Source organism: Melopsittacus undulatus, chromosome 2 (assembly GCF_012275295.1).
Source record: "Melopsittacus undulatus isolate bMelUnd1 chromosome 2, bMelUnd1.mat.Z, whole genome shotgun sequence".
In the NCBI taxonomy this organism is placed as follows: Eukaryota; Metazoa; Chordata; class Aves; order Psittaciformes; family Psittaculidae; genus Melopsittacus; species Melopsittacus undulatus.
In genome coordinates, this window is record NC_047528.1 from 89,124,078 (window position 1) to 89,249,066 (window position 124,989).

The 124,989-nt window shown below is 42.2% G+C and overlaps 3 protein-coding genes across 8 annotated transcripts; 1 reads left to right on the forward strand and 2 right to left on the reverse strand.

The window, feature by feature from the left end:
* Window positions 1-333: 333 nt before the first annotated feature.
* On the reverse strand, window positions 334-58,237 carry PDE9A (phosphodiesterase 9A). Of its 6 annotated transcripts, none has more exons than XM_031051375.2 (18): window positions 58,196-58,237; window positions 37,093-37,163; window positions 35,232-35,309; window positions 34,265-34,308; window positions 27,025-27,079; window positions 26,121-26,191; window positions 21,457-21,541; window positions 17,204-17,285; window positions 15,267-15,341; window positions 12,097-12,183; window positions 8,899-9,003; window positions 7,678-7,760; window positions 6,632-6,788; window positions 5,320-5,433; window positions 4,547-4,651; window positions 3,056-3,184; window positions 2,777-2,872; window positions 334-1,225 (listed from the first exon to the last, which is right to left on the reverse strand). In XM_031051375.2, the coding sequence occupies exons 2-18, from the start codon at window positions 37,125-37,127 to the stop codon at window positions 1,175-1,177; spliced, it is 1,452 nt and encodes a 483-aa protein (XP_030907235.1). In that variant the 5' UTR covers window positions 37,128-37,163; window positions 58,196-58,237; the 3' UTR covers window positions 334-1,174. The 6 variants fall into 6 exon arrangements, with proteins under 6 accessions (XP_030907235.1, XP_005151756.1, XP_030907238.1 ...); XM_005151699.3 differs by lacking the exon at window positions 58,196-58,237 and adding an exon at window positions 49,292-49,728; XM_031051378.2 differs by lacking the exons at window positions 34,265-34,308; window positions 58,196-58,237 and having other exon boundaries at window positions 37,093-37,109.
* Window positions 58,238-64,631: 6,394 nt separating this feature from the next.
* Window positions 64,632-102,729, reverse strand: SLC37A1 (solute carrier family 37 member 1). Its single transcript, XM_034060072.1, has 20 exons — window positions 102,679-102,729; window positions 98,282-98,449; window positions 96,468-96,549; window positions 95,506-95,632; window positions 93,391-93,469; window positions 92,441-92,576; window positions 90,588-90,664; window positions 88,654-88,820; window positions 87,898-87,935; window positions 82,201-82,284; window positions 78,458-78,601; window positions 76,939-77,029; window positions 75,983-76,045; window positions 74,222-74,307; window positions 73,542-73,590; window positions 72,647-72,720; window positions 71,059-71,137; window positions 70,413-70,510; window positions 68,024-68,076; window positions 64,632-67,379 (listed from the first exon to the last, which is right to left on the reverse strand). Exons 2-20 carry the CDS (start codon window positions 98,335-98,337, stop codon window positions 67,364-67,366), a joined length of 1,599 nt encoding a protein of 532 aa, XP_033915963.1. The 5' UTR covers window positions 98,338-98,449; window positions 102,679-102,729; the 3' UTR covers window positions 64,632-67,363.
* A 9,881-nt stretch (window positions 102,730-112,610) lies between these two features.
* On the forward strand, window positions 112,611-119,375 carry RSPH1 (radial spoke head component 1). The gene is given in 9 exon segments (XM_034074652.1): window positions 112,611-112,667; window positions 113,091-113,204; window positions 113,323-113,428; window positions 114,608-114,698; window positions 114,936-115,071; window positions 115,377-115,445; window positions 116,785-117,022; window positions 117,454-117,597; window positions 119,326-119,375. Coding segments are annotated over 9 exon segments (1,005 nt in total).
* The last annotated feature ends 5,614 nt before the right edge of the window (window positions 119,376-124,989 follow it).

Sequence of the window (124,989 nt, forward strand, 5' to 3'; positions counted from 1 at the left end):
AGGGGGTTTCTTCTGGCCTTCCCTTTGGCAAGTTGGTGCACAGTAGTTGATCACAGTACTGCTGGCTGTCTGCACAAGTGCAGCTCTGGGCAGAGGCTGCCTCCCTGGAGCCAGCGATGGCTCATTGATGACAAAGTCATCAATAGAAGTGAAGACCTCTTGGTGTTGCAGTTATGATGCAAGGATACCACAAAGAATGTTTCTAGAGATTCTCCACCAAGATTCACCTCTCCTTTACAGCCCATTGTATTCATTATGAAAGCGTTTGTCTTTAGGAACAGATGCAGTTTTCACCTGAACACACACAAAAGAAAACAAGCACAACAGCCGTTTCTGTAGAAGAATATATTATTTAGCAGATCAGTTTAAAAGTAAAAAAAAGAAATCTGTACATCTTTGAAGGTTTTTCTCATTGATGCTTTTTGCATCCACGAGGATAAAAATTTGCTTGCACAGTGGTTTCAGCTTCGTACTCCCTTTGCTCCTGCTGAAGGATTCCATGATGTCTAGTCATACCAGGCCACAGAAAGAACCTGCAAACTCACTGAGGTTTCTTCTGACTTCTTCTAGTGTAGAAAAAAAATATGCATCCACTATGCTGGGCTTCTGAATGTAATGTGAACACTATAAAATTCAGAGAGTAATACAGAGAAATGTGTCATTAGGGCCTAATAGGCAAACAAAAGTATATGCCAGGACCCTTGTCAGAATATAAGCATCTGTAAAGCTATGCTGTAATTAGCATACTGCTGTACACATTTATGTTATATCTTGACTAAACCAACTGTTTTGTTTGCTTTTGGGTGCCAGTGGGTTGTTTTCCAGAAAAGGCTCCTTAGCTAAGCTGCTTTGTCTCTATGCACTGCAGTCAATGTGGTCATCAGAAAGGCAAACCTGCTGAAGATTTGAGCTGTGCTGAAACCCGTGCAATGTGCACAGCAGAGGACATGCCAGAGCATGGGGAATCCTTGGTGCTGACGCTGGCAGTGCCAGTGTGAGCAGGCTGCAGGCTGTAGACAAGGCACCCAGTCAGGCAGACAGGTCTGTGAGGCATCTGTGCCTGCCACCACTCTGTGTCCATGGTCCCAGTAGCCACCGCATCTGTTTGGCAAACACAGCACTTCTCAAAACCAGAATAACCTCAGGGCTTGTGTCTTGTTCAGACTTTTTCATCTCACTTTTCAGTACTCCCAGTGGTCAAACTGTCACTTTTCTTTTTCTGCAACTGAAAGGAAGAGCAAAGGAGCATTAATACCCTGACTCACACAGTGCTGCTTTGCACTGCTGCTGTCAGTCAAAAGCTCATCTCTTCACAAGGTATGTGCAACACTACTTGGGAATTAATAGGCAGCATCTTGGTGTATCACAGGCACCGTTTCATCTGAACTCCTCTGGATCTATGTTCTGAGTAAACAGAACTCAGTCTTTCTCATCATCTGCCATGCTAGATTATTAACTAACTCCTCTTGCTTCAGGATATTTCTGAATTCAGGCAGCTCCTGTTTTTCTAAGACCCTTGTATCAATGCACCATAATTAAATCTCCATCAGTTTGTATAGAATTTCTGTTTGACAGCTTCTGTAAATCAGAAGTAAAATCTCAGCTCAACTTGAAACATGAGCAGGACTCAGGAAGTTTGGCAGTCATATTTGAGTTCTTCTTCCCTCCTTAGAGAAATGCTCCTCTCTAAACTACAGAATGCCTAAAAGACTTTCTTCTCCATTATAACTTAGTGTCCTCAAAGCATGCTCTCTTTGGTTAATTTGTGCTGCTGAAGGGCTTTTTCTCCTAAGCACTTGGGAAGAGATGGCAGCTACATCAAGGATGATCAAGTGAACAAATCTTCATTTCCCACATATCAAACAATGTCAGCACAACTACTATGCCAGGGCACTTCCCGATATATTTTAATGACAGAGTGACTGATAGTATCCTGTCTACATGATCAGTTTTTTCATGTCAGAAAACATCTACGCTGTGAAGCCATTTGGGCAGGTTTTGTCATCTGCCTCAGTGTGCAAGGGAGTTGGGCAGGCTCAGTGTCACAGGCTGCAGGATGCTGTGGGAACCAGGTCAGCATGCCAGCTTCTGCACTGTGGGCAGCCCCCAGGGCCTGGCTTTGGTGTCTGCCCTGCCAGGCTCCTGAGGCAATGCGGACGTGGTCAGAGGCAGCAAACATGGTTAAATATATATCCTACCTCCCCATAGCCTTAAATGTCAAAATGAGAGACACTGTAAATGGAGGTTGCCACTCAGCATGGGCCATAAAATAGATTTATTGGTTGTGTGTTTAATCCTACTGGTTGCTGTGTATGAAAGAGTAATTCCTCATAAAGTTTCAACTTGAGACGTGAGTGGATGTTTCTTCCTAGAAAACAAACTTATGGATTGGTGGTGTGGTGCCTTGAGCTGCCCAACCCCAGGACATTTTGCAGCAATGTAGCCCAGGGGAAGGCAGCTCCCTGCAGGAAGAGGTGTTTGATAACATGCTCTGCTCAGGCAGTAACTTCTGGGTTTTGGTCTGAGGTCACTTTCTCGCGACCAGCTCCCTTCCCATGCCTGTACTTGTGTGGTGCCTGGTAAACTTGGCAAGGGCATGTTTACGTGCACACTTGCTGCTTGTGGTACATACCCAGCCAGGAATAACTGTTGTTTGTCTCATGATAATGGTTATGCCATAAGTATTCCTAATGTTTCAGAATTAAGCTGCTATTAAATTATGTTTGACTTACTCAATCCTAATGTTTGCTTTATCAAAGAGATATTTAGAACTTACCTCTTTCATAGCATCATCTATCTGTTTTAATTCCTCATAGTGGTCCCTGGATTCCCAAAGGGGCTGGAGCATTACATCCTCCACTTCTGGGAATAGCTAGGTGAAAATAAGGAAAGAACACCAACATTTCATTTTGCATTTATTAACTTGTATGTGCTGGAAATGGGGTGAAAGGGTGTGAATTGTACATCCTCATTTCCCTGGCTAACTAAACACCTGATGCAAGAAATACTGAAGCTCTGCGTGCCCCACTTCTGCTTCTGGCCTTGGGTTGCTTACCTTTGTTACTGTTTCAAACATGGGGATGAGAACAAACTTCAGAAAGCCAATCTGTGCTGTTGGCTTGGTCACTTTATCACGGTCCATGAATGGTGCCACTGGAAGCCCTTCAGATTTTTCTCTATCACTCTAGAACAAATCCAGAGAGAATAAATATTAATTATGGCTAGAAGCGTTAAAGGATAGTAGTGTAACAAGCATTAGGTTGCTAGTAGCTAAAGAGCAGTAGACTTCAGATACGGATCTCAGTGGTGTCTAAAGATAGCAGAGAATAGCAATAGGTTTCTCTTGGGCCAATGCATCCTTTGTTGTTTATTGCAAGTTTCTGAATAGAGAACTCTGTTCAGTTACTTCTGTACAGCACTGGCATGAAAACGTTGACCTTCAGGCTTCCAGGTCAACAAGTCCACCTGATTCCCTTTCCAAATCTATGAGATTTACGAGGTGAAACATTTCAGGGCACTCAGAAGGGTGGTAATGGCTCTTACCACTCTGGAAGAGAAAGAATAGGTCTTTGATTTCCTTGTCATTTTCCAGAGAGTGATTATTTTTAGGTATTCAATGATAAATTACACCTCCTTCTTTACTAATTATTAAAACTAGTTCTGGATAGCCAGGTCAATTGACTGCAAAAAGTTTACCAAGCTTACTTGACCACATAACTTATTGTTTCTGTGTGTGTGGGTTCATGTGCAAGGAGGTCACAGACTGTGTATGCAAAAAGTACACCCCTTAGCAGATTTTCTCTCTCAATTACTGGGTCTTTCAGCACACAGTGTCTTTGCTGGATAGCCAAAATTGTAAGGCACATGGTTACTGTAACTTTGAGTAAAAAGCTGGAAATGCTGTGGGCTTTCTGACACATCATCCAAGAGATCTTCTTGGCATGAACCCTATCAAAATACAGACAAAATACAATAGACAGCTCTGGCATCTCCTACTCAGAGCACTGAAGCCATGTGTTGACTGAGATCCCACTGCTGCAGCATGTACATGAAGCTTGGGAGCCCGTGTGCCAGGGATAGCTGAGGGCTTCTGTTCCAGTGATCCTTTTTTGAGCAATCAGAAACTGTCTTCAGCTGGGAATCCAGTGAGGAGCAATGGTTTGTGGAGCTTAAAGTCTGACTTTGCAGACTGCGATGTTCACATGCAGCGAAAAGTATCTAAACTAGTTCGTATGTGGTATTTGATAATTCACTTGATAAGTTTCTCTTGCCATTGCTCTTGCCCTTTTGTCTCAAAAATCATTTATATGTCAAACAAACTTGCTTTACAGAGAATAAACTTAAGTCATTAGCATTGGTATTTCCAGGTTGCTGCTGTATTTCATCTGCAAATTAATTTGCTTTCTGAACAGCTTCTCTTGCTGACATCATTCTCCAACTTTCTGCAAAAGAAGTCTTCCCATCCTAGAGCTAGACTGCTCTGTCAGAGATGGAGCACCTGTAGCTGAGGTGGCAGTCAGGAAGAGCAGCCCTCCCTCATTCTTACCTGCATAAAATATTCCTCTAGTAAGCAATCTACCCAGGGCTCTGCTACTTCCATCGGGCGGACTTCATTGGAGATATCACAGCATTTTATCAGTACCATCTTCAGCTGAAAGAAGATAATAATTTAATACTGAAGTCTTAATGCCAGCCCTTTTTTTCCCTACTCAGAGCCTTTCTCTTTACAGAGCACTGGGAGGCAATGTTTTCAAACAGAAAGGACAGTTTTAAGATGAAATCAGGGCCTTAAATGATCTGATTTCTTTTCCACTCTCTCAGTTACTCTGTAAATCACTTATTCCCTCTCTGCCTTGGTTTCCCTGTCTGTGGTACTGCTATGTGTCACAGTGAGACGTGTGCTTATTTGCTGTATGAAGAGATTAATCCACAAATGACCATGAGATTGCTCATGGAGCACTCAGAGATAGCTGGGGAAGACTTCCCTGGACATCAAAGATAACTGGATTAGGAAGTAGGGGAGACAGAGTTTGTACTTTTGTGGATAATTTTTGCCCCACCAAAATGGACAATATGAATTTGTGACCTGACAGAGTAAATATGATTTTTTCCTGATGGCACTCCAGGATTTCTAAAGCTGGAACAATCTACTTTATATAGAGCATTTTCAAATTGCAATTCTTTTTGATGGGGCAGAGAATGTAAGAAGGATTTACACTTTTTAATAATGTATCTTGACTCTTGGGTTTTAAACAAGCAAATATCAATCTGCAAGCTTTCACACTGCACAGAAAAATCATAATCCAGAAAACCTCTTACACAGGTCATGTGTTCTTCATTTGAGTAATCAAAATTGTCCATTTTTTCCTTGAAAGAGTCCAGTATTTCTGCATGTCTCGCCATGTCTGTAGCCAGGATTAATGTAATTATTCCCTAGCAAAGAAAACATGTTCACATATTAACTTGACATTCTTTACAAAATCTGCTATTACAGAGCAAAGTAGAGTCTTTCTTACACACAAAAAGCCTCAGAGGCAGTACATAGTTAATACCTAAAGGGGAAGTTTCTGACCTGAAACTGCCAAGGAAATTGGAAGAGGGTTATAAAGAGTTCATGGTATATAAAGATACTGATTGGATTGGCCTGTAACGTTTGTGTGATATTCCAGAGACATTGAGGGTTTTCTTTTCTGATTGACTAATTGTGGAAAAACAAACTGTACAACAAGATGTTAAAAACCACACTCTGCTTGCCAAGATCTACTATTGGCTCCTTGGAAAGCACTACAGATTTTGCTGCTGACTCTTAAGGGCCCTAGGAAGAGACAAAGATCAGCAGTTGTAGGTGTCCTCTATGCCCATCTTCCTTGGATTAGGAGATTTGAAATACCCAGATGCAGACAATGTGTTAGGAGCTCGGTATCCTCCTGCTAGGTCGAGTCTGTGATGGGTAAACATGTTTAATTTAAAGTTGAAGGTTTTAATACAGATCTGTCCATTTAGGGCTCATGCCTGCTTCCTGTACACTGGCAGGATCAGTAACTCCAACCAGACAGGTATCTGAACCCTTACATTGGTCTTCTTTTTCATTTGGTGTGTAACGAAAAGCACAAATGCTTTTTCATTTGTGTGAAAACTAAGCCTGAATTTTGGCCCTTACAGCCCTAATAGGAATTGTAGCATTGTTCACTCTCTTGAAGATAAGTGTGATGACTCCCAGTCCACCAGAGCCTCTTCCAACAGTACAAGTGCTCTGCTGTTGTAAATCTTTTCCCATTTTGAAGTCTCTTTTAATATTAATACAATGTTCTCTTAAAGCATAAACTTCTGCCATGAGAGCTTAATCCTTTCCCAAGTCAGAGCTAATTGGCTCCTTCAATAATACGAATATCTATCCCTCAAATGTCATAGGCTTTAATAGTCAGGATGTACTCATTATTTCTCAGCAAGACATTCCGGGGAGTGCTGCTGCGGAAATTTTCCAAGAATTCCTCTTGAATCCTTACAGTGTGAGGGGCTTTTTCAGTCCTCTAGGGAGGATGATTCACTTGCATTGTACAACAGGGAAGTCTGTGAGTGCTTTTGTCTTCAGGAACAGTTTGTATGACACAGAGGGGAACAGCATTCATACCTGTCTTATCTGTTTGAATTGGTCCTGGTTAACGTTGGAGAAAATGTTGTATTCTGGCTGGGAAATGATCTGGAAAGCCACAGCACAGTGGTGGTTCTCCAGTGGGGAGATGTCATTGTAGCGTACTGCCAGCTCAGTCCGTGCGTTTATCTGATAGCTGATGTGAAGAGAAACAATGAGAACTCCTGCAGATGCACACCAGCTGCTCTAAACCATGCTTCTTACTTTTATTTACAATTCTTTTCAATACTTATTCAATTAGATGCAGTTTGGTTTTTGATTGTTAATACCAATTTGAGAAGATAGATTTTATTTTAATATCGTCTCAGGCACTATTCCCCTGTAGAAGTTGGTTTGGGTTTTGGTTTGGCTTGTTTTGGGCTTTTAAATTTTTTTAATTTTTTTTTTTAAATTTATTTTACCAGGCATCTGTATCTTAAAATGACATAAGATAAAGAAAGAAAGAACTGTCTGGGCTTCATTCAACCCCCACTAATGTTAATGGAGAGACTCTCACTGATCCCAGTCAGAATTGGGTTCTGCTCTTATTTAATGAATGGCTACAAATAAATTAGATTCTCTTTTGTTCACAAACACATACATGCATACAAAAGTGTCCGTGGGTCAACAATTATCATTTCATCACATGATAATAAATAGAATAACATGCACTTCATTATCTATAATTATGAAATACTGTGGAAGTTAAATTATGGTTTGCATGTTCATGTAATTATTCCATTTCAGTCAATAGAGCTATAATGTTATTCCCTCTCATTGTACAACATTTTACCTTGTTTTCTCAGCAGTGGAGGAAAGTGTTGGAATAGAAACACGAAAAAACATTTTCCTTACAGAGCCAAGGACAACTGGCAGCCCCAACCCAGACCTGACTTTTGTGTGTGAAGCTTTGCCTTGGCCTATGTGTGAGTGAACACCAGGGCCTTGGGAATGTCATTGCCAGCTCAAGCCATGAGAAGGAGAACCTGATCTACCAAAACTGCAGCTGATATTACCTTCCCAATGAATTTAAGGGATAGACTTACGTATTGTTGTAGCCTGGATGGTCCAGGTCATGGCACACTGCTGCAGTCATGAGAATCAAGATGTCAATTTGGGAAAATTTCTCCTGTATAATACAGAATATACGGTAGTACTATGCTTTCTACTTCCCCTAACCCCATAAATGAATATAAGTGAAAAACCCACCCACATTTACTCTGTAGAGAAATGCAAATCTGAGCAAATGAAGTGTTTTTCCACAGATCAGTTTGCTTCAGTCAAGAAAGAATTCTGCCTTCCCTTCCAGTAAAAATGACTCAGATTTGCCTTTGTTGCATTAAATAACAGCAGCTCAGAGGAGGCAATTTGCTTGAAACTTGTTATTACTGCAGGGATCATATAAAAGCACTGAGATATTAGTATAGTTTCTTACAAGTCATTTGAGCATCCTGATTAGCTAGGGGAGAGCTGGAAGATAGCTTAGTTGCCATCATGTTCTGCGTTAACTAAAGTTATATAAAGAGTGAGAAAAATTAAGTGTTACATTCCCACAGTTTCCAAATAGGGCAAACCTCCATTAAAGAAAGTTTTGCTTCACACTCCTACTGGCAAGAAAATACTTAGGCCAGTAACTGAGATGTTTAACTGTGGAGAAGATAGGGGGTTTTTTACTGAACAAAATCTGGTTTGTACAGAAATGAGATGCATATATAGACACAAGTTATCCAGCCAATGAAAGTAAATTATGCCTATAGTTTTGAACAATGTACAGATTGAATGAGAATCTTGCATACTGTACATGCAAGGCATTATTTGAAGTAGCTCACCCAGGTGCAAGCACACAACTGGGAAAACCTCTCGTGGGAATATTTTGTGTCACAGATGAAGACCATATCCACAGACCATAATTCATCAGGCTTTGGGATCTGATTCATTGATGTTTCATGCTATCAGAGTGTCAGAAGAGCTTCAGTGTACAGATTTGGGATATCCAGGAAGTGAAGGTAGCATCCCAGCAGCCTCAGAAAGCTGTGTAGGTGCTTGAGGTCTGGGATGGGATGGCTGAGTGGGCAGACAGAGGTGGAAATGAAACACTTCCTCCTTGCCCCAGGGATTAACCAGTGTAGCTATTGCAAAGCTCATCACTTGCTAGCAAGCTGGTGGCCTGTTTTGCAAGAAAAATGGCACAGGTGTCATAGGGCTGAGTGGATGAACACATGCCCCATGATGGAAATGGAGTGATACTATTGAGGTGGAGGGCGTACCTGGAGGTTGCAGAGGGAGATCATGCTGTACATCATCTGGGTCACACAGAAGCAGTGCCGGAAATTATGGAAGGGGTTGTTTCTGTAATTGTCATGAATACACAGCTGCAGAGAGAGGGAATGAAACAGTCAGAGAGAGAAGAGCTCTTTCTTTATAAACATATGATTACAGATGCTTCCCAACCTCCCTTGAAGCACTTTATATCCCTACAGGTGTCCTATGGAGCCAAATATTATTTTCAGCTAGGACAGACTGACAGCACAAAGGCCTTCTGACACTTTCTGCTTTCCTGGGGGAGGACGAGAATTTACTGCCTTTCAAGAATTTGTCATCAGGTAAAGCTCATAGCAGCTTCTCTCATACCAGCTAGATATGGGTAAACATCCCAGCACAGTCAAGTGAGACAGTCCTATCAGTGCTGAGACACAACTCTGTGCTCTCACCCTGAATTTGTATTTCAAACTGTGCAGTTGTTAAATGGTATCTTTGGGTGTGTAAAGAACTCAAAGTATATCCCCATTCCCTTCTCTTGCTGAATGCAAAATGCAGCTTTGAAATCTTCAAGGCTGAAATGTAGTTGTTAGTTCATTTGCAAATGCTCAGAGGTAGTACTTTGGGATGTGACAAAGTGAAGATATGAATGGACATTGCCCACCTTACCTATGTGGATTTCCTACACTAAAGCAGCATGGGAGAGATTAAGCCATATAGGCACATGGGACAGATTTTAATTTTCTACAGATCCTGGCTACATGCCCTTATTACAAATGCAAGCTCAAGCTTGTCTTTCCATGTGTCCTCACTACTGTCAACTGGGCTATCTGAGTGAAGCTGGCACAGCTGGGTTACCACCTGCCACAGTTATTCTTGCAATGTACTGGAGAACCTTTGGTGTCCTGTCCTGCACAAAACAGCCAAGCATCAGCAGCACTGCTGGACCCCTTCTGCTGAATCATCCATAGCCTGGACCCTTATGCACATGCCAGAGCCCTTGGAGATCCCTTATGCGCATGCTTCGGTTACTGAGCCTGAACTAATGACATGGGCAGAATTAGTGTCCCCTTCTCCAGCTGAATAGTGAATTTACTTTAATTAGTCTTCAAACCCCATCAGGATCACACCTTTCAACCCGGGACCCGACTTCTAGGAAGCCTCAAAGTTATGGATCAGGTCAAGAGAACTGTGGGTTTTCAACACTTATTCACTATTTGGGGGCTTCATTGTGAAGCTGTTCAGATTATTCTGCAGCAAGGACTTTAGTAATACATTATATTAAAATAAAAACTAATGGCACAATGTGGCTGACAGCCAGGCTCACGGGTGGTGAGCAGTATGTCATAGCCTCTGCATAGAGACTGTGATCATGCCCAGGCACTGTACAGCACTGCATGGATGTAATGTACACAACCAGCAGTGGAACCCAGAGCATCCCAGGGGACTCCTGACTCAGAGCACTGAAGGACTGGAGTGACTGTGTTGCATTAGTCATCTGTCCCTCCCCTTTTTGGAAGATTTCTGTAGCCAGTGGATGTGGGAGCAAGAAAGCAAGCATAAGCATGAGGTGGCTTTTTCTCATCCGCTTAAGTTCAAACTGGTGCCCATACTGTGCCGGGGAAGTATCACAGTTTGAAGCAGAGCCCTTGAGGCCTTTTTAATCTTTTTTTTTTTTTTGTGTGCGAAGTCAGCATTTAAGGAAGGAAATCTCACCCTGTCTTACCTTCATAGAAAATACATAATAAAGTCCCCTTGTTCAGAACAAGGCTGTCTTAAATGCTACTGGTAGCCAGTTACTTGGAGATACAAGCTAACAGGAAGCTGCCTGCAGTGGTGCATGTGGGTGGCGTGTTGATGTGTGTTGACTTATCACCCTGTTCCCCATGTTTTCAGGCTGTGAAACAGGAGGAGGAAATTTTCTGTTTTATCTACTCTGTGCTAGCCTTGTTTGCATTGGGTTTCATCCCACCCCTTCTCTTCAGCTGCTTTCTAAGGTCAACAACACTGAGCTTTTCATCTGCCTTCTCTTGGAGAGAGTTCCTAGGTCTTGGTCATTGGTCACATCTCCTTTAATGTGGTCATACTAAGCTTCTTAAAAAGGCCTAGAAATAAATTTCAGGTAGGCTTCTATAGTGACATGGTAACACAGGTCCATTTTATCCCTCCTTCCATTCTATGATCAGCCTTATGGCTTCTTAGCTTTGCTGTGCAGCAGCACACCAAGCAGTGACAGTCACTGTCCTGTGTAAGATTGTGCCCAGGTGCTTTCTGCTTTTGCTGTACTTCTTGATACGAAGAATTTGGAGTTTGCTTTGTGTTTGCTAAATAGCTTCTGAATTTGTGGAATTTGTTCAGGCCCTTCTAGAAGTCTATATCCACCATGTAAAGTGGTTTCCACTACTCTATGCATACTCTTCAGATAATTACAAGAGATCAATGAGATACGAGTCTTTGCTATAGGAATTGTACAAAACATCTGTATAATGAATTTCACATCATGAAGTTTTTAATTACTGTAATAATCAATTTGTCAAGTAAAGATGTAATTTTTACTAGCTATAATTCTTCAGGCTATACCTAGATTCTTTTTAAACAATGAGTAAAATATTTACTGTTCTACAGTTCTCTAGGAATGTGACAGGTTTTTCTAAGAAAGCCAATATATTCTTCAGCTTTTCAGTAAATGCTTTCTCATGCCCCCCTTGGACCTGAAAACTTACTGGTTTTTAGATCATTGTTTCTTCTTCAGACATCTTAGCTTTGTATGACCTTAACATTATCATGTCTTACATCTCTGCAGCATTCTCGACATTAAAGACTAAAGTAAAGAAAGTTATTTGGCTTCCCAGAAATCCTTTTCCTTCCTGACTTGCTCCTTTACTCACCATGTAGTACATCTAATACTTATTGCACATACTGGCTTTTTGGCTATATCTACATTTACAGTAGGTACCAAGAGCATTCACCAGAAATTAACTGCTCTCAATAACAGAAATCTCAGCAAATGCGAAGCAGTTAAAAATATCATCTGGGACCATTAGACTGCAATCATTTGCTGAAGTACTCAAGTTTTAAGAATTTGCATAGATTGACTACTTTCAGTGGGATTCCTCAGGTGAGTCCAGTTAATTCCATGACCAAAGGTCTTCTTAATCAATTTTTTATTTTAAAATTTCCAAATATGAGTAATTTTAAATACTTACCAACCACCTCTTTAACGTAATAGGATTGATATTGAAGTCTTTTACCAATCCAAGATCATGGTACATGTGCTCCAAGCAACTCAGCATCTGTAGCCAGGAACAGATAGGTTATTGGCTTGGTAAATATCACTTTGATTTCTGATACATTGCAAAGTGAATTTTCTCCTTGCAAGCATCAAATAATTGCAAAACCCTCTTGTTAAGATGAAAGAAAGATGTTCAAAGATTGTGTGATTAAAGGCAGTGCAAGGGGGAAGATAGAGAGGTTCTGAAAGCTTTTTGAAGTAGACAGATTGTTGTTGACTTCATAGGTTTGTGGAGGGCTTTGAGTCACACCAGCTTTCCTTAGTAATTGCTATTCATTCATTTCCTAGCAATGCCTTCTCACAAAAAAAGTATTGCCATTTTTCTAGTTCAGCTGGGATATGTTTGTTGAAAATATGGGTGTTTTCCCACTGACTCCAAAGGCCCTGGCTGTACGGAAATGGACCAGACCCTAGCTGTATGGAAAATGACAGCAGAAAATAAGATTCTTGAAAACCCCTTTTATTCTAGATACATGTCAATATCTTCTTTCTTTATGGCTTCTTGTGAGTTTCTAACACCATTATCTTAACTCGTATTTCTTGTTTAACAAAAGGTCTACCAATATAACCCTACAAAATTGCAGCAGGTTTGTGACCATCCTCTCCTGTAAACTGTAACTATGAATCCGAACAGCTGAACTGCAAAGGCAGGCTGCTCTTTTGAGACAACATCTGCTCTACAGTAGGAAGGAGGGTGCAGGTAATATATCACTACCAATCCCAGTTGATCTTCTGGATTTGAAAATAGTGGAAAAGAAAGGTGTTGATCATCTGATGTGTATGGGCACTTAACAGCTGCCACCAGACAGAAATGAACAGGAGTTCATGTATCTGCATTCCCATTCCTGAAGGCAAAATCTGCAGGGGATGAAATGTAGCTATTGAATTATTTGATGCAGTTCTTAGGCTGTAAACTGATGAGTTTTAACATGATGAGTGCAATGCCACAAATACGCCCTTTTAGACATTTCTAGCTAGGTTTATATTATTCAGGCTCTTCAAAACTCTCCAGAAAAATGATTTCATCTAATGAAACTTTATGTTTACCCAGGGAATATACATAGTCCATGGAGTGAAAAAGAGGCTGGTTTTGAGTCATGTGAACAGGAAGAAAGAGACTTTCCTGCAAGATTTCAGGGACAATGTCATGAGCTGAATGGTGCTCACACCGTATGGGTAGCATTTTGCTGTAGACCACCATGTCCTGTTCCTAGTCCCTGAGGTAGAATATGTGTTTGGCAATAGTTTCAGAAAAGACTTTCTGAGACAAAAGACTGGATCCAGCAGGGCTGAATTACTCTCAGAAAACTGTCTCCCCACAGCTGCTGCCAAGAGAGCTTTTGGTGAGTGGCTGGGAGACTGTAGTCCCAAAGCTCCTTCCCCTGAGCACATGAGAATCCCAGTTTTCATTTTTAGCTTTCTTGGTCAACAGCAAAAGCTTGAACACTGGACTCTTCTAAGGCTTAAATAAGTGGGCATTTGATAAAGTGAACACAAGCTTGCTGCATAGTTCTTTTTACTGAGATGCTGCAGAGCACATCATTAATTTGTTTACAGAAGGCTAAGGTTTATAACCTGCCTGCCCTCCACTGAACATGTGAGCAAATGCTCATTGCTAACCAAGCATTGGCAGAATTGAAATATTCTCTGTAAACATAAACCAGAGCTAAAAGGGTAAGATAAACCCATGTGGTGCTCAGCTCACTAGAGATTGTGTGATATCTTATTTCTGAGCAGCTTTCCTCCTTTCAGGGCATGTCTAATCTCTGCATTCTCCTGTTAGCCTTGTTCATGCCACCATATAGTGTTTCCTAAGATTTCACATGAGTTACTGTGCTAAAATAATATGCCTCAGCACACAAGAATCCATGGATAATGGTTTTTGTCTCTCACTATTCTTTCTTAATAGTCAGAGAAACAATGAGCCAACAGCATTACAGTCCACCTGGCAGGTCGTAATTCTCTTTTGCTGTCAAGACCTGACAGGCATTAAAAAAGCTGGGGCCAAGCCATTTTGCCTGAGCAGTTGTATGGCCGTGGTACAGAGAAAAGGGATTGGAGAGGGAGCAGTAACTGCAGAGAACCAGCCTCAGCTTGGCATGGACCGCACAAAGGAAGTTCTGCCAGTCTCTCCACATGGGAGATGGGCCTAAAGCCACCAGAGAGGCCTTCTGTTCAAGCAAGATGAAACATCCTGAAGGGAATATCTTGTTCCTGTGTGCGGTATGGGTATTTTTAATTGTCATGTTGACCTACAGATGCTAAGCCAGAATGATCCTTATATGCACAACATCTGATTGAGAAGGTAATTGAAGTGATTGCTGGCGGGGTGCTGCTAGAGCTACCCAATCCTTCCTTTGGGAAAAACACTACACTAAACCCCTACTTTAGTCCTTCCCTCCCTTATATTTTTCCTAAGTGAGATTTGCTCGTATTTGCTGAATCTAGTTTTATATTAAATTATAAGCTGGCCATTACAGAATCATCCTTCTCATTCATGTTTCCAGAGAGGTTCCAGAACCTTCCACAGTACAAGTGACAAGCAATGAATAATACTAATAGCAAGAAGAAAAAAAAAGACAATTAAGCAACAAGAAAATACAAATAGGCTGTGCATGCAGCTCTGCAACCTCTTCAGAATATACTGCAGGAAAAACCCTCACCTAAAAGGGTGTGAATCAATGCATGAACCTCTGTTTGGCTTCATACAGCAGCATGCAGCTTTATTGATTTGAGCAGAGTTGTTGATGATGTGCTTGAGCATACACTTTGCTAGGGATTCATTTGTTCACATAAAATGGCACGAGACAACTCATGTGGTAGCAATGACAGTGCACCAGTTGTTGTGGGACATTACTAGGAAAAGATTCAATCAAATACAGAGAGGAGTCAGTGTATGATAATCAGCATAGTCTATCTGGCATCTGTTAGGAAAAAGTACTGTATTCTGGTAGTATGAAAATAAAAAAGGATAGAGAGTAAGGGGCAGAAAAGGAGAAACATCCCACAGACCATCTCAAAGGGCTCTTCTGGCTTTGCTGGCTCTCGGAAAGAATGCTAACCCAGCTAACACAGCATCCTTACCTCATTGGGCTCCCACAGCCATACGTCAAAGGTTGGCTTCCGAAGTGCTTCAATGGTCTCCTGGGACAGCATGTACTGCAGACAAAAAGACAGTTGGGATAAGGGTCCCCCATCCTGGCATGGGACCTGCTATTGGCATGGCCTTTCCACTCCCAAGGGAGGAGTTTAGCCATGTTTCCCAAGGAGAGAGCAACTGATCTCTAGGTCTGCATGCCCAACCCTCCTCACCCTCCCCACCAGCTGCTTGTGGTCAGGCCAGGATGCTCATGCCTAGCAGGCAGCAAGCCCCCAAGCAGTTTGTTGGTCAGTGGAGATCCTTGTGGAGCAGAGAGGTGGAGAATCTGGGAGAAATGGGAGAAGAGTGGAAGTGTTATGGATGGGGTTATGGGTAAAACCAGCACAGGGATGCAAAGGGCACATGGCTCAGACCTGTACCTGGCTGCACTGGGCTTGTTTCCTGCAGAGGATCAGCAACATTCAGTGCAGCCAGTTATGTCTGGATAGCGTGAAGTGTCTACACTCACAGTGTTAAATTAGCTGGTGACCCTTTCAGATGACTTATACTCTCATTTTGAGTATTTTTTCAAGAATGCCCACATTTTCAGATTGGTTGTCATCCTGCAAGATTCCAGTGATTTTTTATCATTATGCTTGGAGGCTTAGAACAAACCCAGGATCATCATCCAGCTATGATTTGTGTACAAAATGGAAAAAAGAGATGTGGGGAGTTAAAAGAACAGGACTCTACTTATTCATCTTTCCTAGACTCCATTCATCATAGTCTTTCTGGGCCACAAAAACCTTGTAGCATCACTTGGCCCATTTACCATGGCTGTCTCTAATTAGTCTGGGCTTGCTGTACTGAGCAGGTAAATGAAATTTCCTGAGCCATCAAACTGCTGATACTTAATCCAAGGTAGAATAACACCAAAGATTAATTTCCGTCCTGAGAAGGCAATTGATTTTGCGTTCACACATATAATGTACATTGAATATGATGTTCTGCAAGAAAACTGTGAATTGGCAGTACAGATTTCTTATTTGATAACAAATATGTGTTGTTGAATAAATAGCAGAACTTGAAATTCATTGCCCTATAAGACTCTGAAGGCAAATATGCAAGGATACATGTCCATATCATGCACCTGCATGACACGGGACCATGTGAATGTCAGAGTGGCTGAGTGTGTGCAAGCAATTGACCACTCATAAGCTCTGATTTGCACATATGAGCTGGTGTATTGTCAAGGTGTGAGGTGGGCACTGAGCAGGCATAGCCTGAAAGCTTTGCATAATTCCTGTGGGCAAAGACTGATGGTGCTAGGACCAAAGATGCTGTGTGCTCCATGGTTTTGGCCTCATTCATCACTATGGATTTCTGCTTGTACTTGCCCAGTAGACATTTTTCTTCAAGCATTGCTGTTTTCTGTAGTAAATAACATTATCTCATTTTCACAGGGACAATGAATCATTCTGGAGAGAATCTAATGTCACATTTTCTCTTTGTTTCCCTAGGTGAAGCATCTCCATAAATTACTTTTTAAATTAAAAAATAATCCATTAGGAGAAAACAGGCAGCAGCACTATTTTCAATTAGAGTACAACATTGTAGGCTATTTTTGATTGTTTGCTCTGAGCATGGAGAATAAACAAATACAACTAGACCAAAGAGCTTTAAATGTTGATGAATGCAAAATGTTCATTAACATTTCAAACACTAATGAGCCTTCAAATATTAAAGACTACTGAGGATCCAACTTTAAGTCACCACAGGCAATGACAGCTTTTTTCCATTGGCTCCCAGGGATTTTGGATCAGGCTCTGGATTTACAATAGCTAGGACATAGATGGCTAGTGAGTCATGCATTGTAAACTAGCAGTTGTCAGGATAGCAAGCATGTGGTAGGATTCTGGGAAGAAAAAGCATTGTGTGGTACCTTTGGATAGGATGGTACATCCCGCCGGGGAGTTGGTCTCTTGTTTTCATCCAAAAAGCTGTACTTGCAGGGACAGTTCGTCCTGAAATTAAATATGCAACTCTTAACATTGTGGGAACAGAACCAGAGTGCCTCGAAAAATGCTGGAAGTACTCTGGTCTAGCAATAGGCATCACTTGGAGAATGACCCTGCTCCCCATACTCTCCCTTTCTAATGTGGTGCTGCTCAAATGCTTTAAAAGTGTGATCCTCTTTAGGATTTTCTGCCCTTGTGCAACCTGTTGCAGCTCCTCAGTCTATTTGAATTCAAGTGAGGAGCTTCTCTGTTCAGGCATGTGAATACCCCATAATTACTATTTAAAAAAAAAGTAACTTTCAGCAAGCAGCTTGCTGTCTGTGACAGGCATAGCTGTCTGAGGACTGCAGAGCCCTGCCAGGGGCCACACTGAACACGGACACTGGAACGCCTATGCTTATTTACTGGTGTAGGCACTCATCAAGCCAAAGGCTTATTTCAGCCCAGCTCCAAGCCTGATAAAAGCTTGGGTAAGAGCATCCATTTTGATGGCTTGACCATCTTCCCTGCTGCTCTTCAGGTGGGATAACAGCAATGAGGTGCAGGCTCAGCAGACACAGTCTGCTTGGCTCCCATGTTCTGGAGGAAGGCAGCCGCTGCCAGCTGTTACAGGTAATGAACACTTGCCTGGTTTTTAACACCAGCACCCCCTGACAGTTACTGCTTGTCCTTCCTCTGCACGTGGAAGAGCCAAGCTGATGCTGATCTGGTTGAAGATGTCTCTGCTCATTGCTGGAGATTGGACTAGATGACCTTTGAAGGTCCCTTCTGACCCAAAGTATGATTCTATTCCATATGAGCAGAGGACCACGATGGTGTGAGGTGCACACCAGCCTTACAGCCTTTGCAGAACATCTAGGTTGCTGCACTGCAGTGTGAGAGCAGTTTTTTTCCTTACAGCCATGGGGGACACAATAAAATGTAGAGCTCTGTGCATTCATGATACTTTAACTCAACACTTGTTTCCCATGTAGCTGGTCATGTGGATTTTAAGAACTTTCATGTGAGGTTGATCTGCTTGTATTTTGCATTTATCCCTGGATTATTCTTTCTCATTTTTCAAGCCTCCTGCCAACTGAAGTTAAAAGAACCCCCCCCCCCCAAAAAGCCAACCAAAGCATTCCATTAACTTTATTTGATCCTTTAAGAATTATTTCATATATTGTATATTGAATCTCTTTCTAGTGCTTCTCTTCTCTGTTGGGAGTTGTTCTGGGTCTCTTTTCTGCTCTTAACATTAATGTCTTCTATCACTCCTGATGGTGTTGTCTGAATCCTGTGAAAGTTATGTCATTCTACAGTTTGTGGTGGTCAGCTGACTTCAACCAGCTTTTGAGGAGATTTGGGGAGCCCTGTTTGAGCTGATTCTCTGTGAAAAGCTGTCTTAATAATTTCTAAAGCTGTTTCCTCAAAATTCCACTGTGAGGGGTATTAGTTGGATAAGAATAGTGAGATGTGGGCATTCCTTGCCCTAATTGGAGCTAGCAGCCAAGGTTAGCTGAAGGTCAGCCAATTATCTTTAATTTCCAGCTGTAGTATGACATCCCAGTATATAGCATGACTCCATGCTACCACACTGGGGGACACACCAGAGCCAGGGTGTATGAGACCTTTATAAACATAAAACTTTATCTGCAAATGATCATGATTTTAAATGATACTCTATTGTCATTAGCATCTGCCAGTGGTGAGTGCAAAAAACAGACTAGCAAACAAAAAAGCAATTTGAGGGGATTCAAGTGGGGGTCCTTTGCTTTTCTGAAGGGGACAGATGCACAATTCACTATGCATGATAACTTACAGACCTAGCTGTTCACTCCTACTCTGTCGTTCAGTAATGTAATAGCAAATGTAGGAATATGCAAACATACAAGCCTACAGCTGTGTATGCTGTGATATTATTGAAGGAATATATGCACTCAGATGTACTTTTGTACATTAACGAAGTTTAGATGAGATCTCTAATTGCAACTGTAACACATTATCTAGCAAAAGGCATAGCACAAGGGATGACAGGTCTAAGTAGGAGAAAATACATTGCCACATACACTGGGATGCCTTGTTTTTTCCCCACAGCATGTATCTCGTGCCAATGGGAGAGACATTGCTCAGCCACTCTGGGGTGAAGCATCCCTAGGCTGGGGTCACTGTGGTCATGGTTCCTGCAGATCCATGGTTGCTTGGGAATAGGGAACCATAGCTCATTCCTCAGCAGCTCCCAGTGGGGTCCCTTTTAATGGCCAGCTATCAAGGACCATTCTCTTCACAGCCTTACAGCAAGAAGTGACTCATAAGCACCCCTGGTTGAACCTAGCTTACATACATACTAGCCACATACACAGCCATACTGAAGCTAGCCACATCTAAGTGCTTTGAGATCCAAGCCCTGAAGGTACAAATAATAATAGACAGAATTTTGTGCAAGGAGAAGGAGGTTTTGTGCAGCTGGAGGAGGAAGACCCATCTCAAGGCAACCAAGAAGTGCTGTGACAGGTAGCTGCCATATCAATAGGGCACAAAGGGATGCTGAGCAAAGTAAGTTGGGGTCCTGGTTCAGTGAAAGCAGCTATGCAGTGTGAGCTAAGAGCAAGCAAGCGTGGGTATTGGCACTACCTGTTGCTGAGCACTGCACCCATTTTTACCACAGCTTTCTAGCACCATGATTGATGCTGGTGTCTGGCTGTTGCCAGCTGTCATATCTCACTACAGTTCTTGGTGAAGGTTACACACCTCAGCTGGAGCTGGCTGCATTGGGCAGTTGTGGCACTCCCCGTTCCTATTCTTCTTGTTAGCAGATTGCTGTTTATACTACAAAATATAGATTGTAAGGTGACAAGATCTCGAACAGGAATGAGTCATGGCTGTTGCTGGGACACTTTAATACTTCCTGATGTGTATGGCAGCAGCTGGGCAAACATGAAGTTGCCATAGCTTCTATTTTGGCTTTAATTCCCTATCTGCCTGAGCGTCACTATGCTTGTAAGTGCAGCTCTCCCAGCTCCCTGCAACAGTTGAGGAAAAGTAGAGGCACATGCATGAGCACACATTATTCACATCACTCCCAGCACAAATCAATGTACATGCTTTCCTATTTGCTGGCAAACTGAACTCTGATTTTTCTAATGAGATTTTTCTCACACACCTGAACAGGAAATTATGTAAGTCACAGGGCAAACTGCAATCCATCCCACTGGAATAAATCTGGAGCAGATATGAGGTTAATACTTTTACTCTGCATTTATAGTAGAATGACAGCTGAATTTGGCCTTAGACCTAATAGGAATGTATTAACACTGTGCCTTCTGACATTTCTGGATAGCAGAATTTATGAAAGTGAGTGATTATAAAGCCTAATTCTTTCAGCAAATCTCCTATTGCCCTCAGTAGGAAATAGCTTTGATTAAAGGTCAGAGAATTTGACCCTGAATGAAGAAAATGGAGAGGCTGTCAAGATAGCATAGTCACATTTGCTGAGAAAAACCCCCTTCACCCACACTTTGAGCAACACAGCATACCCCTCTTCAGCAACCTTTCCAGAAGTATTCATCATCTTTCAATGATGATTTGTTTGTCCTAATGGCGTATTTCAGTGACACAGGGGGCAGACTTTCCAACTGAGACTGCATGCTGTACAAAATGCAATCATTTCTGCTGTTGTTTTAATTATAGCAAAACCAAGCTTCATAATCACAGTAAGCCCTTGAACTAGAGAGTAAATTCCCAGTTTCTTGTTGAATTTGAAATGGATGTTTTATAGTAACATGAGATCATAAAATTAGAAGAGCTGCTACTTATTTATTTGATATTTTCCCAGAATATGTTGGAGCTGATTTGAGTGTTAGCTGGTTCCCAACTGAACACCACACTATACAAAAGTTCTTTTCCCATTATCTGTCTCCCAGTAAATCTGGATAAAGAATTCCCACTCTTTCTGTATAGTGAAAAATAACTCTCTGCTGCAAGACCTTTTTGTCTGTTCCCATGGCCTCAGCTGTTTTAACTGATGGATGGCTATAGATCTTCAAATGTTAAATTAAAGCCACTGTCTTGTAATGGTTATTGGGTTCCTTGTCTCTGCACTTCTAAGCCCAGAAGGTAACTCAATCCTGAGGAAACACTGCATAAAGGTTTGAAACCAGATACTTTTTTCTTTGGTTCGGTCCAAAGCAGAACTTACCTGCTGCTTCTGGCTGCCATTTCCTCCCTCATCTTTTTAATGTCGCTCTTGCATTTCTCAATCTCCACCACTTTCAGGCCTTCCACTGTCAACAAAGGAAAACAACAGGGGTGTAACCATGGCAAAAGTCAAAGGATCTCATTTCACAATTGTGCAAAATTTCAGAGGGTTTTATCATGGAGTTATCCAGTGAGCCAGCAAGCCCTTACAGCCTGCCTCGGTTCTCACATATGCAGGTGCTGCCAGAGAGATGTATCTTGAAAACCCATAGGAATTCTCCACTGCCGATTTTAGATAATAGCCACAGTATTTTAATTCACAGAGCAGCTATAACATCTCAGCTTTTCCACCCCTGTTAGCAGCAGTCAGCTGTCCTGGTGCCTTCACTTCTCTGCTGTAGAACACGAATCAAAGGAAATCCTGAGCAAAAAATATCCCCTCCAGTGATGGGATGATAAGCACAGCTAGGTAAACACATCCCGGTAGGATTAGAATTCCCATTAAGATAAAAGGTTTTAATCTGAAAGTTCATGCAGAGTGTTAAGGAGCTCTGAAAGGCACTGCTAGATGCAGAAAAACCAAAGTGAGAATGTGGGAGAAAAAGAGAAATGTTGAAAAGCGTTTCTCTAATGACTGATTTATTTATTTATTTATTTATTTATTTTTAGATATTGAAGATCTGTCACTTCATTTTGCTCATCAGTTTTGTAATCAAAGGTTATTTCTGCATGCAGCATAAAAAATCCTGTGTTTCCTTTCTGTGTGCGATTATGAGAGCCACAAGGCAAAAAGTTTGATTGCCTGTTTATGCAGCAATGCACTTCACATAGCAGCAAGAACCTAATGCAGTACAAGTATGAGAATATTCTCCCTTTTCTTTCCTTCTCATTTAACTATCAGTGTGCTCAAGGACATAATACAACACCATTTATTAAGTATATGTCATTCATATGCAATCATTTCACAGCTCATTTGTTTACTTATTGTTTGCTTGGACAAGCTGTGGTTCAGAGAACTCCAGGGAACATGCAATTGTACAATCAGTATTCAATAACCTTCTTAAAAAGTAATACTCAAAATCACATTTATCTGGAGGGTATCGTGTAGTGATAAAAAAACTGCCTTAGAGGGCACAACTCTGTAGATAAGCAGAGACCTCAGCTTCATTTTCCTTATGCTAGTAACAACAAAGATTGCTATTAGAAATGGGAAAGTGGAAAAACAGAGAGGTGTATGAACAAGTCCAAAATGACAGTTATTAAGGAAAGGAAAGGGAAAGGGGTTTTATTTACACTTGATTACAGGGATATCCTCCACTTAAAAATCCAGTTTCCAGATTAATGTGGGTTTTTTTGTCTAGCATTGTTAACAAGCAATTCCTTTGGATGATTACAGTGTGATGATATGGGCAGGATGCTGTCTTGCTTAGTCAGTATCTTCATTCTGGGTATCCGGCTGCACTTTTTTGGGTGCTCTGTTCAACTGCTGATGGTCAGCTGCAGCTGACCTGCAGGACTGGGCTGCTATGTACCATAGCAGTGCATTAAGTTGGGGAAGTTCATGGATAGCCCATATGCCAGGCTGGTGCTCATTTGAAGCAGTGGGAGCAAAGCAAAGTTATCAGACTGAGGGTAGTGGGGCAGGCAGCTGCAGATGGAAGAGAAGCTGTGGTGCAAAATGGAAGCCCTGAGCATTTTTCTGTGTTGCATCTCTTCAGTTTTCTTCCAAAACCTCTCCAGAGGGAGAAGAGAATTTACATAACTATTTTCTTAAGGTAGATGTGAGACGCTTACAAATTGTCAAGGGCCTTTGCCAGCTTCCTTATTCATGTGTGGGCTGCTGCGCAAACACTGGAGCAGAGTAAAGCGTTCTTAGTGCTTGCCCTGTATGCAAGATTTTTCCAAGGGGAAGTCACAAGCTTTAGATGGGATTTAAAAATCAGTTAAAAGATTCGGCTCCTTGAAAACATGTCTCTGTGATATGGTCTCTAGACAGTAATGGGAAGAAAGCTGAGAACATTTTATGTAAGGTGCAGATGTAGCTTTGTCATGAGCACTTATCCCCACACACACATCCCCTCTGGGGAAGAAATCCTGGAGATCACATGTGAAAGTGGTAGAAAAGGGTTCTCCGAAGGAGGCAGGAGAAAAGGCAAAACAAAAGCAGGATTCTTTTCACATTTGGCTCACAAATGATGAATGGCCTTGTCATGCGCACTGATTAAGGGCCCATTATATTATTCTGCTGCAAGAAATACCTCTGAAAAAACCCTGTGCTGTCTAAAGAAATCCTTGGGCTGAATCCAGCACTGGAACATGTCTCTTACAGCAACCTCTGGGAGCTCAGCTGGAGCAGGGAGGTTGAACGCTCCCTTTCTCTCACAGTTTTGCTTTTTAAGCACGAAAGCCTGGAATTATTTCAAAATGTTGCAGATCTGGCTCTGTCACAGATCCTGGAAGTCCAGTTTCGAGCAGATGGGTGCACTTGTAGACAGGCAACCCAGGGAGCTCCTTCCCACAGGCTGAGGCTGCCGGAGATGGGATTGTGGAGCGCTCAGGCAGAATGGCAGCAGATTGCTCCATCAGCTGCTATTTCCATCAGCGGAGAGACCCACTTACAGAAAGAAGCCTTGTCTGGGGACCAGAGAATTCAGTTCACCTGCATGGCACCGCAGTGTCGGGTAGGCTGCCTTCCCTCAACAGCAGTGAAGTGCTGGAGAGTGCAAGCACACAACTCCTCCCCGCCGGCAGCAACGTGCAAACCTCTGTTATCTCCCTCCACTGCTGCTGGCTGAAGAGCAGCCTGTGTGCAGGGTGCAACCAGGGATCCCAGGGGGGACAGTGGCTGGGATAGTTGCTTGCCTGGAGGATAGGAAGTCCCACAGGAACGCTTGCCTCATTTGCCTTAGTCCATGGCACTTAGCCCTAAGGACAAGAGTTGGTCGGAAGTTTCGCAGAAAATGCAGTGACTGAGCTAATTACTCTCAGTTTTCCTGCATTTATTTTTTTTTTTCTTTTCAACAAAAGAATAGATCAGTGGAGCTTTAGGAAAATCAGCAGCCATAGAGACAGGGAGGAATTACCACCCGATCTTGCAGAGGTCTGTGTTGGGGTAGGCATGATGCAGGTAGGGCTCCCACCACACTGGAGCCTATAGCGAGGGTGGCCTCAGAAAGAGGTTCCCCTGCAGCTGTTCTTTGAAAAAGGCCATATTTCCCTCTCCCTGCTGACAAATGCATCAGTCTCACTGAGCAGCTGCAGGGTCAAGGTAGCTTCTGGTCAGGGGAAGTTTCAAGAAAACAACTTCTTCCACGAACCAGAACCCTTTTTTTCCCCAGCCACCTCTAGTGAGAAAAGTGCTTTCTGCAGCTGCAGTACCAGGGAAAACTGCCTGCTCCTGATTTAAAAGCTGTGTATCAGCAAGGATGTGCCTTTGGTGTCAAGGCAGTGCTGGGTGACAGTGCCATACCTCTTATTCATAACTCTCCCCTGCTTTTCTATGATATGTGCTCTGAAAAACATACTGAAAAACAAGTCAGATGCTGAATGATGGGAGGAGTGGGGGAGGAAGTCCCAAAACCCAGAAAAGGAGCTCTTTGACCAGATGAATAAAACTTAATTGTGCACAGTAACTGAATATTGTTGTGTGACATGTAACACACTGAACAAGGGAGGAAATTGATGCTGCCTAGTAGTCTGCAGGCAATATTGTCAGAGAGGGGTAAACCCCCATGATTGCAGCCCAGAAATCACTGCCTCATGAAACAACGAGATGAACCATGAGACAAGTGTAGGGTTAGATATCAGGAAGAAATTTCTTACTATGAGAGTGCTGAGGCACCGGCACAGGTTGCCCAAAGAAGTTGTTGCTGCCCCATCCCTGACAGTGTTCAAGGCCAGGTTGGACAGGGCTTTGAGCAACCTCATCTAGTGGAACATGTCCCTGCCTTTAGCAGGAGGTTGGAACTGGATGAGCTTCAAGGTCCCTTCAAACCCAAACCATTCTGTGATTCCATGATTCTGCAAGGAAAAAGTCTCTTTGCAAGACATGTTTGACCTTGTCAGATACATGTGCGCAAGTATCTGACAAAGCAGAAGGAAGGCAGCTGTGTTACCCCATGTAATTAATTACAAGGTGCAGCGGTGAGTACTAGGTCCCACATATGTTAAGGAGGCAGGGTTTTGCAGGGATTTCCTATGTAGAGGCATGGGAGGGTCAGTGCTGGGTGCAGGGGAGGTGATGGGGATATGGGACATGGAGGGGACATGTGAGGGGAGGCAAGGGGACTTGGAAGTAGCAGACAGGAAATTAGGTGTTGGCAACCCTCTGCTGTGGGGTAGTGGGAGGATGTATCCCTGGTCCCAAAGCTTGGTGGAGGGCTAAACGGCCCCTCAGAGGGGAGGCCAGGAGGCACTCCGGATGCCTGCAATACCAGACATTCCTCCCTGCCCTCATCCCCTGGTAGATGCCAGCATGGGCTTTCACCTTCCCCACATCTCACCCCAGGCTGGCCTCCAGCCTTTGAGGGCCAAGGCCAAACAAATTATGAGCCATTGGAGAAGGTGGACGGGCTGCGAGGCAGAGAGAGGGTCCAACAAGAGCAGCAAGGCAGGGGGTTTCTGAGGCACCAGTTCCCACTGTGATACGAATAAAGGGACACTCACATTCAACCTTTTTCTCCAGCATTGCCAAGTGATTAGCTACTTCCGTTTTCAGCTCATTGATTTTAAAAACCCTGAAAAGAAAACCCTCATGTATTAATGTTATACATTTAGTGCCGTACCTACCCTAAGTACAAAGGATTTTTGCTAGAAATGCCTATATTTTTCAGAGGATTGATCTTTTTTGGCTACACTTGCTGTAAGGAATGGAAAATTTTCCATGGAAATATTAAAATTTGGTCTGAAAATTCTTTTCCCCCCAGAAAAATTAACAAGAACTGATTTTGTCACAGCCCTGGCCCTGGGAATATACTGTGGCTCTGCAACACTTCATCATCCCCTCTCTCAGCAGTGACTTGTTATTGTACCCCCCAGGGAAGCAAAGTTAAATTGATAATGCTTTGCCTAACAAACAGCAGCATTTTGGTCTCTGCACACTCTGAAGCCCTTCTCCTTCAGAGTTATGCTGGGGATTTGCAGAGCTGTGGTGGGATTGATCCATCTTATGGAAACCAGCTGCAATAAAATAAGCAGCTCTACAGATGTTGAGAAATCCTCTCGGAGGAGAGACACATTTGAGTGAGATAGGGAAAAACGAACAAACCAGATGACTTGACTGTTCAACAAAGAATTTCTTTTGCTTCCTAAAAGGGCAGGAGCACAGTAATAACATTTATATTTATTACTTGTTCTCTTTTTAAGATGAAAGATAATTGCCAAAACTGATTTTGGTTTAAGCTACCTTATTGCTGACAGCAGGGAATAACGTGTGTACCAGGCCTAAATTTGGCAGGTTGAGTGGAATTTGAAAGAGATCTTAAATGCCCCTCTGCCTCCTATGACAGTTTCATTTCAGGCTGATAAAAGAAAAAACTTTTTAAATCATCAATAATGTTCAGCTTCTTACCTTGAGAACTGCTCAGCAATCTGTCCCAATAAATTCTGGAACAATTCTTCTTTCTCTGATAAAAATAGGAGGAAAACATGACAGAAAATGACAAAGGAAAGAAGACATCCTTACCCGCCCTGCAGAGTGGCATCCCCAGACTTCCAGCTCTGACAGTGAGGCATTTAGCCAAAATGTTGCTCTGGTCCTTTGAACAAGTGACAGCAATTGGGAACGATTCCTCACCTCATGCTTTCCTATGCCTGCAGATTGCAGTCAAGGTTTATCAGAAGTGTTTTGGAGGGTGTTGGGTCTCTGAGGGGCGGCTTGTGTTAAGGCAGCACTCTCTAGAAATGAGACCCTCTTTGCATGTCTTGGGTGGGAGACACAAAATCACCATCTGCTTTTGAAAGGTCTGGCTCACAAGGACTGCCTTTACATTAGCAACGCAGTGCCCATGAATAAAGCAACAGCTTGTGAACACACTAAATGCCAGTTTGCCTTTCAGATTTACACTTGGACATTATCCTGGAGACAGTATTTTTGGTGCAAATTCATAGGGATCGTGCTGCTATGCAGAAGCTTCAGACAGACGTGAGATGCCGAAGTGACTGTTCCAGCAGAACAAGGTCCGCCCTTCCTGGTTCGTGGGACAGACACAGCAGGGCACAAGTTTCCCAACCCCTTTTCCCTGAGAACATAACTTGGACAGTGTCGCTGCAGGGATCCTGTCCGGATCCCATCGCTGCCTGAGCAGCTGCGGCAGTGGCTGCACTGGGAGCGCTCATACCAGTAGCTCCCCGCCTCCTGCTCCTTACTCCAGCGCTTGGGAAAGTCAGCCTGGTGAAGCCCCAGCCCCCTCCCAAGACCATCACAGAATCGCAATTGCTCATAGAGGAAAAAGCAAACAAGTCCTTAAAGAAAGACCCCAGATTTCGAGGGACAGTACATTTCAGGAACAAAGAAAAAGTGTAACAGCAAAGTTTCCCATCTCAGCCTGTCCACACTGTATTCACCATGTGGACAAAGGAAAGCATAAATTATCATTGCAGAGCTGTGAGCTGCTGTTTTAAGATTGCTCCCACTTTTCCCCACAAACTAGTTCAAACTGCACTATGCTGCAGCTGTTCTCATACCTGCAATGTGGATGTACTCCTGGTTTCTCACACTTAAGGAGCAGAAACATTGCATGCTGTCATATACACACTGCAGATTACAGAACACCCATTATACTCTATGTACAAATACATTTATACATCCTAGGTATGAAATACCCTGATGGAATTTCTTTTTGCACTTGTGTGAGGGGGTACAATGTCTCATGAGTGCAAACCCAGGCAAAACACACCAGAAACAAATTCAACCCAGCATCTACAACATATTTCTAAATAATAGCTCTTGGTACCTGTTGAAAGGATTTGCAGTTCCTCAGGCATCAGAGATGTCAGAAATACTCGTCAAGAGCATTCACTTTGTTGGTAAAAACAATTTGTCTGCTATCCCTGTATCTCTAAACTGGAGCTCTGAAAAGTCTCTGATCTAATTCCCTCTCTTGTTTTTGTCCTTTCGCTGAGATCCAGCTCCCAGCGGAGTGGTCAGCAAAGCAAATGAAGAGATCGGTTCTTTTCAAAGAGACCCGTTTTCAGTTTTCTCACAAAACCCATGTGCTGTAACTAAGCAAATGCTGTGTCCTATTTAAGACAGGAGGAAAGCTTACCGTATGCAGCACCTGGGGTGGTACCTGAGTCCAACAGTGAAAACAAGCACAGGAACTCGCGTCCTCACACTTCGATGCTGCTCTGCTCTCTGACAGTGGCTGCAGCACGCCAGAGACTGACAAGTTCCCTATAAACACCGTTCCAGTAAAAAAAACCCTCTTACTTTCACTCCCTCCCCCTGTCAAAACTCACTTGGAGCACTAGGACATTCTCATCCAGGGAACAGTCAGCTGCAATTTGATGTTTATAGATGTAATAAAAGACTTTCAGAATGAAGATGTATGTTTTTATAACCCTAGGGTGCAGTAAAGATATATGACTAAGAGTGGCAGTTCATCTCATCTTAAAGAGACAAAGATCCATTTCTCTGCCCTGTTCCTTTTCAAGGGGGAGACCTCTGCTAACCCCTGATTCTGAAGAAAATGAAATATTGCTCCAGCATCATTTGGTCTCGCTTCTCCAGTCCTTTGTTAAACAGGAAGGCTAGGTGTCCTTTTGCTCCCTTCATTGCCCTGTCTTCTGGGTTTTTTATAACTCTGGGGAGGGCTGATACCCCAGGTGCACAGAGCTACCTTTTCCTTCAGTTGCTTCATTCATTTTGTGATTCCCTCTGCAAAAGGAAACCCTGCTGCACAAAGCGGCAATCTGTACACCTTGCTGAGGGTCGCCAGCTCCCTCCTGCAGCAACCCAAAAGCCAACACCAACCTTCTTCTCAGCTCATCTGCCACTGGCAACATAAATGTGCTTGCAGATGCAGGTGTCCAGAGAGTCAGATTTTTGCGCAATACTTGGGGTGGTTCAGAGTAGAAACAAATCTTAGAACCCCTGCTCCAGAAGAAGCTGCAATAGAGCAATGCCGGGCAGAGCACAGGTCAGTCCAGGGCTTCCCACAGCCCATTTCCATACTTGCAGCAGACACAGTGACTTCGGCTCCTTGCCTGCTGGTGCCTGCCAAGCTCAGCAGGGAGCTTGGCTGAGGCATCACAGAGGAAGGAGCCATCTTGCTGTCCCTCCGGCAGTCCCTTTGCCATCAGGTTTGGGCAGAAAGCAGGGAGGGGGGAACACATCAACAGCACTTTTCCTGTGACTCCCACTGTGGCCAGACCCGAGGGCTGGCAGCGAGAACCACCTTCCCTGTTAGATGGGGACCAGGTACATGCTGGGGCAACTCAGGTTATGTGTGCACTGACACAGATGGCTTATAACCCACTGGCATGCACCCTGCTTGGCAGTGACTCTCTCTCCAGTCTTATTTGCTGGGATCACAGCCAGGGAACCACCTCCATCCTTCCACATTTCCCAGCTCTCCCTGCCATCCTGCCAGCCTCAATGGGGTGCAGCAGGGAGTGCGTGGGGTTGTGAAGGTGGGTTGGTTTCCCCCCCATCATTTCTGCTGTGGCCAAGCAAGGTTGGGAGGACATTAGTGTCTGCCTTTCCCTGCCAGCATCAGACTGGTGAATTTCTGACACATGGTCTCTTTCTCAGGTGTGCTTGTTCCTCCGGCCCAAGCCCCTGTCTGTATTTCACTTTCTGTGGTTTGTTTGGATGTGGACAGTTAGCGGAATTAAAAAACATCCAGGTAAACAAAAACCTCAGGAAGGGGTGTGATTGAAGCTCAAGCCAGCATCCATGAATCACATCATATCAAGCACCACATTTGCCTGACAGCTCAAGCTAAATTGGACTCTCTCATGCAAGTCCCTGTTCAGGTGAGTAATCCTGAAGCAATTGGCCCCATTCTGATGCGAGCATCCATGTGGGATGCATGTAAGTAGCAGCAGGTGGGAGGGGTATTTTTCTCTCACAGTCTCTGCCTCTTAATTCTTGCCTAAACTGAAAGGATGTATATGCTTAAAAAAGAGAAGAGAGAGATCCAAGAATAAGAAGATTTAGGCACAGTGACTAGCTTCTGTTACTTTATCAATAGCAATTTGCACAAGATATTGTGTCTTTAATCCTTTGGGAGAAAAAGCAGACCCTGCAGATCTCTGGTTCTGGTGGGTTCAGTGGTAGGAAAGGCAGGGCAAGACAATTCAGACATGGACCTTCTAGCAGGCAGTTACAAGGGTCTTGCTGGAGCTAGGTGCCCCATCATAAGCCAGTATCCCTAGAGAGACCCTGGGCTTTCCTCAGTGCTGGTGCTAGGTAGCTTATTAGCTGAAAAAGCAAATAACTGAATGGCAAGCGAAGTGGGAGGCAAAGATGGTGCCTACAGCTCCAGCATGGCCAAATGTCTTGAGCACATGCTGGTGGGGTTCCCCAGCACGGAGGCTGCTAAGCAGGCAGTGGCAGGTGGTAAGCTTTCTCCACTTACTGGCTTCCATCCCGACCAGGCACTGTTCTCTTTAGGTTTCCTCAGCCATTTCCCATGGGGGTGAGAGGATGCTGGTGTTGAAGGACCCACAGAGCAAGCTGGAGACAGATGCAGACAGAACTGGGGCTAAGCTCAGCACATCGTGTGCTTTTTCATGTCACACCTCTGGTGAGATGTTCAAGGGCTTGTTTATCCACCTGTGTGCTTTGCTGCCCTGACTTTGGAGCAGTAGGAAAGCTCCTGTGAATGTTTCCCCCGTGTTTAGGACTGCAGTGGATCAGGCTATCCTGAGCTTTACAACAGCTCCTTTCTCTGCTCTATTAGAAATGTAACACACTTCATTTTGACCTCTCAGGAGTGTGCTCCAAGTAGGATTTGTTCATTTAGCTGGCATCTCCAGAAACACCACCAGTTCAGAGTGCCTGAACCTTACTAATTCCAGCCCCACACAGCCATCAGTTTGTGAGTTTAGAGCCTGTTCCTCCACAAGGACACAGACCAGAGCCTTTCTAGGAAGGAGAAGATGCCTGTTCAATAAGCTTGGGAGTTTAAATGCTCCAGAGAGAAGGAAAGGTTTGTCATTGGGTGTTTGGTGCTCTGCTCGGATAGCCATGTGCCTTCTGGTCTGAGGCCATGGTAGGAAGGACAGCACATAATGCAATGGCCCCACAGGCCCAAAGCCAGCCAGATCAGCCCCTGCCTTTGCCTTGCAGACAGCTGACCCCATGGTGATATGGCAATGGATACTGCATCCAATGGATGCTCAGTGGGAAAACAAGCCCTCTCCCATGACTATGGCCAGGGAATGAAGAGCAGTTTCCTAGCAGAACTCTGGTGGGTATCTCCTCTGCTGGATAAAAGACAATGCTTATATTTTCCTCCCAAAGGATCATATTTTCCAGTCCCACCTTTTATAGTCTTTGTTCCACTGAAGCATGTGTCATTCTTTTCCAGCTGCCTGGGAGACTGCTGAAAAAAGGTGTGTTACCTCCCACTGCTGTGAAAATTGGGGTGACCCCATTTTTAGCATGTACTTGGACAAGTTGCTTTGGGACGCAGAGTCACGCAGGCAGAGCTGTTTAAGAAGGGAAGACTGGAACAGAGCTGGGGTTTTTTTCTTTTAATGAATAGGAACAATTTCCCGCTCTGTTTATTCTTCCCACTCTCAGCAAAACGTCAGGAATGCTTAAGATTAATGACAACCCATGTGAAAGAGAAACAGATACCAAGGAACATTAGTTCCATCACACTCAGTTCAACCTTCCTCCTCTTTCCATAGCAGCGTCTGTCTTATGCTTTGGCAGCCTACCACCAGAATTTTTCTTGCCCTTTTTAGCTTAGACCTTTGGAAATCCTCATTTTATAAAATGCAGGGAGGAAAGAGAGACCTTGCTGACTCAGTGAGCTGCGCTCTGCACAAAGCAGAGCCATGCGCTGTCAGCTGGAGTGAAAAATGAGGGCCCTGGGAGAGTGCGAAATGTCATACACAAGCTTACAAAAATATACGGTTAGCTTCATGTCAGGGGGAAAAAAAGGTAGGTATACTTGAATGGCCTTCAGTCAACTTCCCAGCTGGTATAACACAGTGGCATTCCCCAGCAGAGCCTCAACAGCCCTGTTCACTGGTCTTTCTCTGTGTTGGGGTAAACACAGAGTTACCCACGCCAGATGTTACACAGGGAGATATGCTCCAGTTAGACTTCATCTTTTCTGATCTTGTAAAGCAAATAACATACTCCTGGACCAGAAGACTGATGCTGTTCCAGCAGACTTTGTTACAACAGGGAAATAGTTTAGGAGACAGCTTCTTTTCCCTTCACAATCATGTGTGTCTCTTGGCTTTGACTACCTCCTTCAGGCAGCAATGGCAATCACTGGCATGGGACCTGTTTATGGCTTGTAACAAATCTTACTGTGATAAAGTTCTTCCTTGTTTCCTAAGCTTCTTTGTTGTTTTTGGTCTCGATTCGCCTTTGCTCTCTGCATGTACAAGCTCCCCATTGTTGCTTCTCTGCCCACCCCTCATCCTCCTACACTGCCTTGCAGTGCCCTTTTCCTACAGACATTCCTGCTGCAGCTGATGTGAGTGCCCCAGAGAGTGGCTTCAGTTCCCTGTGCCTCCCCACCTGAAAAAAACCAGTGCTGTGTGACCCTGTGTTTTCTCTTGAATAATACAAGAGCCTAAGCAAGAAGAGATGATACCTTCAATTAGCTTGAGCCAGAAGAGGAGGTGAGACCAGCAAAAGTGCCTTGCTGCTGTTGCAAGAACGTTACCCATTCCTGCAAACTACTTTTTCCAGCCCCCAGACTTTCTGCCTCCCTCCTGTTTCTTCTGCGCACTCTGTGTTTCCAAGATAATCTTAACCTCTTGCCTTTTGTCTCTCCTGTCTTCCAATTTTACTGCTCCAAAGTGTGTCTCCAGCTGATGTCTCCCTGCCTCCTGCAGCCCCTACCTCAGTGGCCAGCCTCTCCTTATAGTTCTACAATGTATAGGTTAGGACTCTTGCTCAAGCAAGATAGGGTGGTGGGAGATGTTGCAGATTCACAGATGAGAGAGATGGCGAGCCAGATGCTGTACAGGAATTGCCACAACCAAATGCTGTGCTCTAGTATCTGAGAGCTCCTGGCCTGAGTATGAGACTGGCAGGCAAAGAGAAATGGTAAGATTGCCATTCTTGCCTGTGCTGTGAGCTAGGCAACGTGTTCCAGATGTGTTGTTTCATCCAGGCCTTCCTTAATCTTGTCAGATGTATTTAAATATTTATTACACTTAGAGCTACCATGCCTACAGCAGACATTATGCTCTCTCATCAGCAATTTGGAAATACCATGGGGTTCAAATGTTGTGCTCAGCTTCTCAGCATAGCTTTGCTGAAAGATGAACAAGTTTAACAAAACACTGCAAGACAGGCTTTCAAACATTGTCTGTTGCCTGAAAAACCCCACTCTTCCAGGCGAGACTTCCCCCAGGACATCAGTGGTGCTGAGTCAGATTGGAGCTAAGCACTGGGAAAGCTCCCTCATCCAACCTCACCCTCAAATATGTTGAAATCTGGGGACATTTTTTTAGCTCTCCTCCAGTGCACTGTGATCAAACACTTCTTACTCTGCTGCAGCAACAACCATGACACCATCATCTTTCCTCCTTGCATCATAGCCATGTAATTCCTAAGTGCAAGTGTTCACAAATTCAGCTTTAGTATATGCAGTTCAAAAGGGTCATTTTACCTGAGAGCTGCCCAGTGGCAACAGGTATCACTTTGTATGGAGACCTGGAAGAGTCAGAGGCTGATATTAGCAACACCCAGAAAGCAGTTTGTATTTCACATCTGTACTCACAGAGAATCTGGATATATTCTAAGATCTCTTAAAACCTGTCAGTGTAAATATGAAATGGGCACTTTTTATGAACACATGATCCTCCAATTTACTACTGAACTAGAGACTAAGATCTTTCTTGTGCTGTACTGTCACACAGTGAACATGGTGAAAATGCCTTCAGTTTGGCAAGCCTTGTTAGCTTGTCAACTGAGAATGTAAGGAAATTCTTTAGGTCAGAAGGAAGCTCTGATGGTGGGGATCATCTTTTTGCTCTGTATTCACACACTGTCCTGTGCAGTAGTGCCTTCCCAACTGCTTGGGCCCTGCCACATGGTGTCAGCTAGAGTAATGCTAGTGATAAGTAATGATGAAATATGCAATGAAGTAAATAACAGCAGAAGGAGTAACTGTGAACAGTCAGAGTGAAATTAAAAGTACTGGGATGAACAAGCAACAGGAAGCCAAGTAGAAAGAGATCTGGGTGGTAAGGGCCAAAGCCAGCATGGAGGAGACCTAACTTCATCAAAGAGTGAATTCACATTGTAGGTCCTAACAGATCAATAAAGGAGTGGGTGAACAAAGAAGCTGGAAGCTTTGACAACAAACAGGGTGGGATGGGAACAGATGTTCTACATTAAATACTTAAAAAGCAGTATTTTTCCCTCAGACAATTACTCCTACTTTAATAGCAAGTAAAAATCTTCAAAACCAGAAGGCATTAGTGTTATAAGCCAGCATTCAACTCTTATTGTCATTTCTCTCCTCCAGGGAGCTGCTCACGTCCTGCTGCACAGAAAAGTCATCTGCAGGCAGCCACCACCCCTTCCCTTGGGCTTGACCCGAGCTTTGAAGAGCAAGCTGCAGCAAGGCTTACCTCTCCGAGTTTGCAGGCATTGTTGGATCAATGGATACCATGCAGTTGTCTGCTGTCAAAAGGGAGATTGTTGTATTCCTGTAAAGCATGTTTCAAAGAAGTTTATTTGACTTGTTTCAGACTTGGCTGTCTGAAATTCTATGCACACAGCACATAGCCATCTTCTCTCCTGCAGCACCCCTGGCCTGGCACTGTCTCTGACCCATTCTAGCTTGCTGCAGAAAGGGTCAAAGCAAAAGCCAGGGTAGGCTTGATGCTTCACCCACTTCAACTACCAGAGATGTTTCTGGCAAAACATTAAGTGAGATCATCATTGATCTCAGAGCAGATTTTGCTCCCTGCTAACTCATGTGTTCTGTTGACTCATCAACTATTAATTTCTGTTAAATACATATATTCCTATGTGATACATTGACTTGGCAGCTATGTATTACCTCCTACTATACAAATGACTACCGGTTCTATGAATGTCTTGAAATTATTTAGTTACTCTCTTACCAAAATAAATAAAACAAATGTCTTGCTGAATATGGGGTGGGTTTTTTACTGTTTTTTCTTTATACTATGCTAGGTGTGATCTCACAGATGTAAACTTTGGAGGTTTACTTTGGCCCCAGGAGCCTGGTTGAAATGCACAAGTCTTTGGAAGTCTTCTGATGAAAACAAAGTGCCATGTATGCAGTGAACACCCTGCTCATGAAGCACTAAAACTGTTGAACAAAGTTTCTTGGGTGATGGAGTGGAAGTATTTGACATCACAGGCAAATGAGACATTAACTTCTCTAATATCAAATGAGAGGAAATAACCAGGATAAACAGCAAAGGACATTAATTCTGTTGAGCAGCTTATGCAAATTCTGAGTCAATATAGACAATTTTATCTTTCAATTCCCAGAACTGGAATCATGCAATAAACACATGATTAAAGGACTTCTTTTACTCCGTGCCTTTTCTGTATTGTAAACCTGTGTGTACAAAGGTGAAGACAATGGCTTATTGCATGCTGCTGTGCATCTGGCCTGTGTTGCTCAAGGTCTGTATGCAGACAGCAGATGCCTCCTTCTACATGTGGCTAAGGGGCTTCCCTTCCCCTGCACCACCACCCTGGACAGCTGGTACAGAAGTGGCTGGTACTATACCATGCCTCCCACAATGGCATCTCCTACCACAACACACCTACACCTGATTCTGGATCCCTCTCAACACACAGATTTAAGTTAGATGCTGCTTTCTAGGTTGAAGGTAAGAGAAACAAACCCTACAGGAGATGCGTGGAATTTGCAGGACAGCATAAATTAGGAAGTACGTGGCCTGAGCAATGGATTTGGCGATATTTAAGTTCTATAATGATTCTACTGGGGTACTTCATGCTTGGCCATCCCATACCTGGGGTTAGATTGTACTGTATCTAAATAGAAAATTTATCATCTAGTGGCAATGCTTCTCATTGGCTCAAACTTTCCCCCTAAGAAACAGGTTCTAAAGATATGGTTGCATTTCACTCAATATGGGCAAAAATATAGCGCTGAGCTATAACTGGGAGGTTATAACCCAAGTGTACTTGCAGCGGGGATTCTGCACTTGCTTTTACTCTCTTTTAGCTCATATCCCTTCTGTTCTATTCTATTCCACTCTGTTCCCCAGGCACAGATGGCACTGAGGTGGCTCAGTTCTTGTCTGGGCTTCATGCACTTTTCCAGCTGGTGCTCCCTGGATTGCCTCAATTTCTTCCTCCAGTAGACTGGAATGAGAGGAAAGCCTGAATAGCAGGTAAATGAATCATTTGGGACCTGCCTTTAAATTGTGCCTAGATGTAAAAGAACAAGAGTGAAGTGAATGTCACAAATGAAGAGAGACCTACCTTGGTAACCCTGTTGCAATGCAGAAGAGATCCATAATATCTTTGGAATTGCAGTATTTACTAAAGATCACCTTCCAAACCAAACAGCAGCAGAGGAAAAACACATGAAGACAAAGAAGAGAAAGGACAGTTAGTTCCCAGTGAGAAATGAGCTCTATTCAGGCATGAGCTAGGCTAATTTTAAGGCTTATCCTACTATTTCAATTATCTGATTTGACTTGAGAGCTAGAATATTTCTCTATGCCTGTTTAATACCTGTGCCTTTTTTGATAAAGCAAGCAAGCCCTGGAGACCTAATTGCACTGTTCAGAAGTAGAGCAGTAATATATGTGAACTGAGAGCAAAAGGTTTCTCAGAATGCAGTATTGCTGCAGGATTAAAACAACTGCGAATTTAATGATGTAAGAGCCCAGATGTAGGAAGAAAACAGTCCAGATCTGGGGAGGTCCTCGGATGGTACAAAAGGGCACTGCTTTTTGAGCTACACCGGCTTAAGCTAGCTTTAAACTGACAGTCTTGTCCCATTTTTCCCTGGGTTATGCCAAATTTCCTGCTGACTCTTAGGCTGTATCATTCCTCCTGTTAGGTCAGAACTCGGACCTTGAATCTACCATCTACCCATCTACCCCATCTACCCCAGAACATCCCCCTGCCCAACACATGCCAGGCAGCCCCTATGCAGAGAAGACTGTTCAAGTAGCACATCTAAGAGTACAACACCCCCATGATCCCATTGTGATACAGCCCTCAGTGACATGATCCCTTGCCACGATTTCTGCAATATTCCTGCATCCATCAGGACATGCAGGTGATGGTGCTCCCTGGTTGAGAAGCTTTACTGCAGCCAGGGTGGGGGGCTGAAAGCCTCTCTGCTTTTGATTTACTATGGTGGAGGCTTTGATCCTACTGTGGAAATAAAAATCCTCACTGCATTCAAGCCTAGCTCACTTTCTTGAAGCCAGGGACAACAGCAAGTGGTGGGGCTGATTTGTCTGGGGGATGCTGGTATTAATGGGGCATGCCCCAAGAATAAACAGCCACCGAGCCTCCGGGTTCAGAATGCAGCAGCTCAGAGGGAGTTCTGAAGATATAATGGCAAAGCTCTGGAGGAGAAAGAAAGTGGTATTTCGCAGATGAGGTCTGATGCACAGGGAGATCAAGGCCAAAAGTCTCCTCTCCTTGTGAGAGCCTTGCTGGAAACACTATTTTCCACCTCCTCCAAACCACCCATAGCATCCCACATTCTGAGGCACGTTTCTACTGCTGTCCATCATGGGCATGGGCGATATGAATGCTCACAGCCCTGGGGCTGCTGACCCAGAAAATGAGGAATGTGCCACCCAGGATGGCCCTCCAATGGTTTGTTTTCCCTGCCCTGCCTCATGATGCCAGGAATAGAGAGTGGCTGCGGGCACCATGGCTGCAGGCAGTGGGGGGTGCTGTCATCCTCCCTGGATCAAGCAGTTCAGACTGGTTAGAACTATGCTGGAAAAATAACATGTCATTATCCAATTAAGACTCTTCCAAAAGGTGTAGGTGCCAGGAGTTAATTAAGGCTGGAGGCTTACTCCAGCAGCCTTGGCCTCCAAGTGCTTTAATTCCTAAACTGTAACAGCACTGCAGTAACACTGTTCCCATGTGCTAAGGTGCCTTTCAGGCACCGGGGGAAATCCCTCACATGGAGCCGTTGCATGGTGCTAACCCAAACCTCTGCGGCTGGCAATGGGGAAGCAGTGGGAGCCTACAGGATGTTCTGCCAGTGAGGAGCTGGTAATGCCTGCTCACAGCTTGGGACATTACAAACCTGGAAGTTTCAAGAGAGTAGGGACAACACTGCAACATCTGGCCAGCAACTATTGTGTCTGGGGTGTGTTGCACTGATGCTCAAGACGATGCTGAAGCAAGGCTTCAGACCTCAATTTTCACTGGCAGTGAGGAGCACTCCTACTCTTGCATGAAGAATCAGGGGTTTTGTGGTAGAGAAGAGGATAGTACTGATCACCTCAAGAGGCAGCTGTGACTGATACATGCATGCACACCCATCTCTCCTGTTTTCCAACCTGGATGAAATTATACCAGGCAATATCTTTATTTCATACAACATCAAGGCACTTGATTGCTGCTATAGTTAGTAACTGCTACCAGGGAACTGAGTGGGATGAATGCCCAGGTGTGTTTTAAAAGCCTATTTTGCCCAGTGATCGACTGTTTATTATATACAACAGCAATCAAAGCAATAAGACATAGCAAGTCGAATTCAGACACAACTGAAACCCCACTTCTAGCAGATTACAGCATCCCATTGGAGTGATAGCTGCTAAAATTGGCTGACAGGGTATTGGAGGGTACAATGACTAGTACATGCAGTAACCAAGCAGATGATGTTAATTGCGGCTGAACAGAGGTTAAAAGCTTGTGATGTGCCAGGAGTGCTATTTAAGGTATTGAGGTTTCTTATTCTGGAAATCAGTTATTATTGACCAGGACAGATAAGAGAGGAAAAGATTAAAAGATAAAAAAATCAAAAAACATTAAAGGTAAGAAAGCTGGCCTGACTCATAGAAAGTAGCAGGAGCTTTCAGTGCACTGAGGATGGATTTCAATGCTTTTTTTACACCCTGTCGTAGCAAAAGTGTGGGAAGCAATACATGTAGATCCTAGATTGTGAGCTATCCCTGTACATGCTTTTTAGTTTTCCATACTTGGCATTTTTACTTAAGTTTGCTAAAAGTGGATTTGTGAATTACCCACTGCACTTTGATACTACTCATCTCAGGATGGTTGTGCTCAGCTGCTTGAGGTTTTTGAGATTTTTTGGTTGGTTGGTTGGGTTTTTTTAATCAAAGAGTGCTACTAAAATAGTAAAAGAGTGCTACTAAAGTTTGCTTCTGTTTCAGCCTGCTGAGCTTTTCTGACAAATTCCCTCCTGTTCTGAAACAAAGGAGCCAGCCTCACGTATTTCCCAGCAATATGCAATTGTTCCTCTTCCTGTCCGCAGGTTTATGTTCCCAATACAGTTGATGTCAGTTGTGCTGATGGAATATGATTGGAATGTATTTTGGAGAAACGGGAGGGTGGTATTGGATACTATTGATGGGACCAGCACAGTATAGGAATCCTATTTGCCCAAAGTCCATTATCATCGCAGGGACATTAACAGCATGAAGGCAGTAAAGTGACAACTTGGCTTGCAGCCATACTTCCATCATCTGGGACACATGGTTTCTCCCATGACCAGGGAAGATGATTGACCTGCAGCTCTGACTGTGGAGAACCCTATAGGCACTAGCTGCATAACTGACCGTCTTATCCCATCCTGTGATGATGTCCTTCTTGGGCAGAAGCCATTGTTGTTCAGCCTGGGTCTCCATGATGACACTTTTCTGGTGCTGTTTGTGGCTATGATCCAGATCCACAGTCAACACTGAGGGACTTCATCTGCCTTCAGACCTGTCTCAAATCTCACTGATCCACAGTCATCATCTTTCTTAGGTCCCTGCTCCTATGTCTGCATGGCAATCCACTGCTGTGATGTGTCTCATAGCATTTCTCTCCCTGTATTAATGCCTGGTGCTGGAAGATATCACCACTTAGGACAAGACTGAGCCCTTGTTATGGAGCATAACAGAGGCCAAATACAATAGAGGAGATACAGGAGACCACAGCAGTTTCTACAGCTGTGGTAGTGGGCAAAGATCATACACAGACAGATTTATGTCCCCAAAATACATGTCAAAAAAGTACATAGCCATGCAAGTCAATACAGCCCAAAAAAGCCAGGGATGCAGCTTCTAACACCTCCTGCAAGAAAGAGTGGACAAAGGGACTCTAGTATTGCCTGCTGGTACAAGAGTCTCATGCAGGACTGGTCAACAAAAGACACTGAGTTGCCAACATCATTTCTGAAAGCAAAGACAGAGCCATAATGATGTGTAAACAGAGTCACAGTAGTGATACACTGCATGGGAAAGAGAAACAGAGGCCTCTGCTTCAGCTTGCAGATTAATGACTAAATGCCATGAAGAAAACCAGCCACATATAAACCCTGTTAATTGCATTTCTCTTGGGTTTGTGCCAGAAGGAAAAAAATGTATTCCTCAAAATTGAGGCAGCATCTGCAAACAATTCGTTTCCTCTATTTGAGAGTTAATTTTACTTTATGTTTCTGTCCTGTTGCTTTTAGCAAAACTTCTACCATATGTAGAAAAAAAATTGCAGGAAAACTCATCTCTGAATGCTTAGCTCAATTGTCTCGATGAGTCTCCATCAAGACCAAGAAACAGACATTTAAGTGGGGAATGCAGTCTGTCTGCCTTGGACAGTAATGTGAAGCATAGGAGGGGAAAAGCAGAATGAATAATAACTGAGGCTTTTTGGAGTGGAAATAATATTTTGATGAAGCATGCATGCATTGGCTACGAAGGAGGACAGCGTGACTCAATGGGGATGCCTGGTTCCTGGCCCTAAGGTCCCTTCTGTGGGACTGGTTTCTTCCCTGAATACAGTTCTGCAGTTTTTGAAACATCTTCCTCTGAAAGAAGGGTCCATTGTCTCTTAATCCATAGGATACACCTCTGGTCTAAGACAAGGATTTAAAAACCCTTCTCAAAAAGAGTAAGGATTAAGAGCCCTGGTACTCTGAGTTTCCCACTCAGAGGAGCAGTTCAATATTAAGGACTGTGATGGAGATATTACTAAGGGATCATTGGGCATATACTCTGCAACATACCAGTTTACAATTAATCACATTATATTTTGCTTTCAGGGTAAAAACACAGCTTACAAATGCAATTTCTGTTCTGTATTTGATCCTCAGAACAGCTAATCCTCTCTGTAAACTGCAAACCCTGTCCAAAATGTTATCCTGTTCTGATCTGACGTAGTTAATTGGATTTTCTTCCAAGAATTTAACTTGTGTTTGTTTTTTGGTTTTTTCAACTCTAGTAAAATTCCTACATAAATAATGCAGAACTATTTTCAAAGCCAGTATTCCCTCAGTTTCCAGTCCTACCTCCTTTTTCAGGTCTCAGACTTCTGTGTTTGACTTCTAGCACTTGGTGATACCTTTTTTCCAGCACAGTGAGCAATGTCAGAGTCAGGGCTGAAATTGTGGAGTTTAAACAATTTAAAATAATAATCTTTCACTAATGAGGTTAGAGGAGAGTGTGTCAGAAAAGAGTGTGGTAGAACTCAGTTGCGTATCTTGCATGGACTGTGGAAATTGTTGCTGTTTCCTGAAGATCAGCTTTCAGGGAGGATTTCTGATTGCTAAGTCAGAAAGCTGATGAGAAATTTCTCACTGGGGTTTTCCCTATCTCTCCCGTGGTCTTTATTGTCCATATCAAATGAAGCAGGATCCAGAACTTTTAGATACCACTCTGCAGACATCACTGGAAGGAATTAATATTTTTAAACATGTAAGCAAATAGGCCTTCCTCAAAAAACAGCAGTAAAGTACTTACCATAGCTCCCAATATCCAACAGAAGCCTTACCTAAAATCCCATACCTAACCATCTTCCAGGTTTCGAATTCTTTGAATTCAGATACAAGCATAGCATGAGACTAACTATATCCAAACTCTCTGTTTTTTATTTCTTGCCCTAATAAACAGGTGATATTCAGAAAACCACTCCATTTATCTAAGCTGCAAATATTAGGTGGTATTAAAAATACTACACCAGATTTGCCATCTGTTTGATGAAGTAGGAACTTCTTTAAGAGAAGAACAGAAAGTAAACATGCGTGTACATGTGCATGTGTGGGGAAGAAAATATGACATCCCTCAGCTGAAAGCCTGATCAAAAATGAAAGCTCTGCTGAGTTCTTCAAACACCATTTCTGTCATAGGATGAGGAGTGTGTAGATGTTTTACTTCCAGCAGCTGGTACTCTGCAGTCCTGCTGATTCACACTTACCTTTGGGCAGTGACGTGGCTTGATAACATTTGTTTCAACAGGACACCTAAGTCAAATGTACTGCTGTGATTTGTCTGACATAACTTTAACCATCTAGAAATTTGGCGTCTCATGCATGTCGCTTTGCTAGACTCCCTCTTGCCAGCAGAGAAAGAGGACAACTTCCAAAGGGCAAATCAGCCCACATGTCCCTGAAAACCAGTTAAAGATGGAATGAATCATCTTCTGGAGATACCACCCACCTCCCCAGTGTCTACAGGGGAGCCTTCATGACTAGCATGGAACAGTCATCACTAATTTTCAGATGGCTAACAGTTAACGGTTAAGTGAGGTGAATCCTGTTAGTTTCCTAACTGTGTACATTACTGTAAATTAAGAAACAGGAGTCACCAAACAGAGCTGACATATTAGGATCCTGAGGCATAAGTCACAATTCTCATCGTTATAACGTACTTGAACAGAATGCTATGGGAAAACAGATTTTTCTTTTTTTCAGGGAAGAGAAAATGTCTATGATACACTCTTAAATGTGACTCCCACAGTCACTTGCATATCCATTGAGAGGGACAGCATGACAGAGGATGGCTCTTTTACTATGAGCAAGGAAAGATCTCATTACTTTTTAGAGTCATTTGGGCTCATAGAAGAAATGAGGTTACATGAAAGAGAGCCTTGTGCAACCTACTGACTGTACTGAGGGACATAATTGCTAATATTCAGTCTTTCAGTACCAATTGTTAATGGTGGAATACAACCAGGAATCAGTAAGAATTCAGAGAGTCTGAGCTGTAAGTTTCTTATTTCCTGCAGCAGATATAAAAGCATCTCAGCCTTTGACAAATGATACAAATGTCTATTCTGTGGCTTTTCTTAACATAAAAAGGGCACAGGATTGTTGTTAATGGGGTACTAAGAGCAATTGACCCCTAGCACATTAGTGCATTAACCTTGAAATACACTGTAAACTGGATAATAAGGATGCTTTTGCACCAAATGTCCTCACTAAATGTAAGTGAAGCTAGGCTGTTTGTTTCAGAACTACCCACACAATTAATCACAACATGATTGATAATATAGGACTGTTAGAAGCATAACGTTAGTTAACAGAGTAAGAAAAAGCAGGTATGGCGAGAGGCCAGAGAAAGGTGGATTTGCAGCTGTAGAAGTATGTTCACCGGAAAGGTGCTAGAATCAAAACAGTTTTGTCTTGTCTGTACTAAATCAGAAGAGATGCATATGAGTAGCATGAATTGTTACAGCTGGCTTGTCTGAATCCATAGGTAATGCTGCTAAAGAGTGTTAAACTTACACATTGTCCTGGATAACATGAACATGCACTGTAATAACTAATAGACTGTGTGTGACTTCAGAAAGCTAAATGGCAGTAAACAAGCCTTTCTGGGTGATGGGTACTGAATAACTATAGAGCTATGCTGGAATTCTGGTGATGTTCTGGGATTATGGTTTGGCTCCCTAAATGTCCTGAGGATCCCTTGCTGGAGACTAAAGATAAGGGGGAGTAGGGGAAAGAGAGGCCTCAAGTCTGACATTTTCTTTCACTTTTTTAAAATCATGCTTTTAAGCCATTTTTACTTTTAAAGTGTTTATGTGCTGTAATGTGATGGAGTTTCAGGAACCTGCTGTTCATTTCATGCTGCTTTACAGCAAGAACATCTAGCAGCAGCTTTGAATTCACCAGAGCCAGATGAAATTGGAGAGCCAAGGTTAGCCAAAATCACTGGCCAGACTTAGGCTGTGCTACTCTGCACACTCCCTCACTCACAGACATCTGCCAGCACTAAGAAAATGGCCTTGATCCCACAAAAACATACTTACGCTTCATTGTGGATATGCCTCATTGGCTTATCAATGCATACGAAGAACCTGGGGACACCAGCCAGGAAGAGCGACCCCTGGAGGTGTCCGTGTCCCGACTGTGCATCCCTCTGATAGTCGACAGCTGGAAATGTGTTGCTCTAAATCCCCATTTAAGACCAAATAGATAGGGAATGAGGTCTATGGGCATTGCAGAGCATGCTTGCCCTGCTGCCCTGAGACAGTCTCAGGCACCCAAAAATACGTATTTGCCTTGAACTGATCGCCACGCCATTATATTTTTGCTGTGTTGCTGTGTTTTGTTTTTACCCTGAATCCAGTTTGGCTGTTAAAAATAGCATGGTGAACTTCGGAAAAATCTGTTGGGTTTGCTACAGCCTGAGCATTTACACCACAGTTGCTGTTCTAATTAAAAAGAAAAGCTCACATGACAGGAACGATTCCTGTGCGCTGACATTTCAATACAATAACCACAGCACCAAAACCCACTCCTGGCGCTGTTCTCTTCATTGTGGACCTCAGACCAAGAGGAACAATGGCTGTGGAAGACACAGTGTCCTGCTCCACAGATCAGTACAGCAGACACTCAGAAAGGTTGAACTCAATACATTTCTTTGAGAGAAAAAGAAGTAATTTCTCAGTTTGGCATCCCAAATGACTCAGTAAACCAGCAAAATGACTCAAAAATTCTTCACTTGCTTTCTGAGGAGGAAGCAAATACCACCCTGGGTGATTTCATAGAATCCTTTATAAAGGCAGTGGTCCTTTTCTTTTTTCCAGTTAGTTCAGGCTCTGCGGCCCCCTGACTTTCCATCCCTGTTACAAATATGGTGTTGATTAAGGAAGCAGAAATTCTCTCAAATTAAACATTTTTCTCAGAGGAACTCCTTACAACTCTGTCAGCAAAGCCACTACCCTGTGACATTTGAAAATGAGAGCCATGAAGCCACCCATCTGGGAATAAGGCCACTGGCTGGTTCAGCTTTGCTACCATTTAAATCTCAAAGGTCAATAGAAAACGTTTGCCAGTAGTTTCCTCATGGAAAAAAAGCTGGGCATGAGCTGGGGAATATTTTCTTGCTGGTGGATTTTTAATTCGAAACATACTCCACAGGAATTTTTCTTGAAAACACAGCCAAAGGGTTAATAACATCATGAAGGAAAAAAAGACTCCAGATCCGGCTTAAGTTTGCCAGAGGAAACCTCACTTCTTTGCTGTCAGACTGAGGGGTTTGGGTGCTTGACCCCATCTAGTGGCATTCCAGGAACAAGGAGAAATTCTTGTCCGCAGTGGTTCTGCAAGATCACGGTATCCTATGTGAAACACGACTTCCCCCAGGTGTGCATCCTCTTTACATAGGCACTGGATAGGAAGCACATTGTGTTGTAATTTCATTTTTCAGTCAGCTCTGAAACAACTGACTTCTTTGAAGCCAGTTTGCGCAGAGCCCTGGTTTGGCATACACCTGTAGCACCACGAAACCTTTGATCTTCCCTCTCCTGCAGCCTCAGCAAGGCTGTCCCCTCCATCTCCTACTTTGCATTTGCCTCTACCTTCACCAGTTCTGCAGGTGGCCTCCCCACAGGAGATCCCCATTCCCTGCCCTTTGGCTGGGACACAGGTACCAGCAGCCCAAATCCCTCCCTTGGTGGACACAAAAGCTATCCCTTGGGAGATCCTGATCTCAGGTGCCTGTGGGGGTACCATGGTTGGTGTCTGCTGGACTGGGTCATCTCATGTCTATCCCAAAGCCCTTGCTGCCTGTCCATGAGTATGAGGAGATGCTCAGCCACCTGCCCACTGCAGGAGAGCCTCTCCCTGCTGCCAGCTTTGGTGAAGACCATCTTCTGCCTGCCCATACCTCTGAAAAGTCAGTTTATCAAACTGTGACAAATGACTCAGACCCTCTGGGGTTAAAGGCAGGATGGGATGTGGGGAAAGGGTGGGAGCCAAGGAAGTCATGGAGGTGAGGGCAAGGCTTTCTCAGTGTGATAATAGTGATGTCCAACACCACTGGGCAGGGCTCCTTCTCAGTCCCCAGTTTCCGACCACCCTCACACAGGAGGATGTTAGACTTCTGGGTGTTCATGCCTTGAAGGTATGGAGCTCAGCCCTTCCTCTGGGACATGCTGCCCTTTGCATGGTCCTGTGTTCAACCTGTGCTGATTGTGCCTCCTTTATTTCAATGACTCCTGAGAAGGGCTTCCAACCCAGCAAACTCTCCTTCAGTGACCGCCATGTCCCTCTGCCCTCCCTGCTGTGCCCCTCTGGATCTACCAGCACACAAACCTACTTAGCTTAATTCACCACTCCTGTTGCAGAGCACTTTCAAATGCTCGTCTGCAAAGCTCAGGTTCCCAGGGGAGGCAGCATGAGGCTCCCTGAGCCTGGTTTGCCCCTTCATTTACCCCAGTGCCAAGGCAAAACCACTTCTGAAGTCAGTAGCATGCCCTGAGGCTACACCAGCAGAAATTGCAGATGAGGCTATGGAAACACAAAATTTCCTGTGAATAATTGCCATCACAGGTAGCACTGCTGTAGGATGCCCAGTTCTACTGTACAACTCTGAGATATCCAGCAAGACAATTGCAAGCTGGACCTAAGCCCTTTCAAACCCAGCAAGTGCTGTTACAATGAAGCTCATACCTCATTACTGGGTTGACGAGTAGCTTAGCATTGATTTAATGAGTTCCCTCTAAGAAGGCTCCAGTACTGCATTCCTTGGAAGATTAAGGTTGGATTTTTGTTTTTATTTCTTTCTAATGATGTTGTTACAGAGGAGGCATGAGAATCTGCGATATGCCCAGCTCACCTCTGGGTGAACCCCATTTACACAGCATTTTTACTGCAGGAATCCTTCCAAACATTGCACAGATGGAATTTCACATCTGACAAAAGAAACAGATAACATTAATCGAGCAAAAACCCCTTAATACCGCCTGAGTTTGCCTTTGCTTGCTCATGCGATTGTGCCTCTTCTGTGTTTTTAGTGTCAAAAGCACTCTCCCGAGACTGGTTCTGAGAAATGCTTTTCTGGGTTTTTCTAAGCCAGCATAGATGACAGACAATATGCTTTACCAACATCTATGGAAACACTCGCCACCCTTTCAAAATGCTGAAACATTTTCATACTGAACTGTAAAGATGCCAGGGAGCTCCGTACAAGCCTTTCTTTGGGGGACCGTCAGGCAACCAACTCATTAAGCCCCAGCAACAGAGAAGTGGTGCCTTCAGCTCAGTGGAGCCGGCACGCTCCTGCCCACTGGTACAGAGGAGCCTGCGGCAGCAGAGGGATCACTGTCATGTCTAAGCCCCAAGATGGATGAAGAGGAGCAGCCTGCTCTGGGGAACTGGTATATATCTGGATTCTCCAAGGTCTTGTTCCTGAGGACACAACTTTGGCAGTTGCGGTGGGTCTCCAAGGCACCATAGGCAACGGAGGTGTGCACGGTGGGACGGGACTGTGAGTACTAGCTCTCAATTTACCTCATTTCTGCTGTCACTCTCATAGCAAAGGCGAGGGAAGGGAAAGGGTATCTTTGTTGTTTCTTTTTAAAGGAGAAGCAAAAGGCGAGGCTGGGTGAAAAGAAAATTTAGAGCAGGAAGACTAGAGAGAGAGATGTGAATTCTGCAGCTCAAGGAGTTTACTTGCTCTTGAGCCTCACAAGCGGCCTTCTATTACAAAAAAGGCACTTGGTTTGTGGCCAAAGCATTGCTGTCAAAGAGAAGAAAGAAGAGACTTGCAAAAATGGAGCGGCATTGTTTCTGTTTAAAAGCAATGGGCTGTCAGCTCGACAGCATGCGAGCTCTCCCTCTTAGCCAGAATACATTTCTCTCTGCAGTTTTCCCTGTGCTGTGAACCGTGGTTAAGCAAGCAGGGCAGGCTAATGGAAGTGAAAGTTCTAATTAATGAAGCTTTATCATCATTTACAAACCAAGGTGCAAAGGCAGCGGCGACCCCATCGCACAGCAGCCGGGTACCCGCCTGCTGTCCAGCTTGATGGTAGGAAAATGCCAAAACGCCCATAGCTGAAGCCCCCCCAGCAATCTCCACATAACTCGGCGCACACCGTGCTCCACACTCACACTGCTGGGGTGAAAACCTCTCCACAGGCAAAAAACTTTGGAAACGCACCGCAACGCTCCCGCATGGCTGCTAAACCACGGACCTCCAGTGAGAGCTGGCAGCGCCCAGCCCTCCCCTGCTGCCAGCCTCCCCTTCCCCTTTAAATAAACATCTATGTACAAAGCAGCAGCTGCTCAAGATCCCCCCCCACCCCCTGCTTCCCCTTAAAAAGAGATCTGAAGCCCACTGAATGCCGTGTGGACGGCACTGAAGGCAAGCACGGATCTAACTCGCGTTACAGAAATAGGTCGTGCAGCAAACACAGCCCGCAGCCGCTGCTGCGTCCGGAGACGCTACTTTGTGAAAAACAGCAAAAGTACCTTTTGAATTCTTCCATCAATATCCAAATAAATACACTTGGACCGGTAAGTTGAGGAGGCAGATCCCATCTTGCTACAGTTGGGTTCTCACTGGACTTTTTACCAGTGACAAACAGAGGAGAAAATGAGGTTTATCCTACCAAGCCGAGCCACCGCTGCCTGACAGTTTGGTGTCCCCGCTCTTCTGTATCCCACTGTACTCTCATTCTGGGAAGGTCCCTCCTCTAACATGCATGAATTTTGCTGTGCCTCTGTCTCTCTTTGTCACCTCCTTTTAGTTTTGCTTCTCTCCAAATCCAGCTGCCTTGAACAGGGAAAGACACGGGCTCCAGCTGCTGTCTGCAAGTACCCTCTTGATTCCCATAGCAACAACCCCTCTTGGCTTTAGGGCTGAGCTGCTGGGCATCCCCATGGTAGCTCTGACCCTGGGGCTGACCAGCTCCTGTTACACACAAAACCAACTGGCACTTATCTCCTGGGTGGGATGGGGGAGGGAAAAACTCCTTTATCAGGGTGGTGAGAGATGTCCTTTGGTTTTATGCTGAATTAGGGCTGCAATTATTAATTAGCGCTGACCCTTCTGGTGAGCTGCCCAGACCCTGCAAACAGTGTGACAGGCTCCCAGCTGTGCCCTGAGCTGGAAGTGTCCTTTCAGTCACCCACTGCAGCCAGGGCATGGACTACCTCAGCCCAAACTCAGCAGCTTTATTTCCACATCCCTCCTGTCATCATTATAAGGATGGAAAGAAAAAGCAGCAGCTTTTTCCCCCTGTAAGCCCCAGAATCATGAAGAAAGTGTAAAGCCCATGCTCTTGCCCAACACCATTCATACCACCCCCGGAGAGAAGAAATTTGTAATCTAAGGGAACATGAAGTATCCTGGCAAAGGCATCTCTCATGGGAAGGCACAGCCAAAAACCAGGAGGGAGCAAAGCAGCCAATGGTCGATTCTCTGAGCAGATGCTAAATGCCATCTGCTGCGTGTCTGTGCTGTGCTGCAGTGCCTGCGCCTGTGGGGAGCTGAGGCAGTGGTGGTGGCGGGCGGAACTCTGTCATGGAGGGGAGAGAGCTTTGGAGGCAGAGGCTCCTCCACTCTCACAGGGGAGAAGCTGTGTGATGGGCTGCAAGCATGCACAGCTCGTCCTGTGAGCCTTAGCTCTTGGGGTTTTCTGAGGCTTCTGCTGGAGCACTCTGCAGCCTGGGCTGGTGGGAGTGGGGTTGGCTCTGTCTTTGCTTCTCACCCCAGGCCTTTGCTGAAGCTTGAGTGAGACACAACTGACTCATAGAGGAGGCCAACATGGCCCTGTAGGTTACTGCATAATGTGCAGCCTCGGCTGTCTGCTGCAACACACAGGCAAGGCTTGTTCACCATGTGAAGGGGATTCATAATAGCCAGCAGTGCTGAGAGGGTCCTGGAGCTGGTCCAGGAGCCAGAGCCAGGCTGGCCTTTAAGACCAAAGCTGGCAGTACTCCTACTGCCCTCAGAGCCAGTATCAAGGTGACTCCTGGGAAGTGCAAGCCTTTGCTTCACATCTCTCCTCTGCCAGCTTGGAGCAGCCACTTGAAGTCTTCCAGAAGAGAGCCATTGCCACTACAGGGTTATTCAATAGGCTGTCTTGTGAGCTATCCTCTAGGATGCCCCCTAAGATGTGCTACAGTCTATCCTGCATGCTGCTCTGGAGGCTAGTCCCTCAGCTATCCTGAAGGCTAATTCCTTAGGCTATTCCATATACTACCCCTTTGACTATTACGAGGTGGGCAGAGCCTCTTCCACTGCAACAGCCCTCCCACATCAACTCCACTGCTTCTGTACATTGGTGAGGACTTCACTAACCAATCATTTCGTACCCTGCTCTGCTCAGCATTGCCCTGACCCTGTTGTACAATGGTTTATTCCTGAGTGAGTTGATTGACCTTGACAAGCACAGCAAATAGCTGAGGAAGATGCCCATGACAACAAAAATGCATCCATTTAGAAAGAGAGAGCAAGAGCACTCTCACTGGGAGATGCACATGGGGCATTTGGTCCAAGAGGGGTCTGACAAGGTCACTGGTGTATTGCAGGATTTGATGTACATCATTGACAATCAGAATCTCATGGCAGTGAGCACCCACCTTTTGATTTCTAATTTAAGAACTGACTGGCTTCTCCAGCCAGCAAAGCCAGGCTCCAAAATGTCATCCAGATGATGATCCTGATGCTGCCTCTCCATCGTCCTTGTCATACCTATTGCCCCTGTGTTTTGACTGTGTTTCTTAAGCTCCAGAACACATCACATATCCCACCCCCTTAATTACATTGATATTTAGTTTGTTTGAATTTTTTCCGTTGAAGTGAATCTACAAAGATGAGCTCTCAGAAATTATGGCAAAAGCCTAACGCAATCTAAGGCAGAGCTCGGGCCAATGCCTGAATGGTGGTGTGCATCAAGAGGATGTGAAGCTCTGTGTGATCACTGCCTTCCTCTAGCTGGTTAACTTATTTCATTATATGCTGTGCAACATATGGGCAAAAATTACTTGGAAGAATTACCCTATCTTATCAAGCCCCTCAGCAGTTGTGCTTGTTTAGTCTGGAGCAGAGAAGGCTCAGGGGGACCTTACCACTTTCTACAACTACCTGAAAAGGACAATGGAGAGAGGTGGTGGCTGGCCTCTTTTCCCAAGTAAGAAGTGATAGGACCTCCCACTCAAGCTGTATCAGGGGAGGTTTAGGTTGGGCATTAGGAGGAATTTCTTCACTGAGAGGGTGGTCAGGCATTGGAAGAGGCTGCCCAGGGAAGTGGTGGAATCACCAGCCCTGGAAGTGTTCACAAACCATGTAGATGAGAGCCTCAGCACATGGTATAGTGGTGGATTTGACAGTCCCGGGGCAAAGGTTGGACTTGATGATCTTAAAAGTCTTTTCTAAACCAGTTAATTCTAAGCTTCTGTATGACTCTATGATTCCATCAGCTGGGCTAAATCCTGGCAATACAGCACCAGTTGATGTTTCTCCACCATTTTCCTTAAAGGAGCATTTTGTCTTGCTAAGGATAGCACCAGGCTGTTATCCCCCAGACCAGAGGCGGCACATTAAGTGTCGCACAGCTCTGCTTTGCCTTCTCTGCTACGTTGTTTACCAAGGCTAACAAACACCACTTTGTATACACAGCGCTTAAAAGTAGATGTGCCTTTCGGAGAGCTGTGGGGCTCAAGCCTTTGGCCCGATGACCTGGCCGTGCCTCAGCCAGATGTCACTTACTCCAGCAAGTGCTCCCAAGGAGTAAAAAAGGTACCTCTGTCTCCCAGTCCTGGTGTCTGCTCCACATATGTGGTTCAGAGGCAGCTTTATCAGGGTTTCCAGGGTGTAAGTGGAGGATATTCAGATCACACATGGTTTGCACTTGGACTCACAGCCTTGGAGGCGCAAACGTCCAAGCTGTCTTTACACAGGTTAAGATCCCTGCCTGCTGCAAACCTGGCTTAAAGGGTGATTGAGCTTGTGGGGCTGGACTCAACCCCGAATAGCTCCCCCTACCTGAAGGGCAGGGACAGAGAGGTGTTGTGGTCAGGGCTATGCAAAGCACAGAAAAGATTTGGGTGCCATTAGGGGCTAATTGGGCCTAAGGTTGTATACAGGGATGCTCCTGCGGCACCGGGACTGGGAAGGTGCAGCCTGACCTGAGGAGGTGATGGGCAGCTGGAACATAAGTCAAGTACTTTCAGGGCAGTGATGTATTTTGACCAGTTTGCCTAGAAGAAAAAGAATAACAGTCTTTAAAAATCAACTTTTTTCCTTACCTACTCCATATCTAAGACTCTCAGCTGCTTCTTGTCTCTGCCCACTAACCCCTTCTCTTCCAGGTCCACTCCTTTAGCTGTAGGTGCATGTGTGTATCTGCCTCCATGTTCCCACAGGCCTTGTCTTATTGCTTTAGCTCTCCACATTTCCCTCAAACCTGCCAAAACACCTGATTGCCCTCGGAGCTGGAAGGTTTCCCCTTCATTCTTCCTCTCCCTACTTTGCTCAGTCTTCTTTCCTTCCTTTCACCATCTTTGGTATTTCACCACTCTCACTTCTACATTTTTCTACCCCACAAACCCATAAATCAGGGTTGAGTCTCTGAGGAGTCAACTTTTCATGGTGGTTATGCTGTTAACGGCTAAACCAATGGCTATGCCAGCATAAGCTCCTCGATTATGCCCATTGCAGAGTATGACTGACCTTTTCAGTCTAGCTCCTTTCCATAAGCCTATGGAAAGCATACAGCTTGCAGTATACGGAAATTTTAGCTCACTCATTTGCACGTTTCTTTCATATACTGCCAGGTTTCCAGAGGACCAGTCCTGGAAATTATCATATTTAATGCTAATTACAGAATAACTGATTATTAATACTGGCACCTTTATATGATTTGTGTATACAGACTCTGAAAGCCTGTGTTTGGCCCTTCACCATGCAGCAACACAGCTCTCCACCTTGCTCTTGGTTCCAACCCCCTTTCTGGGTCTGTTGCTCATCCAATCGTCAATCTATGCAGTGCAGTCGTAATTGCCCACATCCTGGTTTCCATAGCAAACCCCCAGGAACGTGGGCTGGAAGGGAGCTGCAGCATCTCCTGACGTGCCTGGTCCAGGGCATCAGGGTGCAGAAGTAGAGCCCTGTGGGCTGGAGATGTAACATTACTCATTTGGGAGCAAGCCTTGCTCTTTAATCCAGCAATGCTGGCCACCTTGGTGATAATGCCGCGTTTATTCTGTTTACAATTGTTGTTCAAATCCTGGTACCAGTAGTTCTTGCTTATGTTTCAGCACTCACCAGTTAATAGGCTCAGATCTTGGGAAAGTAAAAATAGCAAGCCCTGCTAACTGACAAATACCTGCCCATGTGTGTTGTGCTCACTTGGAACAGAAGAGCAGTCTTAAGCCACGGGCCATTCTTCCACTTTATGAAAGCACGTGTCCATGACAGCATCTGCTATTTCTTGACTTTCTTCTTTTGTCTACTGAGAAAAAAACACTTCTTTCTCCAGCTCTATGTTAGCATTATTTTTTTAGTAGTCTGTTTTCGATAGCACTTGCAATACCTGGCAGGTCCCCAGGCTGATTCCCTGAAGGTCTCCTGGTGGTGCTAACCCATTACCTTTCCCTGCTGAGTGCAGAGGAAGCTCAGCCTTCACAAGCGTTTCTTTTCATTGCAGTGCTCACATCAGGGTTTTGGCACCAGCCCTGCAATGCACTGGCAGAGAAAACCCTATGTTCTGATTTTGATAAGAGCCCTTTGCATCACCTGCACAGGGCACCCCTTCTCCCTGCCAGGAATGAGCAAGACCTCAGGCATTGCCATGCCCCAAGCCACCGTGTGCTGCCAGCTGCCTACAGTGAGCCTTGGCTGCACTCTCTTCTGTTGCAACCTCTCTGCTTGATTCTCAGGCTCCCTTCCCTCTCTGCTTTCCATTTTCCACCTCTTCCCTTAACTTCTCACTCCCCTCCCATCTCTGCAATCCAGCTGTCTCTTCCAAAGCCTCCATTTAAAGTACCAACATAGAGCCAAGAGTACCCAAGTGCCTTACAATTCTGCCCTAGGCATTGCTGTGTATGATATTAGGCATGCAATCCATACCTGCACACACAGATCCTAACTAGCTGCTAACGACCCAGGCAGTCAGCATGCTGCATCCCTGCTATAGAGCTTCTGGGAAAGCCCAGCTATGAATGCTGTGTTTTCATAAGGTTATGGAAGAAATTAGCAGACCCAACTGGAACTTTCAAGAGCTGATGAGAAAAAAATAAATGAAATTAACTGTGTCTGGAGTCACCCGCTCGATCATTCAGAGGGATGGTAGCCAAGAAGTGGAAAAGTCAATTCCCTTTGCTGGACAAGGCTGTCTCATGTTCTTGGCAAGAAAGCCTGAGTGGGGGCTTTAGCCTATGCTCACAAAGGGGAGGGAAGCGATATATGGCTCAACTTGAAGAAAACTCCCTGGCATTTTATGTGGTGCAGAAAAGTAAAGTTACTTCAGATGCCTGTTTTGGGAGACTGCCATCTGAGCAGCACAGAGCTGTTCAGTGACTCACTGTAAACCAGCTATTTCCATCTTTCTGACAAGCAGACTTCAGACACCCTAAAGTCTTGGCAACCCAAAGATTAATGAAGGGTTGTTAGTACCGGTGCCAGCCTGGTGTAATGTATTTCACACGTTCACGAGATGTGGGGCCTGGGGAACCAGGCTGGCTGTGCACTTCTGAGTCTGGGCTCAAGACCTGACAGGGGCAGAGCAGGAGGCAATCATTGCTGCATCCATGACTCATCCCTGGGTGCCTCCTTGTCTGCATGATGACGATCACCCCTCCTCAGGACACCCAGCCACCGTCACATCAGCAGGAATGGCTGTGAAATGGTTCACTATCGGGGTTGCTTTTTAGCAAGCCAGGTGCTTTGGCAAATCTTGTATCCTGGGTGGGAGATTGTACTTCAACTGCATCACACTTACATGCCATAAAAATGGGAGATAAACCTGTGAAATCCCAGGGGGTCAGAATAAAAGGACTTTGCAAAGTTCTTTGCAGTACATTAAAAACAGACCTTTTATTTTAATATAGAATCATAGAATGGTTTGAGTTGGAAGGGACTTTAAAGATTATCTGGTTCTAATGCCCCTGAAATGGGCAGGGACACCTTCCACTAGACCAGGTTGCTCAAGGCTCTGTCCAAACTGGCCTAACATGCCTTTTAAAATGTTGATCTTCATAAATAGCTAAATATCTCAAATATATAACATTTTCCTATAATGCATGTATTTTCTCATATTCTGTTTGCACAGATCATTCAGCACTGTTTCCAGTAACAGGCAGAAGCACATTTTCTCAATAAAAGAGATTAAATAGTCTTGACTTTTAGGGTCGGAGGCCAGAACAGAGCCACCGACACTGTAGGAAAGGATGACAAAAGCCTCAGGTAGCACTGAAAGCCCCTGGCCTGCTCCATCAGAATACTGAAGGCTGCCTGCAATGTGGAAAGTTTTAATTGTTCTTGCAGTTTCCAAAACTACTTTGAGTGATGTTTTCCATTGGGAGCGGTACCTGCACAGCCACACGTCACAGACTCCATCTGAATTATCACCGGTTCTAAAAATCATAGGTCGTGACCAAAGAAACTCCAAAGACTGGATAAGAAATCATTAGCATCTTTTCAAATAACACATTTGCTTTCAAATAACACATTTGCAGCTCTTCTTTTTACTTGTCTCCTGTTTTCTGAACCTGACGCTTCATACAGGTCACATACGTGAGCTTTCCTCTACAACTCTGAAAGCCAGAAACTTCCACTAAGGAACAAAATTGAACTGAGATTTTTGTGCAATAAGATGATTCCATTTCCGAGGGAGACAGTAAATATCATAAATTAATGGTATGATCAGGAGAAAGGGCAGCACTAAAGTGTTACAGAAAATGAAATGGAAGTGGCTTGTGGGGGCAGAGAGTGGTTCACACAAAACCGGATTTGTTTTTCTTCTTTTGGGGAAATATTTTTCACTACCCTTCCTCCATCCTCTATTTGATTCTGCCCTGCACAGCCCAAGTGTGCACCATAGTACTGGGTCTCAGCCCATACCTCCCCTCCTGCATCTTTTTTTACTTAGAGGTGGCCCCAGGCAAACCCTGAGACCCGTGAGATGGGGACACTAAGGACCAAGATATGCTTCTCTTCCTAGCTCCTGCACAGGGAAGGACCTGATGTCACCACACTGAGGTCAGATCTACGGCATATATTTAGCCTCAAAACTGAGGAGAGCAGCTCAGGAGCCATCAACCAGGGACAACCCCCACAGCCATTCCTGAAGGCTCCCAACATGACAGCCACTGGCTTTTAATGAGTAGCTTCTTCCAGAGGGTGTTTGATGAAAATGCTGTTGGCTTTTAGTCACTAAGAGCTTCCCGTAGGCAGCAAAGTTTTTCAGACAAGAAGCTGAGAAGATCAAGAACATACAGATATAAAACTCCAGCAGTCCGCTGCTAAAAAGGGCACAACATGTGCTCAGCTCTTCCCTACAGCCTCATACCTTTTACAAGCACTTTTATTCTTTTTCCTTTGCTTGTTTCTCCTATTGCTCTTCCATCATAATCTCCTCTACCACTATGTGCTTGTGTCTTCACCTGTCATGGCTGAAGGGGCTCCACACTCTTCCCCTTGTCCCGTTTCATCCAAGAGGCACACTCTCCCTGCCATTTGCCATCTGTCTCCCCTGTCAGCAGTGCAACCAGCTCTCTGCCTTCCCTCTGCCCAGGGAATGGTGTCCACAAGCAGCAGAAAAGCCACAGAGCCAGGATCACATACCAACAAAACAGGATTCCTGCAGAGACACCGAGCCATGCTCTCTTTGGAATGTATGAGTGCTTGACCCTTGTGTTTGCTAGGGAGAAGGCCAAAGGCAACACAGCAGTTTGTTTCTCTTAATAAAATAGTGCTTTTGGTCTATTTGTCTTCTACAGATCCCTCTCTTCTCCTCCAGCCCAATCACACCATGTTCCCGAAGTGAGTGACTGAGGCCCATTTGGAGAGCCATGCCTGCTGCTGAAGAGCTGCTGTTCAGAGGAGTGCCTGTTCATGTGCACACATCTGCGTGCACGTATGTGGCTGTATGAGTCTCTATAAAGCTTTAAGGTATGGCATGCATTACGAACATCCCCTCCCAACATACCCACTGTCCTCTGAGTGTCGCAACTATTGTGAGTTAAATATTGCTACTGTGCTATAGCATCATATTGCAATAGACAGAACTGGACATTACTGGCTTTTCCTGTATTGCTGAATATTATCTGTAGGAATTTCTATGGAGTCCTCCACAAGGATATCCAAACCTCCTACATGATTAAGACATCTCACCACTACCTGAGAGGAACCACATGCTCTTCTCTTACCTTTGCAGTCAAGTTTCTCCCCAGCTCTTGCCACTGCTGCTCTCTGGGTACGTCTGCTCTGTGCTTCTTTTCGCGCAATTGCTTGAGAGTCTTCCAGCTTCAGGAACAGGCTCTGTTTCATATTTTAAAAGGGAGGAGGTTTAAGCTTTGCTAAATCCTCCCAAGACACAGAATCCGTCACTGTGAGTCACTTTACAGAACCATCCTGCCCTTGTTGTCCCAGCCCAGACATTGTCAGCCAGTGCATCCCCACAAGGAGCTGCTGCAGACAGCCCAGACACCTGTATAGGCAGAGCCCAGCAAAAGCTGCATGCTCCAAAATGATCCAGGAGTTGATTCCACTTGAATCAAACTGTAATTCACAAAGTAATTCCTTAGACAAACTTGCTTGCAAATAGACTCATGCCATAGAATACTGAACTTGTTGGAAAGTCACACAGCACTCAGGTGCTTACTAGATCAACTTTTTCACCTAAAAAATGAGACTAGCAAGACAGTTTATCACCAGGTTGGTGGCTGTTGCTTGTTCTCAGCAGGACCCATTTACACAGATAATTTCAACTATGACTTAAAAATAGAGACAATAAAAATGACAAAGAATGTAGTTCCTAATTTTTTACAGGGATGTAAAAGGTGAACATACCAGAGCTGCTAATCATCCAGTTTGACTGCTCAGCCTAGGAAGGCTGAAAAAACTGTGTATAGGAACCAGTCTCTATTTAAGAATAGCACTTCCTTTCTGATGACACACAGAAATGTCATTTAGATGCTGCTTCAACAGATGCATTATTTTATTACAGGCAAATATAGGAGCTTTGTTTTCCCTGTTACTGTATGATTTACATTGTCTGTAACCTTTCTACCAAGAGGTCTCATTTCAAATGACAGTGAATATTGTTCTGAGAACAAGATGTGTTAGTTCTGCTTCAGATGTCCAGGGGATTTCATCCATTCACCATTCCTAGGTGTTTGGCTGGAGAGGGATTTCATCCCCCCAAAAAAATTATTAGCTGAAATCTGGGGTAAGTTTAGAGTCACACTATTTGCCTGACAGAAACACATAGGAAGTTAATCTGTCCGGTGTAGCTTTAATACAGATACCAGCCCTAAAACACACATTCTTAGGCTTCTCTGCCTGCACCCTGGATATGTCAGTCAGCTCAGCTCTTTCTGGGCTGGTGATGCCTATTTTGAGAACCAATATTCTAAATATCAGAACAAGGAAAGCAGAAGGTTTCTCTCTGTTTCTCCTTTCAGCAACCGCACCACTTTGCAAGCAGACATGCAGACCAGCTGAGGTGGTGGATTCCCCTCAGTGCCAAGCAAGCCAGCAGACTTTCTTACTTCCAAACCCTTAACATGGCCAGCTCTATACTTTCAGAAGAAAGAGCTGGGGCTAAGCTGAATGCAAGCATGTGTGGTGGGGTGATGGTCTGCCCAGTGTGGATGACCCTGCACACCATTTCAGCTCCTTTTATTTGGGAAAAGACATTTGCTTTTGATACATTTCTGTGACTTCTTCTGTTCTTTGTTAATGTGCTTTCTTCTTTTTATGTAACTGGAAAGCTGCAGCCAGAGGAAAAAGGGGAGGAAGCTTTATAAAGACTTCTAAAAGAGAAAATAAATGGAATCTGTTATTACATTATTGGTATAAAACCAAACCTGTAGATTCTGACACAGAAAGATGCAATGTTCTGCCGTTCCCTACCAGATGATCAGAGCAATTTAAGAATAGATTCAGAACCTGCTATACTTGATGTCTCACGTGGCCTGTGGAGAAATTGGGTGACTTACACTCAAATACAATACTCTGTCCTCTGCAGCAGAAATAACATTACTGTATTTGGCAGAAGAGCCATAAGAAACCCACTCCTTCCTAAAGTTTTGCCTGCATTGCAGTCACTAGGCTATGATGGGCTGCCTATACTAATTATCCTTCATTTTATAAAATAGGGGAAGGTGAGAACTCAGAAGTTATTGACTCCCAGCACCAACTGGGCAGTGAAATCCAACCCTCTCAACTTCATCCCAATTTGTGCTGAAACGTGTGTGTGTGTGTATGCATATACAGACACTTCTGTATCCTTCTTGATTTAATATATGAACTCAGGCTGCTGTTTCGAGTTCTGGCCTCCATGCAAGAAGCTGCTGCTGGTTTCTGAATAACCCAAGAAAAACTGAGGTACCAGATAAACTAAAAAGAATTTCAGTGTTCAAAACAGCAAGGAATTAAATACAATTGTTGGATTCTCCAAAAACTTTCTCCTGAGCTACACAAGTGAAAGGGGAATCAGTTCCTAGGGATAAAGGTTGGAAAGTATTATGCTTTCACTGCAGCCTGCGAGCACAATTGCAAAAGCACTCACAGTTGGGAAAGGTTAATCAACTTAATCTCACCCTGCTCTGCTATAATTCATCTAATACCACCTTGCCAAGGTTTTACCTTGCAAAGCAAACAGAAAAAACAGACTCTGCCACACATGGCAGGCCACAAAAACCAATTTTCTAGCAAACACAAAATCCACATCCTATGATACTGGGAGCAAACTCACACGCTCAGGTCTGGGTTTATGCAAGAAAGTAACCTCTGAGGGAAGGAAAAATGAGAAACATATGTACTTTTTTCAGTTGTGTTTTTTAAAACACACTGTAAGTGTGAATAGAGCAGGAGACCTGATCAGTACAATGGTAAATAACTGCAAATATCAGAGTAATTCAGGTTCTAAGACATTTCTTTTTGAAGCGCTGCTTCTAACACCAAGCCCAGATTCAAGTAGCTGCAATAATCTGAAGATGATGGAAGTACTTCAAAGTGGGCTTCACACAGGCACCTTGCCTGGGAAGAGCATGCAAAATTTCAGCCCCACTCAGGTTTATAGTAACTGCTCATCCAACCCTGCACCCAACTTGCCACCACTCAAGCAAAGGAGCACACTGATGCCCAAAAGCAACCAACCAACTGGATGCTACTGGATTTAAGTCCCACAGCAGCTCCACAGGGACCTGCAGAAGCCCTGGGTTGCTGCAGCACTGAAGCAGGATGTCACCCCAACCCCCAGAGGTATTTCTTACAAGGACAGCAACCAACTGGTTCCTGGAGAGAAAAAAAGAAGTAAAAACTACAGATGTGAGCACAAAAATGAACCTTAAATGAACCTGCTGCAGCTGAAAAACTGGAAAGTTGTTCAGGCCAAAGCACCTGGTTTCTGACAGGTTACATGCACCTAAATAACAGGTAGGAAGTGATCCCGCAACTGAACAGTTCCGAGTCCAGCCACAGCAGCCCTGTCCCCATGGGATACATCCCTTAGGGTTCCTAGGCTCTCCCAAGGCCAAGCCCAGTGACAGCAGGGGCAGATGGGAAGAGCAGCCCCCTGCAGTTCCCACTGCAAACACTGCTCAGCACACAGCACCTTCAGGGCAAGGTGGCTCTTCCTTTCCCTTTACTTTTTAATCACAACACCAGGTTTTCACCTCTCTCTGCAGTTTTCCAGTCAACTGAGTCTTTTGTGCTTTACCTTTTTTCAATTTTTACCATTATCCCATCCCACATTCACATTCCTGTAGCAACTCAGTTACACCCTGCATTTTGATTATGCGTCATCACTTTATGTCCTCCACTTTCATTTCCAAAATTGAACCATCTCTGTCTTTGAATTTCCCTTTTTTAATCTATAGCAATTTTTTCACACACAAAGGCCCTTGCTATTTTTTTTTGATGTACGTAGCCTTCTGTCGGCTTCAGTTAATGGGTACTTTACTTCCCTTTGCCATTTTATTTCTTTTAAGCCTCAGTGACATGCAGACATATCTCTCAGAATGAGGGAAGATAAAACAAGACAGACCTGTTTGTATTTATTCACATCTGTATAGCTATTTAACAGCCACAAGCAAGGATATTCTATGGGTGTGTATATATACCTTTACTATATACTACAGAATACCTATATCAACTTGCAGCCAGAAAGACAATCCCTTAAGTTGTGAAGCTGTGGCATAAAACATTCATGAAAAGAGCTCTTGTCTTCTATTTCCGAATGGCTGGAAAAGCCGGGAGTGAAGCCTGTAATCAGCCAACCAGGAAGGAAATGATTTTGCAATTCCATTTAAGCAAGACGCATTACCTGTATCATCAGCCTTATAATAGCTTTCCAATGTTTATACTTACATGGCACTACACATGAAGTCAGCTTAGTGTCCTCCTCTGCCTGAAACAACCAACTGGATAAAAGGGACTGTTGTGGAAACGTGGCTAAGTATTTGTCACAGCTGCTTTTATAAGAGGAAGGAGGAAAAACCTTAAAAATTCTCTAGGTAAGTACAGCATCAAAAGAGACTGTCAGCACATTTCTGACAGCTGATTTCCTGATGTAGGATACGAGCCAGTAAATAAGCCTAAAGAAAGTTTGGCTCTTGTATTCACAGTTTACAGAGCTGATGCAGAAATCTCACTGCTGCAGAAGGGTAACTGGTATACTTCAAAAGAGAAACCCAGAGGAAAAAGTAAAAATAAATGCCAAGCACCAGCTTACGACGTCAACTAATTCTCTCCTTATTCCAAACTGGAAACTATCCAAAAGAAGGGAGACAAAGAGGGGAAAAACCAACATTTTATAGCAAGTAAAGTTTATTAAACTTTTGAGGCAGTGAGACACACAATGCGGTGTTAAAGTCAGTGGGCCTGAGGCTGCAGCACACCAGCAGTTAAACCCTCTCCTTCCCTCTCTCCAGCTCTAAGGATGACAGTCAGATTTTTAACTCAGAACAGCAGAAAATGTAGTTCAAGGTTACCAAAGCCCCAGAGCACAGAGATACAAACCTCCTGGGGAACTGTATGCAGTCCCTCCACTGGCACAGCAGGCTGCGAGATGAGGGCAGGAGGAAGAGTCTGTACCATCGCATGGCTGGTTTAGCAGAGAGCAAAACAAACCCAAAACAGACTTGCTGCAAGGTGAAAGTGACGTAGGCAAGCAGTCAGAGCATTGTATCAGATAAACACTGAAGTTGGGACAAATAATGAAATAATACAATGTAACCTCTTATATAAAAATTTGCAGGCCATAAAATTTCATTTGGACCAGAGAACACCATCATTACAAATTCTGGGCCTCATCATTTGATGGGATTGTAAACAGTTTTCCTCAAATTACTTCTGTATCAGGACCAGCAGCTTCCAACATCTCTAAACATTCTCTGCTTTTATTTATACCAACTTACACCTACCCAGTTTTGAGCAGCACTTCTCATATGAACATCTTCACACATCAGTCACTGAAGAAACCAGCAGCAACTGAACAGATACCCAAGTATAAGCATGATGAGGTCAGCCAGAGTCTGAGGAAGTGTGACACTGGCACAAAGAAAGGTGGAGGATTCCCTTTGTTATTCTAAGCATATTATACCAGAAACACACGTAATAATCTCCTGAAACAGATGACAGAATCCTGCCTGGAATTTTCTAACTGGAAAAACATACAGGAGGAGGTGTATCTTAGTGCATGGGATAAGTTAGCAGTTTCACTTACAGGCAGAAGAAGTCTCAAACTTTCCCTGCTACCTATTAATCTTTTTTCCCACCCTATAAACCCTTCCTAGATGATCTTAAGGTTCTTTCCAACCCTAACCATTCTATAATTCTATGATTCCTACACACAACAAACCTCCACTGCAGTATGTCCAGCAACAGCCAGGGTGCTCGGTACCCTGCTCGAGGCTTCTGCTCTGAATCAGGCAGAACAGAAACTCAGATCCAAGTCTCCCTTCTTTTAGAAGATCCCCCAGCTATTATTTACCTATTCCTGGGAGGCACCATGGGCACATTTTGATCAGAAATCCTGTCCAAAACCCTCAGACGTTTTTTTTGTAACTAGGAATTGTTTTCCTTTCCAAGAAGTTCTTCCCTGGCACATCTATTGTTTGGACACTATCTCTGCTAGAGGCAGTGTCAGATGCACACAAACCCCATCAAACGTAACAGAATAAAGACAATAAATGTTCAAGATTATGAGAGCTAGAGAGAAGTGATGAAGCTTTTAAATTTCAATTCCATATAAACTGAAGAGCAAGCAAAGCAGACAACAACAACAAAAAAATCACCTTAAAACTATGCTGTGGGAGCTGGACTTAGTCCCTGACTCAGGTGAGTGTCCTACTTCCCTATGACACCAAAATAAGTAAGTAGGGTATACCCATCTGATGCAGCTCTTTGGAAATACTAATGGTGTACAAGCCACAATCCCACAAAATGAATAAAAGATTACATATTCAAGTTGACAAGGGCATTGTTTTCAAAACAGAAGGTTCCAATTTGTTCTCCTACTGAACCATTTTAATTACCCTCACAGGAGATGGGAGTGCTGTCCCAGCACGAATATCCATCCTTCCATATGAATCTTTTCTTCATGGAGATGTAAAATGAAGTAATCAACATTTCACATTTTAAAGTAGAATCTGGTTTTATTCAACACAGGACTGTAAATGGATAAAATTCACAATAGCCAGCATTAAAATCCAAACCACCAAACCTTACAGTCATACTTAAATTTCGTTCTACATACTGGTCACTCACATTTCTACATACAAAATTTTGCCAAGTCTTGTTCATTTCCAGATTAACAGATATTGACACCAGATACTAACAAACCACACGGTTTATTCACAACTTTTAGGGGACTTCTAGGGTTGCTAAAAAAGAAAAGCAAATCTTTATCTTTTGTCCAACAAATTCATAGCTGGGAGGAACTGAAATGCTGTACATTAGCACAGAAAGAGACATCGGCTCACTAAGAGCCCTAACTCCTGCCTACAAAGGGCTCAGCTCAGTACCTCCAACACTGTCATCACCCCATACACAAGTCACTGCAGTGCAAAAGCTATTCAAATAAATAAATAAATAACAGCAGCAGCCCAACAAGTAAAACCCAAGACACGGTTAAATACCTTTACAACCTGTAACTGTTAGATACAACTGAAAGCTTTTTAACCGAAGACTTCAGCCCACAGGGGCCTCTCAACATCTGAGTTCAGCAGAGTTTAAACTGTTTTGATAAACTAGTATAAAGGTCTACATACCTTTTTTGGAGGAAGGGGATTTGTACCTTCAGCTTAAGTCCCCCATTCTTCCCTCCTCACACAGCCACTGAAGTTGTGCCAATACAACTGTTTTGGGGTTGCAGTGTTACTCTTCCCTCCATGAGAGGATAACATCAGTCCCCTAGTCTGGCTATAAGTCCCTGGGGTCAGCCTAGCCAAGTGAGGAGCAGTGTTCAATGCCACTGCAATAGGAAGTCCTTCCAAATAACATTACTGAAGAAGTCTGGTCATATTCAACTACAGCCTGAAGGCCAAACGTAGCACAGATGTATGAATTCACATGTTGAAAATCCCCACTGGTCTCAACAGGCTTACTGAAAATCTAACGTTAACCATTCATTTAGGCAACTGCAGGGTTGGGGCCTGCATACAGCATTCATTTGTAAGGACTTGGTGCCTTCCTTAAGTCTTTGTGGGACTGAGATTTTCCCTGGTTTTCAACAAAAGAGTTAAAAATGAACACACTGTTCAAGTCAAGCACAAAGCACGAGCTGAATCAAACCAGTGAAGTAACTCATCAAAGACTGAACAATTACTAATCAGCCCTGGAAATCAAATGTTGTGCCAGCATATGGAACAACACCAGCAGCTGATGAGACATTTCTCTACCATATTTTGTGGGACTATTTTAGAACGTGCTGTTTTGTTAATCAAGTGTAAAGACTACTACATTGTTTCACAAAATCTGAGAGCATAGTTCAGAACAAGACATGCGCTTAGAGCTTTAATAAATACAGTTAAGAATAATACAATTTAAATTACCTAGCCTTCATGATTTGAGTATAAATGCCTCATACAAAACCCCCTCCTTTTTACTTTGTACATCTTAAGAAAAAAAAATAAATCACAGGAACATCTGTTTTGCAAAGGAGATAGCTATACAAAGAAATGATACATTCTGAAGACATTAAACTGTCTATTCGCTGGGTAACACTAGGTACTGAAATGTTCTCTTACAACCTACCACCTAGGCAATTTTTCTTTTCTGATATCTTGGCTGTAAACCTGAAATTCTGAGCCACTTGAAATTAGCTACTTGAAAGAGATTTCTGGTTATTAAGGCCCTGATCTGACAATGACATTCACATGCACACACCAACACTGAAATCAGGGAATACCCAACAGTGATCACGGGGGCAGCGGGCACTAAAGTAGCTCATATGATCAATCCTGTAGCTCAAGTATCACATCTCACAGTTCTCTGCTACCCTAGTGGAACACCCTCTCATTTCAACCCAGCCTAGTGGAGCAGCACAACAATTATGTGATGCTCGCACAACCAGTTTATAATGTCCTGAAAATTATTACAGCCTCCCCCCCTCACTGGACATTCTCACTCATAATCTTTTTCTTGCTTAAGACTCTTTTGCACAATCCTAATTGAGGACTAACACCCATTCAGAGAGTCTATGAAAACTGCTAACTGCAGAACACACCACAAGAGTAAATTCCATTTAATTGCCTACCAAAATGCTGGATGGTGTCCTTGGGATTAGAAGTAGGACTGTAGTTAAAAACTAATCATATGGTGAGGTTATTGTCTGAGCAGCTTCAAAATACTAATAGCAGTGCATCTTAATAACCAGCTGTTATTGTCCTCTATAAAGCGATGCCCTTGATGTGCAAGAGATGACATAAGGGATACATACTTTGCTCACTGACACTGGGACTTTTCACTGCTGGACTGTGACGATTTCAACTTCCTTATGCTCTCAGTTTGACTTGGTTTTGGAAAACACATAGCTCGGCATTTTAATTAAAAACATCCTATGAAAAGAAATAAAAAGGCACTTGGTATTTGTCTTTGGCTCAGTTGAGGCGCACTGCTAAAACCTTCCTAAAGTTCCTGTCTCTTCATCTGATGAATAGTTGCCATCTTGAGGTACTTATTCATGTGCAAAAATAAGAGCTTCAGGGATTCACCAGCTGCATTTTTCACACTGCTTCCAGTAAATGTGCAAAGTTCTTCACCAAACAGAATCTCTTCAATACAGAATAATGCATTCCATGAAGTTTGTTTTTCAGGGAAGAGCTCTGATCACTGATGAGTCCTTATTCCAAATCTAGTTGCGGTGCTCAGTGTTCTTTAAACCTGGAAAAGGGCAGTAACCAGGCAGGAAAAGTTGAAATGTGAGGCTTAAGAGTCATTAACTTAAAAATGCAGTATCCAGCCCAGGATCCACCCCTTGCCATGCATTTTTCTATTCCCTGACCATTTTACTTCTACAAAATTACAACCAAGGGACTGAATTTAGATTTTGTGTATGCAAGCGTAACCCCATTGATTCAGTGGATTTTGGTTTTCCTCAATTCAAAACACTGTAAATTCAGAGTCACCCCTTCCTTTAAGAAGAACCTTTGGAGAAAGTTACATATGAAACTACTCTTAAACACAGAACAAGCAATTGAGTAGCTCCTTATTCCCCACCTGCATGCTCCAGGATGAAACCCAGGAAGATTACACATTTGGGCAAAACCAAACTATACCAAGAGGCCATGACAGAGATGTGTTTTCAGCTACTCTTCAAAATAAGATGTACTAAAAATAAAATGTTCATTAGTTGAAAACAAACTGAGGTTATTCTTTTGAAACAAAATTAAAACATACAGAAACCTCAACAAGTTCAGTCTAAATCTAGGTATTATGGGGCAAAGTCTTGGTAATATGTTTTGGGGCAAAGTCTTAGTAACATATTAAACTGTTATTAAAGAGCAACAGGCATGCATAACACTTACAGGGTATGATCTGCATTACACTGAAGTTCCTTCTGAATAAGACGGAGTAAGAACTGTAAAAACAAACATGGCATCTGTGTTAGTATCTATATAGATACACAAATAAACTAAGTTTCAGGACAAGATATTCACTGTTATTCAAAGAGTTCCTCATTTGAAACATTACCCTGAACTGTTGAACTTGGTTAAGAAAAAAAATTAGAGGATTTACAAACATTCAATGTTTGGGAGAGGAGTTTTTACAATGAAAAAACAAGCAGAAAATAATTTCCTTTTCACAACTAAGAGATCGATTTTTTCATAGAAAACAGTGGGTTTCCAGTTTCTTTACCAGCAGATGTGTAAAGAAACCAGCAGAGGGAACCCAAGACTTCAAGAGAACACGGCAGATAAACAGTTGAGAACATAGCATGTATTAGGGCATTAAGGTGTTTCAGCTGCTATTTTGAAAAATAACTTTATGTAGAAAAAGCTTTAATCACACAATTAGTCAAGATGAATAACGTCCGTCACGTTTAATTGCAGGATCAGGACTTGCAAGCGCACTTTAAAAGCTGTACTAAGATAGTACCCAGGAAAGTGATTTTAGAAATAAAATTTTATGATTCCCATACACATTAAAGCCAGAAGTAGAACTTCCAGGGCTCCTCACTGTTACAGGTTTCCTTATCTTCAGAGTTTCACTCCTGCATATATTACAATTCAGAGGTATAGGAGTGGTCAAGAATGACAGCACTGAATACCACAGAAGAGGCCAAAGCCCCTTCAGATACATTTGAAGAAATAACGTTTGAACACAGGCATCCATATGCTGTACTGCAAAGAGTGGGAAAAACCGAACATGAGTTACAAAACACAGGATTTATTATAACAGCACAGAGCCAAGCCTCTCAAAAATAGAGCTTTACAAAGGCATTTTAACTGTTGCTGTAAAGAAAACATGGTTTTAATACGTAATTATACATGAAAAAGAGCAGAGCTTTAAATCGCCTTGGGAAAACTACAACAATCTCCCGAACCTTACTCCATGAGCAAGCATGGAATACCTAATACTGAAAACAGCACAAGCAATGATTTACAGAGCTGTTGACTACCAGTGGCAACATATTTCGCATTATTTAATTACCTAATTATTAACTTACCTAATTATTAACTTACCAATTTTAAACTTTTTAATTATTATTGTTACCTGATCTATTTACTTAATTTCCAGAAATTTCACATCTTAAATGTGGAAAAATGTACTTTAAAATTTTGGGCTTACCACAAATGGAGCAAAAAAGACTCACTTGTAACTCAAAGCAAGAATTCCTGCTTTTCTTGTGTCAGAAGAGTGGTCTTATGCACTCAGCATTAGCTCCTTTGAAGGAGAACAAAGCTCAGTGCAATATTGTGCCGGTATGGGTCTTTGCCTGGTCACAGCCAGCACGGAGGAGTACTTCTGAAGTGTTTTCACAGTCACCTTGCCCTTTCAATGAGCACTTCCACCCAGGACTTCAAAAGGAGAGTATAAGCAGGTGACGCTTCAGTACATTCCTGAGGTAGTCATGGCAGCATTCTGCTCTACTGCAGAACAAAGCTTGTACAGACACTTGCCAGGGAAATCTGTGGCAAACACAAAAACTTAACCTTCAGGCTAGCCTACAGGGGGGTGCAGCAAGACCGGCTTCAAAGCTACAGCAAGACTTCCCTTGCCTCATATTGTGTCTTCTGGGGTCTTTACAAGCAAAACAGAGCAAGCCAGAAGTGGGGGAAAAAACCCAACCAACTTTCCATATCTTCCTATCAATTATACAGGAGAAAAAGGGAAAATGGATGTGTTTTGTACCAAGCCACCATGTGTGTGCTGCAATGCTTTTCCCTAAATATCTGCTCATGGTGACTGTCAAAAGTTAGGATGACAGTTTTCCATCAAACCCAGTACAGCAGTTTTAGAGCCCATCTGGAATATATGATGTATTAACTTTCAACATCTTCATTATTGTGGTGATTTCGGTGATACAGCAATGTAGCAAAGTATTTGTTACTACTTTGCTAAACCAGCTCTAAAGAAAATGGAAGTAATTCTTCTATGAGTGGAATAGGATGCATCTTCTAGGTCTGTGTACGAAGGTTTACTTACAATTATGCCTGCTGCAATCTGCTCAGCCAGCAATCAACAGATGTGTAGTTGCTTGCAACTGAAGCGCATCAGAACTAATCTACACTTTTGATTAAAATTAGATGAGAATTTCAAAATGAGCAAATTCACTCTTTAATTGAAAATTTCCTACACAATTGGAAGTTCCTTGTTAAATGGAGTATTGAAACTGCAAAAGGAAAATTTGCATTTTAAGATAGTTTAGCACAAAGGAAATACATGGCAGCTAAATAGTATTTTTAGACTTACTAGCAAGGCACATGCATCTGCCATCATGAGCATGTAAAATACGTTGTTCCAACCAGATGGGGAAATAAGACCAGCTAAGAGAGGCCCCAAAGCTGCACCTAAAATATAATATTGATACTGTCAGAATGATGCAATATAAGATTTCTATGCTGAAAGTTAGTTATTCTGAGTTAGAATATCAATTTCTCCACCTAATTAACTCAGTATTTATCTTATGTATTAAAAGGTTACAGAAAGCTCAAAACATTACTAGTAAAGCTGCAAGCCAGTGGAAACCCTACCGCAAGGGAAGGTGGAAGACTAGAACTTTGAGAAATGCCTATATTCCGCTCAACAAAATGACTATTCAGTATTAAGCTGAATCCTACTCAATTTTCCCTTCCACGTACCAGTGTAGAGGGTAAAGAATAAAATATCCCTGATCTGAGAGGGAGCCCAGTGGTATTTACTTTTGCTGTCTGTGCCCAGTCTACCGCTCTCTTTCTTCTTTCCCCCCTCCCTCAGGGACTAGAGAGATTTAATACTAAGTTTGCTCTAGTCCCCATTTCCAAAGCTGTACTGCATCCTGGAGAGAGCCCACATTCTCAAAGATCCTTTGTTTTAACCTACCACAACTAAGGCAGGCTACCTTACAGCTCTGGCTTACCTACAGATCCTGTTCCATCGATGATTGCTGTAACTGTGGACAAGGCTCTTGCATTCCCTTTCAGGCTTTTATGGGTACCCTAAAGAGACAAAGTCTGCTTAGATCCACCCTGAGCTGAACTCTGAAGTCTTTTCAACATTATCTAACTCACACCCATCCACATTAGATGTACATTGTGAAGATGCCTTAAACATCCCAGATAAGACCCTTTTATCTCTACTTGAACAAGCCTCCTACCCCAACTACCTACTGTCTACAGTGTTCTCCATTATTAAATCATGTTACTTAAACCACAGGAGCCAAGCAGCTTTCTGTTCTGCACACCGTGAATTCAAAAAAGGACAGCACTTCAGCTTTGTATTATGCCTCAAGGCTGTTTCCAGGGCCATCTCTTCCCCACTAAGCCCCATGGAACAAAGGAAAAAGAAAACAAAACACTCCTCAACCCAAACAAACAGAAGAAAAACCCTACTGCTGCAGCAGGAATACCAGAATTATGGATATATACTGAAATGCTAATTCAGAGAATTCTTGAGTCAAAAGAAGGCTTTTAGTTCCCATTTTAGAAGCCAGATCTTCAGAGCAGAATAACTTATAAAGGGAGTAACTTAGTAGAAAGACAGAGAAACTGAATAGTTTGGAGAACTGCTAATAAGAAACAGTCCTTTATCTCCAGTACACTGAAGAGAATCTAGTCAGGTAATCACTGACTTATATTTGCTTGTGTCAGATGTTTGATTGTTGACATTCGGTTGGCAGTTTCAACCCTCTTCCCAAGGGCCATGTAGGGATCTTGCCATGTCAGGCTGCACTTCCTAGCTAGTGGCTCCTCCAACAAGGTTAAGGATAAAATTGGCAATGCATGGTGGCTGCCTTTGTCTTGCCAAGCCCCCCATGCCAAGGACAGGGCTCCAGAGGAAGTTTGAAGATTTCCATCCTGCTCCTTCTCTTATATTTAGAGCATTTGTTGTTACGGGATTTTTCCCTTTTGCTTGGTGTCTTAAGGAGCCAAAACCTTTTGAGACCAAACTTCCAAAGTGTACCCAATGAAAGGTACCAGGGTCAATGTTTTCACATGGCATTTGTGACTTACTGACTGGGCCCAGCTGGAAATGCTGGTATCTAGAGTAACTGTACGCTAAAAGGAAGAAGGCAGCATGGAGAAAAGTAAAGGTATGTGCCAGATACAGCTTTTTGCACTGATGGGAATTAAGTCTCCAGCTCAACTCTCACATAGATACAGCTCCTCCCCCCTTTTAATGATGTAAATTATAAAATGGGAGAAGGTACTTGTACAGAGACCTGGCTTTGCATGTAGCCTTCACATTGACTTTGGGCTGCTATCTACAAGATTTGGTCTGCCTTATTAGTAAGCAAGAATAATTTAGAAGCCTCTCACAAGCATGACAATTCATTCACACCAACACACAAACTCCAGAACAATTTCAGTGGCTGAGTTCAGCACTGTCTATCCTACCCCTCTGCTTTGGGACAATGCAGCCTGTTCACTGATGACCTGCAAAAGTCAAAGGGCTCTCTATGGAGGCCAGAGCTGCTATACTGGAAGCAGAGGGGAAGCCAAACTCACCAAATCAGCAGAAACAGCAGTGGTGATGAGAGCATAAGGGCCATTCACCAGGGCACCACTGATGAGCAGCATCACTGTTGCAAGTTGACAAAAATGGAAAATATAAGTTGCCCGAAAGACTGTTAACCGTAACACAGGAGACATCATAGCCTATAGTTCTCAAATGCTTTAATCCTTCCTTGACTCCCCTGATCCCATAATAGAATTGGGAAAGGAGGAAAAGCAGCGTACATTCCTACCTCTCTTCAATGCTCACCCCATGATGTGAATTCTCAAATACAGTGAGATAGGGATGAGTCAAAAGGCACTTCCCAGGAACTTTATTGATCACAGTAGGTCAGAGAAAGGGGAAAATCTGACCAAACTGACCCTAAGAGCAGGGGATCCTCACGGGATCCACCTGTAAATCTGTTCTCTGCTTGTACACTACCAAGAGGGCCCTAAAACTTCACAAGGCCTTTTGGCAGGTGACACTACTGTCAGCACTTCTGTTACTTCTGTTTTGAGGTAACAGATAGAAAGCCACAAGTGAATTCAGCCTATCCAAGTAAAGTTAACATTGCCATCAAAAGTACTTCAAGTAGTCTTTAAACACCTTTGACATTTGGCATAGGAAATATAATAAAGCCTGTGCTGTCACAGGCAGCTCCAGAAAGAAGGCTAATAGTATTAATTAAATCACTGTTCCCGTACCACCCTTTACACATTTCCTAGCCTGCCCTTCCTTACCCTGTTAAAAAGCCTGCAAGACAAAGTTTAGAGAATATGATTCCAAACTTCCTCCTCTCAGGGAAAAGACAAAATTAAAAGAAATAAATAAGTAAAAAAAAGACCAAAGGATCATAAATGAAAATTCCACAGAAAGCCAGGCAGAAAATAATTTTAATATACTCACCTATGGTAGCCTCAAGGCCCATTTTACTGACTGCAGAGAACATGTACAACTGTAAAGATGAAAAAACAAACATGCTGAACACCAACATATGGAGTAATCTAAATTTCCCATTTTCCCCGTGTTTTCCCATTTCCCCATGTTAACTACAAAATATCTTAGTTGTTATTATGTGAAAGTTATTTTTAGGTTTTACTAAATACACAGCAGGACTGTTTGATTGGACACAGAAGGGAGACAAGGGGTATGCTCTTATTCCCTAGCATGTCCTTTCAGAAGAAAGGGATGTTTTATGAGATTACTCAATTTTAAACTCTCAAACTGCCAGCTGCAACACAGCACAGAATACTGATAACAAAGGAATCAAAGAAAAATGCCAGTTTTCCAACAGTTACAGCACAGAAATTTTTGCCTTTATGCAGTTAAAATTCTGGCTAAGAACTGAACGTCAAAATTTTACATGAGTGAAATTTTCCAATAAACAAGCAACAACATGAGACTTTTCTGCTTGTTTATAAAGGCAGCCCCAATGTCTATAATTGTTCACAAGCTCAACTTTCATGCTGGCTCTTAACCTGGCCTGAACTCTCTATTATCCAAATTAGAAGATGCTGCCTGCAGAACTTCCCAAGGAATGCTGTCAAAGTCTCAGCCACAGACGTAAGAGAGGAGCAGATTCTTACTGTGGGTGCTGCAAGCAATAACATCATTCCGCAGGTTGATGCCCTCTTCTCCAGCCTGTCTGAAATCAGGCCTGCCAAAATTCCACCTTAAAAAGACACGGGGGTGTGAGGAGAACACTCTGTGCATGTTTTACACAAAAGACATCAATTACACTTAATGAAACTCAGATTAAAACAACATGATATGACTTTTAATGCACAGCAGCACAGAGCATTAGGCTGACAATATAATTCACACTTAGCAATATCCTTATTAACCCAGCTGGTTTTGACTTGGAAGATAACAGAAGCAGACAGTTGTTCTTCCTCACTATTTATTCCAAACAAATATCCAAGATGACAGGTTTTGGGGGCAGAATAGAGATGGAAGTTCATACGATTACATGTATAAATAATTATTCTGCTGGTTTTGAACACAAAAATCTTTTTGCCAGTTGCTAAGTGACCCCACTGCTGGCATTCTGGAATCCAGCTGTGCCCAGCTGACTCACTGGTCTCTTAACTCCTGCCATGCAAGAGTAAACTTGGCTCTCAAGTGCTCTGTCCGCACCGCAGTGCAACCAGGAGAAATGAACTATTCCAGATCTTGTGGGAAATCAAATACTTTGTTTTCTCTCCAAGTGCTCACTCCAGGCTCTTAAATTTTCCCTACTTGTGTTTGCCAGCAACTGTACACAGAAGTACTAATCAGAGCATGTGGCAGGAGGGGGCTGAAGGTCAGAGGGAAGGAGCTGCCAAAATGATGTAAAGAGAACCTGATACAGAGAGAAGGAAATGAAGTTCTCTAGATTCTTCAGATTCACAAATATTGCAGGGCCTGCCCCTCCCTTCCCAGCTGCTCATCTCCAAAGTGATCATATCCCACTTGAATTTAAATGTAAGTGCCAAAGATCCAAGCAGCACATTGTTAAGCTTGTATTCACAGGAATATAAGATGCTGCTGAAAGAAGTCACCCACGTCTCTGAGGTTCTACTGACTCTGACTTCTAGCTGTCTAGGATGAAATAAGCAGTGAGAAATGGCAGAAGTCACATCCAGCACAAGACTGGAAGAGTTACAGCAATATACCTTGACACCTGCATCTTGAACTCATAGGTCCTGATCCAGTGAAACTTCTGAGTATCAAGAACATCATTTTCCAATAGACTGAAACAGGGCTTATTTCCATAAGGAAAGTGGGAGAGCTGGAGGGGGGACGGGGGTGTGAGTATGTGTCATAAATCAGCTGGGCATCAAGATTATAATGCTTGCTTCATTGTGAGCTATGCTGTCTGCACTGCTGTAAATTTAATTATTCAGTGGTCATCTCACAAACTGCAAAGAAATAGTTTCATCCTTATTGTTACTACTACAATCTTCCAGTTTTATCACACACAGTTTTATAAGGCATCAAAAAAAGCCAAAACAAAACACCTGTGGCCATTCACTTCTGTACCCACAAAAAATACACAATTATACCAGCTGGAATAATTTTGCTATACTAGAGTGACAAAAGAAAACAAAATGATATTTGGATATGTGGAGTGACCAGGACCCATAGGCCAGAGGTGATGGCGCTAAAAAATTCCACAGTATTTGGCTCTTGGCTCTGTCACTTGCTCAGTCTGAATATGTTTTGCTAGGTTTTCAATGTCCAACTTAATTCTCAGCTTAGTACCTTTACTGCCACTCTTCTTAAGTAGACATATGGCACAAGGACTAATAATAGTACCACAACTTTTTCTAAGCTGGTGTGATTAAGGATGAAATATTAAAACTTACCAAAGATTCCACCCACATCAAACAGTGTAGAAAGGTCCCCAGCTCTTTTGGCATCAAGATGCTCTAGTGAGAGAAGTAAAACTTTTTTTTTCATTTTCAGACTATAAAACACAGAAACTTCACCACCGTCTTGTCATGTTAGGTAAATGCATTTTACAGCAGTACTGTTTATAAACAGGAATAAGCTACCATAAGGTGTCATTGTATAAGAAAAATAAGAATGTACCATAAGCGGATAGTCAGGGATACATGCTTTTGAATGCAATTACAGTAACAGCAAGAGACATTTCACCACTTTAACAAACATACAATCATAGAACGATTTGGGTTGGAAAGGACCTTCAAAGGTCATCTAGTCCAACATGCCTGCAATGAAATGGGACATCTTTAACTGGATTAGGTTGCTCAGAGCCCTGTCCAAACTGACACTGAATGTTTCCAGGTATGGGTCATCTACCACCTCTCTGGGCAATCTGTGCCAGTGTTTCACCACTCTCATTGTGAACAATTTCTTCCTTATATCTAATCTAAACCTATCCTCTTGTAGTTTAAAACCATTACCCCCTGTCCCATTGCAACCCTACTAAAATGTTTGTCCCCATCTTTTTTATAAGCCCCCTTTAAGCAGTGAAAAGCCATGATAAGGTTTCCGCAAAGACTACTCTCCAGGCTGAACAACCTCAAATCTCAGCCTTCACAAAAGCCAGAGTGGCCCTCCTCCACCAGAGCGCACTTCCTTCAACCTGCTGGTCATGCTTCTTTTGATGCAGCCCAGCACATGGTTGGCTTTCTGGGCTGTAAGTGCATACTGCTAGCTCACATGCAGCTTTTCAGACACCAGTGCCCCAAGTCCTCCTCCTCCTCAGGATTGCTCATCTCTCATCTTATTTATTTCAAGCTTGTATTTCCAGATACTTTGTAGTCATAATTCTTTATTCCTTTACTGTGATACTTACCTACATTGGTGATATAGAGAGGAAGCCAGAAGAGGAAAGTATAGCTCACCAACTTTGCAAACAGAAGACAAAGCGAGAACTCTATGACTCCCTGAGAGAATAAAGAAAGTAAGAAGTTAGCATTGTGACAGAGGCTGCTATTTGCTTTCAAAGACCATTATAAAAATGGTTTCTAAGAAGCACTTAGGCTTTTTATTTTCTCTCAAGACTTTCCAAGAAGCATTCTTCCCCTGAGAGCTCAGAGCTTACAATCAGAGCAGACTGTGGTATTTTACTTTACTTCTCTTAATTGTACTGAATTGACTGAAGAGGGAACACTAAAATGAAGAGGAAGGATTTGATGCTGTTTGGAACACCTGCATCACTTATTTTCCTCATGTATAGAGTTTTTATATAGCGTTATAGCAGGTTTGGAGCGTATTCAAGAGAAGCTGGATTCTTTAGACCCTTCCTTCAGATGAGTCTAAGATTTCTCCCTTATTAACTCTTTGCAAAAAGACAGCCAACCCGTACATCACAGTTCAAATCACGGTGTGGCAAGAGCACACTACAAACAGTGCATATGCCTATTTAAAATACTTATTTGTTCCACTCTTTTCTGCTGGGAACATGAAAAGTATGCTTACTGCACAGAGCTGCAGCTAAACTGCCAAAATAACCTATCTTTATTCCCCTCACCATCTGATATATTTTTGCTTGAAACAGTATTTATTAAATCTCTGATTTGGACACCACAATTATCTGCATGGACAGCACACATACATGGCTGGCTATCGTTTACATACAGCCGTAACCCTTCCAAACTAGAGGCAGAAAAAAATATCACAGTTAGAGAGATTCCAGGTAGCAGCAGCAGCAATTTTTCTACCCATTACTTGAGGACCAGTCTGGTCCTGATGAGAAGATACAAGAATATAGTGGTTGAGTGCTGGAGATTTCTTCCCCTATCTTTATACCTGGTCTGAATCACTGTGCACATAATTCTACTTGTGCAACCCATTGAGACTGCTAGGCTTTAAGCCCAGGGGACAATAAAGGGTGATAGTCCCTGACTTAAAGGAACTTCAGGAAAACCGTAGTCCAAATGTTTGGGCTGTCTGAAACTTCTCAATATAAACCATACAAAAGACTTTAAAATTACAGCCGCTCATTACAGGACATCCCTTCCAGTCTTTCTAACAGCTTTGTTGCCCTCCTCTGGACACACTCAAGGATCTTCACATCCTTAAATTGTGGAGCCCAGCCAGCGCACAGTGTTCTAGGTGAGGCAGCACCAATGCTGAATACAGCAGGATAATCACCTCTTGACCAGCTTATTCTGCTGTGCTTTATGCACCCGAGCATTGTTAAAACATGACAGAAGGGCCCTGCCATAACATATGCACCAGAGATGCCAATCAAAGCTTGTGATGCAAAGCTAAACCCATCTGGCACTTCATTTAGAACTTCATGGAAATATGAATTCTGAGGAATAAACTTCTTAGAGGAACAGTCAAGATGTACAAGTAAATGTACTCACAGGTATTCGCAAGGCCCCAAGGAAGCTGATAGCTGCTGTCCTGTGTCTGCCTTCCCCAGTGACCACAGTGCTGGGGTTCAGTGACGTACTACTATTTTCACTGTCAGTAAGCAAATGCTGCATCTCTGGATCCTGCAATTTCCCCTAGAAACACCAGATGAAACAGAAAGGAATAATGTATCAAACCATGTATCAGGGAATCAAATAATTTATTTTTTTTTTATCACAGAAAGTTACAGCTTTAAAAAATCTTTTTATTTGGAGTTTATAGAAAGTATATACAGACTACTGGGTGAAAGAAGCCTGGCTGTTTATGTCTGAATGCATACACTCCACTGTGGGATCAAAATTCTGTTCTCTTCTGGAACAATTTAAAATTGCAAAAACCACGTATTAGAGTACAATTAGAGTACAATGGAATAAAACATTTTCCAGCTTTCCCTTATGCCACTACATTAATATGGTTTAATTAAGACTGAAAATCTACTGAGTACAACACATTTCTGTACAAAAGCATACATTATCTTCTTTCTGTTACAAACATTAAACCCATTTTTTCAGGCTCTAACATCATTTTATTCACCGAGTTAAATATAGGCTATCTTTCCAATTGAGTTATGGATACTGAGTGCTTTATGCACTTATTTTTCCTGTCTGTTTCTGAACATTACAATCCACAAATTATAAAAGCCTGGAGTTTACCATTATTACCTAAACTGTGAATTCTGAGTTCTTTCCTAGTACTAGGAAGGATTTTATTCTAATAATTCCACTGGCTGCTAAGAATACTTGTGGAGCAAGTCATCACTCAACAAGAATAAGCCCTCCTAGTCTAGCCATGAGGATATCTTGTTATTTTTATCCATCCATCATACTGAAGTGAACTCTTGGCATAGAATTGGAAATTTCCATCTTACAGCTGTAGACACAAGAAGAAATTTCAGGTATAAATAGTCCTCAGTACTTCTTACCCAACTCAGAAAAAGGATGGGGTATATCCATACTCGCTTCCAACTGCTTGCTGAGCAGCTTCTCAGCTAGTAAAAGTACACAGCTAGGTGTTTTCTACATACTGTAAACTTTCTCCTAATTCTTGTGCATTTAAAGGAAAAGTCTTAGTAAAGAATTAAACCTCAAGTATGTATTTGGTTGTAGGTTACTAAGGATAAAACACTGGGCCATTCCACTTCCATTTTCCATTCCATTTCCAGCAGATTAAAACTTTCTAATTAATATTTGGTAAGTTGATAGAGAAAGAAAGGAAAAAATAATAATCAAGTGCTGGACAAATTCAATTTTACTATTTTACACTCAGTGATTCTAAATAAAATCTGGTTTTAAATAACTTTATTTAGGAGAAGACAAGGGAACTAGAAGTTTCCTAGAACACTAGGGAACTATCTGGACACCTGAACCCAGACATTTGGCATAATTTTAGAAGCTACCATGCAGCACCCAAAATTTTTGTGTAGGATTGGTAGATAGGATGCAGGATTTACAGGAGACCCTGTAGCCTGATGAAGCATTATCTAGAAGAGAGGAAAAACAGCTAGGGACCTCTGACACGGCACTGTAAACTTATGTTATGGCACATGAGTCACTCCATCATCATTCAAAACCTCAGCTATTTTAACAGTAGCAATTCAATTCATCAGGTATTAAGACTGAGGGAAAGGGGTAAAGAGAGTAAGGGTGAAAAAGGGAGCAAAAAACCCAAAGCCTTAAGCAGTGAAGCTCCCTACTGGATTCAATGGAAGACACTTTTAGATAGTGTCTTAAGTGAGTATCTCTTGCACAATTTGCACAGCCGACTTAACCAGGATTGTCTGACGTAACGCTCCTCATTTCTCAGAGAGGCAGATCTAAGCCTACTTAGGAAGAGTGGATTAAATATTGAAGCAGAAATGACCAAAGTCCAAATAATTTATTTAGCAACTCATGCTGTAAAGTTTTATTGACAATATGGGATTTTTATGCTGCACATAGCTAAATGATAAATAAAACCAGCATTTGTGCTTGGCTGAGACAACATTATTCAGCCTTGCCAGCTTGTCATAGAGTGTGATTAGGCATATGGCACACTCTTGATCTCTGGGGAAGGATTCATTATCCCTCAATTTTGTATAATTTTTAAGAGGCCAACCTGACATAAGCAGTAATGAACACACAGAGGTATGCAGGTCACGCAGCCAAAAACACATTCTGCTTTCAGTCACTGCATATCCTGAATATTCCCTTTCTTTTTACAGTAATTGAAGAGGTCAATGAAAAATCAGTAAAAGCTGCCATTCCAGTGTGCTTACAGACTAGCTCATAAATGCAAAACATCTGCTGTTTGTACAGGCACAAAAGCTGACTGCGATAATCAGCTCAGCATAACTGTAAGACAACCACTGTAAAAAGGAAAGATGTTCAAGTACACTTTGAGAGGAAAAAGATTATCTTCTGTCACTGGCAGAAAATCAGGGGATCTGAAACAGGGACAACGATTTTTGATGTTTTTTATTAATTTATCTTTGAGCCTTGTTATGACTCTGTATTACAAACGTATAACTCAGCTGGCAGGATGAAGCAGGGGGGAATATTGACAGGATTGCCAGCAAGGGCTCTCATGCTTTGCTGCCCATTGTTGTCACCGTCCTGCTCACAAAGGAGAAACAGCGTGTGTGGGGTACGTTTTCCTTGCTCACTTGTTATACAGACTCTTTACATAGTCCTCTTATAGTAGAGGTACCAGTAGTTAGAAGAGAAATCTTTGTGTACTGATCTGCTGACTGTATTTTAGTTCTGTCTTCATGACTTGTCTTAAGACACTTATAGTCTTACATCTTTCTCCCTTTTTCTTGCAGTTGGTTGTGAAATAATATTGCCAAATGGTTTTGAGGATGGAGACTGTTCTTGGGCAGCTAAAAATTAACACGAATAAAGTCAGTACAGAGGGGGCTTAAGCTGGATTGATGAAAATTATGAGTGAAATGCTTCCTTTCCTAAAATTTCAAGACCTTTTCAACACTGATTAATACACCCTGTGAACACTCATTATTAATTCTACAGGCAAAGGATAAAAGGAACAGGAAGTTTCTATTTTCCTGTAAAAGTCTGAAAGCAGCTAAAAAAATTATCCTCTCAGGATATGGTGTGCCAACTGTACTGAATACAAAAAACAAAGTTTCAAATGGAAATTCTCAGTCAATGTCCATCTCAAGATAAATGTATTTTTGCTCATAAATGTGCATAACATAGAATGTGCATAACTAGAATTCCACTTCTAGTGAGAATTAATGGCACTTTCACTTGCAAGTTTTAAGCAAGATTCCTGTGACTAAGTGCTTATATTTAAGACTCTCTGTCTACATCTATAATCTTATAAGTACATAAATCTATTACATTAAAAAGAGACAAATGTGAGACTGCAAGGACAAGACAAACATGTTATAAGTAGTCTAAAGATTTTAAATGGGCCATCTTTAAAATTTGCAGTACATTTCTTTTGTGGAATATGAGGATCACAAGATAAGACCAACTGAGCAAGCTATCTTATTGAGCTTGGTTTGCAGTATTTATGTTAGATAATGCTTAGTTCCCTTGTCTGAAGTTAAATTTGTGTATGAAGATGGAAGTAGGTTTCAACATCATAAAAGGAAGAGCAATCTTTGCCAACAGTAAATCTACTGTAAATAGTTCAGGTGAGCTTTAGCAAGTCTTCTATACTATTTTATAATAATATGTTTGTTATATTTTACCTGAGGTTTACTGGTTTCCTTAGTATTCACATTTGGCATCGGGACTCTGAATCGAGATGCACCATTCAGGAAGGCTTTAGAACTCTGGGAAAAAAACAAAACAAAACAAACCCCCATATTTTGTTGCATGTTTTTAAAGGATTATATTAGTGTTAATCAGTTCTCTGCAGCAAAAGTCTTTGTGCATTGCAACATAAACACAACCCCAAATGGAATATCTTTAATCTAATGACTGCACATTTGGTTTTTTTAAGTCCTTATGCATATATAAAATGCAATCACAAACTTACTTCAAGGCTAACTTCATCCTGCTTTTATATAGAAGCAGCATACTTAATTCTGAACACAATCATGCCATTCTTTATAATAATGCCATTCTTAACTTCTTCAGCTGCTTTGTCCTCTACTGAACCTTCACCGACATGGCAGTTTTTTCTCTCATAAGCAGATGATCCCAGTAGCAACTACAGAAGTTGATGTATTTCAGGAAAACCCTGATTCTTCATTTCCCTGCCCCTTTGAGATTAAAGCTTACCCTTTAGCTTATGCTCACTGTATTCTTCCAACCCAGAAACAGACTGTGTTCTTGTGGGCAGGAGGGCTAATGAAGAGTCTGAGCACCTCCAGCATACTCAGTAGAGAAACTGAAGCCCCAGATGAACCTGCTTCTTATACTTACTTATTTACAACTGCACTACTGTATCAATTCACACCAAAAAGGCATTCATTGGAAAACATCATCCTGAAATCCTTGGTCTAAAAAGATTTTCCAGGGACATTAAGGTTTGTCTGCCAAATTAAATATACAGCTTCAAAGTAGGTTTGCAGTCAGGTACATAAAATCTATTGCTAAGACCTCAAGATATATGGTGCATTCCTCAGGGATGAGATATCTGTGTGTCTAATCACACTCTAGATGTGACATTAAAACAGACAAACAAACAAACCCAACAAAACAAAAAAAAAAACCCAAACCCTAACCCAAATAATCCCCCAGAAACACCACCACAAGTAAAAAAAGAATGTCCATCCTCACAGAACATTTAATTCGAGATTAATCACTGGATAATTCTTTCTCAACAAAAATACAAGGGTATGGATTGCAGAATTCTTTAGACAAACTGCCATTCATCAACAAAGTCCTTCTAAGAAGGAAAAAAGCTTCTGAGGATAAACGAAAAAGAGAGCTGATACATGAGCAGTCCTGGGCATGCATTCCCCAAAGTAAACAAACAACACTCAAAGCCCCAGGATCTGATAAAACAGATTTTTAAATTTTATCTTACATGAAATTAGGCTCTTGTCAAAAAAGTGATTCATAGTAATCTGTGGGGAAGAAAATCCAGTATCTAGAGACAAGTCGTCTACATCTCTATTCAGCAGCTCAGCACAATAAAAGGAATTAAACACTTTTTCATTTGACTTCAAAAATAAGATTTACTGCAGTAAGGAGGAAAAGTCTGGGGAAAAGGACTAGACTGAGAGGCTGCACATTTAATACTTAGACTTCTTTCTCCTTTTCAAAAGATAAGGATTGCAGCCTGGTACCTTTTAAATGCACTTTGTTACAGGAGTTTAAGAGAGCTAAGTTTCCTGGAAATGCAAAGTCAGGCTAAAGAAGTCCCTAGAACATAAAGACAGGTCTGAATGAACATACTACAACTAACGTGTTTACCTAGGGGGAAAAAAGAGGTATAGGGAGAAAAGATGACAAGCAGTAAAACCAGATCTAAATCATTACATTTCACACATGCCATTAAATCTACTCTTTAACTTTCATTATGAAAGTGCAGCAATCAGCAATGCTCAATAAAGCACACTGATTTCTTGCTTGCATTTGTCATAGGTATAGCCTTTCAGAAAGTCATAGATGAAGGTCATAGATTAAGCCTCCAATGCTAGCATTTAAAAGCACTTTATTGTACTCAAATATTTGTTTTGAACAAATTTCAGATTCATGAATCAGAGCCAAGGTGAATACAAGCAAATGAAGCACAGCCCAAGAAATCAGTGAATAAAGAATAAGACTGCACATTCAAGGCTCAGTGCCTGCTTCTCCATCTGTGCTTCTGTACAACTCCATGAAATCAGATTATTCACTACTACAAACTCTAGAAATATTTGGCTCATGATCATGCTGCAAACAAACAGTAGACTAAATTCATCCAAGATAGTGATATCATACAGAGACGAATCTGATCTATAAATCTTAATATAAATCTACCCTAAGTCCTTCCCTTATATTAAGCATTTATTTTAATTGTGCTTAAATTTAACTGGTCTCATTTTTCCACAATGAGGTTTGACTTCTGGCACCAGCTGGCAGAGCTGCCTGCACCTAACCATTTGTCCAAAATAACTTACTAGGCCTTATGAGCAAAGCAAGTGTATATGTTACTTTAAAGGTCTTTAAAAACATTCTAACATTTCTTACTATTTGCAAAGGCACACAGGTTGTTCAGGTTGTCACTGAAATGACTGAGCAAATAAGGACAGCTAGAATTTTATGCCTGCTAGCAAATTCTACTTCTAGTACTATGTGACTAAATTTTTTTGCTCCCAGTAATAACACAGCCTGTTTTACTACACAAACCTTCCCTCACTTAACAAGCAGTTTTCTTTCCACTCAGACCTTCTCATCACCACATCTGTATTTGTAGATCATCTTGAACTTCTTTCTTACCTTATTAATTTCCTTAACTTCTAAAACCACTTTCCCTGCAATGAACAGAAGCTGTGAGCCCTATTCACTGAGGATTTAGAATCCATTCTACTTTGCAGACCACAAGGTCTGAAGAGAGGTATTTGAGCAATTCAAATGGCATACAGCTTCCCAAAACAATGGTGAATCTTAAACTGAGAAGGGTTCAAGGCAGGTGGGGAAGCGCTTTTATAAACCTCTTGTGAGATTTACAATGTGAATATACGGAATACGAAGAAGTGATGCCTTTTGCTCTGGAGAGCAAGGTTTCCAGGGAAACAGAAGGCCAAATGCGTCCCTACAGACTGTGCCTGAAGCAGTGATCTTGCTGGTGCCCTAGAGAAGGTTAGGTCAAAATGGTGGTGAATGGAAGGAAGGGGAAGCTTCTAAAATACTGCATTTTTGTTTAAAGTATCACAGCAACTAGATATTTAATGTCAAGTATTTTCCGTAACAGCTTTTTGAATCATACGAGCACCATATGGTGCAAAACTCTTTAGCTATGCTTTCCGGTAAAAATGTATTTGAAACAAATAACAAACATTTACTTCCATAAAGCTTAACAGCTAATTCTATAAATATTATGCTCTAGCTATTATAAACAGCAACTAAAATATTCATAGGAACATTTCTGAGCTACATAAAAGCCAAGGGAAAAAATGCCTCCTCTGTTATATGATACTTGACAGACATCACCTTTATGGAACGAAAGAGAATTAAATGAAAAATACAGAGCACATTGTAAGTACACCTTATCTCACAGTAACAGACTAAGAATAGGAGTTCCACAGACCAATAGTAGTATTCAGAAGCTTTATCAGAATTATTTTATATGAGGAAAAAAACCCAAAACATTAACTGGCAAAGAAGAGAGAACACAGACTAGAAAAATTGCCTTCAGAACGATTCAAGAAGAAGAGGGCAGTTAAAACGTAAAAAGCCATCTATCTGAAACTATTAGGGGTGGTAAAAAACACAGCAAACAACCCTGTGCAATCTACATGTAAGACTTGCAACTAGAAGGTTTAGTTCATATAAACCTACATGTGCAGACAATCTCCACACATAATCCCATACCACTGGAAAACATGTGGGATTCCCTTAGGATCTTTTCTCCACTACTTTCCTCAATAGCCCTGATTTGCTCTCACACATGGGAAACCTGAAGACCTTCTTTGCTAAGCTCCCCTTACTATCTGTGGCAGACCTGACTGCCCACAGGCCCCTGGGAGTCAAAGGAGAAAGAGCCTGGAAGAACACACTGCTCTAGGTTTTGGTTACAATAGAGACAAACATATACCAGAGTATTACGGAATATGAAACACAGATGAACCTGCAAGCTCTTGTATGAAACTAGGCTACAAATTACTCTTACAGGAAGTTATATTCAGCTGGTCTTCTTCCTAATTCTCTTTTGCTCCCTTTCCTTGATTTTTGTTTCTTTCTTTCTGTCTGAATTGACCCTCTCTTCTTAGGGCACAGCTACACAAGGCAAGAAAGGAATCATCTCATGCAGTATCTAAAACTTTCTAAAGCACATCTTTTGCCATTGACACAGCTTCCTACATTACTTGGAGTACCTAAAATGTCTCATAAACTTCCATTTCAAAAGCACTGGGCAAACGCCTTGGTACCAGAGTTGAATCACTTCCAACCTACTTTTAAAATGCTGTTTGAACAACCTTACACTAATACCTAAAGAGAAAGCTTTCCTTTTCGAAAAAAAAAAAAAGTTATAAGTTTTGCTCTGGCACAAAATATACATGCAGTGTTCCACAACCCAGAGAAAGCTTAGACGTTTTCACACACACAAACACACGCTTCAATCCCACTTCAAAAAGCAGCCAATCTCTGATGCTGGATTTTTTAACTCTTGTATCAAGAGCTGCATTCTCCCTTGTGATCCATGCTGTATGCATTCCACAGTTTGTGCGTGTGACAGTATATTCAGAGCCTAGTGAAGTTCACTACCTTGCGAAAATTTAAGCCCTTGAAGTATAAGATTTCATACAACATCAAGATCTACTGCCTTGACATCAGTAAAACATGATCAATGCATTCTAAAACTCACTGTATATTAAAAATAAATAAATAAAAATTCTATGTATAAAGAGCTTCTCCATCCTTGAGGATCTGGAATTTGCCAGGCAAGCTTTAAGCAATTTGATCCTATGTCAAATTTAGACCTACTATGAGCAGAGGGTAGGACCATAAAATATCCAGGCGTTCTGTCCCTTCCAACTTAAGTTATTCTGCAATGCCACAAAAACTAAAGCATTGATTGGTTATATGACCACTAAGCACTGATTATTTCTCTCCTTTTCACGGCTCTTCATTAATGTCAGTTTTGGTTAACTAAAGGCCATATTATATCATGACTAAACTCACTGTCACAGACTGACTGCTCCAGTCCCTTCACAACCACCTCTTCATTCCTCTTCTCCCTAGCCATGTGCTCCTAATGTACTTCCCTGTAAATCCCACTTTCCATTCCCCAGCCCACCAATGCATGGTTCATTGATACTATCTCAGCAAAAGGGCTCTTTCCTCTTTCTGCAATGCCTAATTGCAGGGTTCTCAAACAGTGAGAGACTCTTCACAGAATATGGCTGGCAGCTATCTCATCATGCTATACCTAAGCAAGGAAAGCAATAGCAGGAGATAGGTCAAAATGCTCTAAAGATACCCAGGAAGACCGAGGGAGAGTAAGAAAATTTATTAATGATGAACAGCTTTAAACAGTTTTACTGAAGTAGGATCATCTATTCCAAAACTTTAGCTAAAAAAAACTCATTCACCTCCTGATTCACATTGCTTTGGTAGAAAGTAAGTTACTGGCTTACTGGTGAAGCATAGAAAACCAATATTCCCTGAAGTATAGGGTCGGTTATAACAGTCTAGCACAAAAGGGTCACACAAATTATCTAATTGCCAGAACTATTATAATGAATATGTATATTAGGATGCAAAAAAAAATAGAAAAAGCATTCACTTACACTGGATAGTGTGCAGGAACAACTTATATCTTTAGGATCTGAAATACAATACCATACATAGTTAATAATGAAAACGAGCATAATGAATACCTCTTAAAACACTGACCAGTAGTGTGATTTACTGATAATAAACGAACAGTTCAGATAACCTAGAAATAGTCCTGGTTGAAATGTGTAACTAACTTTAGAGAAAATGAAAAGGGTGCTGTGGTACTTATCCCATGCTATGACACATTAAGTACTATTCTGGCAGTCCAGCTCATTACAGCATTCTACTTATATCTGTGTAATTCTTTACTTCCCAAGTTAGGCCAGTTACAGTGAAATAAGCAATTATAAGAATCTACGGAGGGCTGAGATGGGGCACTCCCTTTTATTTTCTACTTTAAAGTGAGATAACTTCCTCTAACAGCTGACTTCTGTATTTCATAGCACACAATACACATGTTGTAGGTTGAATGGAGCACAGGATATACTGCAGACAGGTGGGACATTGTGCTAAGATATACTTGAACAATTTACAGACAGAGAATTAATGACTGAATTCTGAAGTGTTATTCTCTCAGATATGCCAGAGTCTGAACGTATATCCTCTTCAGACATACACGTGTTCTTCTCCATCTAGTATTCTAGATAGTTCTTTAAGTATTATCAAAGCTTGAGGAATATACTTTGCACTGAGTCATTTAGCTTATACAGATAGTGTTCTTCACCCATAATGAGCCCTCCATGGTTCTGGTCCATTAAAGTACTTACGTTCAATAAGAAACAGGAAACAAACAATTCCCATCACAGCAATGATAACACCAGGCACCATGAAGGAGAGACCCCAACATGTAGACACCCAGTAAGCAGCAATTAAGGATCCCAAGATATTTCCCACTGAAGTGTGCGAATTCCAGATTCCCATGATCAAACCTCTCCTGAATTAAAAAAAAAAAAAAAACCCCACAAAAAATGTTATTATTCCAATAATAAGCATTATTATTTTGAGAAAAGTGCATAAAAAATAATTGTTCACCTGGGGTGTCAGTGAAATACTTGCAATCTTATTGTTCTTTAACTGACCACTTCTTTATGCTACAGTCTTTCATCTGACAATTTCAAAGACACGTAAATATTAATAGAAGTGTTATAAATACTTCTCTGAGTCTGACACAATCCAGCCTGCATTTAACAGCACTGCTAGGGCTTGTCTATTTCTGAACAGAGTTTCTTTGATAAAAACGAGCATGCAGATGTTGTGCAGCATGTGTGTGATAAGACTGTTGCTTCTGGGAATGAAAGTCCTCCTGCAAACACATTGCACCAATAACTTCATCTTTTCTGGATATGTTAGATTTATTATGCAGAAGAAAACAATCTGTACAGGATAAGCAGAGCAAATTCAGTATTTTCTGATTACATTTTGGACTTGCTAGGCACCAGAAGATAACACCTGAATAAACCTGGATAACAGACACATCAAACTGCTGTCTGCCTCGAAATCACAGATTAAAGCTGCTGTAGAACAGCTCCAGCAGAGCTAAAATAAGCCATCAAAATACTGCTGAAGTCATTACAGTTAATAGGTTTTTCCCATGACTTACAAGGAAAGAAAACTGCCTTGCCTTCAGAAGGAGTCTACCTGGAAGAACCTAATTAACTAAACCAAGCTTTTTCCTTTGGCTGAGACAAGATTTAAAAGACCTGCTCATGTTACACAAAACACAGCAAAATAAAAACAAGAATCAGATCACTGACATTCAAACCAGAGCCCTATCCATCAGTTCACTATGCAGCCTCCTAAAAGCAAAGGCTGTTGCTTGTGCACAAAGCAAAATCTGAATAAACTGTTTTGCATAGGTTCGCTAAAGCGGTTTAACATTGTATGATGATTATCATTCTCTGTATTTTGTAACATTCACCAAAAAGGCTGCAGGGACTATAGAAAAATAGTCCGAACCTATATATTCTTAACTACGCTTTGATTTTATGTAGAAAGCATATACTTAATTTCCTTAAGTCCTTCTCTTCAACCAATTGTCAATAATGTTCATTCAATGGTATGTATCTACAACAGATGGCACTACAGTGGCATTATTATATGCTACATGCATCAAACATTGAATTTAGCATGCAGCTCTTGCAAAATTTAAGGAAAACTCCTGTATGACATGACAAAATAAACGTTATGAGTGATCACAATGCAGGATTAAAGGGCGGAAAAAAAAGGTGATTTAAAGAAAGTGACAAAAAGAAAGGTTAAATCAATTGATGCAGGTACTTTTTAAATTGCAATTTTTGAGTTTCCGCAAGTTGGTTAGAAAAAAAAAAGACATGATACAAAAAGATACTTTTAGAGTTACACACCAAAACTGCTTTGAAAGACAAATGAAAACGTGAGAAATTCCAAACTACAGTGGTATGATAACAGCCTTCATTGAAAATAGTTTTAGACTGCTAATATTTGCTAGAATTATTCTTAATTCAATTCTGAAATATTTCACCTGAAAAGCTAAACATCAGACTAAAGAGCTACCACAAAAATCTATTTTGATATGAGGAAGAGTATTTCAAACCAATACCGAACTGCTTGTTTCATCCCCAGAAAACACTGAGGCAAAAGAAAGATATTTAAATTGCTCATAATATTACAGCTCAGAATGTATCAATTTGTACTTCCAAACTTTGGATTATGTATTATTTACCTTCCTTTTCCAAACCAGTTGCCAATACATGTAACGACACTTGGCCAGCCAGTAGTTTGCACCAACCCATTAGCTATCTGAAAGTATATAAAAATAATAATAAATAAGCATAGCCTATAATAAATCAGGTTCCTAAGCAATTCCTGCTGAGTGCTGCATTGGGAAAAGGAAGCCTACACAAACGCTTTGAATTTAGAAATTTAGTGGGGGTTTTTGAAAATATTCTTTTCCAAAAATAACCAAGTTACACAGTTTCAGAGAGACTCCTCCCTCTACCTACATCTCTCCAATTATGTGCAATTTAACACAAAATACTTTGATTCAATCACATGCTTATAAAAAATAAATAAAAAAATCACACTGCACTAAACTGAACAGAGAAATGAATTCCCACACTCAAACAGCAACATAATATTTGTTTCAGTTTGAACATACAGCAAAGCATATCTGCAACCAAACAAAGTAAAGAAAAATAAACTTCTGGGAAGACTGGAAAACTTTGAACATTAAGCTTAACAGACCCCTGCAAATAAACTGAGGAGAGAAAATTACTATATTCAGGCTGAAGTAAGAACTACTTCAGCTTTCAGGTTGCACAGATCATAACTCCAACTCATCTCAACTCAACTCCTAAAAAGCGTTTTATCTAGAATTATACATTAAGACAGAGATTGCAGTGCAGTAATTCATAGAATCATAGAGTGGTTTGGGTTGGAAGGGACCTTAAAGAACATACAGTTCCAATCCCCTGCCAAGGGCAGAGACAGCTTCCATTAGACCAGGTTGCTCAAGACCCCATTCAGCCTGGCCTTGAACACTGTCAGGGATGGGGCAGCCACAGCTTCTCTGGGCAACCTGTGCCAGTGCCTCACCACCCTCACAGTAAATAATTTCTTCCTAACAGTGAATCTAAATTTACATGTACAATGAGCATTTGAATATGCAATGAAGCAACCTCACTCTTCCCAACAAAAGGAACAATTAGGCTGGCAGTACAAGACCACCCATGGTATTCCAGGATTTACTGACCACATCACAGGGTGCAGCACTGGTAGAGATTGTTAGCTTAACCCTAAAGGAGACAGCTTCTGTCTTGGAAACCACATGAGCCAAGAGTGCTGGGGCAGTGACATGATTAAATGGATGACTTGGTGAAATGGTTATTAAAGCTTGCAGTACTGAAGTTAGTATTGCTGCACTACCATGTTGCACAATGCCATGCAAACATGCCAGTGGTGAGAGTGCTACTGCACTGACACAAAGAAAGGGGCAGTGCAAGGTGCAGGCCTGTCCAAAATGACTCAGAAGTGCTAACCATATCCTGGTCCTGATCTACATTTCATTTTAGGTCAATGGTTAATATTCTTATGACACTTGATTAGATCTACAAGGGCTCTGAAAAATCCCCCACAAAAAAATCTCATTACAGAAGCTGCCTGTTCTCAGCCACACCAATGTGGGAGACTGTTCATCATTAGCAGTATAAATGTAATTTTCCTGCAGAGAAAGCCAGGATGCGTCACTCTAGTCTTGGCAGACTGACAAAAGTGAATACTTTTGTTTTAAAGCTTGCCCATATTTAAGCTTGCAAAGATTTGATCACTAACTTGACACAGACTGAAACACTTTCATTTGTTTTCAAAGATTGCTTCCACTAAAAATACATTTTTCCAAAATACAACCTGGGGCTATCCACCCTATGATTTCTGCCTGTCATAAACAACAATGTATTCCAGCATTTATATCTTCCTATCCAGCCACTAAACCCTGTTTACAGCTGAAAGAAGGAAAACCAATACAACACTAAACAGCACCATGGAAACCAAGGAGTATTGAAATAATATTGTGCCTACCTGGGCCATTATGTAAAACCACAGATTATGTATATTACAGAAATAACCCAATCCAAACATTGCAGTGAAGAGTCCGCTAGCAAGCATCCCGACTGTCAGATAGTACCGGATAGGCAGCCGTTCTCCTATCAGTCCACTTGGAATGTTGAAGGAAATAAAAAGAAAGGCAGTAATTAAAAATGAGATCATATCCCAGGCCTTCACAAATCAAGAAGATTTTATGTTGCTTAATTCTGGTGGAGGAGAAACTTTACTGGTAACTGCTGCTCCTCTTCACATCAGCAAATGAGCAATTTTTAGCACTTGTCAGGAAAAAAAAACCAACAGACATTTAATCTTTACTAGTACTGACATCTGCACAACCATCTTTCAGGAATATGCTCAAGTGGAACACACTGGAAGTCATTTATAGAGTCATTTTCCAAATGACCCCTAAGGTGAGGCACGTCTTCAGCCATTTAAAGTGAGACTTGCCTCCCTTGCTAATGATTCTAGTTTTGAAGGTTCTGGGTAGAGTCAATAAAAAGAAGCATATCCAAACAGCAGCCAATATTGCACATTTTAAGATGAGTTAAGCTTCTGTGCATTGACTCTAAAGAAAACCGGGACAATCAGTTTCATACATATGTGCAGGCTGGAAGCTGATAAACTTTGAGGACATATATTTCTTCATATTCCATAGGAAGGAAAGACAGGCTAGATGGCAAGTTGTAAAGCATTCCTGCACTAAGCAGGCAAGATGGGTGCAGGTAAGAAGCTTTCTATATGCCAACAAGTATGATACTGCTTGGGACTCAGGATGACATGAATTTTTTCCCCCCTCAGCAACCAAATTCTCACTCTTTTCACCAGAAACTTTGCAGTAGGAAAAGGACAATATCTCAGTAGTAGCACAGCCTCATAAATGAACAATAAGCAAAAAAGCAGGTTTCCGAGAGAGTGATGCTTACCTTAAATACATCCCAACTGCGTATGCGCACAGAAATGAGTAATCCAGTGCTCCCAGTAACTGCTTGTAGTTGTTCTTATCTAATTTTCAAACCAAATTATCAGTTTACATGTACCAATAACTTCCCAAACATTTTTACATGCACTGACATTTAATTTTTATAAGGCACTTTTAGATGTAAGCGTGCACTTTAAAAAAATATTTTATTTAACAAACAAAACCCTCAAATCAATTTACCACTGACTCTTTTGTCTGTAACATACTAGGAAAACACTGGTAGGCCCATTCTTAATTCCATCTTATTCAAAACAGCATTTTGGAAGAGAAAAGCATAAGTTATTAGCAAGGTGCCACCTTCTTATAGGTCCTTAGAGAAACAAAACCCAAACTGTAAAGGGCTTATTAAAAGTGGAAAGATGTGTTGCAATTGTGTGAGGTCCCAACAGTCAAAATGGCTAAAAAAAATGCACAATCATACATGCTTTTAAGGAATCAGTTTAATATATTTTTGAAATGGTTAAAGACTTCTGCATTTCATTTTCCAGCTACTCAGAGACAGATATTTTGTTTAATAGAAAGCCAAATAGGGTTCTGCTCTGTACAGCAAATGACCATAATTACAACTAAATAGGACTTTCAGGCAGGACAGAGGGAGCAGGAGGGACTCCACCCGGGCAGAAACACCAAGTATAGTCTCAAGAGACCTGAGCTCATACTAAGAAAGACAGTCTTGTCTATTTCCAAGGAGCTCTAATTCCCATTGACTCGGAGAATAAAATCACAGTTATTAAACCATTCCTTCTTTCAGTGTTACTCCCTGCTTGCCAGCTATGTTGCCTGAAAAACAGAGCTGAAAGAACAAGTCTGGAATGCCATCCCAAAGGAGTAGCTTTGCAATAATCTGTGTTTATAGGAAAAGGAAGACACTGGAGCTCAGAAGTCTCCATTAAGGTAAGTAATCAGTGTTTTAGACAAGCAAACACAGACTCCCTTTGATACAGGGACAAGAAACAGCAAACAAGTTTAACTGCATCCAAACGCATTTGGAAACCTGTGGGACCAAATAATTTCAGTAGACTGATTACCTCAAAACAGGTAGTTAACATACAGAATTTTGCCCACAGAAAATGCAGGACTCAGATCTTCAATTACCATTGAACAGAGTAGGGCTTTTTTAATGGCCAATTAAAGAACAATTAGAATAGATGGCTAGATAAAATGGAGTGGACTGGCATATCAACAGAATGGACTACTCTATTTCGCTGATGTTCTTGGCAGTGATAAAAGTGTCAGGGAATGATTCAAAACCTCTATTAAATTCAAATACAATTAAACTCAAATTTAATTGTAAGTAGGCAAATATTTATTCTATCTAAGTGAGAGGCCAGGTTCATAAGCTATTCAGTAAGTTGTCAACTCTATTCTGCAAGTCTACCATTTTTCACCATTAAAATGGGGAGACAAATATTCCTTCTGGCAAATAAGGACTCTGAAAAGTTCCAAATTAGATAAACACCAAGTAATTTAACTGAAATGATTGCTGGACCTTGACTTAAAACAGCAGAAAATTATCATTAATTTTATTCTTCACCCCTTTTTTTTTTCTCTTAATAGCCATTCTAAAGATAAATAAAAGAATCAGAACGGTTTGGGTTGGAAGGGACCTTAGAGATCATCTAGTTCACACCCCCTTGTCATGGGCAGAGACACCTTCCACTAGACCAGGTTGCTCCAAGCCCTGTCCAACCTGGCCTTGAACACTTCCAGGGATGGGGCAACCACAGCTTCTTTGGGCAACCTGTGCCAGTGCCTCACTGCCTTCACAGAAAATCCCATTTTCTGACTGAGAACTGATTACTGAAATTATCTTATAGCTATACCAGGTAAAATAATGTCAGTTATTTAGGTGTCATTAAGTAGTAAAGACATTATAAATCACCACTTAACTTTCTTTGTAAATATCAGTGAGAACACGGAAAACAATACATCCCTCCCATACACACCTCCTGAATCCTTCCATACATGAAGAAGAAATAGCAAGAGGCATATAATCTAATTACAAATATCAGTTCATTATTATGAAAAAATAAAAAAACCCAAATTAAATAACTCTTACCAAATGGCTCCCAACCGCACTGAGATACATTAGATGGCTTTTTGACAGACTGAATCTGGGCAGCATATTCTTTGTATGAGTTGAGTTCAATTTCATGTGAAGTAGCGCAATGCTTGTGCAGCTCTCCCTGATGCAGAACAGAAATTTGGAAATGGAAAACTCACTTGTGATTGTTAATCCCCATACAGCAACAAACTTAACATCTCTAGCTTTGTACCAACCTGCGTCAAACCCTCTGAAATCAGTAAAATCATTAGACATTACTGTTTGGTATTTTGCTGGCTGAAGACACCATTACATGAAAGAGTAATTACATGGTTAGAAACAATATGCCCCAGTGAACTGGTGTTTCTGATAATGAAGAATTCTGAAATTCTGCATTAACATCAAGCTATTATTGTTACCCATTATTACTCATCAGTTATATTCAATACTGCCCTAGGGTATATGATTTGCATTTAGCAAGTTACACAAGTTGAAGACCAAACTAAGAAACCCAGAATTAGGTAGTTTGCCACCAGCTTCACTGGGAAGAGAACCCCGAGTGTCCAGACAAATAAGCCTGTGATGCCCAACAGCACTTTTAACAGCCTTGTAAATGTTAGTAGAATTTTATCACATTCAAGTCCTCAGTTATGACTGATTTTTTCCAAGCATATGAATGTAAACCCATGAACTCCTAAGTGTCTATAATTAGATTAATCACATGAATTAAGTGCAGGCATAGGGGTTTCAAATCTTAAACCCAAAGATTAGACATGTACATGATATTCTATGCGGTCTCACCACATTTTATCAAGTAAATGTCACTGCATACTAGCTTTATCAGTTTTTCAGCTTTTAAACCACTCAAAGTTAAAGTTCAACACTGCCTTTCACCAAAGGAAATACTGAAAAAAGTGATTACTTCCGTGTTTGACAGAAGTAGAAGGATGTTTAAACAAGGACGCAACCTTGCTTACCTTAACTATACTGATAGGTTTCCTTGATAAATGGAAGCTGGCATACAACAAGAAAGTGAGAGAAAAAATGAAGGCTCTGTACCTACAATATTATAAAAAAGATAGAAAAGAAAGTATTTGAAACTTACTTTATTCAGATTTACTTTTAGTGTTAAGTCACACAAATATTACAAAAGTCACTGGTAATCTTGTAATAGTGGAAGACAATTTTTTCCATGTTCCCTAACAGCCTGAAGAACCACCCTAGAAGTTACACTGCTTTACAACATCTGCTGTGACCTGGTTTTGAGTGAGAGCTGTGTAGCACACGGGCACAGGACAACATCACAGTGCTCTGGAACCCACAGAGCCAATTCACCCTGTTTACAGCCATCCTTTGGGGGCTATTAAAAGACAGTTCAACACTAAACATATTTATAATCATATTTCACATTTCACTTTCTCATCTGGTTTTCTGGTATGATTAGGACATAAATCATGGCTCTGTGAACTGTCAGTTTGGCTACCGTGGGTTATTACCTCTTCCATTCCTTACTGCTTTTAGGATTTTGCTTTACTTTTGCCTTCCTCTATAACAAAAGAAATCAGCCATTTCTAGAGACTGACAGGGGATTGACACTGCCTGTGTGTACTGCCAGCTGGAGCACATGAACATAATTAACCAGCTGTGGGATTGGGAATTTTCCCTGGTACCTCCCTGGCATTCTTGGGTCTTTCTCTGCAGTTCATCTGAATTAAGGTTATCTCACAATCCCTGTCACTGCAGCCATTAAACAAAGATAACAATCTGATCTATTCTCCACTTGCAGAACATTTCAGTTGTTTAAGAAGGAAAGGGTTTTGTGGATTTGTGCTTTTAAAAACAGACAGATCACAGTGTATCGACTGCCTCCTGCTAGCCTTGATCTTAAACCTAACATTTGTAAATGAAAGGACATACATAGATACAAAGATCTGATATCACACAGCATACTATGGTCCCTATTTTTTAATGAACCTCTTTAAATAATTTTCTGCTTATGCACTTTCAGATAGCAAGGGTCTTATTTTATAGTTCTGGCATATTCAGACAGATGTTAAAAATAATGTAAAAATAAAAAAAGAGTTATCCTGCAGTAAAGCTTTTCAGCCCCATGACTGAAAGCATCCTGAAAGTGGTAAAATTGAAATTATTTTGTCCTTGTTACTGTACTAGAGAAAGCATGGTAAATTGCTCAGATGGAAAGTGCTTCGTCTTTCATTTGTTATTTTTGTTATTCACACACAATTGACTCAGTTTTCTGTCTCCGAAAGCACAAGAACTAACGCCATCCAACTTCCAGGACTAGTTTTCCTAAAGCAAAGAGGGTTTGGTTTGGGATTTTTGAGGGTTGTTTTCATTTGAAGTATTACAGTGGAAAGAACTAAAACTATAATTCTACAAGGGTATACTACACATCACATCTGGGGAGAGAAAATACACTTCCGGTTCAGAGAAGAAAGCTCGAGCACCCCTCCCACCTAGGAGTTTGAACTTAAATATCTGAAATTTACTCCTCCAAATCCATACAAATCCATGCAAAGAAAAGGACAAAAGGCTTTATTGTCTAGTGCACTTGACTAGTAAGGGTTTGTCTGGGCTCCCTCACAAAGTGTCTCACTTTTTAAATGTCAGCCATATTTATTTATTGTAAAATTGTCTATATTTTCTTGCTGTATATATTAAGCAAGGAGAAAGCAAATATAAAGCAAGGCAACAGTATTTGCCTTGCCCTGTTTCTGATACAAACTTACACTGTTCAAAACAAAGGTTGCCACCATACTTCATGACTTACCACTGATCTCGTGAAAATGAAGTGATGAAGCGAATCCCAGGAGGAAGCTGAGCCATCTACTCAACAGCTTGTATCAAATTTTAGGCAACACAATTATGCACTTCTGACAATGTTATTTGTTCTTCAGAACGCATTGCAAAGCTCCTCCCAAAGCCGTGCGATGATAGGCTGTTAACAAACGTGGAAGATACACTGCTGAGTTGATCTCCCTGTAGGCTTTTTCCCTTACACCTTCAGTCACGACATGGCAAATTCTTTACTCTGCAATTGTTAATTGCTGATCTTCAAATAAAAGATCCTGACAAGTAAATATTCTCGAGTTACTGTAGTACTTTCCAATTGTAATATTTGAATCAGCAGCTTTCTGTTTCAGAAACAAGTAATTACCATAACCAACCTTCTAGACATGAAAAATGTGATGGAGAATTTTAAGCAAATATAAATAGCAGCCTTTTCTGAATTTTATCATGTATAATCTATTTTGAGAAGTCAGCATAGCATAAAGCAGTGAGGACACAAGGGAAAGATGCGCTTCGAACATAATTCAAAGCCAGCTGACATCCAAATGCAGAATTTTTGTCCCAGAAAGACTACACATAGGCAATTCCCCACCTTACAAAGATCTCTTTTACTACATCAGAAACATTCAGGAGGCTTACATTTGTTCAAAAATGACTGTAGTGTTTTCAGCCCAGAACAGACTCCTCCAGCCTGAGAGTGGGTGCTGCTGAACAATGCTGCCAGCAAGACTCAATCTGCACTCCCTCTTCCAGCCCAGTTTCCCTGTCTCAGTCATCAGTGCTGCACAAAGCACCACACCCTCAGAAAACTCAGAAAAGAAACAAAAGAAACTCAACAAACAAAGAAGCAAACAAAAAGTGGGTTTCTTTAGCACTTGAGCTCTCTGCACCAGCTTGCCCAGAACCAGAGAGAGGTGTGTAAGTGACATGCAGGGAATGGAGAGACCATGGCAACATCAGTTTAGTTTGGTTTAAAATTTCAGAGCTTTCCTCCTGTTTGTTCAAACTTGGCCCAAAGCCCCTTAACAGAGGGGTAGTACAGGTACTGCAACAGGAATTAGCTGCATTGTTATTTCACAGCAAGTGTGAGCCAGCTGTTAAGATGACAAAAGGCACTGTGGGCAAAAGGTGTAACCACAACTCATGCATGGAAACAAGGCCTCACTGTGTGCTAACAGCAGAACCACCCCAGGAGGATGACAAGTAACGCACTGGGGGCTACAACAGAACCCATACCCTCCCGGTAGCCCAGCTAGTGGGCTTAACACCAGCAACAGCCAATCATGTTCCTGATGGGAAGTTGTTGGGATACAGGACTAGCTCTCCAGGTAATAAACGGGAGGTAAGCTAAAGCAGAAGGAAACACACCCATCAAAACCAAAGGTTTATCTTAACCTGGAAATTTTAGAGGCTGCCACAGGGCAGGCAAAGGTGTAATCCTCTCTCTTCTCATCTTTATTGCCCCATTTTACTACAGAAATCAAAACCACTCCTCAGCCAGCTGAATTGCAACATCAAACATTATCTGCTGTGTCAAAGACTTGACAGCCTCACTATCCACAAAGTCTTGTTTCCCCCAGCAACAGTAGAAAACTATCACTTCTGCGCATAACAGAGTACCCCACCAAGAGATCAAGAGTCTTCTCCTTTCTGATGAAAGATTTTTGCCATACCTGTAGTTTTCCCACACCTTTGTTTTTTTCCAGTGTCCTGGTTCAACTTGTCACCTCCCTCCCCTAAAAGTGAACTAACTTGCTTATCTCGTTCGGCATGTTCCACCACCTCCCCCTGGTCAACATAACTGGTTGTGCAATTAATCAGCAGACCCCATAATCATTCCAAAAGGTATTTCCTACCTACTCTCTGAGGTTGCAGAGGTTAGGGAAAGTGCAACCCTACACCCTCTTCCAGTCTCCCACCCAAAGCTGCAGATCCCTGCCTCCCTCTACATCAGACCTTGTAGTCATAGAGCCATGGTTCAGGCGGCTGATCCATCAGAAACCTGAAAAACAGCTGGTCCGACAGAGAATATTAACTCACCCTCTGGCCACAAAACTGCTATGTAGGATGAATCTGAAGCAGTAAGAGCATAAGGACAGGGCCTAAAGGTGGAACTCCCCTTACAACCAGGGCTCATTAGTTATATCAGCTGAACTCTGATTTCAAAACAACTGCTTGTCACTAATTTCATGTTTGGTTGAAATGAGCTGTTGATAGCTCCAGTGGGAGAATAAAGGTACAAAGAAAAAGAGGTGGGCACAAGCTACTTACAGTAGGAGTGAATCTTTCTTCCAGCAGGAGGCCTATTTCAGAGTGATCCCAAACCCCACTTCTTCTATGTCAGATATCCCCAGTACTAGAACTACTACTTAACTGATCACCCTAAGTACGCTGGCAGAAATATCTACTAGGAAAAAAATGAGAGACCAACAAAGAACAAAACTCTGAGGTCATAAACTTCTTTAAATGGTTCTCTTAAAATATAATGGGACAAGGCAATTGTAAACATAGAAAAGTAATTGTTTAACAGGTTATTATTTTACTGCTTTAGTATAAGCAGAAAAAGACTTCACGCCTCGTACAAAAAGTTTCAATGCTAAGTAGTCACACAAGGTTGCTCATCTGTGGACCTGCCAGACAGATGACACTCACAACTACCTCCTAACAATGTACCCCTGCTGTAAGACCAGAGTCACACTGCCCTAGCAAAGGTGACTGGACTTCAGCAGTGTTTACAGAACTGCACTCTAACCATTTGACAGGGCCCGATATCATTTTACCTGCTGCAGGCAGAGACACACAAGTTCTCATTTACTCATCAACAATCCCTGTCTCCATACATCCTTAAGTTCCTCTGACATTCACTTGCTGTTAACAAACAGAACTTCCTCCACAAAAGCAAAGAAACACGTGGCAATAAAATTCCTGATAACAGGCTATAAAGTTCACATCCTGCTGTAGATTAAAACAGATTTTTAGACCAAGCTATTCTTTAGACATTAACAGGCTACAACACATAACTGGTAATTCACCACTACACCCTTTACAATACCATTTTACTAATGAAGTCCAAGGACAAACTCCAATCACTCGAACCAGTTTTATGTTCTTTCCTTTTCAGCAACTATTTTCCCTGACAATGAAAACCAATGCTACACTTTCTCCTTGTACTGCAATGTATAAAGCAATACTCTGGTACTTCATTTGAATCCGTATTTACCTTCCAAACTTTGTATTGCTCCTTCAGGCTTCCCGCTGCACTGGCTGAAACATAGCTCCCTCCCTGTTTCAGGAAAACATCGCCATTCGTGACTGGCCTTTGCCACTGCAAACCTTGGCTCAGCTGTGCTGCACGCTGGGGTGCCAGAGTGAAGCTCCTGCCTGCTCCCTCTCCTCCCACCCCCGCCGCACAATTTGCCTGGAAGACAGACATTAATTCTGTGTATGAAGGGGCAGTCCTCATCAGGGTGCCCTTAAGGACTCAAAAGGCCTTTAAACACGTGCAGAGCAAATGCATATTGTAATTAATTCCAGCAGCCCTGCACCTGAGCCATAAACTGCCAAACCGGACCTTAAATGGCCGTATTCCTTCCATCTAATACACAAAGTGGAAAACAGTTAATCCTGGCTTAACAGGGGACAGGAACCCTATGAATACACAGTGAATCCACACCTGCGCCCCAGCTCTTCGCATTACCAACCGCAGCGGCAGCTACCGCAACACGAGATGACCCAGTGGAAGCCGGGGCAGTCACCCAGCCTCCCCAAAAGCCGGGCATAGGCCAAGGACATCAGCACAGCCTCACCGCAGGGCCAGCACAGGGGAAGGCGACACACACACCTCTCCTTCCGCGGCCTTCCCCAGCGGTACGAGGTGCTGTGACCCTAGGAGCCGCCGGTCTCAGCCCACGGCAGGCTTCAAGCAGCTCAGCGCCAGCCGAGAGCTGTGCTCTGCCCTTGGGTCACAGCTGCTCTGTAGGCTCCCTTCGGGTCACAAGCCAGTGGCTGCTCTGGCCGCTACCAACGGAACTCAAGAGCGCGCTACATCTGACCCCGCCGGCTGGTGAAGCCCGTGGGGAAATAAAAGGGGGAAAGCAAGACAAAAGGTGAAGGAAAGCGAACGAAGAGGCGGGTGCAGCGGCTGCCGGGAAGGGGAACGCCTGAGCCCCGGCAGCACCGCAGCGCCTTCCCCACTGCTACCGGCGGACACCCGGAGCACCCCCCGCTGCCGCCCCCGCCCGGCCGCCTCTTCCGAGCACCCCCGCGGCAGAAGGGGCCGACGCCGCCCCACGGGCGGGAAGCGCCGGCGACGCCCCCGCTCCGCCTCCGCGGCGGGCACGGCAGGTGCACGGCTGCCCACCCCCAGGCCGAGCCTACCGGGTGCCGCTGCTCCCTCTGCCCCGCTGCCGCCGGAAGCTTCCTCCTTCCTGGCCGGCCTGTGCCGCGCCAAGCCGAGCGGCCGGGCGGCGATCCGCAGCCGCGCCCGGCCGCCGGAGCTGCGCGGCGGGACCGGTCCGTCCGGGCCCCTCCCCGCCACGACGCCCAAGGGGAGGAGAGCGCCCTGCGGTGCCAGGCCGGGCCGCGGCTGGACTCTGCGGGACTCGGCTCGGGGCAGCCGGGTACCTTCGCAGGGGCGCGCCCGGCCGTGGCGGCAGTAGTTGCCGCGCCGAGGTCTCGTCCGTGCCGGCCCCGCTTCGGTGAAGCCTGCGACGGGAGTTATAGCCTCCGTGGGGCCTCGCCACTGAGGGAAAAGAAAAGCCGCTGCCCTCTCAGACCCACCTGTCACCTCGGCAGCCTCTCCCACTACCCGGAGGCGGCCCAACCCTCTCCACTTTACCGGCATCGTTAGGGAGAGTTCCGGGCGGGACCCGGTCCCGGGTCTGGCTCTGCTTATAGGTGCTTCGCTAAAGCGCTTGTCAGTTGCCTACCTGAAATACAGGAAGGTATTTCTGGTGCCTAACCGCAAACGTTAAGAAATCACACTGCAGGGTCATCATAAAACTTGTGGGGGAAAAAAACAAGCAGTGGTACTTCTTGAAATGTTTGCCTTCTGGTTTTCTAACCATGCAGTGCATTTTCAGCAAGTATTTCAAAGCTTAGTTACTTATATAGATTTCCAGCTGCAGGTGTATTTCTTTATCATGACCACCTCACCAGCATGGATAACCCTTACACTGTCTACATCATCCAAAATGGAACAGCTGCTAACAGTTACCTTGGGCAGGTTTTAGTATCTCTGTACAACTATTTCTCCCTTATGGAATATCGTCTGCCCAGCACAAGTGAGCGAATTAGGGCACTTGTTAAAATGTTCTGTTTCATTTTGTCTTTTCCCTCTCGACCTGCCTGTGCTGGTAATACCAATAAAAGAAACTCTTTGGCTTCCAGTGTGGTCTTTCTTAAGCCCTGTGTTTCAAACACTTAGACACATACTGATTTTTGCTCCAGGATCCTCATCGCATCTTTCCTTCCCCCTCTCCCAGTCAATAAACATGCCCTTCTCTCTTACAATGACATTGGCAGAACCAGGGTCTCAGAGTCACACTCAGACCATTGCAAATGCCGATACGTGTTACACAGTCTGCTGCTTTTAAGGGCTTCACTGGCAGATGTCAGATCCTGCTCAGGCTCACTCCTTCTAGTTGAGGTTTGTAAGTAGTGAAAGCACACACTAACATCAGACATAGGTGGGGTAATTACAGCCAAAGCAGAGCAGCTGTGTAGGCTGATGTTTATTGTTTCTGCTGCAACAACCATTTAGCAAAAACAAACCCAGTCAGCGAACATTCCTCCACCTACAGTGATTTCATGAATCAGGTGGCTGCCCTTTCTTGCCAGCATGGGAAGGCACCCAGGCCTTCTGATAGGCACACACACACATACCGAAAAGTGAAGATTTGTCTCTTTACAACAGAAAAAGTCGGACTCATCACAGAGTATTTGTTTGCATATGTGATTAGCCATCCTGAATTTTATCGTAACAACTATCATCATTATGTGGGATACTTGTATTTTTTAAACTGGGGTTGGCTTGGCCCTTCTTAAGTTCCTTAAGAATTTAGCCTTGCTTGAGTATCTTTCTATCTTCAGTTACAAGCAATTTGCAAAAAGTACAAGCCACACAGCCACAGAACCCCCTGATATTTTAAAGCACAAACTATCTCCCGCATAATCCATTCCTGTAACATCACTGAAACCTGCTGGCTGCCATGCTCGCCACAGCTGCTCTCTGCTATGCCAGTGCTTATCACCAGCAGCTACAGTTGCCAGAAGCTGTCAAGTAAGAATACAGAGAGCGGAAGCAGCAGGAGCTTGTGCTGCTGGCTGCAGAGCAGCCTGCTAATGTAGAGTGTTAAAGGAGGGCCAGGTGTCCATCCTTTATTTATCATCAGAAGTAAAAGGAGGTCTGCAGCCAGGAGTAAATGCTTTATAAAAACAGAACACAAAACCCAAAACCAAAACAACCAGCCAAACAAAAAACCCACATGAGCCTCACCAAAACCAGTAGAAAAGACATTTTGCCAGTTCCTTTCTAGAGGGAAATACAAATGAAGGATACAGTCCAGCAAATGGTTGTGTTGGGTAGCAAGCGTGGCAGCAGCTTGGATTTCTGAGCCTCTGGCAATGTTCACGCTAGAGGAAATAGAAAGGGGCGTGTTCTTGTCTGCAAAACCAAGCAGCAATAAAGATGTATGAGCTGACAGATGCTTACGTGTGCTTCTGCTGACGCTTCTCTCAGAAAAGATAATCTAATTTCCTGCTTGACAGTTAAATTCCACTTCCAGTGAACATGAGTGGTGTTCTTAACTCCTCAACTCCTGATGTAGCAAACCACTTCGAAGTCAGTGGATGTCAGCATAGGCTTTCCTTTGCTAAATAGGTGATGGATGGCTGAACAGAGGTCTGAATGCAGACCATTGCATCCTTTAGCTGTCTATGCATTTATTTTCTTTCCAGTAAATTGTACAAGTCCATTTTAAGATTCATAATTGCACAGGCTAATGTTTTGCCACTGAGTACTCTCTTTGTCTTAGGGGATGAGAAAAGTTCATAACTTCTTTACTTAATAATGAGTTGTTAAATAGTATTTTACTATATAAAAATTGATATTTACTTAGACTTTAGTCCACACAAGTAGTAGAATTCTCAGGACTAGTATAATCACAGCTTTCGTTTGTCTTTGTTAGTTCTACATGCTTTGTTTTCCCAACAGCAAGCAGCAATTAATATCAAAACTGGGTGCAATCCAAATATAACCTGCCATCGAGCTTTGGCAGACAAAAAAATTGTCCAAAAGATCCAAAAAACAAGGAGGCTGTAAAGGCTCTGCTTGCATATATGGCAGTAGACAGGTAGAGTCTTGCTGTGGCCACACTAAGAAAGGGCAAGCCAGCTGTGATCTGGAAGCTATCTAGTTGAGTTAGTCAGTATGTCCTGTCTGTTGATGAGAAACTTTAGTGCTGGCACAGTGCCACACTAATATGACTACACGGTTTCCAGGTTGGTATTTTCATCGCATCTAGCTTGCCAAAAAGAAAGGGAGAATCACCAGTCAGTAGCTTCAGACAAGACCACTGAGCCAGCACAGCCTTGTCGCCAGCCAGAGCAGGATGGTACGCAAGTCCTAAAGGCTACTTAGGAATAAAAAAACCCTACAGCATGTGGAAAGTGGAGAGGAAAGGGCAGTAAAACTGCCTCCAGGCCTCCTACATCAAGATAGATATCGCTATGACTGCAGGAGACCTTTAGGAATAGCATTGTTTATTTCGATCCCGTGGGTCACCTATCAGTCCCCAGTTCCATTCAAAAACAATGAAATCACTGGTGCTGGCAGTATGCTACTCTGACTGTCCCCAAGGCTTTCCAGAGGGAGAATGGGAATGAAAAGTCACCTCATGCTATCTAAGACCTGTAGGAAAAGCAGTTATAACAACAGTGGTGTCTGTTGGGTAGGACCTACTAGAGGGAGAGATCAGGAATCAGTGGCCCTTGTAGCTAGGATGAAGGTTCCCTGGTTAGAGACCTAAGTCATCTTTCATACTGTTAACCATATGCTTGCAGGAAAATGAACAAGAACATACTGAGAATGCAGAATCTTAAAAAAACCCAAACACAACCAAGCTGTATTATTATATATGGAGTCTGTAAAACAATATATAGACCATCTGTCATTACAAGAGAACATCTATTTTGAGGAGCTTATCTTGAAGAATTTATTTCTGCTTCCAGTAGGAAATGGAAGTTTCTCTTGTTATTTTGTCCTTATTTCTACTCTTTGTAAATTTCTGGAGAGCTGAGTGGAAGTGCAAAAATGGCTACATGAATAATTGCTGAGGAGTAAACAGATCAAAAGAGGCAGGTAGACTACTGGTATTTTTCATTTCTCCATGTTTGCAAATGTGATCAGTGGAGGTAATTATATGAGAAGAAAGGACTGAGGCATATTTTAATAGGTGTCAAATATCAGAACAGTTACAAATACCATGGTAAAATAGAAAGCAGACCAGAACAGAGAGCTTACACTAAAGCAATTGTCTCGCGAGTCATGTATAAGAAGATGAAGTATGGAGATATTCAAGCTGACAGGAATGAGGAGACAGCAAATTAGTCCCATCTGTGTCAATCATTTCATTCTTCTCTATTGAGTTCTTTCTGAGTGAGGACTTCAGATAGTATGGACAAAAAAATTGGGGTGCTTTAGTTTTATGTCATTACAAGCTATGCCTGACTGAAAAAGCTTAGGTTTGGGGTTTTGTTTGTTTAATGAAACAAAACCCACTTCCAGAGAAAAGAAAAATGTAGTATTAACACTGCTTTATTCTTATACTGACCATATAATAGTTTTTATGTCACAAATGCCAACTGCTTTCTTGATAGCAGTAGTAACACTGTCACAAAAGTCTTGAGAAAATATATTAGCCACGATTTCCTGAATGGAATAGAAGTGACCTGTGTATGGCCTTACTGCACTTTAGTGGAATGGGAGAACCCCTAGGTAAAAGAAAAAGTTGACATATTTCCTATATGTCTAAAGAACAGAATGCACTCTGTACTTCAAAAAGAGCAGTAAGGTCAGAGAAATGGGAGGAAGGGTGTAAATACAGCATAATGCTTTCCCTTGGATACCTTGCAGAAGGGAACTGAAAGGTTATACTTGGCCAAGATGCAAAAGTATTACCGGTATTCCAAGAATGGCTGCATAAAAACCATGCTTTTCTAATCATCCCACCTTCAGGATATACCAATGTTAATTGTACTTGGAGGAGGCAGTTGTAAACTAAGTGGTTTGAAAAGTCATTACTTGTTTTTCTGACTTGGTTGAAAGCGCAAAAAGAGGTTATCTTCACTTGACATACAAACATACTAAGCAGCTTTCTTTTCGCCTATAAAGTGCTTAATGATATCTGTGCGGACAGAAGTTCCCATTTTGCAAAGGATTTTGACATTTCAGAATCCGGTTTAATTTTGAATTGGAGAGAAAAAAAAATGTGGAAGTTAGTGATAGTAAATGCCACTTTGTCCACTGTTTGATCCCATAATGTAAGAAAATATTTTGAATTCTTTGTATGTCTGATAGTAGATATTGCAGAATAATAAAAAGACCTAAAATGTATATTCCCAAACAAGAACTTCCCTTTAGATATTATTTCAGTTCCCCAATCCTACAGTTTTTCTCCCAAAGGCTAAATTGAAAGTCTGGTTTATATTTAAGTTTTGGGAGGAGAGTGCTGGTTTCATTAATTTTTTCTTGACAACTCCAGTTTATACTTTGCTAGGATCTGATACTGACCACTTGACCATGGTTTTTGCTCTTATAAGGAGAAAAATCTAAATGTTTGTCTTCTAAAAGATAACAAAGTATTTCTCCAGAAAATTCTGTTTTTTAAATCCCTGTCAAAAGACACAATCTTGACCTGGTCTGCCCTTACCAAAAGCAATAAATGGTCATCTGCATCTCTAATTTACCTCAGAGGAAAACTCAGATTGACTTGAGTGCCCAAGGACTGGACCTCACAAAGTAACCAGCTCTGTCCATAGTGATTGAAGAGCATGTGAAGTGAGGAAACCAATCTGTGAACCAGGCAAATTACCACCACTCTTCCTAGAAATTTTAATGGCAGAATTTGAAAGCAGCTCTCTAGAGCCAAATCATTGGTCAGGAGGAGAAAAGCTGGTTCACAGAGGCATTGTCCCTGGAAGAAAGATGTGTGGTGGGACAGGGGCATTGAGCAGAGAACTCCTAGAGGGCAGGAATGCTGAAATGCACTTAGTGTGAAGAAGCATGCCACCTTTACCACATCAGATGTCATGTCTGTACCCTGCTGTATTGTTCTCACCCCTTGGAAGCAAAGACATTGATTACAATGTAGAGATGAAAAAATAGTACTGTTGTTTCTAACATTTACTGTGCAACATGCCAGAAGCGTTTTCCCTGCAAAGCATCTGCATTGCCAGAAGCCTCCCCCATCCTTAATACAAGGCAAAGTCCAAAGACAGCCAGGAGCATAACAAGTCTTAAAAGTGCCTTTTAGCCATTCACCCCTACAGAGGAACAATGTGACTAAATGCAAAATGAGGACCTGCAAAGCAGGATAAAATGACACCCAGGTCTGTCCTCTCCAGCAGGAGGAACCTTACTAGGCCCTGTGCCTGGTAGCCTTTTGTTGGGCCATGTCACTATCTTTTCCTGTTTGTAAGCACCTCTGGCAGCAACAGCTTTTGATTTCTCTGGAGCTCTCTCTCTCCATGGGGGACTTCTGCTCAAACTACAAACCAGGTCTCCTGGCAGCTCCTGCCCTTTCCTGCCAGGGTGACTGGCAGTCAGTGCCAGCAGTAAGAGCAGAGCAGACAATGAGCACATTCACTTACTCTCTCAGGCCTTTTGCTACATGAAATTTATATACAAGTTCATCAGGACCTTAAGAATATTTATATTATGTTGGTCCTTTTATGCAAAAGGAGAAAGAAATAAGAAAATAAGGATGCTAGCAGCCCTTTCAGTATTAACATACTGAAAGTTTAACTTTGAGATTGAAACACACCCAAGTGCAACTGGAAGAGCAGAAACTACAAAATATATCCTCCTTGTCACTTATTATATGCATCTGTATAAACAAGATAGTTTCTAGGTACAGAAAATTTTAAATGATGCCTCCCTCGTTTAGGTCAAACGATGTGACCCTGATGTATAGATGTTTGTGCTGTCTGCCACTCCTAGGTTCAGAGCAGTTTAGATTTTATGAATAAACAGTTTTTTGCTGTTTCCCAAGGACAGTGAACTGTTCTGCTTTCAGACTCTTTCCTCCTTCAGGACTCTGAAGTAATATATAGAGCAAGAGCAGTGAGTGATTATTAGTGGGAGTGTCTCTGACAGCTTGTCACTGCTTCCTGTTTGTGTCACAGCTGTTTCCTGGGCTATGTCACCTTTGAAGCCAAAAGGCATATTCAGTTATTTTTGTCATCGAGGCAGCACCTCTATATGCATCCCAAACATATTTTCCCTTACAGTGCTGAGCCACAGTGTCTGCTTAGGATTAATATGCTGCTCACAGACTAAGTAACCAGTTTCATAATTAGAAACATTACCTTACTGTAGACAAAAGAATTTAGCCATCCTTAGGTGAAAGAAGAAACTAGGGCATCATCAAGAGTGAGAAAGGAGGAAATGCCCAGGCTATGCTTCAGATAGCATGCACTCATACACAGTTCTGCAGGAGGTATGCAATCAGAGCAGTAGTTTGTAGACTCTGCAGTTACTTATTAACAGTACAGCCATTCTGCAAATTAGGCTTCCCTATTCAAATGCTGGGGATGTGCAGGAAAGAAAAATAACAACACAATTTTGCATTTATAACTGCTCTGCCAGGTAACAAATTTAACTTCAGTGTTCTTAAACATTTCAGTTGGAAAGCACTCTCAAATTAGTAACTAGGCGTTAACTTGGAAACCAGAATGGTTCCGATGAGGTGAGAACATGATGGTATGTAGTAATAGTTCTCTTCCTTTTTTGTCTTTGCCCCAGAGAAAACAAAACAACACGCATCCCACATAAGTGGCACATCTTACTAAATAAATATTATTTATTTATTATCTAAATGCTGGGTAATTAGGTTCCTACCTTGAAAACTAAGAAATTTACTTGAATATATGGTGTATCTTTGTAGAGTGATGACCCTGGTTTTCTTTGGGCTTGGGAGGTAAAGCTTCGACCTGGGGAATAAGGTGCCCTTCACTACATTTTCTAACTACTTGTCACTCCTTTTGCTACCTACCTCAGAAGCACCACCTCCTTTACCCAATGCTTAGTTAGCAAACTGCTTTTCACCACACATACCCTAGCATGGCTCCTCCTCTGAAACATCAGTTGTTAAATCACAGTGCAAAGTGGTAGTGAGGTGATTTACCAGACTCCTGTATCACTGGCAGGCCCTGAATCCTGCCAAGATCCTGCAAGCCCTGTGAAGCTGCTGCTTTGTGGAGGAGTGAAATACCACTTGCATTCAGTGAGACAATTGTTTTCAACCTCCTCAGGACATGGGCATGAGCTGTAATGCAGTAATCATCAACTCCCTTAGCACAGGTAGACTTTTAGGGCATTTTCCCATGTAAAGAATAAGAAAGCACTACCTTGCACTGAGCCAAATAAGATCTTTTTTAGGAGTGATTGCTTTTGAATACTGAAGCTCACACATGAAATAAAAAAGGATGACAAAACACAAAGTAGGTATTTTCTGCTTGGGGTATTATTGATTAATATGGCCTGAGAGTGGCTATAGTATAATATCCCTTTACCTTCTCCTTGTTAGCCTCTTGAGAAAGGAGAGCCCTTCTCTTGCTTCCCTCCACTGATTTAGCTGTAGTCATATTAGTATGGAAGGCTCTTGACTGCCTGAGGTGACTGAACTTGTCATCAGAGTTAACATAGATCACTGCTGAGCTGACTGAGGGGTTTGAAGAAAAGCCAGAATATAGATAACTTCCTACATATTAAAATCATTGAGAATTATAGCTACTAAAGGAAGAAGAAAAAACATGTAGTGTGAAAGCAGCAGATGTTGAAGTGATGTAAAAACCTGACTGACTCATTGCTCTGCCTCACTAGTAACTCTGTTAGAACTGCACAGTGCCCCTGTCACCACAGCAGTTCAGTGCACCTTAGAACATTCAGGAGAGGTTAACTTGCACTCCATGCATTTCTACAGAAACACAGGATTTTCCAGGCCAGATCACATGGCTGTTTGATGACTTTCAGTGCCTACACTCCAGAAGTCACCAGTACCAGAGCATTGCCCTGCCTCTGTCCTGACCCCCAAGTTACCCACACAGCCTGTTCTGCTGTGCTTTGTGTAAGGAGAGGAATCTCTTCAGAGTGCCCCCAGATGGAAAGCCTGACTGCTAACAGTACAGCAGTTCTCCTGGTGTGCCAGCGACAGCCCAAGAGCGTTTCTGTGACACCTCCCGAGAAGTACATGTGAGTCCTCTGTCTCCAACCATGCCGTCATGCCAACTGTGGAAATCCTGCGGGATTTCAGAGGCCGGAGCTGAATGCTGTTGGTCTTCTGGCTCCAATGTAAGGCATGTACTGGATTTCCAGTGGGATTCACCAGGCTGTGCAGGAGGAGTAAGTCTGATCTGTTAAGCCCATGGTTGAGACTCATCCTCAGGCTGAAACCATAAGATACAAACCAGAAAGATCCAGGGACTGGAATTTCTGAACATCATTAAACCTGACAGAAAAGAAAAATAAAATAAATATTTATATGCAGGAATACGTTTAAAATCTAAAATGTAGTTTACAGGCCAAACCAGCCAAACTACTGGGAGCTCTCTGATGGCTCGAGTGGTCTCTGGTAGCACCTCCGGCATCACAGGCCTTTTCCACGACAGTAAAGGCACAGGTCGAGAAAAGCTAAGTACAAGAAGCAGAAGTGAGACCGGTGCAGGGAGAAAGGCGCCGTCCCACGCCCCGAGCGTTTGCCGTGCTGGCTGCCGCAGCACTTCCTCTCCGAGAGACAACGGGGCAGCCAGGGAGCCTCCATGGGAGGCGGGGCTCACCGCTCTCGGTAACGCCGCAGGCCGCCGCCCGCCCTTCTCAGCGGCCCTCGCCTGCCCTCGCTGTTCCCCCCTCCGCCGCCGCAGCGACGGGCGGCGCCGGCCATTGCGCTCAGCACCCGGGACAGCAGCACGGGGGGGGGTATGGGGCGGGAAAGGGGGGAACGTTGCCATGGCAGCAACGGCAGCCTGTGGTCCCGCCCCCCCCCCCCCCCCCCCCCCGCCTTTGTTGCCACGGTGACGGGGACGCCGCAGCCATGTCGGACGAGAGTGAGGAGGGGAGCGAGGAGGAAGAGGCCGAGGACACCTTGGGGGTCCGTCGGGGTGCTGCTGGTGGGGCAGGGTTCAGGGGAGCGCCGGCAGGGAGGAGAAGAGAGGATGTGACCGGTCACGGCGTCTTAAATACTGTAATGCCGGGCCTGGGGGAGCTCCAGAGGCACTCCTTGCGCGGGCACGGGAGGTTCGGCAATGGGGCTGCACCGCTCAGTTGGGAGCTGCCTCACTTTCTCCACGAGTCATCCATACTTTGCAGCAATGTGTCAGGAAGGGAGGAAAGCCTCTGGCTGCCGATGAAAGTATCTGATAAGCAATGCCTCTGTTGACCAGGTGCTCCTGCAATCTGTGATTCGAGCCAAACTGAAGCAGCTTTGAGTAAACTCCTGTTTCCCTCTGTCTAGTGAGGTTAGATTCAGTCAGGTCTAGCGCTCTCAAAGGATTTTTTTCCCCCATTCAATCAGGAGTATGAAGGTGAGCGCAATGCAGAAGGGGAGCGACACGGACGTGGAAAAGCACGTCTACCCAATGGTGATACATACGATGGGGAATATGAACATGGTCTCAGAAATGGGCAGGTAAGAGTCACAGAATCAGTGGCTCTGCTGAAGTTGCAGCAGTTCTGTTCATTTAGATGCTGCATTGAAACAAGGATGAGGACTTACAAGTATTTTATCTATACCAAATATGTTTCAGGGAACTTACAGGTTTAAGAATGGTGCTTGCTACATTGGAACATATCTTCGAAACAAGAAGCATGGCCAGGGGACGTTTTTTTACCCAGATGGATCAAAATATGAAGGTAAACACAGTTGCAAGGATATCTGTAACTGAAGGGGCACATTCCCCCCCATCACCCACCCCTCCCATCCCCCCCATGCAAGAAGATAGTGAATTGGAGGAAGCATTATTTTAAGAAGATAAATTTGCTACAAAAATATTTTCCTTTTATGACTTTTTTTACTACAAGCTCTGAGAAGTGTGGAGTTTACTTATGGCAATGTACATCAATTATTATGAAAATTGAGGTATTTAGTAGCGGTATATTCTTGTCATGTCCTTCAAGTTCTGAGAAATATTAAGTATATTTGCAAATCAACCCAATCTCAGTAGAAGAAAATATACTTCTGAGTGATGATTAGAATGACACATGTATTCAGTATAAAGTATTTTAGGACTTTATTAGGTCCATCCTTAAAAATCAGTTTACTGATTAGAGCACTTACTCAGGAATTGGGATGCCTCTGGAATTTGAAGAGATTCAAACTTGCCTTGTTTTCCTTCTTCCAGAAGAGTATCCAAAACACTCTGAATATCAATTAGGCTTCAAAGAATAATATTTCTCACCCTTCTTTCTAAGCCAGGCAAGAAAAACCATTCACATTGTAAGGGCTAGGAGCAGAGAGCAAAAACAGCAGCCTACTCTTGCCTTACATATGCACCTATGTTTGTTTTGTTTTTTATTTTTTTTTGTTTGCTTTTAATTTCTCTTCAGTTTTAATAGAGGATACTTAAGACACAAAGTCTAGCGTCCTTTTGAATATATATCCCCCCTCCCGACTGACAGGACAATTTTAGCAAATGAGGTAAGCTGAAGTAGTCCCTCTTTTTAATTGAATGGAAATGTCACCTTATCTAATGCAACTGTAATACATTACCAAATTCAAAAATAGGAGCAGGACATTACATGGCTTCTTATGTTCATAATGATAATGGAGAATGATAACGGAGACAGATGGTGATGAAAGTGAAAGGGAGATCAGGCAGCTGCATGAATATGTGTGGAGAGGGATGATGAAAGTAAAAAGAGCAGCAGCTTAGAGTAAGGGATGGTGTAAGGAGTGGTAAGGAATCACAGTTGTATCATAGCTTTCTTTTCCTTCTCTAGTAATTCATGTATGATAACTCTGCAAACTGATCACTGTATCACACAATGAAATAAATCACGTCTCACACTGTTTTTATCATATTCTCATTAAAGGAGACTGGGTGGATGACCAGAGGCATGGCCATGGACAGTATACCTATGCAAATGGAGACACCTATACTGGCGAGTGGTTTAACCACTACAGGTTTGTTTCATTCTTACAGTGATTTTTCAAGTCACCCAATGGCATTAAAATGCAAAGATTATTTTCAAAGCATGGCTGACTGCAGCAAATCAAGTGCTGCCAGATGACCTTGACAATTTAGTCCAACTTGAGTGATTTCTGCTGCTTAAACAATTAAGTTTTAATACCTAAATTACAGTAACATCCTAAATTCTTAATTTTCAGTAATATAAAGCAAAAGTATTATTTTCTCCTTAGGCATGGGCAAGGTACATATGTCTATAAAGACACAGGATCTAAATATGTTGGTGGTTGGGCACATGGAAACCAGGAAGGAGAAGCTGAACTTATCTACCTAAACCACAGATTTAAGGGCAGGTTTTCAAATGGAAAGGTAAGTGTGCTGAAAAAGTCTTTATTCTTCTGAACAGTTAGCATGGACTCACATTGATATGATCTGTTTCCACTTAAAATAAGAAGCTAGGCTTCTGATCTTTTGTAGTATTTCTTGTACCTTAAGTGTAACATATGAAACTGAATTAACCTGTTAGGACAGAATAACAAATTTCCCTGAATCTTTCCTTTCTATCTATACTGGTATTGGCTATTTTATGAACTTTGTAGGAAAGCGTATTTTACATTTATATGCTTAGAATGTGTTAACTTCATAATTCTGCTGACTTTTTTATCTTCATGCAGCCTGTAGGTCGTGGCAAATATGTCTTTGATATTGGATGTGAGCAGCATGGTGAATACACACAAAAGGAGGTAAAAAAAATAGGGCAAATTATACTGAATATTGGAGAACTCCTTAAGTCAAATCTATAGTTGAGTAATCTATAAAATGCCTTAGGGACACTGATGTTAAAGTAGATGTAATCAGTCAAAAAAGGGTACAAATGCATGCATTCTTCAGAACTGAAGGAGGTTTCATTTTGCCTTTTCTTTAGCTTCTCTACTGTGTAATCTTTGACAAGTACAAGGTGTGATTTTCCTGTACTTGCAGACAGGAGTCTTTTATGCTTGAAGTTTAGAAGAATCAGGATCTTCCCAAAACATTTGAAGTTTCAAACCACAGAAGAATGTAGATGTATTTGTCTGTATATTTATCCTGTATTCCATGTTGTTTGAAACACCAGAAAAATCAAATATTCTTATATTTCGGAACTGCTTGATGCTATGTGTACAGATGGTAATTTGCAGCAGATTCATGTTTTGGAAGTATGTCCTATTGTTGCCCAAGAAGCTGTGGATCTCTTCCCATCCCTGGAAGTGTTCAGGTCCAGCTTGGACGGGGCTTTGATCAACCTAATCCAGCAGAAGGTGTCCCTGCCCACGACAGGGGGTTGGAACTATGGAAGATGATATTTAAGGTCTCTTCCAATCCAGACCATTCTGTGATTCTGTGATTGTTGTCCATGTCCTGTTAGGAACTTAATATCCACACTCCTAATAACTGTAGAAAGCAATTAGGATCAGGCACTTTTTTCCCTTCATGCATGAATGTTTTGAAACGTTTCTGACTAGTATGCTGCAAAAGCCATAGAAATAAATGTATGTTAGTATTACTGGTTTGATTTCATGAAAATGTGTCACATTTTAGCTTAAAGTTTGCTGCTTCTGTTGTCTGACAAATTAGTTCTCATTACATACTCTTCGAAAATTCTTCAATGCAGCAGTTGTTTCTTAAGACAAGGACAAAATAATAAGAAAACCTCCTATCATTAGTGATAGAGATTTGCAAAACATGGAGACTGTTTTGCTTTTTAGGCTAAAAGCATCCAAAATGGTGTGTATCTGGTATCCTCAGTACAGTTGGGAATTGTTGGGGGTGCTGATTTTGGAATATTAAACTTGAATTTAAGAGCTCAAGGTTAAGCACTTGGCATTAGTAATAGTCAACTGATTTAATCAAGGTTCAAAGTGTAGTTCTCTTCCAAGAATTGCAGCTGCTGAAGTTTCTCCACCTGCAAATACTTTAAAAGGCCATATCATCACCTTTTTGAGCCCAGATAAAGAGGTTTTGGTACACAAAATCTAAGGGAGTAACATCTTAGTTACTGTCGTAATACCTATGAGATGCTGGATTTCATGAGCCGTTTTCTAGGATAAAGGAGAGGAAGAAGAGGAGGAGCTGTCAGTGCTTGCTGAGCCAAAATGGAAAGCATTAAAAATTACCAAATTAACACACTGGACTCCCCATGGGGAAAGCCCACCTCCTCCCAAGGAAGCCTCTCTAGAGGCACCAGCAGCAGCAGCACCAGAAGCAGGAGCAAGAGGAGATGGAGTGGAAGAAAGATCAGCAGCAGCAGTAACTGAAGAGGAGACAATTCCATCCATTGCAGGTTTGTTCTACTGGACACTCCATGCTTTGACTTTCCCCTGAAACCACGTTTTTCAGGTTTAATATCAAGTGGTGTGAGAGGTTTATTTTTTGGGTTTGGGTTGTTTGTTCTTTTTTTTCTCCTATAATTTACCACATATTGAATGTTAGGAACTTCCAAGTCTATTCCTAAACTGCACAATATATATATATGTGGTTTACCTCATACAGCACAATGAGTTACAACTTGGGAAGCCTGTATATCATTTTAGTATATCATTGCTTGTTATACAAACTTGATAATAAACATTTACAAAAGTTTTTGTGGGATTTCTCCTGTGAGTAAAGACTGCAGACTTCAGTAGAAGTTATTAGCTACTGCACAAAAACTGTGGCTGAGTGCAAATTTGTAAAATTTGTTTTCTTTGATATTTCTAATATCTCCTATTTCAGTCACTGATGAGTCTGATGAGGGTATGTATGGTGAGCCTTCTGCTTTTGAAGCATCCGGTGAAGTTCTTAGCTCAGTGAGGGACACAGGAGAAGAAGAGGAGGAAAACAGAGAGGAAGAAGAAAACCAAGACCAGGAGGATTAAGGTGAGGAATGGGGCGTGCATGCTCATTCTTCAGTTAGGGTTTGAAATGATATGTGTCAATGTGTTGAAGTCATGCTGCTGCTAAGAGTTCTATTATGAAGCTGAAGAGACCATGGGAAACTCTATCTTTCGTAAGGGGGGGGGGCAGTTCTCTATAGAAGACAACTGGGTTTGAGTAGTCAAGTTCATATGCTGTAACAGCACAAATTAGAAATGCCACTTCTGTGCAGCATTATCTTGCCTGTACAGTTGACAGCATGTCCTGAGCTGAGTTTCTTAGTGATTGCATTTGCAAACTATTTTTTATTACAAAAGAGACAAAATTTCAGACCCTGGGAAATTCAGGGGGGTTTGAGCACTCCACTTTTCTCTCATGGATGGAACTATGCATTCTTATTCTCTTACCTGAAGTAAAAAAGCAGGCAAAACTAATCTGAAGAAACAATTTTTAGGTATTGTTATGCATTATTTTGAACAGCAGCTCAAGTTGGTTTGTTTCTCCTACAAAACAAAGAGATTTGGAATTCAGAATCCTGTTTTAAATAGAAAATTACTAAGAAGCAACAAAAGGATGCAAATATGATTACTCATATTTAGCTTGTAGGCCTCTACTCAATTCTGTTGTTTGCCTTTAGTAAGTGCTAGCATTTACAAGTTTACATATCTGATATACAAAAACATAAGATGAATTTATTCGTTTTGTAATCAGTCCATTTTATGATAAATCAAAGCAAAACAGTATCCATAGGGATCAGAAGGACTATTAAACCATGTGAAAATGTCTGGATGTCTAGGTCAGCTCCTGGAATTTTTGTAGTTCATTTGCTCCCATCACCTCTGAAGGCGCTCTTCTGCTTCAGGGAAGACTGGCCAGCTAGCTGGTTTGGTGTGTGGGACTGACATCCAAGTCCTGGGCTTGGATCAGATTAAGCAGGAACCTTTACAGGTTTCCCACATAGCTCTGCTTTGGATCTGGAATATGTTCATTGAGCCTGGTTTGTTTCATAGTATCTTGGACACAAATGACCATTTTGACTGAGCTTGATTATAATAAATTTTCTGGCCTACCACAATGAAGCGGTTCTGGTACCCCCATTGGTTTTGTTTATTTTAAATAAAAATGGACCCAAGTGTCTGTCAGAGACAGCATAGATGCAGATACACATGCATGAAAATGTAGGAATGTGATTGAAGTTCTCTAAGTTTCTTTCAGCTCTTTATTCCTAGAATCAGAGTTGGATGATTTTATAATTTTTTAAACATAGGAGTACATCCATAATTAATTAGGAAACATATTTTCCTTTTGTCCTTAACAAGATTAAGTTATAGTAAGAGGAAATGATTGGAAGAAAATGCACATACTGTGAAGAGCAGATGTAACAAAATCTGTTTTCTTGCAGCCTTGTATTCTCTGCCCCATTACTGTCATTTTTTTCCACACACGAATTCCATCTTTCTCACTCCACATTTCTTATGATACCATTGAAATAGGAGACATTCTTTGGTTATTCCAGAGTTACATATGGGCTGGCTGTCAGTCAATATGCGTGTACCGAGTCTGTCTGGCAGCTGACAATGTATAGCAGTTAAATTCAAGTGTTGGCAGCAAAAGACATTGGGGAGGAGGATGGAATTATGTCCTAGAATTATGGTTTAGGTTAGTAAGATACTTCCTAGTATTTTGTAATTAAATGCATTTCTATGTCCTGTCTTTCCTTTCTCTCCACAGGAGCTAGTGGTTTAGAAGATAAGGAGGAAGAATCACAGGGAGCAGAGTAATTGGATATAATTAGAGATGAAGAGCCAAACGAAAGGAGATTTTGGAGTAAATATTTTATTATGGTAGACCTGCAATATTTTCATTAATTAAAAAAAAAGCTGTGTTAAGATGCTCTGAATAAACATTTCTGTCACTGTTCTGTCTGGAATATGTATCTCTGGCACTTTTATGATCCCAGTGTGCAGTCTCACAACAACTTTCTTTATTCTACACAGCAAGCAGTCAGTTGTTGGATTCAGTACAAGATTATTCTGGATTCATGAAGTTGTGTCCTCACATGCTTGCAGAAGCAAAACCAGTCTTCTCCCACAACTGGCAGTTCTTCTCTTCCTTGAACCATGTCTCTGGGAATAGAGACCTGGGGGTCTTGCTTGTGAAAACAAAGGTAGTGCTGGGTTTCCCAGCTCTATCTGTATCCCCTGTCACTATACCAGTTATAGGCCTACATTTTCCTAGTTAATATTTTTTATTGTTCATGTAGCTGTAGAAGCTCTTCTTGTTACCCTAAATGTCCCCTTGATAATTGAATTTTGCTGAAAACTGAATTTTGCATTCCTAACATACTGGTACAGTGTTTTTAAATCTTTTCCTTTGTAGTATGTTTTCCTTCCACTTTCCGCATACTACTGCATTTACTATTGTATGTTGCAGCTCAGTCCCAAGTTTCTTGCTTCCATGTAGCTTTCTCTAAGATGTTTAAAGGAGACTGTAAGTGGATTGGGGTAAAAAAGTAAATCTTCAACAAATTCCCAGCATTATGCCACACTTAATATCCACAAGCTCTCAACCAGCATGTTGTCCATAGTACCTCCATGCATTCAAGCTGCTTCTTTACATAGAGGAAAACTCTCCTCCTTATTTTCCCTTTCTATTTTAACTAATGATCCCCTCATTCATTGGAGAGCTCCAGGTGTGTGAGCTGTCCCATCATGTTTTTCCAAAGATGTCACAGTTCTGCGTCTGCACACAGAGCAGTTCCTAGTTCATTCTTTTTGTTTCCCAGTCTGGGAAACATTTGTATATATATATTAAACGTAAGCTCCCTTTTGACTTGTTTTATCTTTCCCAAGGGGTATCTTGGTCCTGCCATCTTGCCCTATTTACTTACTGCTTCTGGACATTGTTTCTTAGTGGATGGCAGTAACAGCCATTGTAGAGGACCTCTGACTGCTACCACTTTGCTGCAGATGCTCAAGCCAAGCATGAATGGCTCTGAAGCTTTCCTTAGCAGCACCTGTTCCTCTCCGTATGGTTATAAGGGCTCAATACTAACTCTCTGTGTTCAGTCTGTGCAAGAAGGAGCAACAACATTTCTCCTGCTGCCAGAAGTCACGAACTTCAACAGCTTCCCACAGGGGAGTCCCCATGTACTGCTCCAACCTGTACAGCCCCTAGACATCCCTCTACCTCTGGCTTAAGCTCTCACCTCTGTGGAGCCCCTGCTGATATATCATTTACTCTCCTAAACAATGAACAGTCTGCACGCCTCCTTCTGCAAGTCCTTGGACAGACAGCATCTGGACCACCACACACCTCCCACAGGGGAGGAACCCATTGCCCACAGCCCTGTGGAAGAGTCAGACACAACATCCCAGGCCCAATCCCTGCCTGTGCTGTCACTGCTGTTGTGCCAAGGGTACATTCTTCACTGGTGCTGAAGATCAGGCCCAGTAGCTCATCAGCATTGGTGTTGCACAGTCTCATGCTGCTTGGAGGAGAGTTTCTGCATTTCCCCAGCACCCTTGGAAATTGCCAAAAGCTTTGCTTGCTGCATTCTTATCTCCTAGCCTACACAGCAGACAAAAAACAGTCCAGCACCTCCTAATCAGTAGGCAGTCAACTACTGAACATGAAGACCTTTTAAATTAAGAATCTGTCAATCAGAAAGCAGCCAGCAGGAGAGAGCAGCTGCAGAAGTCCCCTAGAAGCTACCAGAATCAAATGGCATTATATAAATAGTAAGCTAAAAGTACAGAGCGAGGCAGAGCTGCAAAAAGTATTACACAAGCACTAAATGCCACGGACAAATCTTTTCTCCTCTTGTGCAGGTGAATAATTCTGCTCTGAAACACTTTTTCCTGATAATATACAAGCGATACCCTAATTATTAATATATTCATCTGTCTGAATTTGACTCTCTTGTACTGTAGGTATGAATGTTGCTGGGCCTGGAGCCTGAGGTAAAGAGCTGCCTGCCAGTAGCAAGTTTCTTTTTGAAGTAAAATAACCAGTTTTGCCCAGCTGGGATAAGAGATGTTGTACTGGTATTGCTGAGACAGCACTTGTGTTTCCTTATTCACCTCAGAACAGGAAAGCTATACTAAAATTTTATTTTAGAGGAAAGAGGGAAAACATTTAAAAAAGTTCCTTTTCTCTTCCAGTCACAATTTCAGCAAAGTTATGACTTGAAGTTTTGAAGTTAGGGATAAAAATGGAGTCACAGAAAGTGGAGATAAGGAAACGAGTTATATTAAATAGTTTATTACTTCTTCCTTGTGTTTTTTCTTCTGTCAGAAATTTCATAGTAAGAAAATCACCATGCAATCTTTCCTCTCCTATCTTACATACCATTTTGTCTGTAGCTTCTTATCACACTGATGTGACTTCAGTGAGGATTTTGAGAGGTATTTATCTCTTCCTCTTAAATGCTGCATTTCCATTATTACTGTTGCTAGATCAAAGCAAACTTGGCTTGCTTGTGTTGGTAGGTTTTGTCTTTTTCTAAAAAACTAAAATCCATTAGTTTGTTTGCTAGTTTCAATATATTTTACCGTACTGAGAAATATCCACACAACGTATTTCCCACCTCACATTTAAAAGTAATCTTTGGGTCAAGCTGAGTTCATTCTTGGATAATTTATATTACCTTTTCCATGCATCACTGTACTGTTTATTAGTACATGAGTGACCTCCAGTGGTATATCTGCAAAAAAAAAAAGAAAAAGCAACATCCTGTCTGTAATACAATCACAGAAAACTAAGAACATCTGGAAGTCTCTACCATGTTACAAAGTGCTCCTTTTGGAGACTATCAGTCCTTTTGTTGGAAGAGACATTTAATTTCACTATCTTTTCCAGAAATACCTTGAGGATCATTTGGAAACTAGTTAATAGTGGTTCCTTCATTTGTATCTTGAAGAGGGAGGAACCTTGGCCCAAACTTGTTGCATGAAGGTGAGACAAGGGGGGCACAAAATTACAAAATGAAATATATAAACCTTTAGAATCAGTTTTAAGTAATGTTAAGTTTGATGGCTTTGTAACAGTAGAGATGGAAAATTATTGAGGTGTATGATTCACAGGGAAAGAAATAGAGTACAGCTAGAGAACATATTGAGAATTCTTGTACAAGGTAAACTGTTGTAATTGACTTAGTTTTAGGCCCTTATGACCTTGGTACAAAATGAGTGTAAGAAATAAAAGGCTAAAAGAACAGGACGTAAATATAAGGAGTATCTAGGAATGGAAGGTGTCCAGGATGGGCTGCAGTTAAACTAATTGATAAGTGGAAGGACAGGATGATGTGTCTGTGGTGTTAATGAACCAATTAAGCTGGTATAAACATCTACTGCAGGTGCTTTGAAGGCTGCCAGAAGTGATGAAGATTGTTGGAAGAAGCAAACGACCCTCAGAGATCGCCACATTTCTGTATGCATGCGGGAAGCTTTCTGGAAAATGGGGCAATCTATAGGTAGCCTCACAAATATGTATGTATGCCCAGTGGCTGTATAAGGGCTGCTTGTGTAACAATACGGGGACACGTGTTAGGAGGAGCTATCCCCCTTGTCTCCCGGTGCTGCAATAAAGAATACTTGCTTGTCAACGTAAAACTTTGTTGGTGAGTTTGTTCCTGGAGTTTTTTCCAAATCAAAGGTGTGCTAGCCTCTCTCGTCTTTCTGCCTCTTAATTTTTCAGTAATGAACAAAGACCTCTTTAGATAGTACTGGAGCAGTCATTTTTTCAGACCCCTTCCTAAATAGACTAAAAAAAAAATATTGTGCTGAATGTGAGGATGTGATGCTGAACTCAAGGCTTTGAAGCTTACCTTCCAGGTTTTCAACCTTAGATTAACACTCTTACATCCAAATTACTTACTCCAAAGTTGGTAAAGCATTCTTTAAAAATATTAGGCTATTTTAACCTATGCATCTAATATTGATTTAGGTGCTCAGCTTTTTGCCTTTAAATCACAGAATCATAGAATGATTTGGGTTGGATGGGACCTTTAAAGATCATCTCATCCAACCTCCCTGCCATCTTCCACTGGACCAGGTTGCTCAAAGCCCCCAAGGTCCAACCTGGCCTTGGTACATCACGGACATGTAAGACATTATGAGTCTGAGTTTAAGAGTCAATAACTATCTCCCATGTATGAAGCTGTGTATGAAAAAACAAAGTGATGCTGAGAGTATCTGTGCTCCATGTGTCTTAGAAAAACATCAGGAAACCCAATTGTCTGTGACTTCCAGAGCTACTTCTCCCCCAGAGATGGAGCCTTTTCCACAGTTGACATAATAGCTGGTCACAAGAGTTCACTGCAGCTAAATGAGGCCCTTGGGGTTGTCAAGATCTCATGCCAAGAAAGTATCATCACAGAAAACCCAGGGAGTTCCCATATAGAGGTTTTGCAGTTTGTCTTCTCACTAGGTGTTATGAGTCAAGAGCCTCAAAGTGCCCTCCAGACCTTTTGCGATCTCCACCAAACACTGTACTGTAAAATTAAATTATTCACTAACTGCTTCCTATTCATCATAGCACAGCCTTTGATTTGTTCAAAGCTTTCGTGCTGTTGTCAAGTTCAAAGAGTCTTGAACATTTTAATTTTTAATCACCTGTTGAAGAAAGCACTAGAAGATAAAGACCAGATCCATACGTTCTTCTGAACTCACAGTAAACAGCTTCATGCGGTCTTATAGATAGTAATAATAACAGTGATAATAATAATAATTTTAATAAATAATAAGAAAATCCTTTTGTTTTGGAGCATTTCAGTAACAAAGCTCTCAGGAGACAGTCAAAAATCCACCCAACTGATTTAGTCCCCACTTGATGATTTAAACTTGCATGAAAGGAACAGAATTAACTGCTGTTCTGAGCTGAATTGCACAGGTCAATGCTGGCACAAGAAAAAAGCTTTGGAAAAACCATGAACAAAATATTCATAGCATTTTTTTATCTTGCTTTTGAGGAGAACTTAACTCAAAGGTCTCTCCAAGCAGTTCTGCTTAAAATAGTCCCAAATATTATTATAAATTTCTATGTTACTATCCTTTCGAAGTTTATGGAAGGAGCGTTCGTGTTTGGAAAAATAAATAAGACATAAAGCTTGCTTCTCTGATCCATCCTTCCACCACACCAGATCTTATTTAGTCACAGATCCGAGGTCGTGTTTTCCCACAAGGTGTCACCATAGATTAACTTCTCTGTAGGTCTTTACCAAAGGAATTTATATTTTCAGGTTTTAAGATATAAACAAAACACTCAGATTATCTAAGTGGTACTAAAAGCATTTATTGAAATACATAAGTTTGTAGTGAAATAGATCCAATTAAAGAAAATTGCAGTGTAGTAAAGCAACATCTATTTTTTGAAGTTGCATTAAAAAAAATGAAA

Excerpts from the sequence above, each read along its gene's own strand:
- PDE9A (XM_005151699.3), bottom strand. The coding sequence starts at position 49,360 with ATGGGATCTGCCTCCTCAACTTACCGGTCCAAGTGTATTTATTTGGAT. Across the intron at positions 34,309-35,231 it reads ATGCCTGCAAACTCGGAGAG|GTCTCCATACAAAGTGATAC; the intron begins GTAAGCCTTGCT and ends TGACTCTTCCAG. Across the intron at positions 6,789-7,677 it reads CATCCAGGCTACAACAATAC|CTATCAGATAAACGCACGGA; the intron begins GTAAGTCTATCC and ends TCTTCACATCAG.
- SLC37A1 (XM_034060072.1), bottom strand. The coding sequence starts at position 98,337 with ATGGCTCAGCTTCCTCCTGGGATTCGCTTCATCACTTCATTTTCACGA. Across the intron at positions 95,633-96,467 it reads AACCTATCAGTATAGTTAAG|GGAGAGCTGCACAAGCATTG; the intron begins GTAAGCAAGGTT and ends GTTCTGCATCAG. Across the intron at positions 68,077-70,412 it reads CAGATGCATGTGCCTTGCTA|TTCTTACTCCGTCTTATTCA; the intron begins GTAAGTCTAAAA and ends TTGTTTTTACAG.